At 56.7% G+C, this 121,896-nt stretch overlaps 2 protein-coding genes across 3 annotated transcripts; one reads left to right on the top strand and one right to left on the bottom strand.

The window, feature by feature from the left end:
- Positions 1–784: 784 nt before the first annotated feature.
- On the bottom strand, positions 785–3,060 carry SSTR2 (somatostatin receptor 2). Its single transcript, XM_059864247.1, has one exon. The coding sequence runs from the start codon at positions 2,617–2,619 to the stop codon at positions 1,510–1,512; it is 1,110 nt and encodes a 369-aa protein (XP_059720230.1). The 5' UTR covers positions 2,620–3,060; the 3' UTR covers positions 785–1,509.
- A 5,809-nt stretch (positions 3,061–8,869) lies between these two features.
- On the top strand, positions 8,870–82,031 carry SLC39A11 (solute carrier family 39 member 11). 2 transcript variants are annotated; one of them, XM_059864249.1, is made up of 10 exons: positions 8,870–8,979; positions 10,068–10,181; positions 11,187–11,225; positions 15,530–15,688; positions 28,413–28,545; positions 53,007–53,177; positions 63,067–63,136; positions 78,086–78,184; positions 79,850–80,008; positions 80,631–82,031. In XM_059864249.1, the coding sequence occupies exons 2-10, from the start codon at positions 10,074–10,076 to the stop codon at positions 80,707–80,709; spliced, it is 1,017 nt and encodes a 338-aa protein (XP_059720232.1). In that variant the 5' UTR covers positions 8,870–8,979; positions 10,068–10,073; the 3' UTR covers positions 80,710–82,031. The 2 variants fall into 2 exon arrangements, with proteins under 2 accessions (XP_059720232.1, XP_059720231.1); XM_059864248.1 differs by having other exon boundaries at positions 28,413–28,566.
- Positions 82,032–121,896: the final 39,865 nt, after the last annotated feature.

The following is a 121,896-nucleotide window of genomic DNA, read 5'->3' as shown; positions in this document are numbered from 1 at the left end:
GGCACCAGGGTGGGTGGCACGGGGCAGGGTGACCGAGCCCCGGCTGCTCTCTCCGCCCAAACCCCCCGTTCCCACGGCTCGGCTCCGCAGCAGGGGCCTGTGAACGGATCCGGCCTCTGGCACGGCCGCTGCTCCGGGTGCTCCGGCAGGAAGCCGCCACTTCTCCCTCTCCCCTGGGCTTTCCCTGGAGCTCCCGCGGCGCTGGCCAAGGAGGGGCTTGGGCGGGGGTCAGGGCTCCAGAGCCCCGGGTTTATGCCGAGCTGGGAGGGCAGCCAGGGACAGGGACAGGGACAGAGCCGAACGCTTCGGGACAGTCTTGGGAAGGCAAATAGAGCGGATGTGGGGCCAGCCCCGCCACCCCTCGCACAGGGCAGCATCCAGGGGATGGATCCACGCTGCCCTGCCCTTCCCCATCCCCGGCTGCTGGGAGCCCCGTTGTCTGCTCTGCCCGCTGCCTTCGGCTCGGACAAGGGTGGGGAGCGAGTCCCCAGCCCCCCCTGCCCGTCCCCATCCTCTCCATCACCCCTGCCTCCGGCGTGACTTGCCTGGAAGGAGCAGGGAGGTGTCAGCCCAGAGATCCTCGGAGCCGTGGCCGCACAAACCCCGGTCCGAGCCGGGTGCAGGAGCCGCTGGCAGCGCGAGGTGCCCGTGCCAGGCTCCTCCAGCGTGTCACCGCCGCTGAAACACTTCCAAGGCTTTCCCGGCAGGGAACGGAGCGCTCGCGGTGCCCGGAGCAGCGGCCGCGGCTGCCGGCGCAGCGTGGGACCGGCCGGTGCGGGCGGAGGGAGGGAGGGAGGGGCAGCGGCCACCGGGGAGGGCAAAGAGGGAAATTCTCCATCCGTGCGGAAAATCTGCGGCAGGGCCAGGGAAAGGGCTCCGCTGCAGGGGGACACGGCAGGGCGGCGTCAGAGGGGCTGCTGCGGGGGCACAGCTGCTTCCCGCGGGGATGTCACCTCCGTGCTGGCGTGTCCCCTCCGTGCTGGCGTGTCCCCTCTGGGCAGAGGGCTGCGACAGGAGCACAGCGCGGGGAAGCGACAGGACATGCGGCGGAGCAAGGAGAAACCCGGGAAAACGCAATCCCAAACATCCTGGTCGCCTCGGGAGGGACACCCGCCAGCAGCTCCCACCAGGTGGGTGCGTCCCCGTGCTGTCACATGCCTGTGGCTTCGGCTCCTCCTGAGGTCCTCCGGTGTGTCCAGGTGCAGAGCCCCAAAGCCAGCCGGCCCCGAGGGTGGCACGGGGGACCCCGGCCGTACCTGTGCCCACGGTGGCACTTTGGTGTCGCCGTGAGTTGTCTTTGTTTTCCTGGCGAGGCGGCTCCTCCTGACCCGTATCCTTCCCAGCGCTCGAAAGCCAACCCAGCAGAGAGGAGCCCAGCAGAGGAGCCCCGAGGCCATCGGGCGCTCGCAGCCGTCCCCTCAGGTGGCATTCCTGCCCTGACCCCGCGGTGCCACCCCCTGCTGCAGCCGGGGAGGGGTGCGGGCAGGACAAACCCGCCCCGCTGTCCCCTCAGATGCTCGTCTGCAGGTCGCCGTTGAGCAGGGTCCTCTGCGTTTCCGTGGTCTCATTGAGGCGGGATTTGTCCTGCTTGCTGTCGCTGCGGTCGGCCTCGTCCATGCCGCTGACCTTCACCAGGCACAGGACGTTCTGAAAGCTCTTCTTGAAGTTGTCGGACAGGAAGGCGTAGAGGATGGGGTTGGCACAGCTGTTGGCGTAGCTCAGCACCACCACGAAGTCGAACATGCCCTTGAGGACGGGCGTGGGCACGATCATGACGGACACGGAGGAGACGTTGAAGATGTAGAAGGGGAGCCAGCAGAAGATGAAGACGGCCACCACGATGGACACCATCCTGGTGACTTTCTTCTCGGACTTTTTCCTCTTGGAGGAGCCCACCCTGATGCCCGAGGACTTGACTTTGATGATGATGAACAGGTAGCAAAGGCAGATGATGGTGAGAGGCACCAGGAAGCCCAGGATGAAGGCGTAGATGATGAACCCCGTGTACCAGGCGCCCGACTCTCCCGGCCAGATGATGGTGCAGCTACTCCTGCCGTGGTTGTGCTGCACCCCGGCATAAATCATGATGGGCATGATCACCAGCAGGGAGACGCCCCAGACGGCCACGTTGATCATTTTGGCTGTCCTGGGCCGCCTCCACTTGGCAGATTTGATGGGATGGACCACGGCCAGGTACCGGTCGACGCTCATCACCGTCAGGCAGAAGATGCTGGTGAACTGGTTGATGCCATCCACGGTCATGACGATCCTGCAGAGGGCTTTGCCGAAGGGCCAGTGCACCAGGGCCACCTGCATGGCCAGGAAGGGCAGGCCGAGCATGAAGAGCTCGTCGGCGATGGCCAGGTTGAGGATGTAGATGTTGGTGATGGTTTTCATCTTGGCGTAGCGCAGGATGACGTAGATGACCAGCGTGTTGCCGCACAGCCCGACGATGCACACCACGAAGTAGATGAAGGTGAGGATGGCGTTGCTGGTCAGGTCGAAGTGCTGGCCCGTGGCGTTCTGGGAGGTGTTGGTGGGAGCCTCCAGGGAGAAGTTGTCGAAGGGGGAGGCCGGGGAGAACCAGAAGGCGGTGGCGTTGGGCAGCTCGTACTCCATGGCTCTCCCTGGGCACTGCTGGCTCAGAGAAGCCGAGATGTCATCTTCCCTCTGGCTCTGGGGGGAGAGGAGAAGATTCTAGAAATCAGGGAGCAAATAGAAATGAAGGGATTCCTGGGGAAGATCTGTCCATCCTGCTGCCAAGCTCAGCGGGAGAGAGGCTCCCTGCAGGGGGGGTTCCCAGCCCATCTGGCCGTGTCCCCTCCTGGAGCAGCCTGCCCGAGCACGCCACAGCTCCTCCTGACTCCGGCGATCCCGGAGCCTTTACGACTCCACAAATCCAGCCGGTGCGTCCCGGTGGGTGCGACTGATGCCCGGGAGCACCGAGCGCCGGGGGAAAGCCTCCTCCTCTCCCGGCCCTTCGGCGGGTGCAGCCCCTTCCCTCCCAGCCGACACCGGCACGCCGAGCCCGGGCGGCGTCGGTGGGCGACGAACTCGCTGCGGGGAGCCCCCCAGCCCCGGCCCCGTGTCTCCGCCGCAGAGGGCACCGGGCGGTGCTGCCCCGCCGCTCACCTGCTCCCGCCGCCGCCCGCCCCGGCCTGGCCCGGCCCGGCGGGCACCGGGGAGGCGCCGGCAGCGCCGGTGCCCCGCTGGGCTCCGCTCGGTTCCGCACCGCACGGCTCCGCACGGCTCCGCGCACCCGCTCCCGGCGCGGCTCCGCCGCTGGACCAGCGCACCGGCTGCGCCCCGCCCCGCGCGGGGCGGCTCTGCGGGGCCGGGGCGGGGACAGCCCGCAGCGCCCCGCGCTGCCCACCCTGCGCTGCCCACCCTGCTCTGCCCACCCTGCGCTGCCCACCCTGCGCTGCCCACCCTGTCCTGCCCACCCTGTCCTGCCCACCCTGCGCTGCCCACCCTGCGCTGCCCACCCTGCTCTGCCCACCCTGCGCTGCCCACCCTGTCCTGCCCACCCTGTCCTGCCCACCCTGTCCTGCCCACCCTGCGCTGCCCACCCTGCGCTGCCCACCCTGCTCTGCCCACCCCGCGCTGCCCACCCTGCGCTGCCCACCCTGCTCTGCCCACCCTGCGCTGCCCACCCTGCGCTGCCCACCCTGTCCTGCCCACCTTCCCCACCCTGCCCAGCCCACCCTGCGCTGCCCACCTTCCCCACCCTGCTCTGCCCACCCTGCCCACCCTGCCCAGCCCACCCTGCGCTGCCCACCTTCCCCACCCTGCTCTGCCCACCCTGCCCACCCTGCCCAGCCCACCCTGCGCTGCCCACCTTCCCCACCCTGCTCTGCCCACCCTGCGCTGCCCACCCTGCCCACCCTGCCCAGCCCACCCTGCGCTGCCCACCTTCCCCACCCTGCCCTGCCCACCCTGCGCTGCCCACCCTGCCTGCGCTCCCTCCCCTCCCGTGCCCACCCTGCCTCCAGCCCTGCCTCCCCACTGTCCCGCTACATTTTGGCTCCAGCCACGGCCTCACCTTCTCCAGAGCCACCAGGGAGAGGGCAGCGTGCTGTGTCCCAATGGAGGGTGACCCAAAAGGCTTCTGAGAGCTCCAAAGGCTCCCTGGAACGCTGGAAATTCCTTGGCCCCGGGAGTTTGCACCTTGCCTCCGCAGCCAAGCCAAGGCAGGTCCTTGTTGGTCCTCCCATCTGGGAGAGGCTGGAAGGTGATGCTGAAATATTTGGGGTCTCTGGGGACTGGTGCAGCACAGGTGGCTCCTGCCACAGCCTCTCCCTGGAGGAGGAAGACCAAAAAGGAGAGGTTTGGGGCAGATAACCTCTGCTCTGGTTTGTTTGGGATCTCGAGAGCAATTAAATTATCTCTATTCCTGCCCCTCTTCCCATCACTTGTCCAGGAGACAATAGAGAGCAGGAAATTAAGAGTGACTGTGAACAAAGAGCCCCGCGCTGAGGCTGCCGAGTGCGGCCGGGAGCTCCTCGTTTTCACTTCGCCATCCACTTCCCAAGGCGGATCTAAAGACATCAGGTCCTGGAGCACCGGCAGAGTCGTTATCAGCCTCATTAATCTTTAGGAGGCAGGAAAAAGCTGCTTCTGCTGAAGAGGATGTGGGAATTAATGTCCCGGTAATAGTGGGAGAGGAGGGGTGGCTGAAGGGAACTGGATCTCTGGGGTGTCCCGAGGAACCAGCCCTGGGTGGCTGCACCGGCCCCCGGAGGAGGGAGGAGAGCCCAGCAGAGGGGTTTGGTGCCCTGTGACCTTCCCAGAGCTGTTTTATCCTCTCCTGGCTGGTTCCAGTGCCCAGCAGCCAAGTCCTTGCCTCGGCAGCGGTGCCTGGGAGCATTCCCAGCGCTGCTGGGAATCTCTGCCCCGGAGCAGGTGACACTGCCACGTCCCTCCCCGGGGCTCCCGGGTCACCAAGGCCTGGCACTGAGATCAGCCCAGCCTGGCTGGCAGGGACCTGTCCCAGCTGCAGAGAGCCCAGAGGGCTGGGGCAGGGGAGCACAGGGATCCCAGGGTGCTCCCAACTCCTGGGGCTGCCTGGGGAGCATCAGGGCTCCAGCCCCTCCCTGCCTCTCTCTCCTTGTTGGGAAGTGGGGCCAGGGAGCTGGGGGAATCCAGCCAGTTCAGCCTGGCTGAACCCAGATCTGATCTTCATTAAAAACCCCATAAAATTAATGAAATGATGGCCCGGTGGGTATTGAGGAGCGGATCAGAGCTGATCTCCATCCAGGAGGAGGGCAGCAGCAGCTGCCTGAGTCAGGAAGCCATCCTCGAGCCTTTTGAGGGGATTTGTTTTTCCTTCTGCCTGGTTTTGGGGCTGAATTAAAGCCCAGAGCAGAGTCTGCTCTGCGTCCCTGGGTGGTCCCTGGTTCGGAGGGACGCTGTACCAGCAGCTGGTTTGGTGCTGGCAGATAAACTCCTCTTTGTCCTTTTGCCTGGGAAGCATCCGCAGCGCTGAAAAGCAATTTACTGGCAGGGCTGGAGAGAGGAGGAACACACAGCCCCTTCCCACACGGCCAAAATAACTCCTGGGAGAGGGGCATGGGGGTTACGTGACCACAGAGAGGCTTTAAAAACCTTTCCAAGCTTTCTGCCATCCCTTCCCAGCTGCTCCACAAGAGTCCCTGTGGAAAACAGAGCTCTCGACCCCTGTCCTGGAAATGAGTGTTGTAAGGAGCTGGGGCTGGGATGCCAACGGAGGGGTAGGGTGAGCTGGCCTTTCTCCTGGATCCGTGGCATGGGGGCAGGAATGGGGGCTGGGCTGGGCCGGGCTGGGCTGAGCTGGGCCGGGCTGGGCCAGACTGGGCTGGGCCGGGCCAGGGTGCAGCTGCTGTCCCCCAGGAAGGGAAGGATTTGCTGTGCAGCCAGCCCGAGGATCCCTGTGTATCTCTTGATGATCTCTCTTTGGAGAGCCAGCCCTGAGCAGCTCTGTGACACCCCAGCCCCCTCCTCCCCACTGCCCTCAGAGGGTCCCCGCTGTCCCCTGCCCCATGGGGACAAGGCCACCACAGGCAGGGGTGACCCTGCTGTTCTGTCCCAGGGGCACTCGGGCTGGCCCTGCCCTTTCCCTGCCTTTTCCCTTCCCAGCTGCAGCCCAGCAGCCCCCGGTGGCTTCTGTGGCTCTGCTGATTCCTGATTCGTGCCTGGAGGCGGCCTGGCCGCGTTTCAGGGATGCCCGGGCTGGGGGGAGGCTTCGCTCTCTGCTAATTAGCCAGACAAACAGTCTGGGCCGCGTCCCCGCAGCCCGAGGCGCGGCAGGACCCGGCTGGTGCCTGCCAGATCTAATCGGGAGCGTCTGCAGCGCTGATGGATGGCGGGGCAGAGGCGACGGCGCCGTCACCTGCGCCCGGGGACGCATCCGGACCTGCCGGGATCCAGGGCAGTGTCCAGGGCAGCATCCGGACCTGTCGGGATCCGGGGCAGTGTCCAGGGCAGCATCCGGACCTGCCGGGACCCGGGGCAGTGTCCAGGGCAGCATCCGGACCTGCCGGGATCCGGGGCAGTGTCCATCCCACAGGATCCAGGGCAGCATCCACATCCCAGGGATCCAGGGCAGTGTCCATCCCACAGGATCCAGGAGAGCATCCAGAACCTCTTGGGATCCAGGGCAGCATCCACAGCTGGGATCCGGGACAGTGTCCTTCCCCGGGATCCCAGGCAGCATCCGGACCTGCCAGGATCCAGGACAGCATCCAGATCCCACAGGATCCAGGGCAACATCCAGAACCTTTTGGGACCCAGGGCATCATCCATACCTGGGGTCCAGGGTAGCCTCCACACCCCCCTCTGTAGCCCATCCCGGGGGTCTCCCCTCCACACCCTATCCCAGCTCCCGCTGCTCCCAGAGCTCCCCCCAGCCGGTTCCTTCCTCCCCCGCCGCCCTGCCCTTCTCGCCCGCCGTTAATTGCCTCCCTAATTGGTTTATTGATCTCGGAGGGGCCGGGCTCGGCCGGAGCCGCCGCTCGGTGAATCACGGCCCGGAGCGCTGGCACTGATGAGCCCTTGGCAGCCTTTGGCCGCAGATCCCGGCTCCTGTGCCCGCTCTGTGACGGTCCTGGCACCAAAGCGGGCCTGAGCAGGCTGGCTGTGGCAGCCAGGCTTTGTTCCAGCTGGAAATGTCACCGCTGGTGACAGCCCCCGCCGGGACCCTCGCGTCCCTCCCGGCCGGAGGAAGAGGAGGAGGAGGATGGCAGCGTTCCTCTGTGCCCTGGGATGGGACCGTGACCCCGCCTGGCCCGTCCTTGGGGACAGCCCCGCGTGTCCTCAGTGCCTGTCTCGCCATTCCCGGCTGGCTCCAGGCTGACACAGATGGATTTGGGTTGGGAAAGAGCCCGGCCGTGAGCCCAGCCTGCACGGAGGGGACACTGCAGGGACACGCTGGCCCTTCCCAGGGACATCCCCAGCCGGCAGTGCCTGGTGCCAGCCCTGCAGGACGTGCCTCTCTGCCCCAGACAGCTCACGGCAAAAACCCCAAAGGATTTGGGTGTCCCAAATCCCTGGAGCTGCCCCTTGAGGGGTCTCGCTCACCCTGATGGGACATGGCAGCAGATTTGTCCCCTTTGGGGGTTAAAAGTGCATTTTAGGGACTCTGGGGCTGCTCCTTCCCTGCTGGACAGGCAGGGCTGTGACACTGGGACACTGAGGGGACGGGCAGGGCTGTGACACTGATGGGACAGGCAGGGCTGTGACACTAGGACACTGAGGGGACAGGCAGGGCTGTGACACCAGGGGGACAGGCAGGGCTGTGACACTGACACAGGCAGGGCTGTGACACTGAAGTGTCCCCGCACACAGAAGTGACACTGGGGACCGGGGGTGGCAGTTGGTTTTGCTGATGCTCCTGCACAAAGCCACCACGGCTGTCCCCATTGCCACCCACACGTCCCCAGGCAGGGCCATCGCTGCCAGCCACCCCCACCGGGGGCAGCGTGTCCCCGTGTCCCCAGGGCCAGCCCTGCCGGGTCCCAGCTGTCCCCAGCCCTGCCAGCACGCTGTCACAGCCTCACCCCGGGTCCCTGGGGTGGCGGGGGCAGCTCCGTGTGTCTGTCCCCGTGTCCCTCCCAGCTGGCACCTGGCCCTGCAGCTAATGAGGGATGCAGCAATTACGGGGTTGATTAAATCCTAAATCAGGGAGCTTTCAAACGGCCCTGACCTTTCCCAGCTGGGGCTGAGCAGAGGCTGTGGCACACAGCTCATGAGATGCGTCCTTCTGCCACCCCTGCTCCGTGTGGCGTGGCACAGGAGGGGACACGGGGCTCTGTGACCGGCGACAATCGGTGACAGCGCCGCCTCTGCCCCCTGCGCACCTGTGCTGACGGTTTGGGGGGGTCAGGGCACCAGGAGCAATCCCTGCCCGGGAAGGGCTGTGAGGCATCGGGACGAGCTGCCCAGGGAGGGCTCAGTGCCCGTCCCCGGAGGTGGCACCCGGAGCCCTGCCCTGGGGACAGGGTGGCACTCGGTGACCCCAGAAGTCTCAGTAATTCCGGGATTCTGTGACACCCGCGAGCGGACGGGTGACTCTGGCTGCACCCCCCGAGTGACAGTGACAGTGACAGCCGCCAGCCACGGAGCCAGCTCTGCTCGTCCCCGCGCTGCCGCGTGCTGCTCATTAACCTTGTTAATTAGCCGGGCTGATTACGGGGGTGGCAGTAAGGTGAGGGTGCTTTCAGGGCACTGTAATGCCAAGGCGGAGCTGTGTCCGGGGGTCTCTTTGCAGCGGGGGAGGCGGTGACAATGACACGACAGCGACACGACAGCACCGCCCCATCGCGCCCGCCCGCGCCGCCCGCCCGCCTCGCTTTGAGGCCGCCGCGCCCGCGCCAACCGCAGAGCCGCGGGCGGGCCCGCCCCCGCCGCGCTGCCATTGGCTGAGCGCCCCGGGGGGCGGGGCCAGCCCGCGGACACGTGTGCGCACCCGGAAGCGGCGGCGGGACCGGCCCGGGCTGGGTCCAGGTACCGGGGGGGAACCGGGCGGGATGGGGGGGTTCTGGCACCGCCCCGGAGCCCCGCGTTTGGGGGTTGCGGGGCTCCTGGTAGCGGCCGGGGCACCGGGGGCGCGGCGTTCGGGGGGTTCGGGGCCTGCGGCGGCTCCGGGGCTGCCGGGCCGGGGGGTTCGGGGGTCCTGGGGCGAGCCAGCGGCTCAGGGATGTGCGGGGTGCGGGGGTCCTGGGGCTGGCCCGGGGGGCTCGGGTTTGGGGAGCTCTGGGGTCCGGGGGCTCTGAGTTCGGGGGTCCTGGCACCGGCTGGAGCTCCCGGTTTGGGGGTTCGGGGGTCCCGGGACCGGGCCCGCGGTTGGAGGCCCCGGGGGTGCCGGTGAAGGCTTGGGAAGGGGGATTTGGATGCTCCTGGGTGGGCTGTAGGACCCCCTGCAGGAAGGGGGAATCATCCCGGGGGTGTTTGAGCCGGGCAGGGGCTGGGAAGAGCCTTGGGACGAGGCTGGGAGAGCCTTTGGAGCTACCAATGTGTGTGTATATTTCATAAATATTCCATATAAACCTATCAATGCCTGTATATTTCATAAATATTCACATAGAATCCTATCAATGCCTGTATATTCCATTTATTTACACATAAACGTATCCATGCAGGCGTGTGGCATAAATTCATTAATCTGGATTTCCAGCCTGGCTGGATTTCCGTGGCACTGCTGCTCCCTGGGCCGTTCCCAGTGCTCATTGCCTATCCCTCGGGGTCGGTTGCCCATCCCCCGGGGTCGGTTGCCCATCCCCCGGGGTTTGCTGCCCTTTTCCCCTTCCCCGAGGTGCCAGGAGCAGGTGCTCTGAGGTTTTCACCTCCCACACCAGGAAAAGCGGGCTGGGGGCACAGAAAGGGGTCTGGGCGAGCTGTGACCCCCAATCCTGCTGGGGCTCTGCTCCAAGTGGGTCCCATGAGCTCGGCTTTACTTGCAAAGCCTGGCCTAAGGGGGTAAGGGGGGGATGGTTGGGCTGGCTGTGGGCCCTGTGGTGCAGAGGGGTTGGGCTGGGCTTTGGGGGTCTCTGGGGTTCTCTGGCTGCTCTCCCAAGGCTGCTCCTCTCCCCTAGGCCAGCATGATCCCGGGGCTGGGCCCGGGGCTGCAGGCGCTGCTGGGGACGCTGCTCACCTGGGGGCTGACAGCAGCTGGCTCAGCGCTGGTGTTCGTCTTCTCCAGCGGCCAGGTGAGCCCTGGATCCCACAGATCCCACAGGATCCCAACCCTGGGGCAGCCCCTGAGCCCCTGGGATCAGCCCCTGGGCCCTGGATCCCCCAGATCCCACAGGATCCCAACCCTGGGGCAGCCCCTGTGCCCCTGGGATCAGCCCCTGGGCCCTGGATCCCCCAGATCCCACAGGATCCCAACCCTGGGGCAGCCCCTGAGCCCCTGGGATCCCACAGGTTATCCAAGGGCAGGTGAGCCTGGGGCAGCCAATCCCTCAGGATCCTGCCCCTGAGCCCTTAGGGGCAGCCCCTGGGATCCCACAGATCCCAGTCCAGGGGCAGGTGAGCCCTGGCACCCCCCAGGATCTGGGCTGTGCCCTGCTCCTGCCTGCTCCCAGCTCTGAGGGGCAAGAAGAGGAAGAATCCAGCTCCTTTCCCAAGCCCAGGAGGGGAAGGAAATCAAATTGCTGAGCCTGGAGTGTGCCCCTGGGGCTCTGCGTGGGAGCTGCAGCTCCCCTGCCTCTAACCTGCTTCTGCTGCCACGTTTCCAGGGCAGGATTTGGGTCAGTCCCTGCTCAGAAGGAGCGAACCAGGGAGCTCGAAGTCATCCTGGATCCAAAATTAGAGCCCCCCTGGCCGGGGTGCTCCAGATTGCCCAGATGGATTTATTATTTATGCCTCAGTCTTGTGATGCTTTCTTCAGGAGCTGCCTGCTGAGGGAGGCTCCCTTTGGAGGAGCACTTGGGTTCTTTCCTTGGGCAGGGGGTGAGAACCTGCCCTGGGAGGGACAGGGACCCCCCCACTGTCCCAGGGTGCCCAAACCCCAATGCCAGCCTGGCCCTGGGCACTGCCAGGGCTCCAGGGGCACCCAGGGCAGCTCTGGGCACCCCATCCTCCTGTCCCAGGGCACAATTCCTGCCCAAATCCCCCCCAGGCCCATCCCCTGCTGTGCAGAGCCCCTCTCCAGCCCTGGGGCAGAGCCCTCCCACGAGCTCAGGGGGTTTTGTGTTTGCTTTTATTTCCAGAGGCGGATCCTGGATGGCAGCCTGGGCTTTGCTGCAGGGGTGAGTGCAGCCTCCTCCTCCTCCTCCTCCTCCCCCTCCCCCATGCTCTCTGCAGCCCCTCCACGCTTGGTTTGGTTCTCCACTCCAGTTCCAATCCCTTGGATGATTCCCTGAGGGCAGGGAAGGGCTCGGGCTGTTCCTGCTGAGGGTGGAGGTGGCACCAGGACGGGCACCCGAGGTGCCCACGCTGCCCTTGGCTCTCTGCAGTTCCACCCCCCTTTCCTGGGGGCTCTGGGGTGGGCTGGGGGCTCTGTGCCCGGCTGCCTTGGTGCTCTAAACCCTCAGGAGGAGGGGGAAGAGAGAGCTGCAGCTCTCCTGGAGGCTGAGTGTGAAATGTGGGGCTCCTGGCAGCTTCTCCTGGAGGAGAACCTGGAGCTGTGGGATTTGGGAATGCTGCAGGGCCTGGGCAGTGTGGGGCTGGCACTGCCCAGGTGCTGGGGCACCTGGGGCCACACCCACACTCATTAATCCCCTTTGTTTCCCTCATTAATTATCGAGTCCAGCTGCTCAACCCCACCCTGCAGGTGCTGGAGGGCACCTGGGACGTGCTCTGGGGGTGCTGGGCTCACCTGGGCTCTGCCACGTGCCCCTGGGTGTGTCCTGGTGGCACCTGGGCTCTGCCACGTGCCCCTGGCTGTGTCCTGGTGGCACCTGGCTGTGTCCTGCTGGCACCTGGGTGCCGTGGTGGGTGACAGGGGCTGGCTGTGCTCCCTGCAAGGTGGGGATTGTCCCCCTTGGTGGCTGTAGGGGGTCCCTGGGCTGGCATTTCTGCAGGAACCCCACCAGGACGAGGAGCTGCTGTCCTGGCTGAGGCCACCAGGTCACCCTGGCAGCAGCTGAGTCAGCCCTGCCTGGCCCAGGTGTGGCTCAGGGAGCAGAACTCCTGCAAACATTTGCTTTGCCCTCAGCTCTCCCAGCTGGCAGGGCTCGGAGCAGGAGGGGGAATTGTGCCTGGGGTGCCTGGAGGGGCCAGGGGACACTGGGGACACGGGGGCTAGGCAGCCCTGGGGACACCAGGGTCCCCCTGAGTTTGGATTTTCCCAGCTGGGCAGTGTTTCCATTCCTTGGCCAAGAGCTGGGTCTCCATATTTTCCCTGCCTCAGAAGGGTTTCACAGCACAAGGAACCTTTCCCTGTCCTCCCTTTGTTCATTCCTTCCTTTCCCTCTCCCTCTTTTTTCCCTTCCTTCCCTTCCCCCCTTTTTTCCTTCCTCTTTCTCTCCCCCTATTTTTCCTCCTTTCCTTCCTAAATTCCTTCCTAAATTCCTTCCTTCCTAAATTCCTGAATTCCTTCCTTCCCTCTTTTCCCCCCTTGGCCTCCAGGACCCTGCAGATGCTCCAGCTGCTCTGGGGGTGCTGGGATGGATAACTTGAACTGGGATGTACTGGGAGCATCCTGCCAGCTGGAGCTGCCCCTGCTGGTGGCACAGGTGTCACAGATGTCACCTGGGCTGGGGAGGGCCCAGAGCAGCCCAGCTCCCTGCAGCCCTGCCCCAGTTCCCTCCCTGGAGTCCCAGCTGATCCCAGTTCTGCATGCAGGAGCAGGAGGTTCTGTGTTTCTGTGTTTCCATAGAGACAAAGCTGTGCTTGCTGGGGCATCTGATGGGGAATTCTGCCTTTTCTCTGAAATCTTGACATCCTTCAGTGAGATTTTTTATTTATTTGTATTTTTTTCCCCCCAGCTGTTCTCTGTGGTGCTGCAGGGCTGGGCTCAGACCCCAGGAGCAAACACCTGCAGCCCCTTCCCTGCCACCTTTCCTCTGCCTGGGCTGCACTTGGGCTTTGCCCTGTCCCAGGTGGAGCAGGAAATCATGCTCAGCCCTCCCCAGGCACTCTGGGATCAAATATTCCCTTCAAACAGCACCAGGAGCTCCCTCAGCTCTGCTGGGGCTGCTTCATGGAGCTTGCACGAAGCCAAGTGGAAAAGTTTGGCAAGGAAAGTGCCCTGCCAATGCCTTCATCTTCCACCTGCTTTTCCAGGATTTCCTGCTCCCCGGTGTCCCTTGGTGTCCCCAGTCCCATCCCAGGGATCCCACAGGAGGGGACCCAGGCCCTCCTCTTCAATCAGGAGTTAATTGCAGCCCAGCAGGGTGGGTGGGCTCAGCCCAGCCCTGGCTCTGTTTATTCTGAATTTTAACTTAAAATGAGGCTCCAGAGCCACGGGGACACTGCTGGATCCCTGGATTGGGGGCTGAGGAGAAGCCCAGAATTTGGGGGATCCCTGCACTGAATCCCTGGGGGAGAAGGTGCCAGCCCTGGGAGAGGTTTGGGTTCAATCCTGCTGGGTTTGGAGGGATTCCCACCAGAGGGAGGGCACAGATCTGGGGTCACTGCTTGAGTTTTGTCCCCTGTCCCACTGCTGGAGCCCAGGGCAGGCTTTGGGGTCCCTGAGGCTTTGGGGCTCCCCCAGTGATGATCTGGGGTCCCTGAGGCTTTGGGGCTCCCCCAGTGATGATCTGGGGTCCCTGAGGCTTTGGGGCTCCCCCAGTGATGATCTGAGGTCCCTGAGGCTTTGGGGTCCCTGAGGCTTTGGGGTCCCCCAGTGATGATCTGGGGTCCCTGAGGCTTTGGGGTCCCCCAGCTGCCTCCTGCCTGCTCAGTGTTTTCCCAGTCCTGCTGCATTTATGGCATTGCTGCATCTTGGGAGCACAAATGCTGTGAAAATGCCCCAGATCCCCCCTGGGTCCCTGGCTCAGTGAGGCTGGAGGGAGGGGAAGGTGGGGAAAATCCTCAGTGTCCCTGTGCTCCTAGGTTTGTTGATCCAGGGGGATTTTCCTCTTTTATTCCTGCCTGGGCTGGCTTGGGGACACTTGGGGTGTCTGTCCCAGGGCTTTGGGCTCAGTATGAGTTTTGGGTTGTTGGCAGGCCAGCTCTGACCCTGCCCTGGGTGGGCAGGAGCTCCAGGAGATCCTAAATCCCTGAATCCCACCCCGAGCTGAGGACGAGCTGCCGAGGGACTCCCTCGCACCTTGGGGTGTTGTAAATCCCTGACAAAGCCTCCCAGCAGCTGGGCTTACCAGAATAAATGGGATAAATGCCTTTTCCTGCAGCTGGGGCTGGCTCAGAGCTGTGTCAGAGCCCTGAGCTGTGGGATCCTGCAGGAGCTGGGGGCTGAGCTCTGCCAGGGCTCTGTTTGCCGTGGGGAAACGAGATCCTCACGTGAGCTGACAGCAGCGTTCTCCAGAGCCTCTCCCTGTGCTTCCACGCTGGGCTGTGTGGTTGTTTTTTAAAGGAGGTGGCATTTGAAATATGAGGTTTGACAGCCCTGCTTAAGCCTGACATGACAAGCCTGGTTCCTCTTACTCACAGCAGCTGGGATTCACACAACCCCCAGGGACTGGTGTCTGCAGCAGAGGCAGCTCTGCCTCCCTGCTCGCCAGGGTGCCAGAGCCTGCTCGGAGCCCCTGAGCTGGCAGCAGCTCCTCTGGAGGGGCTGGGAGCTGCAGGAGAGGAGCTTGGGGTGCAAACTGGGGAGGAGTTCTGTGGGGAGGTGTTGGGGCACTGCCAGGAGGTTTGGGGTGGAAACAGGGGAGGAATTCTGTGGGAAGCTCTTGGGACACTGGCAGGAGCTTTGGGGTGGAAATTGGGAAGGAATTCTGTGGGAAGCTCTTGGGACACTGGCAGGAGGTTTGGGGTGGAAACTGGGGAGGAATTTCCAGTGAGGGAGCACCCTGATACAGTGGAAGGTCTCTGCCCATGGCAGGGGGTGGAATGAGATGGGCTTTAAGGTCCCATCTAACCTAAACCATCTGTGATTCTAAGATAATTGACATAAAATTGGCAGGATTTTTATGGGATCACTGGCAGGAGGTTTGGGGTGGAAATTGGGGAGGAATTCTCTGGGAAACTCTTGGGACACTAGCAGGAGCTTTGGGAGCTGGGAAGGAATTCCCAGTTGGGGTGTTGGGGCACTGGCAGGAGCTTTGGGAGCTGGGAAGGAATTCCCAGTTGGGGTGTTGGGGCACTGGCAGGAGGTTTGGGAGTTGGGAAGGAATTCCCCCTGAGGCTGTTGGGGCACTGGCACAGGGTGCCCAGAGCAGCTGTGGCTGCCCCTGGCAGTGCCCAAGGCCAGCTTGGACAGGGCTGGGAGCAGCCTGGGGCAGTGGAATGTGTCCCTGCCATGGTGGCACTGCATGAGCTTTGAGGTTTTTTCCAGCCCAAACTGAGCATCCTGCCAAGGGAATTTCCTGGGGCAGAGCTGGGCTCACCTTTCCCCAGCATCCTCCTGCTGCAGCCTCTGGGCTCTGCTCCTTCCCTGCATCCTGCACCCATTCCTGGGATCTCACTGCTCCCCTTCTGTCCCCAGGTGATGCTGGCAGCCTCCTACTGGTCCCTGCTGGCCCCAGCCATCGAGCTGGCCCAGGAATCCGGGACCTTTGGGGCCTTCTCCTTCTTCCCAGTGGCTGCTGGCTTTGCCCTGGGGGCAGCGTTCGTGTATGGGGCCGACCTGCTGCTGCCAGAGCTGGTGAGTGGGGCTGGGAGGGGGCTGGGGGTCAGCCCAGGGCTGGGGAGGGGGGCTGGGGGGTCATCCCAGTCCTGGTCAGTGGGAATTCCCAGTTTGGGAGCTCCTCCCAGTATTGGTCAGTGGGAATTCCCAATTTGGGAGCTCCTCCCAGTATTGGTCAGTGGGAATTCCCAGTTTGGGAGCTCCTCCCAGTGCTGTCAGAGGGAATTCCCAGTTTGGGAGCTCCTCCCAGTATTGGTCAGAGGGAATTCCCAGTTTGGGAGCTCCTCCCAGTGCTGTCAGAGGGAATTCCCAGTTTGGGAGCTCATCCCAGTCCTGGTCAGTGGGAATTCCCAGTTTGGGAGCTCCTCCCAGTGCTGTCAGAGGGAATTCCCAGTTTGGGAGCTCCTCCCAGTATTGGTCAGAGGGAATTCCCAGTTTGGGAGCTCCTCCCAGTGCTGTCAGAGGGAATTCCCGGCTGGGGGGTTCCTGCCCTTCCTGCAGCTGCAGGGAGGAGCAGCTGGTAGCTGGGCAGGGGTGGATTCTCTCCCAGATTTAATGAGTTTGTGATTTCCCTGAGCCCTGGCTGGCTCTGCTGTGCTGGATGAAGCTTCAGACTCGCTGAGCTCTGGGTTTTTTGTTGTTTTTTTTTTTTTTAATCTTGCTGTTTTCCCCCCTTCCCAGTGGTGCTTTTGTTCTTTCTGCTGGCAGCACTCCTCGCTCAGCTCAGGTGTGACCTGGTGTCCCAGCCCAGGGGCTGCACCTCAGAGCTGCCAGCCCTGGCAGTGCTGCTCACTGCAGGCAGGCAGCCTGAGCCTGCTGCTAAAAACACAAATAAATGGGGAGCTGGTGGATTTCTGCAGCTGGCAGCACCAGTGGTGCAGCCAGGGAGATTTCCACACACTGCCAAGGAGATCCCTCAGGTTTCATACTGAGTTCAGTGGGATTTTATTGGCCTGAGGTTGTGAGGAAGGAGTGGGGGGTTTTTAGGAGTCTGTAGCACCAGCCTTCCCCTTCCCCTGGTGTTTGGGGAGGGGTCACAGCTCCAGTCAGCTGGGAGGAGAATTGCTGGGCCTTGTGGGGTCACTCTGTCCTGGTTTGGACAGCCAGGTGTGTGCTGAGGCAGGCAGGAGAAAATGGAAACTTCTTCCTTCCATTTCCTCTGACATGGAAAGTGTAAACTCCCTCGATCCCTTCCTCAATTCCTTCCTTCCTTCCTCGATTCCTTCCTCCCTCGATCCCTTCCTCCCTCCCTCCATCCCTCCCTCCCTCAGTTCCCCAGGAAGGGTTAAGCTCCCGGCAGCTGGAGTCCTTCCATTCCTCCCCAAAGGCAGATCTAATCTATCCCATCTCTATCTTTGCCTTTTCCCTGGTGTTTGCTCACCCTCCAGCCCAGGAGGAGATGCTGGTGGGCTTGGCAAAGCTCCCCAGAAGTCTGGGGGCACTCGGAGGGCACAAACAGATCCCAGGGGTTTGGAAAATGAGCTCTCCTTTGTTTCCCCAGACCTCCTGGCACGTTTAACCTGTTTTTTTCTTTAAATGAGGCTTTCATTTGGTGCTTGAGGAGGTTTTGGGTGCTGGGGGAGCCTCTGGTGCCTTTCCTAAAAAGGGTTTGGGGCTCAGCATCTTCCCTGCCAAGCCCCGAAGCCTCTGAGGGAAAGTTTACTTTAACAATTCAGTGCAGCAGGTCCCTGATGGCTCAGCAGCTATTTTGGGGCTGCTGAAAGGCAGAAGAATGCTGGAATTAAGTGTTATTATCCTCATCCTTCAGAGCTGTCGTGCAGCTCTGCTGCCTGGGCTGGGTTGTGCTCAGGGTTTGGGGTTTTACTGGGTTTGGGATGTGCTGCTTGCCCCTCCTGGGCAATCCCACCAGGGGTGCCCAGAGGGGTCCCCAGCCCTGGCTCTGGCTTTGGGCACTCCCTGGCTGCTTTTGCTGCTGGGTTTTCACCTGCAGGTGCGAGCTGGGAGCAGCAGGAGCTGGCCAGGCTGCCCAGGGCAGCATCCCCACCCCTGAGGGGTCTGAGCTCTGTGCCTGTGGCACTGGGGACATGGCTGGGGTGGCACTGGGTGTTCTCAGAGGGCTTTTCCCCCCTGAGGGATTTCAGCCCTGTCTGTGAGTCCCCAGGAGCTGTCCTGGGGGATTCCCAGGCTGTTCCCAATTCCCCAGGGCTGGTTTGGGGGTTTGGGTGCAGTGCAGCCCCCGAGGCTCCCGGAGCTCCCTGGCTCCTGCTTTTGGTGGATCAGAGCCCCTGGGCAGGCAGGAATTCCCTGCTGGGACTGGGGCAGGGAGGGAGGCAGCTGGTCCTGCTGGGGGCTGCAAACCCCCCAGAGCTGCCCCAGCCCTGCCTCAGCTCCCCTTCCCACTGCCTGGTCTGGCTGCTGCCATCATTAGCAAATAGGATAATGAGCCTTAATCAGCCTCCTTCCTCCCCCTCCAGGCTTCAGGAACAGCTGAGAGCCAGGGAGGAGCCCCAGCCCTGCCCCGTGGGGGGGTCCCAGGGGTGCTGGGGAGCAGAGAGCAGCAGGGGTTAATTAACAATCCCTGATCACCCAAGGGCTGCTGGGCCATCCCTCAGCTCCAGCAGGAGCCTGCCAATATTTGGGGTGTGAGGGATGGGCAGCCAGGGCTGCAATTCCAACCTGGAAATGCCACCTCCAGTCCATTCCAGGTTGTTTTTCCTCCCTTGTCTGCTGGCTACAGGCTTGGTGCTTTTGCTCCTGGGCACAGAGGAGATCAATGAAAGCTCCTGAGGTGGGCAGAGCATTCTCTGGGCTCCAGCCAGCAGCAGCTGGAGCCTTTTGGACCCCTCTGGGCTGGGGTTTGTTCCTTGGGTGCCAGTGCTCCCCCCTCAGAGCCAGCACAGCCCCAATTAATCTCTGGGCATTGTCCCACACTCGTTTTGGGAATGATTCAGGTTCCCCTGAGCAGGGTCAGGATGCTCCTGGTGGGAGCTGAGTCCCCTCCCCAGAGAATTTCCTTGGTGCTCCTGCCCTTTCCTGGGTGTGCAGCTCTGGGCTGGGCACTGGATGTTTCACAGTGAATTTTGGGCTGTTTTGGGCTTTGAGAGCTGGAGATCCCCTCACAATGTGCCTTCAGGGGGAATGTTTTGCCTTCTAAATCCACACAAATCCCTTGCTGGGAGGGAAAGCTGGGAGTTGTGCATGGGGGAGGCTGCAGGACCATCAGGGTGTGGCTGCACATTGTTCAAAATTACAATTTTTCCCTCGGGCCCAAACCACAGCTGGATTAGGGAGCAGCTTTTTTGGGGGGAGAGGGGCACTGGGAAGTGATTCCTGGTAAATATCTGCATTTTTAGGAGGAATTTCTTCCAGGAGAAGGTGCCAGGCATTGGGAGGAGTTGCAGTGCCCATCCCTGGAGGTGGCACTTGGAGCTCTTGGGGGCTTTTCCAGCTCAATAATTCAGGGATTTTGGGGTGGGTGGGACGGGGCAGGGCAGTCCTGGGTGCACCTGGAGGAAGCCTGGAAGCTGCTCCTGCCTCTCTCTGCTGCTCTGTGATGGGTTCCTTATCCCAGGGGAGCTGGGAGCTGCAGGCTCTGGAGCTTGAGCAGCAGCCCCGAGATTCCCCTGCTGCAGTTTCACTCCTGAGGGCCCTGCCCAGCCCCCATTCCCACTTCAATGTGCTTTTTCCTCTTCAGCTGGGACTCCCAGCCCCTGAATTACCTGCTCAGCCCCTGAATGACCTGCTCAGCCTCCTTGCTGGGGCAGGGGGAGGCTTTTCAAGGCAGGATTTTCTGCTTTGTTGAGTTCTGGAGTGTGGAGCTTTCCCTGCTGGAGGGGGAGGATGGAGCTGGGGGCTCCTGCATTCCTGCTTTGCTCAGGGCAAAGCAAACAGCAGCCCTTGTGTTTGTTTGGTTTGTGGAGCCCTGGCCCTTTTCCACAGGCCCTGGGAGGAGGGAGGGATCTGGCTCTGAGGGTGAAAAACTTTGGGTTTTTTGGGAATGTGGCAAAGCCTCCCGTTGGGAAACCTCCTTGCCTTCCATCTCCAAATAACCCAGAGTTACCTGGGCAGGGGTTTAATTAATTTATCAGTTAATAAAGGATCCGTGAGGGATTGATCCCTGGCTCCTGTCCCAGGTGGGATTTCAGCCTGAAAATCCCTGGCCACTCGTGGGATCCTGGGAAGGACTCAGAGCCCTCACAGGTTTCTGTTCCATCTTTATCCATGGAAAACCTGGCTGCTTCCCAGGGCAGCAGCTCAGTGCTTGCAATCCAGTGGGTGGCTGGATAGGTCGGGATCATTTGCCAAAAACCCCCACGAAATCCTAATGATCCTAATTTCTACCCGAGCATTTGGTGTTATTAGTGGAGGTGAAGGCTTATTTACTGCTGCAGTGCAATTTGTCAGCTGCTCTTAATTAGAATCCTCTCTCATTATGCATCAAGCATTTCATGAAAGCATTCTCTGGGAAGCCCCAGAGCTCCTGGGTTCTGAGCTGGGCTTCCCTTCCCTCCCAGCCCGGGCAGGTTGGTGGGGTGAGAAATCCCTCTGGGAAAAAGCAGGGACAGAAATCCTGGCTTCATTCTTCATCCTCCCTTCCACCAGCTCCTGCTCTCCATCGTTCCCCTCTCCAGCCTGAGCCTCCTTCCCTGCAGCAGGAGTTGCTGGGAAGGCTGCTGCTGTTCCATGGGCTCTTCCCTCCTGGTTTTTCCCTCCTCCTGGCTCTGATACTCCCTGGGCATTTCCTTTCTCCTGCTCTGATATTCCATGGGTATTTCCTTTCTCCTGCTCTGATATTCCATGGGTATTTCCTTTCTCCTGCTCTGATATTCCATGGGCATTTCCTTTCTCCTGCTCTGATATTCCATGGGCATTTCCTTTCTCCTGCTCTGATATTCCATGGGCATTTCCTTTCTCCTGCTCTGATATTCCATGGGCATTTCCTTTCTCCTGCTCTGATATTCCATGGGCATTTCCTTTCTCCTGCTCTGATATTCCATGGGCATTTCCTTTCTCCTGCTCTGATATTCCATGGGTATTTCCTTTCTCCTGCTCTGACATTGCCTGGGCTTTTCTCCCCTCCTGCTCTGATGTTCCACAGGCTTTTCCCTCCTGGCTTTTCCCTCTTCCTGGCCCTGGTATTCCCTGGGCTTTTCCCCCCTCCTGGCTCTGACATTCCCTGGGCTTTTCCCCCCTCCTGGCTCTGACATTCCCTGGGCTTTTCCGTCCTCCTGGCTCTGACATTCCCTGGGCTTTTCCCCCCTCCTGGCTCTGACATTCCCTGGGCTTTTCCCCCCTCCTGGCTCTGACATTCCCTGGGCTTTTCCCCCCTCCTGGCTCTGACATTCCCTGGGCTTTTCCCTCCTCCTGGCTCTGACATTCCCTGGGCTTTCTCCACCTCCTGGCTCTGACATTCCCTGGGCTTTTCCCCCCTCCTGGCTCTGATATATTCCATGTTTCCCCCCTCCAGGCTCAGCCTTTGCTGCCTGCATTTTGCTCCCTGTTGGTGCCTGGCTCAGGCTGCTGGAGGAGGAGCACGGAGCCATCCCTCCCTGCCCTCCCCTGACTCCTGCACCAGCCCTGTTTATCCGGGGCTCTGCTGCTCCCCCAGCCCTCCTGCCACCTCAGTTTGTGCCTGGCAGCCTGCTCGGAGCAGAACCCCCAATTAGCTCCCCCTCAGTGAAAGGCAAACCTGCCATTAAGGTGTCAGGAGGCAGCAGGGGAGGCTCTGTCACTGCTGCTGAGGGGGATCCCGGCTCTGACTCACCGGGAGCTTCTGCTGCTGTTTGTGCTCGTGGTGCCAGGTGTGAGAGGGCATTTCTTGGTGGGACTGGGCTGGTGGGTGGCAGTCCTGGTCTCTGTCAGCCTCACAAACCCTGGGGTCTCTGCTGTGACAATGCTCACAGGGGTCCCGGGATGAGGGAAGGGATGAGAATCTTGGCTCCATGTTCAGAAGGTTTGATTTATTATTTTATGATCTGTATTACATTAAAACTATACTAAAAGAACAGAAGAAAGGATTTCAGCAGAAGGCTGGCTAAGAATAGCAAAGGAATGAATAACAAAGGTTTGTCTGTGACCGAGACAGTCTGGACAGCTGGGCTGGGATTGGCCATGAATGAGAAACAACCAGGTGAGACAATCCCAGATCCACCTGCTGCATCCCACAGCAGCAGAGAATCCTTGTTTGCAGTTTGTTCCTGAGGCCTCTCAGCTTCTCAGGAGGGAAAAAATCCCAAGGAAAGGATTTTTCATGGAGCATGTCGGTGCCACTCAGCCTCCCCTGTGTGGTGAGCACGTGGTGGGGAAAATCCTCTGCTCCTTTTCTCTCTTCAGCCTGCTGCTGTGTTTTGGACAGGGCATTTTTATGGGATTTTTATTTTTTTATTGTGTTTTTCACAACCCTCTCTGGAGTGCTGAGGAGGGAGTGGCCATTTCTCCCTCACGTCTGCAGGGCTGGCTGAGCACCCAGAGGAAGCTGTGTGTTAAAATAATGCAATTAAACCCTGCTGCCTCTTCATTTGGGGGCTGATGGATGCTGGCTGAGCCCTCTGCATCCTGCCAGAGCTCCCAGAGCTGCCCTTCCCCTCTGCACAGTCCTTGCTGAGGGAATATTGGGGAGGCACGAGCTGGGAGCTGAAGGTTTGTTTGCTTTTCCCTCTCACCCTGTGAAAATCCACGTGGGAAAAGGGGTGGCACTGCTGCTGGCCAGGCTTTCATCCATGTGTGCAGAACTGCTCCTGTTGATCCCATCTGCTTATTAAAATCTCAATTAAAATCTCACTTTGTGGGGCACAGACCTCTCTGAGAGTGCAGGGGGTGTAAGGAAAATAAAATCCCCCAGAAAATGCCCCCATCGAGGCCTGGCTGTGGCTGGAACAGGCAAATCCCTTCCCAGCACACAAACTGGTTATTAAAATCTCGATTAAAATCTCACTTTGTGGGGCACAAACCTCTCTGAGGGTGCAGGGGTGTGAGGAAAATAAAAAAAAAAAAAAACCCAGGATAAAATAAAAAAAAAACCAGGATTAAAAAAAAAAAAAACAAACCAGGATAAAATAAAATCCCCCCCCCCAAGTCCTGGCTGTGGCTGGAACAGGCAAATCCCCTCCCAGCACACACAATGGTTATTAAAATCTCAATTAAAATCTCACTTTGTGGGGCACAAACCTCTCTGAGGGTGAAGGGGGGTGTGAGGAAAATAAAAAAAACCCCAGGACAAAATAAAAAAAAAACCAGGATTAAATAAAAAAAAAAAAACAGGATAAAATAAAATCCCCCCAGAAAATGCCCCTCAAGGCCTGGCTGTGGCTGGAACAGGCAAATCCCTTCCCAGCACACAAACTGGTTATTAAAATCTCGATTAAAATCTCACTTTGTGGGGCACAAACCTCTCTGAGGGTGCAGGGGTGTGAGGAAAATAAAAAAAAAAAAACCAGGATAAAATAAAAAAAAAAACCCAGGATAAAATAAAATCCCCCCAGAAAATGCCCCTCGAGGCCTGGCTGTGGCTGGAACAGCAAATCCCCTCCCAGCACAAACTGGGAGTGCTCTCCACCCTGACTGGTTTTGCTGGGCTCAGGTTCCCTGCTTGGAGCAATTATTCTGTGGAAAAAGGAATTTTGGTGCTGGTGGTTGGGTTTTTCCAGGATTGCTGCTGGGAAGGGGTTGGTGACAGGGACAGGAAGCTCAGGGATGGTTTGGGTTGGTTTTGGTGTTTGTTTGTTTGGCTGGCCCAGGGTACAAAAGGCACCCCTCCCTTGTGCTCAGAGAAATCTAAAAGAACACCCATTTTATATCGAAAATGTTCCCTTTTTTCTGGGATGTGATCCCAAATCCTTGCTTTTCCTAAAAGGATACATTAAAAAAAAATCTAAAAGAATACCCATTTTATATCAAAAATGTTCCCTTTTTTCAGGGATGTGATCCCAAATCCTTGCTTTTCCTAAAAGGATACATTAAAAAAAAAAATCTAAAAGAATACCCATTTTATATCAAAAATGTTCCCTTTTTTCAGGGATGTGATCCCAAATCCTTGCTTTTTCTAAAAGGATATATATATATATATATTTTAATCTAAAAAATACCCATTTTATATCTAAAAGGATCCCTTTTTTTCAGGGAGGTGTGATCCCCATTCCTTGCTTTGCCTAAAAGGATTATTACTGATTTTTTAATCTAAAAAAATACCCATTTTGTATCAAAAAGGATCAATTTTTTCCCATATAAAGGACACCTTTTTCCCATATAAATGACATGTTTTTCCCCATGTCAAGGACACCTTTTTCCCATATAAAGCACACCTTTTCCCATATAAAGGATCCCTTTTCCCATATAAAAGACTTATTTTCCCATATAAAGGACACCTTTTCCCCATATAAAAGACATGTTTTCCCATATAAAGGATCCCTTTTCCCATGTAAAGCACACCTTTTCCCATATAAAGGACACCTTTTCCCATATAAAGAATCCCTTTTTTCCATATAAAGGACACCTTTTCCCCATATAAAAGACATGTTTTCCCATATAAAGAATCCCTTTTCCCATATAAAGCACACCTTTTCCCATATAAAGGATCCCTTTTCCCATGTAAAGGACACTTTTCCCATATAAAGGATCCCTTTTCCTATATAAAAGAGACCTTTTTCCCATGTAAAGGATCCCTTTTCCCATGTAAAGGATCCCTTTTCCCATGTAAAGGACACTTTTCCCCACACAAAGGACACCTCTTCTCCTCCATAAAGGATTTCCCCCCTCCTTTTCCTCTCCCCCAGCCCCACACCTCACTCCACAGCACAGCAGTGCCCTGGGAGCTCCCACATCCCAGAATAGTTTTTCCTCCAAGTTCTTCCTGTGCGAGTCTCTCCCTCTCTGCACTAATCACCCCCCGCGGTTATTTCAGCCGCGCTAATTACTGCCACCAACTAATTAATGCCACTTGCCTTCCCCGCGATGTTTGGGAGGGCTGACACCAATTAAGGGCCTCCTGCAGGCTGGGGCTGGCAGGACTCAGAGCAGCCTGGGCTGGCAGCAGGGCTGAGCTCTCCTGGAGGTCACCAGCATTGTCACCAACTGTCCCCAGCCCAGCTGGGATTCCTGGAGGTCACCAGCATTGTCACACACTGTCCCCAGCCCGGGGAGGGCACCTGAGCTTCCCAAACCCAGCTGGGATTCCTGGAGGTCCCCAGCATTGTCACCAACTGTCCCCAGCCCCACAGAGGGCACCTGAGCTTCCCAAATCCAGCTGAGCTCTCCTGGAGGTCACCAGCATTGTCACCAACTGTCCCCAGCCCAGGGAGGGCACCTGAGCTTCCCAAATCCAGCTGGGATTCCCAAAGGTCACCAGCATTGTCACCAACTGTCCCCAGCCCAGGGAGGGCACCTGAGCTTCCCAAACCCAGCTGGGATTCCTGGAGGTCCCCAGCATTGTCACCAACTGTCCCCAAACCCAGCTGGGATTCCTGGAGGTCACCAGCATTGTCACCAACTGTCCCCAGCCCAGGGAGGGCACCTGAGCTTCCCAAATCCAGCTGGGATTCCTGGTGGTCACCAGCATTGTCACCAACTGTCCCCAGCCCCACAGAGGGCACCTGAGCTTCCCAAATCCAGCTGGGATTCCTGGAGGTCACCAGCATTGTCACCAACTGTCCCCAGCCCAGGGAGGGCACCTGAGCTTCCCAAATCCAGCTGGGATTCCCGGAGGTCACCAGCATTGTCACCAACTGTCCCCAGCCCCACAGAGGGCACCTGAGCTTCCCAAACCCAGCTGGGATTCCCAAAGGTCACCAGCATTGTCACACACTGTCCCCAGCCCAGGGAGGGCACCTGAGCTTCCCAAATCCAGCTGGGATTCCTGGAGGTCACCAGCATTGTCACCAACTGTCCCCAGCCCCACAGAGGGCACCTGAGCTTCCCAAACCTTCCCAAATCCAGCTGGGATTCCTGGTGGTCACCAAGATTGTCACAAATTGTCCCCAGCCCAGCTGGGATTGCCTTTGGGGTGAAAAATGCCTATTTGGTGATTGGCTTTTTGCAGCTATTCCAATGAATGTTCTGTGTGTTGTGTTGGGAAGTGATGCTGCGTTAATTCTCTTAAATAAAGTGGTGAATCTGGTTTTAGTTGTCACAAAAAGTTAAAATAGAAACTGTGCTGTGTGAGAGACTTCTGTAAAGAGAGGACTCACAGTGAGACAGCAGCCACAGGACACCTCAGTCGTTCAGAGAAAATGAATTTATTGCTCCATTATCAGGAGAAATGAATTTCTTCCTGCCTCACTGAGCCCTGGAGAGGCCTCAGGATCCAGAGGAAGGAGCTGGCACTGCCCAGACAGAATCCTGTGTGGGAATGGAATTTGTGCACCATGGATGAGCTGTGTGAATATGCAACAGGCTGTTGCATTTAAGGGTTAATCCTCTGTTCATGTCGGTCCTTTTTGGGGCTTATTTTGCCCAAATATCTGTCCACAACTCTTTGTTTTTATTGTTTTTGTGGGAAAACCACACCAGGATTTCTGCCATCCTGCTGGGTGTAGAACTCAAACCAAGAAACCACATTCCAGTTTATCCATTTTGGCTAAAAGCTAGGGCTAGTCAGAAAATAGGGTTTTCTATCTGAAATTCTGGCACATGAAAAGCAAATTAAAAACCACATCAGCTTGATTTTGTATCAGTAAAAGGACTGAATTTCAGACTTGTGGTGTTTCCCAGAAAATGGAAATGTTGAGGGTTTTTTCTGATTTCAGAAAGGGAAATTTCCTCCTTCCCTCCTGGCTCTCAGCATCCAGGATTTGCTGGAAATTTCCTCCTTCCCTTTCCTGGCTCTCAGCTCCAGGATTTGCTGGGAATCTTTTCCCCTCCTGGCTCCCAGTTCCAGGATTTGCTGGAAATTTCCTTTTTCCCTCCTGGCTCTCAGCTCCAGGATTTGCTGGGAATCTTTTTCTGTCCTGGCTCTCAGCTCCAGGATTCCATGAAAATTTCCTCCTTCCCTTTCCTGGCTCTCAGCTCCAGGGTTTGCTGGAAATTTCCTTTTTCCTTTTCCTGGCTCTCAGCATCCAGGATTCCATGGAAATTTCCTTTTTTCCCTCCTGGCTCTCAGCTCCAGGATTTGCTGGAAATTTCCTTTTCCCCTTCTGGCTCTCAGCTCCAGGATTCCATGGAAATTTCCTTTTTCCCTCCTGGCTCTCAGCTCCAGGATTTGCTGGAAATTTCCTTTTCCCCTTCTGGCTCTCAGCTCCAGGATTTACTGGAAATTTCCTCCTTCCCTTTCCTGGCTCTCAGCTCCAGGCTTTGCTGGGAATCTCCTCCTTCCCTCCTGGCTCTCCCGGTGCTGAGGGATCAATCCCAGCCCCTCAGGCTGCCGTGCAGGGTCAGTGGGGGTGAGAGCTCCCAGCTGACCTGCAGGTGTGTCATTAGCATTAACAGCCGCGCTCAGACTCGTTATGCAAATGAGGGGAGAGGAGCCGATTGAGTTATTCATCTTTAACCTTTGCTTTGGGTCCCCGTGACCCCCCCAGGGAGGCTCCTGTGGCTGCTCTGCCTCGGGGGGATGGTTTCTGCTGCTGGCCTCAGCCCCCAGCTGCTCCCTGCTCCGGGGGTGATCCCAGGGGATCCCACCTGATCCCACCTGGACATCCCTCCCTGCGGGTGATCCCAGGGGATCCCACCTGGGCATCCCTCCCTGCAGGTGATCCTGGGGGTGATCCCACCTGGACATCCCTCCCTGGGGGTGATCCCACCTGATTCCACCTGGACATCTTTCCCTGGGGGTGCTCCTGGAGGTGATCCCAGGTGATCCCACCTGCACATCCCTCCCTGGGGATGCTCCTGGGGGTGATTACAGGTGGACATCCCTCCCTGGGGGTGATCCCAGGGGATTCCACCTGGGCATCCCTCCCTCGGAGTGATCCCACCTGATCCCACCTGGGCATCCCTCCCTGGGGGTGATCCCACCTGGACATCCCTCCCTGGGGGTGATCCCACCTGGACATCCCTCCCTGGGGGTGATCCCACCTGATCCCACCTGCACATCCCTCCCTGGGGGTGATCCCAGGGGATCCCACCTGGGCATCCCTCCCTGGGGATGTTCCTGGGGGTGATTCCAGGTGGAAATCCCTCCCTGGGGGTGATCCCACCTGACCCCACCTGCCCATCCCTCCCTGTTGGCCTCCTGGGGCTGCATTCCCAGCCCTGCAGGGAGGAGGGCACTCAGGGTGGCACCAGCTCCCAAATCACTGCCAGGGCCGTGTTCCCTTCTCCCAGCTGTGCTCCTGTGCCTCTGATCCCGAGGTTCCTCCTGTAGCTCCAGGTGGGTCTGAGGAACCTGAGGACATCAGGAACACCCACCTGGATGGCTTTTTGTTATCAGGAGCTGTAGTGACAGGAGATGGGGAATGGGTAGGGCAGGGTTGGATGGGATTGGGGCAGGAATCCTTCCTGTGATGGTGGGGAAGGGCTGGGATGGGATGGGATTGGGGCAGGAATCCTTCCCTGTGAAGATGGGGAGGGCCTGGGATGGGATTTCCCAGGAGCTGTGGCTGTCCCACCCCTGGGAGTGTCCCAGGCCGGGTTGGACAGAGCTTGGAGCACCCTGGGCAGTGAAAGGTGTCCCTGCCTGTGGCAGGGGGTGGCACTGGATGGACTCTCAGGTCCCTTTCCAGCCCGAGTGCCACAGCTTGGTGCAGTGACACCTCCCCGTGGGTCCTGCTCAGTCCTGCCCCACGGGGAGCCCCGTGGCTGGGCTGGGGACAGCTCTGGGGGGTGCTGACCTGTCTGTGTTGCCTTGCAGGGGTTCCCTGGCCCTTCCCACGCCGCCCTGGCCCTGAGCTGTGAGCAGAGAGCCCTGAAGGAGAAGCAGGAGCAGGAGCAGACCCCTGGCTGGGATTTCGGGAGCGGCAGGAGCGAGCTGGCCATCAGGATAGGTAGAGCTGGGCTGCAGCCAGGCAAGCATCCTGTCATATACCATATACCATATACCATATACCATATACCATATACCATATACCATATACCAAATACCACCCGAGGGCACAGAGCCCCTGCTGCCCTGGCACCGGGGCTGCCAGCCTTGCCTTTTTCCTTTTTCTCCTTTCCCTTTCCCTTTCCTTTCCCTTTCCTTTCCCTTTCCTTTCCCTTTCCTTTCCCTTTCCTTTCCCTTTCCTTTCCCTTTCCTTTCCCTTTCCTTTCCCTTTCCTTTCCCTTTCCTTTCCCTTTCCTTTCCCTTTCCTTTCCCTTTCCTTTCCCTTTCCTTTCCCTTTCCTTTCCCTTTCCCTTTCCCTTTCCCTTTCCCTTTCCTTTCCCTTTCCTTTCCCTTTCCTTTCCCTTTCCTTTCCCTTTCCTTTCCCTTTCCTTTCCCTTTCTTTCCCTTTCCTTTCCCTTTCCTTTCCCTTTCCTTTCCCTTTCCTTTCCCTTTCCTTCCCTTTCCTTTCCCTTTCCTTTCCCTTTCCTTTCCCTTTCCTTTCCCTTTCCTTTCCCTTTCCTTTCCCTTTCCTTTCCCTTTCCTTTCCCTTTCCTTTCCCTTTCCTTTCCCTTTCCTTTCCCTTTCCTTTCCCTTTCCTTTCCCTTTCCTTTCCTTTCCTTTCCCTTTTCCTTTCCCTTTCCTTTCCCTTTCCTTTCCCTTTCCTTTCCTTTCCTTTCCTTTCCTTTCCTTTCCTTTCCTTTCCTTTCCTTTCCTTTCCTTTCCTCCCCCTTTCCTCCCCTTTTTTTCCCCCTTTTCCCCTTTTTTTTTCCCCTTTTTCCCCGGGTTATTTCCAGTTCTGCCCCCCCAGTCCCAGCTGTCCCCCCCTCATTCCAGAGCTGAATCCAGAGGGTGGAACTCTCTTTCTCCTTGATCAGATTTTAAGGAAGGAGTTTTGGGTGCCTCTTTGGGCTCCCCCAGCCCCCAGGGGGTGTTTGGGGTGGCTGGTGGGGACAGGTCCCCTGAGACAGCACAAGTGGCTCTTCCTCCACTCAGCAGCTCTCCAGGAGACAAAGCAAATGCAATTGACTCAATTAATTTTATTTCTCCTCTGATGATTTGGTTGTGGTTTGAAGCGTCACGGGTGCAATGGGAGCAGATTGATTTGGAGGAATGGTTTTTCCTTTGGCAAGGAGCAGCTCTGCTCCCCTCTTACATCAGCCTCTGTTATTTACCCGCGTTGCTCAATTGCACCTTCCTAAAACGCGGCAGCAGCCTGGCTTTGTCCAGAGGGGTGGAGGGAACATTTGGGGCTGGGGCAGCAGCCTGGCTTTTTCCAGAGGGATGGAGGGAACATTTGGGGTTGGGGCAGCAGCCTGGATTTTTCCTGATGGATGGGAGAGAACATTTGGGGCTGGGGGCAAGCAGCGCTGGCTTTTTCCAGAGGGATGGGAGGGAACACTCAGGGTTGGGGCAGCAGCCTGGCTTTGTCCAGAGGGATGGAGGGAACACTCTGGGCTGGGGCAGCAGCCTGGCTTTGTCCAGAGGGATGAGAGGGAACATTTGGGGTTGGGGCAGCAGCCTGGCTTTTTCCAGAGGGGTGGAGAGAACATTTGGGGCTGGGGCAGCAGCCTGGATTTTTCCAGAGGGGTGGAGGGATCGGGGTTGTGGCAGCAGCCTGGCTTTGTCCAGAGGGATGGGAGAGAACATTCGGGGCTGGGGCAGCAGCCTGGCTTTGTCCAGAGGGATGGAGGGAACACTCGGGGTTGGGGCAGCAGCCTGGCTTTTTCCAGAGGGATGGAGGGAACGGGGCTGGGACAGCAGCCTGGCTTTGTCCAGAGGGATGGAGGGAACGGGGCTGGGGCAGCAGCCTGGCTTTTTCCAGAGGGGTGGAGGGAACATTCGGGGCTGGGGCAGCAGCCTGGCTTTTTCCTGATGGATGGGAGAGAACACTCGGGGCTGGGGCAGCAGCCTGGCTTTTTCCAGAGGGGTGGAGGGAACATTCGGGGCTGGGGCAGCAGCATGGCTTTTTCCAGAGGGATGGGAGAGAACACTCGGGGCTGGGGCAGCAGCCTGGCTTTTTCCAGAGGGATGGAGGGAACGGGGCTGGGACAGCAGCCTGGCTTTTTCCAGAGGGGTGGAGGGAACATTCGGGGCTGGGGCAGCAGCATGGCTTTTTCCAGAGGGATGGGAGAGAACACTCGGGGCTGGGGCAGCAGCCTGGCTTTTTCCAGAGGGATGGAGGGAACGGGGCTGGGACAGCAGCCTGGCTTTTTCCTGATGGATGGGAGAGAACACTCGGGGCTGGGGCAGCAGCCTGGCTTTTTCCAGAGGGATGGGAGGATTTTTCCTGCTCCGGGCAATGAGCTTTGCATCCTCCGAGTGCTCGGGAGGCAGCTGCAGGGGGGTTGATGTTTTTGTCAGGTGGAAACTTCCCACCTCGGGCACGGTTTAATTTTATTCTTCGAGGGAGAGCAGAAGTGCTCAGCCCTGCAGCTCCCAGCGGCTCGAGCTGCCGAGGTTTTTATGTTTTCATCTCCTTTTAGCTGCAGACAATAACGGTGCCGGTGGGTTTGGGAATAGAAAATTTCCATTAGGCTTTGTTGTTTATTTCCCCCTCTCTGGGGAAATGGTGTTTAGGACAATACATTAATTCTTTTATTGTCTTTTCCTTTTTCCCCCCTTTCTTTCTGGTGAAATACACGCGGTATTTTCACAAGATACTTCCAGGAAAGCTGCTTTCCCCAGGGCTGGGGAGTGCCTGCCTGGCCCTGGGGAGGCTCTGGGAACATAATGGGTGTTTTCAAAGTCTAATGGGTACTAAGTGGAATATTTCAGGCTTAATCACTGCTGAATCATTGACCCTTCCTTCATATTTACATCTTTTTAAATCGCTAAAGCTGGGAAAACAAAGGAAAATCCCAAAGCAGCAGCTGCCTGTGCCTGGGGAGGGATGGGGGGGAGAGCTGGGATGGGAAATGTGAAATGTGGGAGCTGGGATGGGAATGTGGGAGCTGGGATGGGAAATGTGGGAGCTGGGATGGGAAATGTGGGAGCTGGGATGGGAAATGTGGGAGCTGAGAAGGAAATGTGGGAGCTGGGATGGAAATGTGGGAGCTGGGATGGAAATGTGGGAGCTGGGATGGGAAATGTGGGAGCTGAGATGGAAATGTGGGAGCTGGGATGGGAATGTGGGAGCTGGGATGGAAATGTGGGAGCTGGGATGGAAATGTGGGAGCTGGGATGGGAATGTGGGAGCTGAGAAGGGAAGGGCTGGGAAATGTGGGAGCCTGCCTCTCTGCAGGGCCCTGCTGTGGGGCTGGGGCTGCGTTTTTAGCCTGGATTTGGGGTGGCTTTGTGGTTTTGGGGTGGCTTTGGGGTGGCTTTGGGGCTTTGGGGTGTGTTTTGGGGCTTTGGGGTGTGCTCACACTCCGAGCTGTCACCAAGCCAGGAGGTTTCCTTCAGGCCTAGGAGAGGGAGGTGGAGGAAAGGTGGGAGTTACTCTCTCCCTCACCTGCTCTGGGGAGAGGAAAAAGCCTCATTTTGCCTTTTCCCCTCCATCAGCAGTGTTTTGGAGCAGCCCAGGCTGGTGGAAGGTGTCCTGAGGCAGGGATGAGCCTTGAGCTCCCCCCAACCCAAACCAATCCATGGCTGCTCTTCCCCCTCATCCCAAATCCTTTGGGTTCCCATCCCCTGTGTTTGCTGGGCTCTGCTCCAGCCCCTCCCCAGCCTGGCCTGAATGGAATTAAAGTAGGAAAAGTTTTGAATTCAGTACAATCCAGTCCAGAGAGATGCCATTGTCATGGAGGCCAAATGTGAAAACATCAATGAGTTCAGGGCTGCCAAGTTTCCTGATGGATCTCTGGGATCTCAGGTGAATTTTTAGTTTTCCTGTAAGGTTCAGCTCCTAAATCCATTTGGCACGGAATCATAAATTTCATGGAAAGTGAAGTAAAATTTCAGCCTTCCATCCCAAATCCTTTGGGTTCCCTTCCCCTGTGTTTGCAGGGCTCTGCTCCAGCCCCTCCCCAGCCTGGCCTGAATAGAAAAAAGATTTTCTGGGGGTTGCTGAAAGCTGCCTGTGCCTGGAGTAAGGTGTGAGTGTCCCTGGGAAATGCAGGATTGCACTGAAACCTGGGTCTGGACTGGCTGATGAGTGGGATAATCACCAGGCTTTAATTACTCCAGGGGAGGGAGATCCCACCCCTGTCCCTGGTGGCTCTGAGAAGGCAAGGGCTGTGCTGGGAGCAGCTGGGGATGGAGCTCAGGGGTTGTTCCCACCTGGTGGAGCCCACAGGGCTCCCAGGACCAGGGGAGAGATGAGAATCTTGACTCCACATTTCAGAAGGCTGATTTAGTATTTTATGATATGTATTGTGTGAAAAGAAAACGATCTATTAAAAGAATAGAGGAAAGGATTTCATAGAAGGCTTGAAAGGAAAGAAAGGAATGGAAGGATAACAAAAGCTGGTGACTCTCAGAGGGTCTGAGCCAGCTGACTGTGGTTGGCCATTAATTAGAAATGTCAGGAAAACCGACCCACAAACTCCAGAGATTTCTGTCCAGAAAGGAGCCAGAGCAGTCCTGGAACTTTATTCCAACCAAGGCAGAGGCCATGGGGCATCCCCTGGGGTCTCTCCAATTTTTGGAGAGTGCAGCCTCCTTTTTATCCCAATTTCCAGCCACATTTCCCTTCTCTCTTTCCCCATTTCTGAGGTACCTGAGAGGTTCAGACTCCCCAAACACCTGATCCCAGAGATTCCCCTCTAATGCATAACCCTCCCTTTTCATTTTTAATTCTTATGGAATTTAGGGGTTTTTCCCCATTTCTGAGGTACCTGAGAGGTTCAGACTCCCCAAAACACCTGATCCCAAAGATTCCCCTCTAATGCACAACCCTCCCTTTTCATTTTTAATTCTTCCTGAATTTAGGGGTTTCTCTTCCCTGTTGTTTCTTTCATCTTTCAATGTCTAATTTCATTTCTCAGCCAACCTGAAGTTTATTTGTAAAAGCAAATCTCTTTTCCCATCCATCAATCAGTGGAACCCTTCCCATTGTTGCTTTTCTCTCCCAGAGCTGGTTTTATGTTTTATGCCCCAGCAGGGCCCCAGCTGGTCTGGAAAGACAAATCCAGCATTCCCCTCAGGAACAGCCAGCACAGACCAGCCCAAGATGCCCCTGTTGCATTCCACAGCAGCACACAATTCTTCTTTTCCTTTTCCTCTGAGGCTTCCCAGCTTCTCAGGAGAGAGAAATCCCGGCAAAAGGATTTTCCATAAAACATGTCTGGACACTCTGGGCTGCCAGGAGTGCCCTGGCTGGGCTGTGCCCCCCTGCCCTGCTCCTCACCCCCCTGGGCAGCCCAGGGCCGGGGCCAGCCCGTCCTGCTGCCTTCTGCATGCTGAGGAAACGGCCAGGGCAGGGTCAGTGAGGGCTGGAGGCCAGGCCTGACCCCGCTGTGTTCTGAGGCAGTTCCCAGAAAGGATTTCCAGGCAGCAGAGCACCTGGAAACCCGAGCTGTGCCTCAGGACAGCTGCCTGTGGAACAGCTGGTGCCTCCTGCTGCTGATTCACAGCCCAGTCCTGGAGATGAGTGGGAGATGCTGCTCCCATCCCTCCTCCTCTCCCCTGGAGCATCCCCTGCAGCTGGGAGGGCTCTGGGGCACAGCAGGGTGGGTGCAGAGCTGGCTGAAACCCCAAACCCCCCCGGGGTGCCCCGGCAGGCAGTGCCCAGCACGGCTCCGGGGAGAAAAGGGCAGCAGGAATTGCTGCACTCCAGAGGAATGGCTGAGGAAGCAGCAGGAGGAGCAGCAGCAGCAGCATCTCTGCTGCTCATCATCCAGCCCAGAGCCAGGGATGTGAGGCTGGCTCCTGGAGAGAGGTTTTACAGGAGCCTGGAGTGACAGGACAGGGAGGAACAGCTCCAGACTGACAGGGACGGGGCTGGGATTGATGTTTGGGAGAAATCCTCCCCTGGCAGGGCAAAATCCACCCTGGGAGTGCAAAATCCATCCCTGAGAGAGCAAAATCCATCCCTGGGAGGGCAAAATCCATCCCTGGGAGGGCAAAATCCATCCCTGGGAGTGCAAAATCCATCCCTGGGAGGGCAAAATCCATCCCTGGGAGTGCAAAATCCTCCCCTGGCAGGGCAAAATCCTCCCCTGGCAGGGCAAAATCCATCCCTGGAGGGTGAAATCCACCCCTGGCAGGGCAAAATCCTCCCCTGGAGGGTGAAATCCACCCCTGGAAAGGCAAAATCTGTCCCTGGCAGGGCGAAATCCTTCTCTTGGAGGTCAAAATTTTTCCCTGGGAGGACAAAATCCCTCCCTGGAATGGAATTCCCAGAGCAGCTGTGGCTGCTCCATCCCCAAGGCCAGGTTGGAGCCCCCTGGGCTGGTGGGAGGTGTTGATCCCCTGGAGCACCTGGATGATTTTCCATTTCCCTGGTGCCCGTTGTGCCCCTGGCTGCAGCAGTGTGGAGTCACTGCTGGCACCGAGGGCAGCCAGGCTCTGCTGGAATGACTCAGTTGGCTTTTGCTGGGCAGTGATTTAGGAGCTGCTGCCCTGGCATCCCTGCCTGGCTGCTCAGGAGCAGATCCAGGTGGATTTCATGGCTGCACAAACCACCCTGTGTTTGCAGCAGCGTCTGTGAGAAATGAAATTTTGTTAAACTCATTACTTCAATGAGCTGGGAGCTCTGGGGGACCTGCACAGAAACCTCATCACGTGGAAATTATATATTTTTTTCCCCCTCAAATTGGAGCTGCTGCATCACATCTGAGGCCCAGGTGGGGATTTGGGCCCCTGGAGCAGGGCAGGGTGGGCTGGGCACAGCCCAGGACCTGCTGGGCCCCTTGCAGCAGCATCCCCCCTTCCTAAGCTCATTCTTTGCCTTTTTTCCCTCATTTTTCCCCTCCAAAGGAAGTTTCCATGCAGCAGGGCTGCCCCAGGGGCTGCAGGGGAGAGGAAGCAGAAGCTGCTCATGCAGCATCTCCTTTTCTCAGTGCACTGGAGTGAGCTGGGGGGATCAGAGGAGACCAAAAACCCCTGGGAACCAGCACAGAGAGAGAGCAGGAGCTGAATTTTGGGCTTGGCCCTGATGCTCGAGGCAGCACATCAGTGGGGCTTGTCCTTAGAGCCAAAAAATTCCCATTTTTCCCTGTTTCTCCTGAGAAGGAAGGGAAGCCCAGCCCAGCTGTCTGACAGGAGCAGCCTGTGGGTTCTCTCGCCCTTCCCTCCCTCCCTGAGCAGCAGCAGAGGCTGTGAGGGGGAAATGATGGATCCAGACCCTGGGGATGGTCGGGCTCGTTCAGCCAGAGCCTCCCGTGTGCATCCAAAGGGTTCATGAAGCCCTTGTGACTCACACAGCACGGAACTCCTGCTTGGAAAGGAGGAAGAAGGAGCTGAAAGGGGCTGTTGCCCAGTTTTTAACCATCCCAGCTCTGTCTGGGATAACTCTCACAAGCCATCAAGCCACGGGAGGGCTCAGAGGCAGCCTGGGTGATAAATGCCCGTGGCAGTGTCTGTATTGATTCAAACCCATCCCAATGCCTCTTCCTGAAGGTCTCAAATCCTTCCTGACCGTCCCTGGCAGCCTGGGCTCCTGCCTGGCTTTCACAGCCTGGGCTGGGTGAGGATTTGAGGGCCCAGGGCTGCAGGGAGGGAGCTGAAATGGGGGCACAGCATTCCTGCCGAGGCGATGGGATGCACCCAGGGCTCTGTGCCCCCTCCCTGCTCCTGGCAGGTCACTCATATCATCTGAAAAATCCTCTTCACACAAGGGTTTGCTCCTGGGAAGCCTCAGGTCCTCCTGTTGTGCTGCTTTAGAATGTAATCTAAAAGTTATTTATCCAACATGTGAATTAATTCAACTTAATGGCCAGCTGTGTCAAAACTCTAAGGGGTCACAAGCTTTCACTGTCATTCTTGTTAAACCTTCTGTCTAACTTCTACTCTTTAATATAGTTTAAAGTGATATAATATAATATAGTGATAATATAATATAATATAATATAATATAATATAATATAATATACTAATATAATATAATAGTAGTATATAATATAATATAATAGTAGTATATAATATAATAATATAGTTTTGTTATAATACAGTTAATAATATAATATAATATAATATAATATAATATAATATAATATAATATAATATAATATATCAACCTTCTATAATCATAAAATCAAATTCATCTCTTCCCTCGTCCTAAAAACCCCAACAAAAACAGAGGGCAGCCAAGCTGATTTTCTAGGCAGTCTCTCTGGCCAGTTTATGATCTAGATCAAAATGTCAGAGGCCCTGAAGAATAGAGAGCTTCTAGTTGACAGGAGTGGCAGTAATTCTGCATTTAAAAATCTGTTCTAAAGGCAAATGTGACCTCTGATGTCTGGAGCATTGCTGAGTTGGAGCTCACTTGCTGCTGCTTTTCTTCCTTGTCTGAGTGGGGGAAGTTTCAGCCTGCTACAGAGCGTTCAGCACTCCAGTGCAGCTGCTCTGAGAAAAAAAACCCCTGAAATTTCAAGGTTTATTAAACCAAGCCAACAATTGGTTTGCTGCAGCCCCTGGAGTGGAGCTTGCTTTGGCTCCATTCAGCCAGCACAGGAATTCATTTGTTTCCTGGAGCTGGTTCTTCAGCTGGCAGTGGGATGGGGATGGTTTGGAGTCACCCTGAGGAGGGTTTGAGGAGTGGAATGAGGAGCAGGGGCTGGGAAGGCTGGGGAGCCCTGCTCTGAGCCAGAAGAAAGGGTTATTGCCCAGATGATTCCAGCTAGCCAGCATGTAGTGATGGGGGAGTGTGTGAAACAGCCCTACCAGCTGTGCCCGTGCAGAGGGGCTGTGGATGCAGGTGTGAGGTGGGAAATGGGGGTGGGAGTGACCCCAAAATGGAGCTGGGGGGCACTGGAGTGGCCCTGAGCCCCTGGGGGTGTGTGGAGCACTTGGGTCATGCCCTGGGGACAGAAATATGTAAAAATACAGTCGGGGTTTGCCTGGTTGGGAGCCCTGTGCAGGGGCCCTGTTGCCTCCCCTGCAGTGCCACCCCAAGGGACGGATTTAGGTCCAAAAAACCCTGAGCTGCTTTGGGATGTTGACCCAAACCTGCTTTGGGATTTTGAACCCTTCCTCTGGGCCTGCTGCTGCCAAGGGCTAGAGCTGGATCCAAGGAGAAAGCCATGGAGGCAGCCATGTCTTGGCAGTTTTGTGTTCCCCTTGGGAAGGCTTTTGCAGCTGCAGTATGCCTGGAGCTCTGGGCTTTGTGGTTTTCTGAACCCTAACTCTAGGCGTAACCCTAACCTTAACCCTAGACAGTAAACCCAGACTTAGACCAGGACTGGTTCTGTGGGAAAAGCTGTGGAGGCAGCCATGTCTTCGCAGTTTTGTGTTCCCTTTGGGATGCCTTTTGCAGCTGCAGTGTGCCTGGAGCTCTGGGCTTTGTGGTTTTCAAAACCCTAACCCTAGGTGTAACCCTAAAACAAACCCTAACCCTAGGCAGTAAACCCAGCATGGTCTAGGGCTGGTTCTAAGGAAAAAGCTGTGGAGGCAGCCATGTCTTGGCAGTTTTGTGTTCCCCTTGGGATGCCTTTTGCAGCTGCAGTGTGCCTGGAGCTCTGGGCTTTGTGGTTTTCTGAACCCTAACCCTAACTCTAACCCTAACCCTAACCCTAGGCAGTAAACCCAGCCTTGGACCAGGGCAGGTTCTAAGGAAAAAGCTGTAGAGGCAGCCATGTCTTGGCAGATTTGTGTTCCCCTTGGGATGCCTTTTGGAGCTGCAGTGTGCCTGGAGCCCTGGGCTTTGTGGTTTTCTGAACCCTAACCCTAGGCGTAACTCTAACCCTAGGTTGATAAGCAAAAGCAGCCTTGGACCAGGGCTAGTTCCAAGGAAAATGGGATGGAGGCAGCCATGTCTTGGCAGTTTTCCATTCCCCTTGGCATGCTGATTTCAGCTGCAGTGTGCCTGGAGCTCTGGGCTTTGTGGTTTTCAAAACCTTAACCCTAACCCTAATCCTAGATGTACCCCTAACCCTAGGCAGTAAACCCAGCCTTGGACCAGGACTGGTTCTAAGTATAAAGCCATGGAGGCAGCCATGTCTTGGCAGTTTTGTGTTCCCCTTGGGATGCCTTTTGCAGCTGCAGTGTGCCTGGAGCCCTGGGCTTTGTGGTTTTCAAACCCTAACCCTAACCCAAGGCGTAACCCTAGCCTGTAAACCCAGCTTTGGACCAGGGCTGGTTCCAAGGAAAAAGCTGTGGAGGCAGCCATGTCTTGGCAGTTTCCTGTTCCCCTTGGCATTCCTATTTCAGCTGCAGTGTTTGTGGAGCTTTGGGCTCTCTGGTTTAAAAACTTTAATCCTAGGTGTAACCGTAACCCCAAATCTAACCCCAAACCCTAACCCTAGGTGTAACCCTGGTTGTGTCCTGGGACATCCCTGTCTCTGCTTCTGCTTCCTCAGCTCTAAGCACCCCAAACCTCCTCAGCCTTTGGTGCCTTGTGATGTTTGGGGCACCTTGGGCTGTGTTTTATTCCCCAAAATCTCCTGGGCTCTTGCCAAGGCTGCACAAAGGGCTCCTGTGCTGCCGGGTGGCAGCACCCACTGGCAGCCCGGGGCTCTTTGTGGAGCTGGAAAAATGGATGGATTTCCGTGTGCCCTGGGAAAATGGACACATTCCAGTCTTGGCTGGGATTTGGGGTGAGGTCTCCCAGGTGGTTTTGCTCTCACACACCAGTTCAACTCCAGTTTGAGCCAGAGCTGGGTGCCCGTGACTGGGGAGCTGCTGGGACGGAGCTCAGCCTGCTGGAGCTGGGATCCATTTTCCTCCCTGGAGCTAGGATATTTTTTCTTTTCTGGAGCTGAATCCTTTTTCCTCCTGCTGAATCTGGGATCCTTTTTCTTCCCTGGTGCTGGGATCCTTTTTTCCTTCTACAGGATCTGGGATCCTTTTTCCTCCTGCAGGATCTGGGATCCTTTTTCTTCCTGCAGGAGCAGGGATTCTTTTTCCTCCCTGGAACTGGGATCCCTTTTCTCTCCTGCAGGATCTGGGATCCTTTTCCTTCCTGCAGCAGCAGGTTTCCTCTCCCTGAGTGCCTGCTCTGCTGTGATTTGTGCTGTGATTTTCTTCCCATCTGGTTTCCATTCCCACCCATTTATTTTCCTGGCAGCTCTGGGTGTCCTGAGCACGTTGTTCATGCCCAGGCCTCCCTTTTGTGCCCCAGCACGTGGTATATGGCACAGGATGATGGAATATGCCTTTGCCCTAAAAATCAATGTTTTAGTTCCTCCCCCCTCCCACCAGGAAGCTCTCCCAGATACAGGTATTGATTGGTGAGCTAAAAGCCATGTTTAGATCAGAATTGCCCTTTAAATCACCAGGGTTGGGGGGTTTGCACCATCATTGCTCTTTAATTCAGTGGGGTTGGGGGGTGTAGAGTCTAATTGTTCTTTAATTCAGTGGGGCTCATGGATTTGTGCTTAACTGCTCTTTAAATCAGTGGGGCTGGGGGGTTTTCACTTTGATTATTCTTTAATTCAGTGGTGTTGCGAGATTTTATTTTGATTTTTATTTTGATTTTTGTTTTGATTTTTCCTTTTTTTTATTTAATCTGTTATTTTTCCTATTATTTTTCCTATTATTTTTCCTTTTATTTTTATTTTATTTTTTGTTTTCCTGTTATTTTTCCTGTTATTTTTCCTTTTGATTTTCCTTTTATTTTTATTTTATATTTGTTTTCCTGTTATTTTTCCTTACGATTTTCCTTTCATTTTTATTTTACTTTTGTTTTTCCTGTTATTTTTCCTTTTGATTTTCCTTTCATTTTTATTTTATATTTGTTTTCCTGTTATTTTTCCTTTTGATTTTCCTTTTATTTTTATTTTATATTTGTTTTCCTGTTATTTTTCCTTTTGATTTTCCTTTTATTTTAATTCTATTTTTGTTTTCCTGTTATTTTTCCTTTTGGTTTTCCTTTTATTTTAATTCTATTTTTGTTTTCCTGTTATTTTTCCTATTATTTTCCTGTTATTTTTCCTTTTGATTTTCCTGTTATTTTTCCTTTTATTTTACTTTTATTTTTACTTTTACTTTTGATTTATTTTGATTTTGATTTTCCAAGCCCTGCTGCTTTCTCCTCTGTACTGCTGCCAGCCTCAAGCAAAGCTCTTTATCTCTAACCCGTGTTATCTGCGAGGCCCAGAGCTGAGCAGATCCTGCCCATCTGGGGCTCCTCCAGCAGCTCAGAGCTCTCCCCGGGCCCCATCTCACCCTCCTGGGGGATGCTCAGCGATCAATCCCCAACCCCAGGGGCTGCTGCAGAGGGGAGCAGAGCTGGGATTCCTTCCCTTCAAAGGCTGGGATGGATGTGCGGCAGCAGATGGTGTGAACTGCCTGAAAGTCGGCCTGAATTGCCAATTAAGTGTAATTAAAACCGGGCTTATTTATTTGTTTGGTTGCCAAGGGGCGTCGCTTCCCTTTGAACCAGGGGCTGGGCCCTGCTGCTTCCCTGCTCCCGGGGGCTGGGAGGGGGTTACAGGAGGTGCTGGGATTTGGGATCCATCCTGGAATGGTTCTGGGGCTTTGTCCAGCCAGGATGGAGGGGGTTACAGTGCTGGGATTTCAGATCCATCCTGGAATGGTTCTGAGGCTTCTTCCAGCCAGGATGGAGGGGGTTACAGTGCGGGGTTTTCAGATCCATCCTGGAATGGTTCTGGGGCTTTGTCCAGCCAGGATGGAGGGGGTTACAGTGCTGGGATTTGGGATCCACCCTGGAATGGTTCTGGGGCTTTGTCCAGCCAGGATGGAGGGGGTTACAGTGCTGGGATTTCAGATCCATCCTGGAATGGTTCTGGGGCTTTGTCCAGCCAGGATGGAGGGGGTTACAGTGCTGGGATTTCAGATCCATCCTGGAATGGTTCTGGGGCTTTTCCAGCCAGGATGGAGGGGGTTACAGTGCTGGGATTTCAGATCCATCCTGGAATGGTTCTGAGGCTTCTTCCAGCCAGGATGGAGGGGGTTACTGTGCTGGAGTTTGGGATCCATCCTGGAATGGTTCTGGGGCTTTGTCCAGCCAGAACGGAGGGGGTTACAGTGCTGGGATTTGGGATCCATCCTGGAATGGTTCTGGGGCTTCTTCCAGCTGGAATGTAGGGAGTTACAGGAGGTGCTGGGATTTGGGATCCATCCTGGAATGGTTCTGGGGCTTTTTCCAGCCAGGATGGAGGGGGTTACAGTGCTGGGGTTTGGGATCCATCCTGGAATGGTTCTGGGGCTTCTTCCAGCCAGGATGGAGGGGGTTACAGTGCTGGGATTTGGGATCCTTCCTGGAATGGTTCTGGGGCTTTGTCCAGCCAGAATCCCTCTCTGGGGTGGGAATGGGGGCAGTCCCCAGTCTCATCCTGGGAAGAAGCAATATGGGGGGGATAATTTTGGTTTTGTTTGAAATGGGGCTCAGAGCGACCTGGGATAGGGAATAATCCCCTGCCCACGGCTGTGGGGTGGAACTGGATGAGTTTAAAGATCTCTTCCAGCCCATCCCACGATTCCATCCCTTCCCAGGTGGATCTCAGCAGCTTCCCCTGGGCAGCTCAGGGGTAGTGGCTGTGCCCTGGGTGCCAAATCCCTGCAGAATCTCCATCATTTCCTGCTCCCTGCTGGTGTTTTCCTGGAGTGGGGTTGTCAGGCACATCCACATGCCCTGTGCAGGAGCAGAGGAGCAGCAGGAGCAGCCTGGGGTGCTGAGTGGGAGGGTTTTTCCATGGAAAGGCAGTTTGGAGTGATCCTTCATGGGAACACACAGGGAAAGGGAGCGAGGAGGATTTTTTTTCCGTGTGTGCTCCCACCCTGCTCAGCTCCAGCTGAGTCATCCCTGCATTCCCACCTCGGGCTCAGGGACATCCATTTCCTTTGGATTCTGAGGAGGAAAAAGAACCCAGCTCCTTCTGCCACAAACCCCGGGCATGCTTCAGATCCTCCTTTTTTATGGAATGGATTTTGGGGTGGTGTTTGCTGCCCTGCCCCTACCCTGGGAGATTTGGGATTGGTGTGAGGATGTGCCTGGGATTTGGGATTTAGGATTGGTGTGAGGATGTGCCTGGGATTTGGGAGATTTAGGATTGGTGTGAGGATGTGCCTGGGATTTGGGATTTGGGATTGGTGTGAGGATGTGCCTGGGATTTGGGATTTAGGATTGGTGTGAGGATGTTCCTGGGATTTGGGGTTGGTGTGAAGATGATGCTGGGATTTGGGATTTAGGATTGGTGTGAAGATGATGCTGGGATTTGGGATTCGGGGTTGGTGTGAGGATGATGCTGGGCATGGTTTTGTCCCCTCTGTGGGGACAGATGTTGTCCAAGCCCTGGAGAGGGGTTTGTCCTTCCTGCAGGGCTGGAGTGAGGGAATCCTGCTGGAGCCACCCTGGATTTCTGGGCTGGAGCCACAGCCTGTTCCTGCTTCTGCCAGAGACAGGAGTTCTCATTTCAGAGCTGTTCATCCCAGATCCATAAATCAGAGTTTATGGGAGGAAAAATCCCATGCCCTGAGCCTGAGCCTTGTCTTCCCCACTCCTCCCTTTGGCCACGTCACTCCCAGCCCTGGCTTTGCCTTTGTCCCTAAAATAGGACCATGGAACATTGCACAGGGCTGGAGAGAGCTGCACTTGGAATAAACCCTGGATCCTGTCAGGAATCCTGTGGGAAGTGGCTCCTGCTCAGCCAGCAGGGCTCTCCTCAGTTCCATTTCCCTCCCTGCTGGTGTTCTCCTGCTGCAGGTTTCCCCAGTGGGAGATGGGGAATGTCCTGCTCTCCTCCCTGTGGGGCTGGTTGGGATCCAGCCCCCTGTGGGGACTCAGGGCTGTGCTGGGATCCCACCACGGGCTCCTCTCCAGGCTCTCCTGGTCTCCTCCCACCCCACAATCCCTCTCAATGCAGTTTGTGTGCAGAACCCCCCAGGGCTGCTGGAACTGGATCCCCTTGGGATCAGGGGGGTGTGTGGTTCCTCCAGGGTATCCCACTCCCAGTCCCACCTGCCTGGATGATGGATTGTGCTCCTGGAAGCCGCCTCATGCTCTGGTTATTCCTGGAGAACAGGCAACAATCCAGTCTGTTTGTCCCTCCAGAGGGAGCTGCCATCGATTTTGTGAGCCCAAGGGCTGAGAACAAAGGAGCACTTGATTTATTTTCCTCAGAAATCGATTCCTTATTTTATTTCTCCACCTCTGGGAGGGGCCCTTTTCCAGGTGTGTGCCAGCCCCAGACTGGGAAGTTGGTGCTGCTTCCCTGAGCTGGGTGGGGGATGAGGATGGCAGCTCCAGCTGTGTCTCTCCAGATGTGGATTTATCCCAGAGCCCTGGGAGCTGCTGAGCAGCAAATGCAGCCTGGCACTGGAGGAATTCCTTCTAGGAATGGTGTGCAGGGAGAAGGAGTTTTAAATTGCCAGAGGGCAGGGTTAGGTGGGATATTGGGAAGGGAGGGTGGGCAGGCCCTGGAAAAGAATTCCCAGAGCAGCTGTGGCTGCCCCTGGATCCCTGGGATTGTCCAAGGCCGGGCTGGAGCAGCCTGGGACAGTGGGAGGTGTCCCTGTGGCACTGGATGGCTTTGAGGTCCCTTCCCACCCCAAACCCTTCCATAATTATGGGCACTGCTCCACTGGGCACTTCCATCTCTGGGCTCGAATGCTTTTATTCATTTATTTTAAAATCATTTTGATTGATGTGCAAAGAGAGTTTTTGAGCTGAAGGCACCTTTGGAATGAAAGGAGCAGCAGGTGACTTTGGGTAGTGGGAATGCCAGGAGGAGAGGATGAGAGGAATCGTGGAGAGCAAGAACTGAGCTGCTCATCCTGTCCCTGGTTTGGAAGGAAATGGTGAAATCCAAGTGGGAATGAGCACGGTTCTGTTCTGGGATCCCAACCTCTGGGCTGTGTGGCTGGGTGTGTGCTGCTGGCTGCTCCTGGAGTTCCTGCTCCCTGGATTTCCAGACTCCAGCTCTCGTTCCAAAGCACAGGCAGGAGGGAAGGGCACGGGGAAGGTGAGCTGGGAATAGTGTGGCAATAAATGGATGAAATCCATGAGTGGGGAGAAATGCTGGGCAGGGGGCACAGCTGGGGGGTGCAGGTGTTCCTGGGGGTGCTGGGATGGTGGCAGGAACATTTGGGAATGGCAGGAGAAGGCTCTGGGGCTGCTCAGGGTGGGCAGCACCCACCCCATCCCCAGCTCCAGCCTTGTCATCCCGGCCTGGTGCTGCCTGGTTCCTTAACAGCTCCTGATAAATCCCACTTTCCTTTTCAAGTGCTTGTGAGTGGTTTTTCCTGCCTTCCCTCAGAGACTCTCTGAGTCTGATCCCTCTCCCATCAGAAGCTGCTCCCTGCCAAGGCTGGGAGACGCGAGCGTGGCTCAGCCCTCGGAAATGAACTGATTAAATTAACTGGGATGTGTAAAATTTCTGCATCAGATGATTCAGCCAAGCTCTTCATCTGCTGGGAGCGCGTTCAGGGGCTCTGGAAGGGAGCAGGAGTTGGTTTGCTCAAAGGACCTGGTGCATGTAATGACACTGAGCGTGGTGCTGCTGCTCCTGCCCCAGGAATTAATCCTCAAACAGGGAGCTGTGAGCTCAGGGAGGCTTTGGGAATTAGTTCTGTGTGCTGCCAGCAGCACCTCGGCTGGGCCACGTGTTGGCAGCACGTTCTGTGTCACCTCTGGCACCTTTGGTCCTTCCCTGGGAGCAGCCCTGGTGGCCCCGTCACCGTGAGCCTCTGCGCCTTGCCAGGGAAATTCCCCCACCCACTGGGGAGGTGTGGGGTGCTGGAAGCTTCTGGGGCTCTTTTTGGGCTGGATTGCTCCTGGAGTGATGTCTGAGGAGGGATTTGGGTGCTGGGCTCTGGCTGAGGTTTGAGGAGGAGTTTGGGGGTCAAACTCTGGGTGATATTTGGGGTGGGATTTGGGGGTGAAACTCTGGGTGATGTTTGGGGTGGGATCTGGGTGTTGAGCTCTGGTTGATGTTTGAGAGGAGGTTTGGGGGTCAAATTCTGAGTGATATTTGTGGTGGCATTTGGGTGTTGTCCTCCAAGTGACATTCAGGAGGAGTCTTGTGTTTTGGGTGATGTTTGGGGTGGGATTTGGGGGTCAAACTCTGAGTGATATTTGTGATGGCATTTGGGTGTTGTCCTCCAAGTGACATTCAGGAGGAATTTGGGTGTTCGGCTCTCAGTGATGTTTGGGGTGGGATTTGGGGGTGAAACTCTGAGTGATGTTTTTAGGAGAAATTTGGGTGTTGGGCTCTGGGTGATGTTTGAGGAGGGATTTGGGTGTGGGGCTCTGGCTGAGGTTTGAGGAGGAATTTGGGGGTCAAACTCCGAGTGATTTTTTTGTGGTGGGATTTGGGTCTTGTGCTCCAAGTGACATTCAGGAGGAATTTGAGTCTTGTGCTTTGGGTGATGTTTGGGTGGGATTTGGGGGTCACACTCTGATGTTTTGAGGAGGAATTTGGGTGTTAGGCTCTGAGTGGTGTTTGAGGAGGGATTTGGGTGTGGGGCTCTGGCTGAGGTTTGAGGAGGAATTTGGGGGTCAAACTCTGGGTGATATTTGTGGTGGGATTTGGATGTTGTCCTCCAAGTGACATTCAAGAGGAATTTGAGTGTTGGGCTCTCAGTGATGTTTGGGGTAGGATTTGGGGGTGAAACTCTGAGTGATGTTTTTAGGAGAAATTTGGGTGTTGGGCTCTGGGTGATGTTTGAGAAGGGATTTGGGGGTTGAGCTCTGAGTGATTTTGTTGTGGTGGGATTTGCTCCAAGTGCCATTCAGGAGCAATTTGGGTGTTGAACTCCCCGTGTTTGGTGACTGGGACCCCAGTTTGGTGCAGGAGGGAGCTGGTGGGGCCAGTGCTGGTGCTGGCATGGCCCAGGCTGGTTCTCCAGCACCCTCCAGGCTCCAGCCAGACCCCAGAATAATCCATGGGAACAAGGGGAGTTGGTGCTGCTGAAGGGAGCAGCCTTTCCTGGAGCTCCTGTGCTGCAGGGAGGCCCAGACAAGCCCTGACCCTCTGTTTGTGCTCCTCCAAAAGCCTCAGCACGGGCAGGCGCCTCTTTGATCTGCCAAAAATGTTGGAAAATGAGTTTTTTCCGTGTTGGGGCTGCAGTCACACACCCTGCACAGGGGTTCCTGGCTGTCCCATTCCCACTGAATGCCAGGGCTCTGGAGCATGGGAAGCCTGTGCTCTCTGCTGAAGCACCCTGAGCCTTCCTAGCAGTAAATAAAAGCTATTTTTAAAAAGAAATCCTCATTTTGACCATAGTTGGGCAGCTCCACGGAGCCTCTTCCGCAGCACTTTTGCTGTCTGAGTGTGACCTTCCCCAGGGTTGGCTTTGCCCAGCTTTGGGGGCTCATTCCCAGCTTTTCCCTGCTTGGCAGCTCTGGGGGGATCCCACCTGCCGGAGGTGGGGATGCCAGGATTGCACCTGCCCGGCAGGTGGGATGCAGCTCTCCCCGTAGCTGCCTGCAGCCACCCCCAGACGTGCTGTGCCTAATTGCTGGCACTAATTAAAACCTCTTCTGGAGGTGGGAGATAAGAGCAGCAGCGTTTCCTGGGTGGCAGCAGATGCTCCCCAACACCCATCTGCTCCTCGGCTTCCAGGCCCTTCTGTGCTCCCTGGAATTCCTCCTGCAGCGGGAAAAGGATGAGGAAAACAAGGATGGGGAGGTTTGGAGGAGGAGATGGCAGCAGGGAATGGGTTTGGCTGCTGAGGGGCACTTGGAGAGCAGTGACACCGATGGCTTCAGCCCCAGGAGCTGCCAGAATTCCTTGGGAAAAGCCTTTAAAAACAGGGAAAGCTGAGGGAAGACATGGCTGCCAGTAATCCTTGGGAAAAAGGCTTTAAAGCAGGGAAAGACATGGCTGGAATCCTTGAAAAAAAAAAAGCATTAAAACCAGGAAAAGCTGAGGGAGGATGTGGCTGGAATCCTTGGAAAAGGCCTTTAAACCAGGAAAATCTGAGGGAAAACGTGGCTAAAATATTTGGAAAAGGCCTTTAAACCAGGAAAATCTGAGGGAAAACGTGGCTGGAATCCTTGGAAAAAGCCTTTAAACCAGGGAAAGTAGGGATGGAATCCTTGGAAAAGGGCTTTGAACCAGGAAAAGTGGAGGGGAAGCAGGGCTGGAATACTTGGAAAAAGCCTTTAAACCAGGGAAAGCTGAGGGAAAGCAGGGATGGAAAGTTGAGGGAGGATGTGGCTGGAATCCTTGGAAAAAGCCTTTAAACCAGGGAAAGCTGAGGGAGAGCAGGGATGGAAAGTTGAGGGAGGATGTGGCTGGAATCCTTGGAAAAGGCCTTTAAACCAGGGAAAGTAGGGCTGGAATCCTTGGAAAAGGCCTTTAAACCAGGAAAATCTGAGGGAAAACGTGGCTGGAATCCTTGATTTATCCCAGCTGTCCAGGGTGAGGGATTCCTGCAGCTCCTCGGTGCTCCTGGCGAAGGGGTGTCAGCTCCTGGCCATTGGCATTTCCTCTGGGAATTGCTCCTTCTGCCCTTCCCCACACCCAGACAAGGGTCAGTCCGAGCTGTTCCTCTCTCCTGCTTGTCCTGGCACGGCCATAACCCAGAATTCCAGCAGCAGGGAATGGGGGGTGTCCTGGAGAGCCACTTGGAGCAGGGTTTTGCTGCTCTGCTGCTCCCTCCAGGTGTTGGCTGAGCTCTGAGCAGCTGCCCCGGCAGAGCTGGGATCACTCAGCAGGAGAACATTTGAGGCTTTCCTGCCTTTCCCAAATTCACCAACACCAAAACAATTCCCACCACCAGCCAGGGAGTTAATTGGGGATTTTGAAGAGTCTGCGGTGAGTTCTGCCTCTCCTCCCCTTCTCCCACACCTGAGAGAGGGGAGCTGACAGATCTGAGCAGGAGAACCAGCTCAGCCCCTGGAAGCTCAGCTGGAGGAGGAATTCCTGGAGTCCCCGAGCTTGGAGACCTCTCCAGAGCCTTGCTGGAAGGCTTGGATGAGGCAATGGCTGGGGGAAAGCTGGAGGAGCTGGGGATGGTTTTCCTTCCAGCATCTCCAGGTTGTCCTGGGTGGGTTTGTTCAGCCTGGAGAGAGGAGTGCTGCCTGGAGAAGGAGCCTGTGCCAGAGGGGAGCAGCCCCTCCTGCCCCCCGGGCTGTCTGCAGCGGTGTAGCAGCTAAACCAGGACTAAAACTGGTCCTAAACCCCCTCAGAGGGGCTGTGCCAGCCCCACAGCCCGGAGCACTCTGAACCCCGGGGCTTAGGAGAGGTTAAAGCCGGGCCTAAGGGGGAGGAGGAGGGCTCTGGAGCAGGTGGGGAGAGCTGGAGAGCTCCAGGGGTGTGGGTTTGGGAGCTGAGGCCGTGCAGGAGCAGGTCTGGAGCCCAGAGTCAACAGAGCCTAGGTGTGTTTGTGCACCAGAGCTGAGCTCAGGGCTAATGCAAACAGTTTTCATTAAGGAATAATCAAAAATAAAAAGCCATTTCACATGCTGATAAGGAGGCAGTCGTTTTTTTCACTTCAGCAGCAGTTTAAGCCCCGCTCAAAGCCATTTATCTTTTCTCCAGCGCTGGCTGCAGAGGATATGAAAAATGCAGCAGGCTGCACGTATGTAATTAAACTTTTGGCAGAATCTTTGCCCCGCAGCTTTACTAAGAAATTCAATAATGATAAATCGAGTGGAATATCTAAAGGACTTTTTGTGAACAAGATTTAAAATAATGTCTGTGGCACGGGGAGTTATTTGCCACCTAATTGTCTTGGCACGGCTGCGGGAGCAGCCCGTCTGTGGTGTCAGCTCTTCTTTACAGCCCAGCCCTTGTTCCGCTCTTATCTCCGCTCCAATTTGCCATTGAGGCTTTCCTGACTGCCAGCCAAGCCCGTGCTTATCCCTAATGACTGTTTTGTTCCCCCAGCCCGGCTTTTCCAGCTGGGAATGCTCCTGCCTGCGAGGCTGTGCCGTCCCTCCCGAGCTCTGTAATTATCCTTTCCTTTTATCCTCCGTGCCAGCAGCGCTTGCAAGTCGAGCCCGTCCCCTGAGCCGGCTCTGGGCAGCACTCCTCTGAAAGCGATGCCGGGATTGTCTCCCTGCTTTTGGCCTTGCTGCCTTTATCCCTGGCTAATCCAGGGATCGTTCCTAGGAGAGGCGATTTTGTGCCCAGGCTGTCCCTCCAAGCCCTCCTCAGCGCTGCCCCTGGAAAAGCTGCACCAATCCTTTTCCATCCCCACGGGTTTTCCCTGTTTTCCTCACCCCCGTGCCATCCCCCCCATCCTTTGTCACTACTGGCCTCGGTGGGGCTTCAGATCTCCTCGGAAAAGGCAATTTTTTGTTATTTTTTTTCCCCAACAGGACCAAGCAGACTAATTGAAAATAATATGTAAAATATAAAATAGTCATTAATGAGGCATCTTGCACCTGAGGAGGTGGCAGTGAAGCAACAGAGCTGGGCTGGGCTTTTGTTTTTGTTGGTTGGCTTCAAACTGAGAGAGAGGAGGATTAGATGGGGTATTGGGAAAGAATTCCTGCCTGGGAGGATGGGCAGGCCCTGGAAAAGAATTCCCAGAGCAGCTGTGGCTGCCCCTGGATCCCTGGGATTGTCCAAGGCCGGGCTGGAGCAGCCTGGGACAGTGGGAGGTGTCCCTGTGGCACTGGATGGCTTTGAGGTCCCTTCCCACCCCAAACCCTTCCATAATTATGGGCACTGCTCCACTGGGCACTTCCATCTCTGGGCTTGAATACTTTTATTAATTTATTTTAAAATTATTTTAATTGATGTGCAAAGAGAGTTTTTGAGCTGAAGGCACCTTTGGAATGAAAGGAGCAGCAGGTGACTTTGGAGAGTGGGAATGCCAGGAGGAGAGGATGAGAGGAATTGTGGAGAGCAAGAACTGAGCTGCTCATCCTGTCCCCATGGCAGGGGTGACCCTGGGTGAGCTTTGAGGTCCCTTTCCCCCCAAACCATTCCAGAATATTCCATGAAAATCTACCCATTGTGGTGTTTTATGGAACACTTGGGGCTTTCTGGGGTTTTGTCACTTGTAGGGACCTTCTTGCCTGCCCAGCATCCCTTTGTCCCTCCCTGGAAAGCCTCTGGTGCCCGAGGGGCATTCCTGCTCTTTCAATGCCTGATTTCATTTACCTGCAAACCCTGCAGTTTATTTGTAAAACCCAGTCTCTTTTCCCATCCATCAATCAGTGGAACCCTCCCCACTGTTCCTTTTCTCTCCCAAAGCTGGTTTTATGTTTTATCCCCCAGCTGGTTGGGAAAGACAAATCCCCCGTTCCTCTCGTGCCCCTGTGCATCCCCGCTCCAGCCTGCTGTGACCCCAGAGCTGGGTTCTGTGGGTCCCCCCGGGCAGGGCCAGCTCAGGGTGAGCTGTTTGTGGGGACAGGGGACGTGTGCCAGGCAGTTAAATGAGCCCAGAGCCGTGCCAGGAGCGGGAATGGCATCCCGAGGTGGCACCGCCGTGCCAGGGCTGCCCGTGCCAGCATTCCCACAGTGCCTCGGCCAGGCTGCTCCCTGGCATCTGTTTGTCCTTGTCATGCTTCAAACTAAATATTTATCCTTGTCCCCACGGGCTGGAGCAGAGCTGAGGCTCTGCCACCAAATGTCACAGCGCAGGGCTGGCGTTTGGGGACAGCCAGCTCTGCCTGGCCATGACAAGGACAATGTTTGCCCAGGCAGCATCTTGCTGTGTTTGCAGAGTGATGGTGGCAGTGGCCCTGTGCTGGGGCCAGCCAGGGGTGCTGCTGTCACCTGTGACACCAGGGAATGCACCTGCCTCTGCCCAGGGGGAGGGTGTGGCTCTCACCTGCTTTGTGGGACCAAAAATCCCCCCGAAATCCAGGGGCTGTGGCCTCAGCTGGAGGCTCAGGCTGGAATTTCCTGGTGGGAGAGGTGGGCAGGTGTTGGAAGGGGCTGCTCAGGGAGGTGTCACCACCCCTGGGGGTGGCCAAGGAACCACTCAGTGCTCTGGGGACAAGGTGGGGATCAGTCAGGGGTTGGACTCGATGATCCTGGAGGTCTTTTCCAAGGAGGGTGGTTCATTTCCCAGAGGGATGGTTCTGTGAGAGCACCTTCAGCCCTTGCTCGGTGAGAGCACCTTCAGCTCTTTTTTGTGAGAACACCTCCAGCCCTTGCTCTGTGGGAGCACCTTCAGCTCTTGCTTGGTGAGAACACCTCCAGCCCTTGCTCGGTGAGAACACCTTCAGTTCATGCTTGTGACCCCGTGCTGCTGTTTTGGGAAGCCTGCAGCTGTCTGCTTTTGTGTCACAGCTGCTGTGATGCTGAGTGCTGGTGACACCTCTGCCTTCCCAAGGTGACACCCCTGGATTTGCAGCAGCCCCGCGGTGCTCAGGTCCTTCCTGGCTCTGGGATCACACCCTGGGATGTGTGATGTGCCAGGGCAGCGCTGCCATCCCATCAGAATCATTCCAGACTGCTCCCTGCCCTGCCCAGACAAACCACCTTGGAGCTGGGGGTCACGGAGCACCAGGGAGAACCTGGTAACTCCAGAGGGGGGGAATTGCAGTGCCTGAGTGTCAGATCTTGGGCTGGAAGCTGTGGCTGGGGGAGGCTGAGGAAGCTGAGCTCATTCCTTGCCCTGGTGGTGCTGAAGGTGCTGGGTGGGCTTTGCCTGGATCCTTCCACCCCTCCCAGCCCGGGTTTGGGCTCAGGTTTTTGGGGTTTGGTTCCAAATAACTGATTGGAGGAGAGCTGAGAGCAGCAATCCTGCTGGGAGCAGAGGTTTGGGAGAGCCTGGAGTTACCCAGGGATCCAAAGGACAAATGGTTTTGGTAGTGGAAGAAATAATGGTGAAAAGTAGCTGTTTTGGGAGGGGCTGGAACCCAAAGGAAGTTTTGGGGGTTTTCCTTCATCCTTCATAAAGGCAATGGAACTGCAGCCCTGCCAGCTTGGGGATGGGGGCAAGGTCTCACTGTGGGGCTCAGCAGCTCTGCCCCCATCACCCTCATCACCCTCATCACCCTCATCCTCCTCATCAGCCCCAAAGCTGGCCCAGCCAGGCTGGAGCTTTGCTGGGTGGGACCAGGAGCAGATCCCTGGAGGAGGAGGAGGAGGAGGAGGAGGAGGAGGAGGAGGAGGAGGCAGAGTCTTGGGGTGTCCCTGAGCTCTGCAGTGTGGGGAACCCCCTGCTCTGGTTTTATTCCTTTGCTTTGCTTTTTCCTTCTGGGAAGAGGGGCAGGAGCTGCCCAGCTCTGCCCATCTTGTCTGACCCCGGTGTTCTCTGTCCCCACCTTGGCTGACCCCAGTGTTCTCTGTCCCCTCCTAGGCTGACCCCAGTGTTCTCTGTCCCCATCTTGGCTGACCCCAGTGTTCTCTGTCCCCTCCCTGGCTGACCCCAGTGTTCTCTGTCCCCACCTTGGCTGACCCCGGTGTTCTCTGTCCCCTCCCAGGCTGACCCCGGTATTTTCTGTCCCCTCCCTGGCTGACCCCGGTGTTTCCTGTCCCCTCCCTGGCTGACCCCGGTGTTTTCTGTCCCCAGACAAGGCTGAGAACGGGGAGCCCTACCAGAGGAGGAGGGGAGCGGGGCCCCCCCTGCCCGAGAGCCCCCCAGCATTCCCAGCACCCCAGGACGGAGCCACCCTGGGCAGGAGCAGCAGCTGGAGGAGGATTTTGCTGATGATCCTGGCTATCACCATCCACAACATCCCAGGTGAGCCCATCCCTGCTCCCAGGCAGCTTGTCCCATGCAGATGCCAGTCCCCTGCCACCCCTGTCCCCTGGCAGATGGCACTCGCTGAGTGGGCGCCTTTGGCCGGGATTTCTGTGCCACGTTTGGTGGGGCTGAGCCACGTGAGGCCTTGGCAGCAGCACAACCCCGTGGGGAGGGGGCTGGGGGAGCCTGGAGCAGCTGCAGCCTGCCTGGTGCCAGCCCAGCGTGGGTGGGAGCTGGAGCTCCCGGGGTGGATGGGGAGAGGGGACAAACCCTGCTCCCGTCAGCCTCTCTCAGTTCCTGCAGGAGAATCTGCAGAGATTATTTATTTCCTGAGGCACAGGTGGATTGGAAAGGTGACAAACCCTGCTCCCTTTTAGCCTCTCTCAGTTTCTGCAGAATCTGCAGTTGGGGTTTATTTTCCCAGGCACAGGTGGATTGGGAGAGGGGACGAACCCTGCTCCCTTCAGCCTCTCTCTCTCTCTGTGATCAGTCTCTGCAGTTGGAGTTTATTTCCTCAGGCACAAGTGGGTTGGGAGAGGTGACAAACCCTGTTCCCTTTTAGCCTCTCTGTCTGTGATCATTCTCTGCAGTTGGGGTTTATTTCCTGAGGCACAGGTGGATGGGGAAGGTGACAAACCCTGCTCCCTTCAGCCTCTCTGTGTGATCAGGCTCTGCAGTTGGTGTTTATTTCCTGAGGCACAGGTGGATTGGGAGAGGGGACAAACCCTGCTCTCTTTAGCCTCTCTCTATTTCTGCAGGAGAATCTGCAGTTTGGGTTTATTTCTTGAGGAAAGAGTGCATTGAGAAGGTGACAAACCCTGCTCCCTTTTAGTCTCTCTCTGTGATCAGTCTCTGCAGTTGGGGTTTATTTCCTCAGGCACAGGTGGATTGGAAAGGTGACAAACCCTGCTCCCTTTTAGCCTCTCTGTCTGTGATCATTCTCTGCAGTTGGGGTTTGTTTCCTGAAGCAAGGGTGGATGGGGAAGGTGACAAACCCTGCTCCCTTCAGCCTCTCTGTGTGATCATTCTCTGCAGTTGGGGTTTATTTCCTGAGGCACAGGTGGATGGGGAGAGGGGACAAACCCTGCTCCCTTCAGCCTCTCTCAGTTTCTGCAGGAGAATCTGCAGTTGGAGTTTATTTCCTCAGGCACAGGTGGATTGGGAAGGTGACAAACTCTGCTCCCTTTAAGCCTCTCTGTCTGTGATCATTCTCTGCAGTTGGGGTTTATTTCCTGAGGAAAGAGTGCATTGAGAAGGTGACAAACTCTGCTCCCTTCAGCCTCTCTCGGTTTCTGCAGGAGAATCTGCAGAGATTCTTTATTTCCTGAGGCACAGGTGGATTGGGAAGGTGACAAACCCTGCTCCCTTCAGCCTCTCTCAGTTTCTGCAGAATCTGCAGTTGGGGTTTATTTCCCCAAGCAAGGGTGGGTGGGGAAGGTGCCAAACCCTGCTCCCTCTGTCTGTGATCAGTCTCTGCAGGAGAATCTGCATTTGGGGTTTGTTTTATTTTCCCAGGCAAGGGTGGATTTGGACAGTGGGTGGGAAATCCTGGAGCTGCAGGTGCTGGAGGGCTGAGTCCTGCCAGGCTGGGCTTTGTGGGGCTGACAGAGGAGACAGTTTGGGATGTTCAGCTGCTTTGCAGTTCTTGGGGACGTTGGAAGTAAAATGAGGCAGCCTTTTCCAGGGCTTTTCTCCTGGTTTCTTCCCCCTCCCTCCTCCTCCTCCTCTCCTTCCCTCGCCTTTCCTTTCTCCATCTCTGCTCTGGGCCTGGCTCAGGCTGGCTGGCTGCAGGGAGAAGCTTCTGGGCCTGTAAATCTGGGAAGAAGCCAGGAGGGTTTTGGGAAGAGCAGTGTTTCATTGGGTGTTGGCAGCGTGGAGCTGCTGGGCTCGGGGCTCCCTTGGTCCCTCACACGTCATTTTGTGCCTGGTGACTCTGGGAGTGACTTCATCCAGTGCCAGGACACCCATCCTCCATGCCACCAGGGATGTCCCGTGTGCCATCCCAGCTCCTGGCTTTCCCTGGGAGTGACAGAGCCCGAGGGATGCACGCAGAGCTCCTGGCTGGTTCCTCCCCAGGCCCTTCCTGCTGCTCCTGGGGTGGGAATTGCCTCCTTCCAGCTGGCTGTGGGCACCTCTGGGTGCTCCTGGTGCCCCCTGGGGCGGGCAGCTGCCTGGGGCTGCCTTATCCTGACGGGGAGCTGGGAGTTAATGATTTGCTGCTCTTCCTGCATCACCAGCACGAGCTGTTCCTGGGCATTAACCCGCTCCAGTTTGGCAGCAGCAGCAGCAGCAGCAGCAGCACACCTCTCCCTCCTCATGCCTCTCTCTTCAAATCAGTTCTGCCCCTGCTGTCCCAAGCTCCATCCCTGTTCTCCCCCTGTGCCAGGGGGGGCTGAGCTCCCCTTTTATTGCCAGCAAGGAATTGTTTTGGGGACCTGGAGTCCCAGGAGGGGTGAGATCCCCCTTTTTTGCCAGCAGGGAATTGTTTTTGGGACCTGGAGCCCCAGGGAGGGTGAGATCCCCCTTTTTTGCCAGCAGGGAATTGTTTTGGGGACCTGGAGCCCCAGGGAGGGTGAGATCCCCCTTCCATTGCCAGCAGGGAATTGCTTTAGGGACCTGCAGCCCCAAGGGGGATGAGATCCCCTTTCATTGCCAGCAGAGAATTGTTTTTGGGACCTGCAGCCCCAAGAGGGATGAGCTCCCCTTCTATTGCCAGCAGGGAATTGTTTTAGGGACCTGCAGCCCCAAGAGGGGTGAGATCCCCTTTTTTGCCAGCAGGGAATTGTTTTTGGGACCTACAGCCCCAAGGGGGATGAGATGCCCTTTTTTGCCAGCAGGGAATTGTTTTAGGGATCTGGAGCCCCAAGGGGGGTGAGATCCCCCTTTTTTGCCAGCAGGGAATTGTTTTGGGGACCTGGAGCCCCAGGGAGGGTGAGATCCCCTTTCACTGCCATCAAGGAATTGTTTTTGGGACCTGCAGCCCCAAGAGGGATGAGCTCCCCTTCTATTGCCAGCAGGGAATTGTTTTAGGGACCTGGAGCCCCAAGAGGGGTGAGATCCCCTTTCACTGCCATCAGGGAATTGTTTTGGGGACCTGGAGTCCCAGGGGGGTGAGATCCCCTTTTTTGCCATCAGGGAATTGTTTTAGGGACCTGGAGCCCCAGGGAGGGTGAGATCCCCTTTCATTGCCAGCAGGGAATTGTTTTGGGGACCTGGAGCCCCCGGGGGGGGTGAGATCCCCCTTTTTTGCCAGCAGGGAATTGTTTTTGGGACCTGGAGCCTCTGTTGGGGCCCTGGCAGTGCCTCTGTCTCCGTTTGCAGGCTGGGAGCAGCTTCTTGAGGGGGGGAGAGAGGATGGAAGCCCCAGCCCAGGCTGCCACAGCCCCTGGGTGTTTGTGGGGGAAAGGTTGGATCGTTTGCTCCAGAGCTGGGGATGCCAATGGAAAGGATAAATTGATAATGACAGGAGATGCCAAGCTGCAGACTCCGGCTGCTAATTAATATTCATATATGCCAGCTTTAGCAGAACATTAATTATGTATTTAATCAAGCCCTGTTTATTCTGGTTTAGCTTTGTACCTTGGGTGGCTGTTAGGCTGAAGACTTCAGATTAATTAAAATGTTACTGCTGTACCACAAATAACAATTAGCGAGGTGTGAGCCGAGCAGCCTCGCCCTGCTGCTGCTGCTGGGGAGGGGAGGGGACCCTCCAGGACCCCCCTGCCACCCGGGCTGGCTCTGGGGTGCTCCTGGAGGGCTCTGCCCTGCTCCCAGCTCTGCTCCAGGAGAGCCCCAGGGCCGTGCTCTGCTCATCTCCACGCCCTGGGGCTCTCCCTGGAGAATTCCAGACCCTCTGAGGTTGGAGAAGCTGTGCCAAGCTGTGCCCACCCTTGTCCCCAGCCCTGGGTGCCACCTCCAGGCCCTCCCTGTCACCTGCTGCCCTCGGTGGTGGCATCTGCCTGGGGACAGCCTGGCAGGGACAGTCGGACCTGGGAGCTGCTGGTGGCTTTGTTTTTAAGGTTTCTCCCAGTTTGGGGCAGTTGAGTGTCCTGGATTTGTCACATGCTTGGTGGCACCTGGGGAGCAGCGCCCTGGGCTGGGGAAGGTCAGGGGGAATTCCCCTGGGATCCCTCTGTGGTGCTGATTTTAGCTGGCTCACAGGAAGCAGGAACAGAGGGGAAAAAGTGGTGAAATAAAGGAAGTGGGAATGCAGAGGAAAAGTGTGAAAACAGTTAAAAAAGGGAAGCAGGAGAGCAGTGGAAAAGAGGGAAAACAGGAATAGAGTGACAAAAGGAAGCAGGAGCCTAGTGAAAAAGAGGGAAAATAGGAAAATGACACACAAAAAAAAGCAGGATAGTAGTGAAAAAGAGGGAAAATAGGAATTTAGGAACACAAAGGAAGCAGGATCCTGGGAAAATGAGGGAAAATACAATTTAGAGACAGAAAGGGAGCAGGATCCTGGGAAAAAGAGTTGTGGAGCAGATCTGGGATGAAGGTGGGGCTGGGAAGGAAGGGAGGGAGCTGTGGAGCAGATCTGGGGTTAGGGGTTCGGGCAGGGGGCTGTAGAGCAGCTCCTGGGCTGGATTTGGGGTTAGGGTTAAGGGAGGGGGCTGTGGATCAGATTGGGGTTAGGGGTGCAGGGAGGGGGCTGTGAAGCAGATCTGGGGTTAGGGGTGAAGGGAGAGGGCTGTGGAGCAGATCTGGGCTGGATTTGGGGTTCGGGGTGCAGGGAGGGGGCTGTGGAGCAGATTTGGGGTTAGGGGTGCAGGGAGGGGCTGGGGAGCAGATCTGGGCTGGATTTGGGGTTCGGGCTGAAGGGAGGGGGCTGTGGAGCAGATTTGGGGTTAGGGGTGAAGGGAGGGGCTGTGGAGCAGATCTGGGCTGGATTTGGGGTTCGGGCTGAAGGGAGGGGGCTGTGGAGCAGATTTGGGGTTCGGGCTGAAGGGAGGGGGCTGTGGAGCAGATTTGGGGTTAGGGGTGCAGGGAGGGGCTGTGGAGCAGATTTGGGGTTCGGGATGCAGGGAGGGGCTGTGGAGCAGATTTGGGGTTCGGGCTGAAGGGAGGGGCTGTGGAGCAGATTTGGGGTTCGGGATGCAGGGAGGGGCTGTGGAGCAGAGCAGGGGTTCGGGATGCAGGGAAGGGCTGTGGAGCAGATCAGATCTGGGCTGCAGGAGGGGCTGTCCCCGGCCCAGGCTCCGTGCTGCGCCGGCAGATTGCAGTTCCTGCGAGGGGAGGTGATTTCCAGGCTGCTCGCTCTGTCATTAGCAGGAATTGATTGGATTCCCCCTCCCGGGCAGGGCTGGGCCTCCCGAGGGAAGGGCAGGGGCGCCAGACTGCATCTCAATTATCGACAGCTCCCTCCTCGATGGGAATATTCTCCCAGCTCCATGAAAAAGCTGGGAACATTCATTTGGAATGGGGCAGCAGTTCCATGGGATTGCAGGGATGGGGCAGCAGTTCCATGGGATTGCAGGAGTGGAGCAGCAATTCCATGGGATTGCAGGGATGGGGCAGCAGTTCCATGGGATTGCAGGGATGGGGCAGCAATTCCATGGGATTGCAGGGATGGAGCAGCAATTCCATGGGATTGCAGGGATGGGGCAGCAGTTCCATGGGATTGCAGGGATGGAGCAGCAATTCCATGGGATTGCAGGGATGGAGCAGCAATTCCATGGGATTGCAGGGGTGGAGCAGCAATTCCATGGGATTGCAGGGTTGGAGCAGCAGTTCCATGGGATTGCAGGGATGGAGCAGCAATTCCATGGGATTGCAGGAATGGAGCAGCAGTTCCATGGGATTGCAGGAATGGGGCAGCAGTTCCATGGGATTGCAGGGATGGGGCAGCAATTCCATGGGATTGCAGGAGTGAGCAGCAGTTCGTTGTCACCTGGTTAATTGCCACCTCCCCAGCAGGGCTGGGACATTTCCATCCCCTGAGCAGGGAAAGCCTGGCTGGAGTCCTTGGGATGATGGGCAGGGAGGGAGAGGGACACGGGGACAGCCCCAGGTGACATCCCCAGGTTTGGGTGCTGCTCTCAGTGAGGACACAGGTGACACTCTCAGGGATCAGGTGACATCCCCAGGTTTGGGTGATGTCCCCAGGTGAAGGGCACAGGTGACATCCCCAGGGCTCAGGTGAGGGATGCAGGTGACACCCCCAGGAATCAGGTGACATCCCTGGATTTGGGTGCTGCTCTCAGTGAAGAACACAGGTGACACCCCCAGGGCTCAGGTGACATCCCCAGCCATGACTGTGAAGGACACAGGTGACATTCTCAGGGCTCAGGTGAGGGATGCAGGGGCCATCCTCAGGTTTGTGTGATGTCCTCAGTGAGGGACACAGGTGCCACCCCAGGGCTCAGGTGCCATCCCCAGGTTTGTGTGATGTCCTCAGTGGGGGACACAGGTGCCACTCCCAGGGCTCAGGTGCCACTCCCAGGGCTCAGGTGACATTCTCAGGTGAGGGATGCAGGGGCCATCCCCAGGTTTGTGTGCTGCACTCAGTGAAGAGCACAGATGACACTCAGGGCTCAGGTGCCATCCCCAGATTTGGGTGATGTCCCCAGGTGAAGGACACAGGTGCCACTCCCAGGGCCCAGGTGCCACCCCCAGGGCCCAGGTGCCACTCCCAGGGCCCAGGTGCCACTCCCAGGGCCCAGGTGCCATCCCTAGGTTTGGGTGATGTCCTCAGTGAAGGGCTCAGGTGCCACCCCCAGGGCCCAGGTGCCACCCCAGGGCTCAGGTGCCACTCCCAGGGCCCAGGTGCCACCCCAGGGCCCAGGTGCCACCCCCAGGGCTCAGGTGCCACCCCAGGGCTCAGGTGCCACTCCCAGGGCTCAGGTGCCACCCCCAGGGCCCAGGTGCCATCCCTAGGTTTGGGTGATGTCCTCAGTGAAGGGCTCAGGTGCCACCCCCAGGGACCAGGTGCCACCCCAGGGCTCAGGTGCCACCCCAGGGCCCAGGTGCCACCCCCAGGGCTCAGGTGCCACCCCAGCCGTGGCTGTTCCTCCCAGGCTCTGTTTGGCTCTGTGGCCCCAGCCCAGCTCCCTCAGCTGGAGCCCCTGCCCTGGGAGCAGCTGGAGGAAATTCCACACTTCCCAGGGTGGAGTTTTCCTCAGGCTGCTGAGGAGGGGACAGGAGGGTCTCTGATGTCCCCTGTCCCCAGCTCCTCTGTCCCCAACTCCCTGACAGCACATCAGTTATCAGTTAAAGGTGACAAAGGCAAGGAAATCCAGGATTTCAGCAGCTGGGATCAGATATTCCACTGAAAAATGCACGGGGGAGCTGCCTCCTGCCCTGTCCCCAGCAGAGCTCTGCCACACCAAACCTCCCTGGGAAAGCATTTCTGTGCTGGGAATGGAACTTAAATATCCCTGGTGCATCCAGGGGCTGTGGGGTCAGGAGAGCTCAGCTCCAGCAGGGCCCCTCCCTGCCTCCAGCTCAGCTTGATTTGGGAAAGTTCTCTGCTTCCAGAGGGGCATTGCCAGCATGGAGGCAATGGGGGTTGGACACTTGCTTGAAGTCCTAAAAATCAGCTGGAGTTCTTTAGAATCAGCTGGAGTTCTTTAAAATCAGCTGGAGTTCTTTAAAAACCAGGTGGAATTCTTTAAAATCAGCTGGAGTTCTTTAAAAATCAGCTGGAGTTCTTTAGAAATCAGCTGGAGTTCTTTAGAATCAGGTGGAGTTCTTTAAAAACCAGGTGGAGTTCTTTAAAATCAGCTGGAGTTCTTTAAAATCAGCTGGAGTTCTTTAAAAATCAGCTGGAGTTCTTTAAAAACCAGGTGGAGTTCTTTAAAAATCAGCTGGAGTTCTTTAAAATCAGCTGGAGTTCTTTAAAATCAGCTGGAGTTCTTTAAAAATCATCTGGAGTTCTTTAGAATCAGGTGGAGTTCTTTAAAAACCAGGTGGAATTCTTTCAAATCAGGTGGAGTTCTTTAAAAATCATCTGGAGTTCTTTAAAAATCAACTGGAGTTCTTTAAAATCAGGTGGAATTGTTTAAAATCAGGTGGAATTGTTTAAAATCAGGTGGAATTGTTTAAAATCAGGTGGAGCTCTTTTATATCATGTGGAGTTCTTTCAGGTCAGGTGGAGTTCTTTCAAAATCAGGAATTCTTTCAAATCAGGTGGAATTCTATAAATCAGGTGGAGTTCTTTAAAAATCAGGTGGAAATCTTTCAGATCAAGTAGAGTTCTTTGAGATCAGGGGAAATTCTTTAAAATCAGGTGGAGTTCTATAAATCAGGTGGAATTCTTTAAAAATCAGGTGAAGTTCTTTCAAATCAGGTGGAATTCTATAAAATCAGGAATTCTTTAAAATCAGGTGGAATTCTTTGAAATCAGGTGGAATTCTTTAAAATCAGGTGGAATTTTTAAAAACCAGGTGTAATTCTCTAAAACCAGGTGGAATTCTCTAAAATCAGTTGGAATTCTATAAAACCAGGTGGAATTCTATAAAACCAGGTGGAATTCTTTGAAATCAGGTGGAGGTTGAGTTGCCAGCTCCTGCTCAGCTGCTGCAGCTCCATGGAATTGAACTGAGGATTGAAATGAGGATTTGCTTTTGTGGGAGGAGGAGAAGAGAGGAGAGGGTGGGATGAGGATGAGGATGAGGATGAGGATGAGGATGAGGATGAGGATGAGGATGAGGATGAGGATGGGCTGGCTCCTAGGGGGTTAAGCCAGGATTAGTAATGAGCTGGATTTCCTCCCCAATCCCACCTGGATGCCCACAACCCCTCCGGTGCTGGTGCAAACTGGTGGAGAATCCCTGGAATCTGCCAATCCTGGAGCAATCCCGGCAGAGTGGTGATTCCTGGGGGGCCTGGAACTCAGCCTGCAGGGACAGAGCTCTGAGTGGCAGTGCTTAAACTCTTGGAGAAACCCAAACCTCCTTATGGCAAGATTGATTTCCCTCTAGGAACCCAGCAGCTCTTCCCAGAGCAGGATGAATTATGGATGAGACCTTGGCAGCTGGAGAAGCTTCCCTGGGCTGGGGGATTTTTGGGATCTCTGCTCTGGTTTCCTCCCTGCCCTTGGCTCCAGGCTCTGAGGAGCTGCCAGTGCTCAGGGGTGGGAATGCTGAGGTTATCCCAGGGACTGCTGCTTTCCCTGCTGTTTCCAAGGCAACTGGGAACTCTCAGGGCCACCAACACGCACAGGGTGCCCTTCCCACCTGCAGGAATGCTCACCTGAGCCCCTCCTTGGGGGCTGAAAAATCCCTCCAGTTTGGGTTGTGTCCTCTGAATCCCCCCACCCCTTGTTGGGAGGGGAACGAGGCCAGCAGGCTGGAAAAAAAAAAAAAAAAAAAAAAAAAAAAAAAAAAAAAAATCACAAAAATGGGGATTTTTAAACCCCAAAAATGAGTGGCTTAAACCCCAAAAGTGGGGATTTTAAACCCCAAAAATGGGGGATTTTAAACCCCAAAAAAGGGAATTTTAAACCCCAAAAAAGGGAATTTTAAACCCCAAAAATGGGGATTTTAAACCTAACCCTTCCCTTTCCCTTCCCTTCCCATCCCATGAAATCCTTCCTTCTCTTCTTTTAGTATAGTTTAAATATATAATTTTCTTTTCATACAATATATACCATAAAATAATAAATCAGCCTTCTGAAACCTGGAGTCAAGATTCTCATCTCTTTCCTCCTCCTGGCACCCCTGTGACCACCACCACACAGGGCTGCCCCTTACTGGTCCTTACTGGTTTTTCCCTGGTCCTTACTGGTTTTCCCCTGCCCCTTACTGGTCCTTACTGGTTTTTCCCTGCCCCTTACTGGTCCTTACTGGTTTTTCCCTGCCCCTTACTGGTCCTTACTGGTTTTTCCCTGGTCCTTACTGGTTTTTCCCTGCCCCTTCCTGGTCCTTACTGGTTTTCCCTGCTCTTTCAGAGGGCCTGGCAGTGGGAGTTGGCTTCGGGGCCATCGGGAAATCCCAGTCTGCCACATTCCAGAGTGCCAGGTAAGAGCTGATCCTGCTTTTTGTGTGTTCCTTTGCCTCTGGGAGCTTGGCTGTCCCACCCTGGCCCCTGCTGGGGGGTTGGGGGTCCATGGATTGATGGAACCTGCCTGGAAGCACAGAGGAGTGGAAGGAATTCCTGGTGCTGCTGGTGGCACAGTGGCTCTGTGGTTTTGCCTCTCTGGGATCACTGGGGAGAGGCAGCTGAGGGTCCCCGTGGGTGCTGCTGGCTCCCAGGAGGTGCCCCCAGGGATTCTGGGCTGCTCATCCTCCCCCTTCTCCTGTTGAACATCCCTGGGGATGCTCAGCCCAGCACTGGAGAAAGGGAGAAGGGCTGAGGGTGGGAGCTGGGGGTGGGCAAAGCAGGGGAGAGGAGGCAAACCTCAGCCTGGCAAATCCCTTTCCTTGGAGCTGGCAGCAGGAATGGTGGAGTCTCCCCCCTCCTCTTCCCAGTGCCCTGCCTGGTGTCTCCATGGCTCCCTGCAGCGTTCCTTCCTCTCCTCCTCCTCCTCCTCCTGCTGCTGTCCCAGCTGAGCTGGTTCCAGGCAGGATCCCTGGCACAGGGAAATGCTGGGATTTTCCCTAAAGCAGCATCCCTGAGGGCTGGGAAGCACCTGGTGGCTCTGTGTGCCATCCCTGCCAGGCAGGGCCACGGGGCTCTGGAACTGGTGCCAGGGCAGGCTCCTGCTCCTCCTGGCATCTTTGGTTCTGCCCTCTGGACATTCCCTCACCCCTTGCTGGGAGGGGAGCGAGGCCACCAGACTGCAAAAAAACCCCAAAAACGGGGATTTAAAACCCCAAAAACAGGGATTTAAAACCCCAAAAACGGGGATTTAAAACCCCCCAAAATGGGGATTTAAAACCCCCCAAAATGGGGATTTAAACCCCCCAAAAATGGGGATTTAAAACCCCCCAAAAATGGGGATTTAAAACCCCCAAAAACGGGGATTTAAAACCCAAAAAAATGGGGATTTTAACCCCCAAAAATGGGGATTTTAACCCCCAAAAACGGGGATTTTGGAACTGGTGGCAGAGAAGGGACTTGGGCATCCCTGAGTCCTGGCATTCCTGGCTCCCAAGAAAACCCTTCCGTGCTTCCCTGGCACTGCTGGGACCTGGGGGCATCATCCAGCTTCTCCAAACTCTGGGATTTGGGCACTGAGGATATTCCTGCTCCTCAAACTCTGGGATTTGGGCACTGAGGATGTTCCTGCTCCTCCAAACTCTGGGATTTGGGCACTGAGGATGTTCCTGCTCCTCCAAACTCTGGGATTTGGGCACTGAGGATGTTCCTGCTCCTCCAAACTCTGGGATTTGGGCACTGAGGATGTTCCTGCTCCTCAAACTCTGGGATTTGGGCACTGAGGATGTTCCTGCTCCTCCAAACTCTGGGATTTGGGCACTGAGGATGTTCCTGCTCCTCCAAACTCTGGGATTTGGGCGCTGAGGATGTTCCTGCTCCTCCCAGCAGGAGCTCAGCCCCTGGCAGAGCTGGAGCTGGGCTGGAGAAATGGGAGGAAGGGGAAATGAACCCGGAGGAACGGGAGGAAGGGCGGATGAAGCTGGAGCTGGGCTGGAGGAGCTGCCGAGGCTTTGCAGGAGCTGCTGGCACCTCTCGGTGGCCGCCCTGCAAACGGCAGCTCCTGCCAGGCTCTCCCTGGGCTCTGCTTTTCCCTGGAATTTGCAGCTGCTGTTCCGGCCCCTGAGGAGAACGGGATCGGTTTTGGGAAGGAATTCCTGCCTGTGAGGGTGGGGAGGCCCCCGGGGCCCTGCAGTGTCCCAGGCCAGGCTGGAGCAGCTTGGGAGGGGTCCCTGGCTTGACCTTTGGGGTCCCTTCCAACCCAAAGCATTCCGTGATTCCTGCTGAAGGATCTCTGGGGTCCCATGGCAGATTTTGGGTCCATCCAGGCTGATTTTGGGTCCAGGGGGTGTGAGCAGAGCAGGGGCAGCCCCACAATGATCCCAGCCAGGGGCACATCCCGGGATTTGCTGAATCCCCAGAAATGAGACTTTGGGAAGAAGGGAATCTCACATTGAACACACCTGGGGCTTTGATGTGCTGGATCAGATCAGCCATCCTGGGAATCCCTGGGATCTGGGAGGGTCCTGGGATTCCCATCCCGGCCAGGATCCCGGGATTCCTCATCCTGCCCATCATCCCAGCTCATCCAGAATCCCAGGATTCCCCATCCTGCCCAGAATCCCTGGATTCCCCATCCTGCCCAGAACCCCTGGATTCCTCATCCTGCCCATCATCCCAGCTCATCCAGAACCCCAGGATTCCCCATCCTGCCCAGAACCCCAGGATTCCCCATCCTGCCCAGAACCCCTGGATTCCTCATCCTGCCCATCATCCAGGATCCTGGGATTCGCATTCCTGGCCATCATCCCAGCTCATCCATGATCCCGGGATTCCCATCCCGCCCATCTCCCGGCCCTTCCCGGGATTCTCCTGCGCGTTTCTTTGCTGCCACCGGGTGTGCAGGCTCCGCTCCTGCGCCGGGATCCTCCGGGATCCTCCGGGAGCTGCAGCTGGATCCGAGCCCTGGCCGGGATTTTCGTACCTGGGGGGAGCCCACGGAGCGGCTGTGCCAGGGAACGGGAATGGGGATGGGAACGGGAATGGGGATGGGAACGGGAACGGCTCCCCAGTGCCAGAGGGCAGGGCTGGGTGGGATTTTGGGAAGGAATTGTTCCCTGTGAGGGGCGGGGATGGAATTCCCAGAGAAGCTGTGGCTGCCCCACCCCTGGAATGGGGTTTGGAGCAGCCGGGCGGTGGCAGGTGCCCCTCTCGGGGTGTTCGCCAGGGGGGATGAGCTGTCCCCATCCCCGGGCAGGAGCCGCCCCCGCTGCTCCCGCCCCGCTCCCTGCAGGGCTGGGAACGTTGGGAATTTCCACAGGACAGAGTGTGGGGACGGGAGAGGGGGCAGTGCCAGGGCGGTGCCGGGCAGGGCGGCAGTGCCCAGCAGGGGAGGTTCCCTCCGGGTGGGAATGGGGAAGGCAGGAGCTGCTCCTGGCCGCCTTCCAGGCAGGAAGGTGACGAGCAGGGCGGCCGTGGCTGGGAAAAGTGCTCTGGCTCCTCCTGAGCCGCGGGGAGGGATCCCGGGATCCTTCCCTCCCTCCCCGGGTGGCGGCTGGAACCAGGTGGGGCTGGAGCTGCTGCGAGCAGCACGGGCGGGACTGGGCAGGGGACACGCAGGGGACACAGGGGACAGGTAGGGGACACGGGGGACAGGCAAGGGATGGTGGGGACACACAGGGGAGACAGAGGATGGGCAGGGGACAGGCAAGGGACACAGGGGACAGGCAAGGGACACAGGGGACAGGCAAGGGAGACAGAGGATGGGCAGGGGACAGGCAGGGAACACAAAGGGGACAGGCAAGGGATGGTGGGGACACACAGGGGACACACATGGGACAGGCAGGGGACACACGGGGCACAGAGGACAGGCAGGGGACACAAAGGGGACACACAGGGGAGAAAGAGGATGGGCAGGGGACAGGCAGGGGACACAGGGGACAGGCAGGGAACACAAAGGGGACAGGCAAGGGATGGTGGGGACACACAGGGGACACACATGGGACACACAGAGGGCACAGAGGACAGGCAGGGGACAGGCAGGGGACACACAGGAGACAGGCAGGGGACATAAAGGGGACAGGCAGGGGATGGTGGGGACACACAGGGTATGGGCAGGGGACACAAAGGGGACCCACAGGAGACAGGCAGGGGATGGGCAGAGAACACATGGGACAGGCAGGGGACAGGCAGGGGATGAGCAGGGGATGGTGGGGACAGACAGGGAACACACAGGGGAGACACAGGGGATGGTGGGGACAGACAGGGAACACACAGGGGTTAGGCAGGGGATGGGCAGGGAACACACAGGGGACACACAGGGGACAGGCAGGGGATGGTGGGGACACAAAGGGGACACGCAGAGGACAGGCAGGGGATGGTGGGGACACACAGGGGACAGGCAGGGCAGTGTCCCCTGCTCCCCTTTGCCAGTGGCTGTGCCCAGGCTGGATGGAGCAGCAGAGGGACCAGGACCAGGCCAGGTCCCTGCAGCTGCCACAGCCCCGCGTGTCCCTCTCCCCGAGTCCCTCCCGTGGCTGTGGAGGATGGAGGCAGCCCCGGGGATCCCTGGGCTGATCCTGAGCCCTCATGCCCTGGGCTGGGTGCTGGGCAGGGCTGGCAGGGAGGGGATCCTACCTGGCACCTGCAGATCTCCCCTCCCGTGTGGGATCCCCTCTCCTGGCTGGGATCCCAGATCAGAGGGGAAGGGGGTCCCTGGACTCTCTCCTGCCCTTTTCCCATCAGCAGCTCTTCCTCTGGAGATCAGCACGAGGGAATAATTATCCCCTTCCCATCCCACCCCTGTGGGAGCAGAGTGTGATCCTGAGGGATAACTGGGATGCAGGAGCCTCCCAAATCCTGAATCTGCACCTCCCAAATCCTGAATCTGCACCTCCCAAATCCATGGGATTCTGGAACTGGTGGCAGGGAAGGCTCCTGGTCCTCTTGACATCCTGGTATCCCTGAGTCCTGGCATTCCTGCTCCTGAATCTGCCCCTCCCAAATCTGCCCTTCCCAAATCCCAAATCCGCCCCTCCCAAATCCCAAATCAGCATCTCCCAGATCCTGGATCCCCATCTCCCAAATCTGCCCCTCTAAACCCCAAATCTGCCCCTCCAAACCCCAAATCTGCCCCTCCAAACCCCAAATCTGCCCCTCCCACCCCCCAGGAGCTGTTTCTCCCTGCAGGATCTCATCCCTGTCCTGGAAGAAAGCACACAAAAGCCAAATCTGTTTCCTACAGAGCTTTGCTGCTTCCTGAGGATTTTTTCCTAAAAATTCTTTCAATTTCCAGTTGGAACAGGTTTGCTCCAGGGCTGATCCCGACTCTCCGTGGGTGCAGGGAAGGGGAAATTCTGTTTTGTTCTGGAGCAGAGTTACCTTGGGGTGCCCAGCTCAGCTCTGGGTTCCCATGGACCATCCACCCCCATCCTCAATTTCCATAAAATCTCTGTTGGGACAGAGGGGAAAGGAGCAGGAGCGAGCAGGGGAGTGATGGAAACAGAACTATCCCCCTGGATGGTGCTGGGGATGTTTCCTCCAGGCCAGCACAATGGTTTGCATTCATGCTGGGAATGCTGGCCTTGCTGGGAGCTGCTGTGCCCACGGATTGTTTCCTGTCCAGCTCTGGTGGAACAGACAGCAGAGGAGCCCTGGCCTGACAGGCAGACTTTGAGCAGGGCTTGGAAAATATTATTCCATGGGACAGCCTGTGCCTCCCACGCTGTGTCTCTCAGGCTGGGGAAAAAAAAAAGGAAAAAAAAAAGGAAAAAAAAAAGGAAAAAGAAAAGGAAAAAGAAAAGGTTTGGTTAATGTAGGGAGATTGAAACCAGGCAAAAATGCTCTGCTGTGTTTGCTGGGCATGAATGGAAATCACTGTGGCAGAGGACACCACAACGTGGGGCTGTCCCTCTCACACTCCCTGGGGAGGGGTCCAGAGAGAGCAAAGATCCTCAGCTGGGGCTGGATCCCCCTCTGGCACAGCCAGGAGCACCTCCAGGAAATCCCCCCCGGGCTGAGATCCCCACCTGCCCTGGGTCCAGGGAGGGAGCAGGGCAGAGCCCAGCCTGGGACGGACAGGGGAGGTGCTCATTAGACCCCTTTTAATTAGCTTGGCTGGGGGGATGCTCGTTAGGGAGCTGGGAGGTGCCTGCAGGGCTCTGGAGGGTGGGGTGGCCCTGGGGGTGCTGCCAGCCCAGCTCTGGGGGGCTTGGAGAGCCCAGAGTGGGGAGGGAGGCTCCAGAGCTCCAGCCTGAGAGGGGGAGGGAAATCCATCCCTGGGTTACCTCACACAGCCCTGGGTCTGGCATTAATCCCTGGTTTTATCTCACATCCCTGGTTTTATCTCACATCCCTGGTTTTGGATTAATCTCTGGTTTTATCACACATCCCTGGGTTTATCCTACATCCCTGATTTTGGATTAATCCCCGATTTTATCACACATCCCTGGGTTATCTCACATCCCTAGTTTTATCAGGGATAAATCCTCATTTTCAATCCCTGATTTTGGCATTAATCCCTGATTTTATCACACATCCTTGGGTTATCTCACATCCCTGGTTTTGGCATAAATTCTGGTTTTATCTCACATCCCTGATTTTATCACATATCCCTGGGTTACCTCACAGCCCTGGGTTTATCAGGGATAAATCCTCATTTTGAATCCCTGAATTTGGCATCAATCCCTGGTTTTATCTCACATCCCAGGTTTATCTCACACCCCTCTTTTTATCCCCCATCCCTGGTTTTGGCATTAATCCCTGTTTTCATCCCCATCCCTGGTTTTACCCCATCCCCATTTTTACCTCTATATTCAGCAGGGCTCTGATTCCCTGTGGGTTCTTTCCAGGAAGGAAAATGAGGTTTGTTAACTCCCCCACCCTCCTTCCCTTACTTTTATTTTCTAGGAATGGGGCCATGTGATCCAGGCAGTAAATCCCCAAAATCCACCTCAGCATTTCCCTTCCACTGAGATTTCAGGCACACCAAACGATTTCCAGTTGAAATGTGCTCCCAGTTTGAATTTCCAGACAAAAAGGAGAGGATTGATGGGAACTGGGAATTTTTAGATGTGCACCACAGTCCCAGCCCTGCTTTTAGACCACCCAGCTTCTGTGGGCATCTAATTTAAAAGAAAATAAATAAAATTTTAATAACCTTTACAAAGTCCTGCGTGTCCCTGCAGCTCCAGCCCTGCCCCAGATCAGTGCAGCCACCTCGTTAATTCCCATTTTATTTAGGGCTGGCCCACTCTGAATATGTAAAATTGAAATTATTGGCAGGCTGGTGCTGTTTAAAATAGAATTAACGAGGTCTCAGGTGAGGATTGTCTAAAGGGATTTCAGATAGGGGGGAAAGGGCTTAACTGGAACCTCCTGGTGCTGCCAGGGAGGGGTGTCCCTGGAAAAGGGAGGAATTCCTGTCAGGAATCAGCCCTGGCCAGGTGGGAGCTCTCCCCATCCCCACAGACTTTGCTTTTTAGGGTTGGTGCAGATCCCTTGTAGCAGTTTGGGGGCATTCCTTGGTCTTCAACCCGCTGGAAAAGGGAATAGTTGGGAATAGTTGGGAGTATTTGGGATGTCTCATGATGATCCCTTTCCTTTTTCCTCTGGAAAAGGGAATATCTGGAATCAATCCTCTCCTTTTGGTCTGGATATTCAAACTGGGAGCACATTTCCCATTGGAAATCATTTCATGTGCCATGAAATCTCAGTGGAAGGGAATGGTGGAAGGGGTGGATTTTGGGGATTTATTGCCTGGATCACACATTCCTTACAGAAAATAAAAGGGAAGGAAGGTGAGGGAGTTAACAAACCTGATTTTCCTTCCTGGAAAGAACCCACAGGGAATCAGAGCCCTGCTGAATAGAGAGGTAAAAACAGGGATGGGGGTAAAAACAGGGATGGGGGTAAAAAGGGGTGGGGTAAAAATAGGGATGGGGTAAAAAGGGGTGGATTTTAGGGATTTACTGCCTGGATCACAGGGCAATTCCTTACAGAAAATAGAAGGGGAGGAGGCTGAGGGAGTTAACAAACCTGATTTGCAGCTCCAGAGAGCTGGAGCCTGGCTGGATCCTGAGCTCCCAGGCCAAGTTCCTGCTCTTGGAGGAGGTGCTGAGGCTCCCGGAGCTTTTCCTGCTGCTCAGAGCACAGCAGAAGGAGCTCCTGAGTTGTGGCTCTGTGCTGCCCAGCCCAGGCAGAGCTGAACCTTCCCCCTGTGCCCGGGGCTGACTCAGAAACCAAACAGAGCCTGAGGCAGATCAGGAGCAGGGCTGGAAAAGGGCAGAGGAGTCTGCAGTGCCCAGACAGGGGATCAGGGAGTCTGGCTGGATTCCCTGCCCTGACAGGGACTGAGCTCCCCTCTGGTGGCACCCAGGTCACAGGGAGGTTTGGAGCTGGGCTGGGTGACAAGTGACAGGAGGAAATCACCTCGAGCTGCACCAGGGGAGGTTTAGGCTGGCCACTGGGAAAATTCCAGCCTGGAAAGGGTGTCCAGCCTGGCACAGCCGCCCAGGGCAGTGCTGGAGTCCCCGTCCCTGGGGGGGTTAACAGCTGATGGGTGCATGTGGCACCTGGGGACATCCATGGTGGCCTTGGCAGTGCTGGGGGAGCAGCTGGACCTGGTGACCTGCAGGGTCTTTTCCTTAAAACAATTCCAGGATTCTGCATTCCCGGGGTGGCTTTCTCCCCAAAATCCACCCTTGGGGGAGGGGAGGGATGAAGGCACCCAGGGGATGTTTGCCATGCTGGAGGAGCAGGGGAAGCAGCTGGGGCTCACCTGGTGAGGCCTTGAGAAGGCTGAGCTGGAGCAGAGGCTGGAGAGAGTTACAGAATAAATTTATTTATTCAGAGGATTAATTCCAAGGATCTCCTCCATGGATCCACCTTGGGCAGCACAGGAGCCCAGCCAGGGCTGCCCCCAAGATGAACCAAAATGGACCCAGGGTCACAACTTTTCACACTTTTATGAGTTTTAGTCCATTTCCATACTGGGGTTAATTCTGCAGTCACAGCTCCAGGTTCTGCAGTCCCATCCTCCCAGGCTGCTCTCCTCCATTCCCTGCTGGTTGCACTTTTTGGGCCTTTTCGTTGTTTGCACTTTTTGGGCTGGAGCTGCAGCGGTGTCCTTGGTCCTGGGGCTGGAAAAGGATTGCTCTGTGTGACCGAGCCGTGAGGAGAACTGCTGGCACTTGCTGTGAAGCTCAGAGTTACAAACCAATGCAGAGTCTGGGAAATAGAACAGCTCAAATTTAAGGCGTGATGAATATCAGAGCTAAAATTTCAGGCATTGGGGGTGGCCTGGGGGACATCTGGGTGACATTAGGGCTGGGTCTTCCCACACTGCTGGGGAGCAGAGGGAAGGAGCAGCTGGGTGGAACAGGGGAGAACAGGGGAGCAGAGGAAAGGAGAAGCTGAGTAGAACAGGGTCTAACAGAGGAGAACAGGGAGTGAGCAGCTGTGTGTTACACCCTGTGTGGAACAGGGTTTAACAGATGAGCAGCTCTGTGGAACAGGGTCTAACAGGGTTTAACAGGGAAAGAGCAGCTGGGTGGAACAGGGGAGCCAAGGAGAAAAGGGAAGGAACAGCTGTGTGGAACAGGGTTTTACAGAGGAGAACATGGAAGGAGCAGCTGTGTGTTACACCCTGTGTGGAACAGGGTCTAACAGGGGAGCAGAAAGAAGGAGCAGCTGTATGGAGCAGGGTTTGACAGATGAGCAGCTCTGTGGAACAGGGTCTAACAGGGAAAGAGCAGCTGGGGAGAGCAGGGGAGCCAAGGAGAAAAGGGAAGGAACAGCTGTGTGGAACAGGAGAGCAGGGAAGGAGAAGCTGAGTGGAGCAGGGTTTAACTGGGAAGCAGCTGGGTGGAACAGGGTTTAACTGGGGAGCAGAGGGAAGGGGCAGCTCTGTGGAGCAGGGTCTAACAGGGGAGAACAGGGAAGGAGAAGCTGTGTGGAACAGGAGAGCAGGGAAGGAGCAGCTGAGTGGAGCAGGGTCTAACAGGGGAGCAGAGGGAAGGAGAAGCTCTATGGAACAGGGGAGAACAGGGAAGGAGCAGCTGTGTAGAACAGGGTTTAACTGGCAAGCAGCTCTGTGGAACAGGGGAGAACAGGGAAGGAGCAGAGGGAAAGAGAAGCTGTGTGGAACAGAGTTTAACGGGAGCAGAGGGAAGGAGCAGCTGTGTGGAACAGGAGAGCAAGGAAGGAGAAGCTGAGAGGAACAGGGTCTAACGGGGAGCAGGGGGAAGGAGCAGAGAGAAAGAGAAGCTATGTAGAACAGGGTTTAACAGAGGAGCAGAGGGAAGGAGAAGCTGAGTGGAACAGGGGAAAACAGACGAGCAGCTCTGTGGAGCAGGGTCTAACAGGGGAGAACAGGGAAGGAGCAGAGGGAAAGAGAAGCTGTGTGGAACAGAGTTTAACAGGAGCAGAGGGAAGGAGAAGCTGAGTGGAACAGGGTTTAGCAGACGAGCAGTTCTGTGGAACAGGGTTTGACAGGTGAGAACAGGGAAGGAGCAAAGGGAAGGAGCAGCTGTGTGGAACAGGGGAGAACAGGGAAGGAGCAGCTGGGTGGAACAGGGTTTAAGAGAGGAGCAGCTGTGCAGAACAGGGTCTAACAGGTAGGGCAGGTCTGGGGAAAGGGCCCCGGGAGCTCCTTCCCACCTGCGAGCCCTGATCAAACACCTCGGCGGGCGGCCCGGGGGCAGCCGTGATGTAATCGCGGCAACCCCAGACAATCGGGCCTTTCAGGGCCCGATAACAATCCCAACAGTATGGAAGGGCTGCCATGCAAGAATACACATGCACATTCTCCACTGCGGGGAACTGAAAGCCCGAGTGAAAAGGGGCTTGTTAAGAATATGTAGCCTGCTTTCATAATCACTCCGTCAAAGAATGGGCCCTTGAAAACAAGGCTTTGGGCTTATAGAAGGCTTTCTGTGCCTTGACCTTGCAAATATGCAGAGATGCCAACTTTTTTTTTTTGCAAGTGAACTTGGAGTCTCGCAGCGTGGTGCCGGAGCAGTTGGCAGCAGAGGGGGGTGGGAGCTGCAGCCTGGGATGTTCCCGGGGGACACGGAGCTGTTCCGTGGGGAACCCCAGCAGCAGGGCATGGATTCACCTTTTCTTCCCAAAACCTGGGCTCTGCTGCGTGGCAGGAGGAGCCGAGGCCAGGACAGAGCTCACCTGTGGGTGCTGGGGGTTCTGTGCCCGGTTTGGGACAGCTCTGGGGGACGTGGCTGTCCCGTGGCTGTCACCACCCTGCTTTTACAGACAGGGAAGTTGAGGCAGAGCTGGGAAAGGGAACACAGCCAGTGTGTGTTGGGTCCTTGATGCTTCCGAGGACACCGAGGCTGTTGTAGCCACGTGGAGGAGTCACCCAGGTGACATTTGTGTGCTGGTGACAGAGCCTGGGGACACTCTGGCACATCCCCAGGCAGAGTCAGGTGGGATTTTCCCTGGATGTGCTTCTGTGGGACCAGCTGAGGTTTGTAGGTTGGGGATGAGCTGCAGGTTGTCCAGCTGGACACAGCTGCCCCATGCACAGAATCCCAGGATCACCGAGGCTGGAAAAGCTCTCCAGGATCACCAAGGCCAACCTGTGCCTGATCCCCACCCTGTCACCAGCCCGGAGCGCCGAGTGCCACATCCTCGGGCACCCCCAGGGGTGGCAAAAATCCGACCCGACGGGATCTGAGTCCCCCCTCTCCCTACCCTCACCCCACCCTTCCTCTCCTCTCTTTGGGCCCCCAACCCTTCACCCCACGGATTCTCGTGCTGGCTCACGGCCGTGTCCCTGTCCCCCGTGTCCCCCGTGTCCCTGTGCCACCCGAGGCCGGGCCGTGTCCCTGTGCCCGTGTTTTTAACAATGTATTCCCTTGCAGCCGGGGGAAGCCTTCCAAGAATCCCCACCTATTTCCGTCAAAAGGCGCCTTTGTTCCCCTCGGACACAATGCGGCTTTGATTGCTCCTGCTCGCCCCGGGCTGCGGGGGAAGGTGTGAGCTGGGCCGGCCCGCGGGGACCGGAGTGTCCCTTGGGATGGGATATCCCTCGGGATGGGAGTGTCCCTTGGGGCAGGAATATCCCTAGGGAGAGAGTATTCCTCAGGATGGGAGTGTCCCCTGGGATGGGAGTGTCCCTTGGGATGGAGAATCCCTTAGGATGGGAATATTCCTTGGGATGGAGAATCCCTTGGGACAGGATATTCCTTGGGATGGAGTATCCCTGGGATGGAGCATCCCTTGGGACAGGATATTCCTTGGGATGGGGTGTCCCTTGGGATGGGTGTCCCTTGGGATGAAGAATCCCTTGGGAGAGGATGTCCCTTGGGACAGAACTATCCCTTTGGGATCGGCTATCCTTTGGGATGGAGTATCCCTTTGGACAGGATATCCCTGGGATGGAGCATCCCTTGGGACAGGATATCCCTGGGATGGAGCATCCCTTGGGACAGGCTATCCCCTGGGATGGAGCATCCCCTGGGATAGGACATCCCTTGGGACAGGATATCCCCTGGGATGGAGCATCCCCTGGGATAGGACATCCCTTGGGACAGGATATCCCTTGGGATGGAGCATCCCCTGGGATAGGATATCCCTTGGGACAGGATATCCCTCGGGATGGGGTATCCCTGGGATAGGACATCCCTTGGGACAGGATATCCCTCGGGATGGTTTACCTGCAGCGCTGGAGGTGAATCCCCTTTCTTTCTCCTGGCCAGAGCAGGGGTGGCCCCCTCGGGGAGGTGCCCAGGGAAGGTCTCGGGAATGTTCAGGTGTTCCCAGGCTGGCACGGAGCTCTCCTGGTGCCAGTGGGATCCGTGTCCCTGGGAAGGGCCTGGGATGTCCCTGGGGGGAAGGAACGTGTGGTCCCTGGGGAATGGGGCCTGCTGAGCAGATCCCTGTGGGATCAGGGAGGCACTGGGGCCAGGAGAGGTCGGGGGACGTTCCCAGCAGGGCCCTCCTGCCCCAGGGAGCTCCAGCAGTGGCCTCGCCCTGTCCGTGGTCTGTCTGCTCTGTCTGTCCCACACTGAGGCTGCACTGGAGCAGCACCACGGGAACACCACGGGAACACCACGGGAACACCCACATTTCCTGGGAAAAGGGATAAAATCCTGCCCTGGGCTGGGCACTCATTGCAGCCCCAGCTGGGATGGGTTTTGGGAAACCCAGATGGATTGTCCTGGGGTCATTCCTGGTTTTGGGGAGTTTTTGGTTTTGGGAAACCCAGATGGATTGTCCTGGGGCTGTTCTTGGTTTTGTGAAGCCTGGCTGGATTGTCCTGAGGCTGTTCCCGGTTTTGGGGAGCCCACACAGATTGTCCTAGGGTATTCCTGGTTTTGTGAAGCCTGGCTGGATTGTCCTGGGGTATTCCTGGTTTTGGGAAGCCCACACAGATTGTCCTGGGGGGTGTGTGGGAAGGAGAGCAGGAAGAGAGCAGGGACAACCCCCTGATGGGTTCCTCCTGGATCAGCCCCCAGCTCCATCCCTTCCTCCTGCCCCCGGGGGTCAGCGTGGGGGTCCCTATTCCCGGTGGGATCGGGGTGGGGGGAGCCGCCCGCCCTTCCCACACAGACCCCTCCATTCACAGCTCCCTCCCTGTTAATTTGTTGTGGCCAGGAGCAGCAATAGCTGCTTTGTGCTGAGCGAGGGAAGGAGGAAAAAAAACCCCAGAGCCCAGACAGCGGCTCCAGTGTTTTCCAGCAGGGATGGTTTTCCCCCTCCGTGCTCCCTCTCTTTGCCTGGAATAATGTTTGTGATTGTAATGGCCTGTCCTGCTCAGGGAAGCCCAGAGCTCTCCCCCTCCCCTCCCCTCCTCTGTAAACCCTGGGAGAAGTTTAAACAACCCAGAGAGGTTTTTCTCACCGGGCTTATTTTACTCAGAGGAAACGAGGGGGTGAAAAAAGGGAGCTGGAGCTGTTGGCAGAGCAGGAACTGAGCTGGGAGAGGCTCTGGGATCTCTCTGGGATCGCTCAGAGCCCGACCCCTCCCTGCTGGAGCCCCCTGGGGTGGACCCACTCTCGATGTGCCCCAGTGCCACCAACACAGCGCAGCAAAGCTGGGTGGGACAGGGATGTGTGGGGAGGGAGCCCACGGCACAAACACCAGCCCTGCTTGGTGCCTGAAACGCTCCCCCAAAATCCCAAACCCCAAACGTTCCCCCAAAATCCCAAACCCCAAATGTTCCTCCAAACCCCAAACGTTCCCCAAAATCCCAAACCCCAAACATTCCCCCCAAACCCCAAACGTTCCCCAAAATCCCCAACCCCAAACGTTTCCCCAAAATCCCCAACCCAAATGTTTCCCCAAAATCCCCAACCCCAAACGTTCCCCAAAATCCCAAACCCCAAACGTTCCCCAAAATCCCAAACCCCAAACGTTCCCCCAAAATCCCAAATCCCAGACGTTCCCCCAAAATCCCCAACCCCACAATCCCCAACCCCAAACGTTCCCCAAAATCCCAAATCCCAGATGTTCCCCAAAATCCCAAACCCCAAACATTCCCCACAATCCCCAACCCCAAACGTTCCCCAAAATCCCAAACATTCCCCCAAAATCCCAAACCCCACAATCCCCAACCCCAAACGTTCCCCCACAATCCCCAACCCCTGCAGAGCTGCAAGGGTGGGGGGTGGCTGTGCCAGCCATGCTCAGCTCCAGCAGGGATCCAGCAGGAGCTGCTCAGGGAATTCTCCCCTGGGAGGACAAAATCCTTCCCCGGCAGGGTGGGCAGGCCCTGGGATGGAATTCCCGGAGCAGCTGGGGCTGCCCTGGATCCCTGGTAGTGCCCAAGGCCAGGCTGGGCAGGGCTGGGAGCAGCTGGGACAGTGGGAGGTGTCCCTGCCATGGCAGGGGTGGGATGGGATGAGTCTGAAATCCCTTCCCAGCCAAAGCATTCCAGGATTCTGGAGTTCCATGGCTGATGACAGCCCCGCTCTGCCCTGCCCTGAGGGTGACCCTGGAAGTTCCATGGGATGCAAGAGGGGGAGAAGAGGGGAAGCAAAGCCCTGTGGCTGTTGGGGTCCCTCTGGCAAAGCCCCCCAGGAGGGAGGAACCTCAGCCCCCCTCGAACCTGGGCTGCTCCAGGTGCCAGCACTGGGAATGCTGCAGCTCCCGGGAATCCTGGGGCTGGAATCCCTCCAGGGGCCTCCCAGGACACGTCTCTTCTCCTCCCTCTGCTCCATGGGCTGGTGCTGGAGCTGATGGAAGCTCTGGAGCTGTTGGGGGATGGAATTTGCTGGGATCCTGTTAAATTTGGGCCCTGGGGCTGGGAGCTCTTCCACTGAATCCTTAATCGTGTCCCTTTTTCCCAGCAGCCTATCCCAGGCTGAGCTTAGCCCCTGACATAAACAAATGGATCTATTTGTGCTTTTTTTTAGGAACTTAGCCATCGGGATTGGGATCCAGAACTTCCCAGAGGGCCTGGCTGTCAGCCTGCCCCTGCGTGGTGCTGGATTTTCCCCGTGGAAAGCCTTCTGGTGAGCTCTCCCTCTGCTCCAGGGAAAGGAGCCTCCAGCAGCCCCTCCTGCCTCTGATCCCCCACATCCGTGTGCAGCTCCATCACGGAGCAGGGATTGCAGGGATTGCTCTGGATCTGCTGCATTCCCTCTGCTGCTGGGAGTGCTGCAGCTCTCCAGCACTGTCCTGCCCCTTCCACACCCTCCAAGCGCAGATCCCAGCCCCTGGATCCCAAGGGATGCAGCCCTGATCCCAACCATCACCACATCCCAGGGCTGAATCCCTGATCCCAACCATCACCACATCCCAGGGGAGGAATCCCTGATCCCAACCATCACCACATCCCAGAGGAGGAATCCCTGATCCCAACCATCACCACATCCCAGGGCTGAATCCCTGATCCCAACCATCACCACATCCCAGGGGAGGAATCCCTGATCCCAACCATCACCACATCCCAGGGCTGAATCCCTGATCCCAACCATCACCACATCCCAGGGCTGAATCCCTGATCCCAACCATCACCACATCCCAGGGCTGAATCCCTGATCCCAACCATCACCACATCCCAGGGCTGAATCCCTGATCCCAACCATCACCACATCCCAGGGCTGAATCCCTGATCCCAACCATCACCACATCCCAGGGCTGAATCCCTGATCCCAGCCATCACCACATCCCAGGGCTGAATCCCTGATCCCAACCATCACCACATCCCAGGGCTGAATCCCTGATCCCAACCATCACCACATCCCAGGGCTGAATCCCTGATCCCAACCATCACCACATCCCAGGGCTGAATCCCTGATCCCAGCCATCACCACATCCCAGGGGAGGAATCCCTGATCCCAGCCATCACCACATCCCAGGGCTGAATCCCTGATCCCAGCCATCACCACATCCCATTTCAGTGCCTGTGCTGAGCTCCCAGATCCTGCACTGCCATTATTATTATTATTATTATTATTATTATTATTATTATTATTATTATTATTATTATTATTATTATTATATTTTTATGTCACTTCATTTTTCTTTCCCTCCAGGCTGGATTTCAACCCCCCTTCTATTTTTCCCCCTTTTCCCTGAGGTGCAAAAGCCAAGGGCACAAGCCCTGGGAGCAGGAGCGGCGTTCCGGCCCCTGCCCTGCTCTGGGTGATGGATGGAGGGCAGGGGAGGCTCCCAAACTGCTCCAAAGTTTTGTTTTCCTTTCCTCCCACCCACCTCCTGAAGTGCTGGGACTTGCAGCAGGATTGCTGCTGCTGGGAAGGGATTTCCCCTGATCCAGAGAGATGGGAACAATCCTAGAGGGAAAGAAAAGGAGTGGGCAGAAGGTGGAGTCCTGGAGGAGTGGGCCAGGTGTCCCCTTTGGGACCGAGCTGTGCTGACTGGGAGCGTTCCCTCTGCCTGGGAGCTGGATCCCCAAACCCCACAGAGCTGCTGGGGGCAGGAGTTCGATCCTGCCTGGAAAACTCAGCTGGGAAATTGTCACAATTGTTATGCCAAGCCCTTTCCTGGTCCCATAATCCAGGTGCCTTGGCCAGGCGTGGCCGGTGTCTGACTCCTGCAGGGCACTGGAGAGGGCACAGCGGGGATGGGGCAGCGTGAGCCCTGTGGTCCCTTTGGGATGGCTGGGCCAGCCCTGCTCCAGCTCTCCAGGGAAGTTCTGGCTGTTTCTCTGGCAGGTATGGGCAGCTGAGTGGGATGGTGGAGCCCCTGGCCGGGGTCCTGGGCGCCTTTGCCGTGGTGCTGGCGGAGCCGCTCCTGCCCTACGCGCTGGGATTCGCCGCCGGAGCCATGGTCTACGTGGTGATGGACGACATCATTCCCGAGGCACAGACCAGGTGAGACCCCCCTCACCTGTGGGGGGATCCCAGCTACCCCTGGGAACAAGGAGTGCCCATGGGAAGGGGGAGTTTAGGAGTAGAGGGGATATAAACACCAAACCTGGGAAGTGGAGATGGGCTCTGCTCCTTGGCTGGATGCAGGGGCTGGGAATCCTCCAGGGAGCAAACTGAAAAGGGGGAAGTTATCCCATGCCTGGAGATGGGGTTTGGGATCCTGGGGATTTAGGATGCAGCCAAGGGACTGCTGTGCTCCCTGCCCATGCCAGGGAATGGGGGGGTCCCAGCTACCCCTGGGAACAAGGAGTGTCCATGGGAAGGGGGAGTTTAGGAGCAGAGGGGATATAAACACAACCTGGGAAGTGGAGATGGGCTCTGCTCCTTGGCTGAAGTAGGGGCTGGGAATCCTCCAGGGAGCAAACTGAAAAGGGGGAAGTTATCCCATGGCTGGAGATGGGGTTTGGGATCCTGGGGGTTCAGGATGCAGCCAAGGGACTGCTGTGCTCCCTGCCCTTGCCAGGGAATGGCCCCCGTGGGCAGGGGGGCTCGGCAGCGTCGGGGCTGGGATGGGCCACGAGCAGCATTCCCTGCTCCAGCATTCCCCTCTCCCCTCTCCCTGCAGTGGCAACGGGAAGTTGGCATCCTGGACCTCCATCCTGGGCTTTGTGGTGATGATGTCCCTGGACGTGGGGCTGGGGTAGGGCAGAGCTGTGTTCCCAGGAGGACACAGCAGAGCCCCGCCCGCGGGATCGGGAGCCGGACACGCCTTGGCCCGGGACTGGATCTGTACATAGATTTTTGGGATCTGGTTTGGTGTTGATTTCCTCTGATTTTGTACCTCCCCCTCCCCTCTGAGTTCCTGGCGATGGTTTCCAAGCACAAATATGGGTTGGTCCTCCCAGATCCTGGCTTGGTTTTCCTCTTGGAAGGGGCGTTGGATGATGCTGGGCTGGTTTCTCCAAGGAAAGGCATTTGGGATTTTGATCCTCTCTGTTCTGTCAGAGGTTGGGAATTCCCTGTCCCGTGTGGAGGCTGGTCTGGGGTCTGGAAAAGGAGTAAGCTCCTTATGGAGTGTGGAATTGCACCCTTTTTTGGGAAGGTTGAAGGCATTAGGACTGTGATGAGTCTTCCACATCCTGCTGCTCCTCAGGAACGCTGCAGGGAATTGGTTTGGGTGCATGGAGATAGTCCTGGCAAATAAAAATGAATTTTCTTGGGATCTCTGCAAGAGGGAAATGTCATTTTTTCCAAATGTGTCTCAGAGGGGCACTGCTGCAATGTGCTGTGTCCAGTGCTCCGGGGTTTTCTCTGGGAAAAACCCCAGGAAAGGAGGATTTGAGTGTTCTCCATGCAATTCCATGGAAATGGAGCTGCCTGGGCTTCCAAGGGATTCTGGATTTCAGCTGCTGCTTCCAGCAATCAGAACTCCCTGAAGGGCCAAGCCAGGGCTCTCCTGCTCACCTGCAGGAAGGGCAGGAGCTGAGCCAGCACCGGAGCATCCCGGGATGAATGGATGGATAATTGAATCCCTCAGGATGAATTAATTATCCCACCTGGAGAGCCACAACCATGCAAGAACATTCCTGCCTCTTCTCCTGATGCTTCCCAAGCTTTTCTTGTGGAATGGCTCTTCCTGAGCAGGCTGAGGAGTGAATCCTGCCCGTGCCCAGGGAGAAGGGAACTGCCAGGCTAGGAGGGTGCTGCAAATCCCAGCTCCCCCTCGCTCTGATCTCCAGCACAAAGGGCTTCCCTAAACCCTCCTGTGGAACACCTGGATCACCTGGCTGCCTCCTGCTGCTCAGTCCCTCTGGAAGTGGGGCTGGGATGTCCCAGACCCCCCTTCGCTCCCACCGGAGCCAGAGGGAACAGGCTGGAATAAACTGAGCTCTCCATTTTGTTCAGTCCTTGTGTTTTGGATGGATTCCCTTTGGGTGTCCCTCTGGATGATCCAAAGCTCCTGTCTGACGATGGATTTGACCTTTGAACTGTGATTGCTTTCAATAAATGGGAAATGGAGTTTGCACGGAGTTGTTTCCATGCCGTAAATCCACGGATTTGCTCCTCCTCCCTCCACTCTGCTGGGTTCCCTTCCTCCAGCCTCACTGGTCCTGGCTTTCCAAGGTCCTGCTCTTGGCTGGGAAGGCTTCCTTGGGCCTGCTAAAGATTCCTTGGGGCTGGGTGGCTTCCTGGGTCTGGGGAAAGGAGGGAAAAGCCAAGGAGAGGCAGTTTCACCCGGGCTGTGCATCCCTGGGAACTGCAGGGCTGAGCTGGGTCCCTCCAGGCCCGGGGGAAATTTGGGAATTCAGCCTTTAGCAGGATCAGCAGGGGGTGGCAGGCCCTCCTTCTGGCAAGGTGACAGCTGTCCCTGCAAGCCAGGGCAGGAGAGGGAAGGGATCTGCCCCAGCTGGGAATCAGAGCCCTTCCAGTGTCCCATTCCCAGGGCTGGAGCATCTCCCACTGCTCTCCCTAATCCCACCACACTGCAGGCTCTGGAAAGCTCTGAGCTCTCTGTTTCCAGCTTAAAAACCTTCACATCCTCTGGGATGGCCATGGCTTCGGGTTCTCCAGCCTGTCAGGGATGTTTCCTGGTTTAATTCCTGGCGTGTGGTGCCAGCTGGTACAAAAAAAAACCCTGAGAGAGCTGGAGGCAGCCTTGTAATCAGATTTCTGGGAGATAATGCCACATAAAGCGTTGAATCCTGCCTGGATGCAGCCAGGCCAGATGGGGATGGTGCCCTGGGAAGGAGCAGGCAGGCAGGGAGGCAGAAATCCCAGAGGAAAATCCCTTTTTTCTGTTTGTCCCCTGGAGGGGGTGAAGTGATCTCCCCATTCCTTGGTGTGAGGGGAGGCTGCCACGGGGCCAGGCCTGAAATTATCCCTGTGGACAAGATTTCTCCCTCCCCCCACTAATTTTTCAGTAAAACCTTTAGATTCCTGAGTTTGGTCTTAAAATCATAATAAATTTTAGCAGTGGTTGGAGGGAAACTTAAACTGTGACCCCTCTCCAGTTAAAACCTCAAACCCCCCAAATAAATCTCTTTTTCTTTTTTCTTTTTTTTCTTTTTTTCTTTTTTTTCTTTTTTTTCTTTCTCTTCTTTCTCCCTTCCCTTCCCTTCCCTTCCCTTCCCTTCCCTTCCCTTCCCTTCCCTTCCCTTCCCTTCCCTTCCCTTCCCTTCCCTTCCCTTCCCTTCCCTTCCCTTCCCTTCCCTTCCCTTCCCTTCCCTTCCCTTCCCTTCCCTTCCCTTCCCTTCCCTTCCCTTCCCTTCCCTTCCCTTCCCTTCCCTTCCCTTCCCTTCCCTTCCCTTCCCTTCCCTTCCCTTCCCTTCCCTTCCCTTCCCTTCCCTTCCCTTCCCTTCCCTTCCCTTCCCTTCCCTTCCCTTCCCTTCCCTTCCCTTCCCTTCCCTTCCCTTCCCTTCCCTTCCCTTCCCTTCCCTTCCCTTCCCTTCCCTTCCCTTCCCTTCCCTTCCCTTCCCTTCCCTTCCCTTCCCTTCCCTTCCCTTCCCTTCCCTTCCCTTCCCTCTTTATTTTTCTTTTTCCTTTTTCTCTTTTCCCACCCCAACCCCCCAGCCTGTATTTGTGGCCTCTTTGCTGCTGTTTTTTAGATGTTTTGGGGTTTTCCAAGCCCTGCTGATGAACGGGGTGACCCAAGAATGGGAAAATCACGGGAAATCCCCCAATTCCTCCCAGCCCCGGGGGTGGCTGTGCTTGGCACTGGAGGTGCTTTGCTGCTGCCCGTGCAGGAGCTGCTGCTCCCAGGGCTTGGCCAAGCACCGTGCCTGTGGAAAAGCCCAGGAATGCAGGGCTGGGTGGATTTTCCTGCTTTTATTCTGGGGTTTTTTTGTGTTTCAAAAAAACCATGGAGGCGCTGCCTGGGACCGGCACCATCGGTGGCTGCTGAGGAATCCCCAGGGAGGCTCCTCTGGAGCCAGGAGGGATCAGCTGGGCTTGGCCTGAAATCAGTCCCAGGTGGAGGATGGAGGCTGCTGATAGCTGGGAGCAGGGCCTGTGTTCATCCAGGGATTCATGGGTATGAAATGGACAGCTCTGGTCTTTTCCTTCTCCTTCTCCTTCTCCTTCTCCTTCTCCTTCTCCTTCTCCTTCTCCTTCTCCTTCTCCTTCTTCTCCTTCTCCTTCTCCTTCTCCTTCTCCTTCTCCTTCTCCTTCTCCTTCTCCTTCTCCTTCTCCTTCTCCTTCTCCTTCTCCTCTCCCCTCCCCTCCCCTTCCTCCCTTTTCCTTTCCTCCCTTTTCCTTCCCTTCCCTCCTGGCCCTGAGGTGAGGCAGAGCAGGTTTGGAAGGGATATTGGAAGGAGTCCCTGCCTGGGACTGTGGGGAGGTTCCCAGAGGAGCTGTGGCTGTCCCAGTGTCCCTGGCAGTGTCCCTGGCAGTGTCCCTGGCCAGCCTGGGGCACTGGGGGCTGTCCCTGTCCAGGGCTGTGCAGGCAGAGGGGGCGAATTTCCTCCTGAGGGGCAGGAACTGCTCCCTGGGACACGACCAGGCAGTGCTGGAGCTGAGGCAGGGGATTGGGATGGATTTTAGGGAAAGGCTCTTCCCCCAGATGGTGCTGGCACTGCCCAGGGTACCCAGGGAATGGCACATTCCCAAGGCTGCCAGAGCTCCAGGAGGGTTTGGACAGCACTGCCAGGTCCAGGGTGGGATTATTGGGGTGTCTGGATGATCCCTGTAGGGCTAGATGGCCCCTGTGATTATCCCTGTGGGGCTGGATGGTCTCTGTGGGGCTGGATGGTCCCTGTGGGACTCGATGTCCCCTGTGATGGTCCCTGTGGGGCTGGATGATCCCTGTGGGACTCGATGTCCCCTGTGATTATCCCTGTGGGGCTGGATGGTCTCTGTGGCACTGGATGGTCCCTGAGATTATCCCTGTGGGGCTGGATGGCCCCTGTGGAACTCGATGTCCCCTGTGATGGTCCCTGTGGGGCTGGATGGTCTCTGTGGCACTGGATGGTCCCTGAGATTATCCCTGTGGGGCTGGATGGCCCCTGTGGAACTCGATGTCCCCTGTGATGGTCCCTGTGGGGCTGGATGGTCCCCGTGGGACTCGATGTCCCCTGTGATGGTCCCTGTGGGGCTGGATGACCCCTGGCTCCCTCCCAGCTGCTCCCGGTGATCCCCGGCACCCGGCGGTGACTCAGGGCGCAGGAACGGCTCTCGGCGATGCCAGGAACGAGCGGGGCCGGGCGGCCCGTGCCGTGCCGGGGGCTGGGAAGGCGCAGGCGGCTGCGGTTTGCAGGGCAGGGCGGGGACACCAACCCCAAGCGAGGCTTTGCACGCAAAGGAACAATAATCCCATTATGAGCCCGGCGGCGAGCGCGGCTGGAGCCGCTCGCGGTGCGAGATGCGCGCCCGGGGTGGATCGCGGCACCTGAGTCACCGCCTGGGAAGGGATGGATTTCACCTCCCGCCCCTCCCTCGGCACGGCAGCGATCCCGACCTGCAGACTGAATAAATGACTTCTATTCTTCGTGCGCGGCTTTGTTGGGCTTGGCAGCCGCGGCGCAATCGAAGCCTCCCGATGCTCCCCCGGCCCCTCGCAGCCCTCCCGTGCCCCGATCCCCCCTGGAGGTGCCGCGTTCCTCCTTCCAGTCCCAGCCTGGCCCTGGGGAGCGGAGGGAACGCTGGGATTTCGGCTCAGGGTGTGCTTTTCCCAGGGCAGATGTTGTGTGGGGGTTATTGAGTTTGGAGAGGAGATTTTGGAGAATCCTGGAATGGTTTGGGTTGGGAGGGACCTTAAATCCCATCCGGTGCCACCATGCCATGGGCAGGGACACCTCCCAATGTCCCAGGCTGCTCCAAACCCCAGTGCCCAGCCTGGCCGTGGGCACTGCCAGGGATCCAGGGCAGCCACAGCTGCTCTGGGAATTCCAGCCCAGCCAGGAATTCCCAGTTCCCAATATCCCATCCCTCCCTGCCCTCTGGCAGTTTAAAGCCATTCCCTGTGTCCTGCCTCTCCATCCCTTGTCCCCAGTCCCTCTCCAGCTCTCCTGGAGCCCCTTCAGGCCCTGGAAGTCTCTGAGGTTTCTCCAGACTCTTCTCTTTTCCAGGCTGAACAATCCCAACTTTTAATTGAATTCCGGTTATTTTTCAGGTATTTATTGGCTCTCTCTCAGCGGGTTTGTTTAGTCTTGCATGGTCAACCAGCCCTTGAAGAGCTCCGTGCTTGTGTCCCTGCTGGATTCCAGGGATTGCAGCTCATGGATGAGCTCCTGCTTCCCTTGTTCCTGGTTCTTTAACCTAAAATCCTTCATTTTCACTGTGCCACCTCAGGGGGATGTTCTCCATGTGCTTCCTTAGGAGCTGTGTGAGGTGGGAAAGGTGAAATCCCATCAGTCCCAGAAGGATTCCAACTCCACTTCTTCAACCCACGGGGTTGTTCCTAATGGGAAAAGAGGGAAAATCCCCCCCTGTGGGACCTGCAGCTGGCCCAGCTCCCATTTTAGTGCCTCATTTCTTGGTCTGAGGCTTTTACAGCGTGCAGGGTTCGTGTGAGAGCAGGGGGAGCACATTCCTGGTATGGCCTTGGTTGAGATTTCTGGGAGGTGTTTTTCGTGCCTCATAATCCTTCCAGGGGGATCTCCAGAGCAGGAAATGGAGCCTGAAGGTTTGTTTAAATATAATCTGACAAAATACTGATGATAACTGAAAAGCTTTTGTGTCCAGGGCTGGTTCCTGGGGGGGCATTGTTTCACCCTCTGGCTGGTGCCTCTCGTGTTCCTGCAGGAACAAGGAAAACGTTCCTGACCGGAGCTCCCAGCTCGTCTGACACGATCCCTCTGCTGTGCCTGGAGCAGAAACAAACCCGGCTGGAAAGGGGCTGGGGGGGCAGAGAACCCTGGATCTGCTCTCCTTTGGCTGCAGAATCACTTCCCTGCCATAAAATCACCGGCAGGAGCCAAGGGAAGATGAGGTCATAGGGAAAAACACGGCTTGGGAAACAATGGAGGGAGGTGCTGGTAACGGCTGGGGTGGGGATGTCCCACAGCCTGCAGTGCCCTGGGGACCCCCAGTTCCCCCAGGGACCCCCAAGCTCCATCAGGAACCCCAAGCTCCATCAGGAACCCCAAGCTCCATCAGGAAGCCCTTCTCTTCCAGGATCCCAACTCCACTGGGACCCCCAGGACCTTCACCTCCACCAGGATCCTACCAGGATCCTCCACCAGGATCCTCCACCAGGATTCCAGCTCCACTGGAACTCCCATCTCTTGCAGGATCCTACCTCTGTCAGGACCCCCAGCTTCTCCAGGAACCCATCTCTTGCAGGATCCCAACTCCTCTGGAATATCAGCCTCCACTGAACCCCCCATCTCCTCCAGGACCCCAATCCCATTGAACCCCCCATCTCCTCCAGGACCCCAATCCCATTGAACCCCCCATGTCCTCCATGACTCCAATCCCATATAACACCCCCCATGTCCTCCAGGACCCCAATCCCACTGGAGCCCCCCTCCTGCCATTCCAGTGCTGCTCCCCCTCCCCTGTGCAGGACACACCATCAGCATCAACATTCCCAAATGTTTTCTGTTCCCCTTTCTTTCCCAAGGTTTTGACTCCAGTGAAGCTGGAGCATCCCGGTTCCTCCCACCCTGCTGTGTCAGGCCAGGCTGGCAGCAGGGGCAGGAGAGAGGTTGGATTTCAAACACAAATCACAGCTCCCAGCATATTTGGCTTTTTCCTTTCCTCTGCCAGGCCATAATTTATCCCAGCTCGTCTCTGCTGGAGGATGGACACAAACCCAGGAGGATCTGCAGGTCCTTTCCCTGAATCCAGCATGGCTGGTGTGTCCCTGGAGGTCAGAGAGCCCCGAGAATTTGGGGGAGATCTCTTAAATCTTGTCTTGGCGAGGATTTCACCAAATCCCTCCAGTTTCGGGTGGAGAGAAAATCCTTTGGAGAGGAGGGAGATGAATGCTGACACCGAGGAGCCCCGGGGCCTCCCGAGTCATTAAACAAATTAAGTGTTAGCAGGAGGAGGCCCCTGCGATTGCGATTGCGTGTGAAACCCCCGGGGGCTCGGTAATTGCTCTGCAGCTCTGGTGGGTGGAAGAGACAAAGGGATTTGGGGGGATTTTGGGGGGATTTGGGGGATTTTTCCTCCCCTGGCCCAGTCAGCAGCAGCTCCAGCTCTTTTTGGATCCATGGAGCGTTCAGAGATTTGGCTGTGCTGGAGCAGAGCCCGGGATGAGCTGGGATGAGGTCCCTGTCCCCGGGGGAGGTGCGGGGAGAGCTCCCAGTCCTCCCAGTGCACTCCAGCTCCCAATCCAGAGCCTCTGCCACCGCTCCCGGCTCTGCCAGGCTCCGGAGGAACATTCCAAATTCATTGGAAATGGTTTTCCCTCTGAGAAGATGATCAAAGGCACCTCCCCCCAAAAAACCTGCGTGGGGTATCCGAGCTCCCGTGGCTCCGGAGAGGTGTGAAATTCCCGAATTCCAGGTTCCAGGGCTGTCTGTGCTCAGCAGGATGACAGCCCATGAGGAGAAGCATCGGGAGCCTCCACGGGAATCCTCAGCTCTGGCTTTCCCAAGCTCCCTGTGCCCGGCAGCTCTGCCTGGGCTATTCCTTAGGGATACCAACCCTTGGAATGATCAGCTGATCAGCGCTTCTCAGCTCAAGCTATCTGATAATCCCAGCGGGAAACATCCCTGCCGCTGGAATGCCGCCAGCCTGGAGGGGATGATGGCCCTTCCAGAGCCAAAAGGAATCCAAACGCTTTGATTTGATTATTTAATGCAGCCGGGACCAGCCCCACAGCGCTGCTTACAGGGATTCCCACGGGGAAGGCGAGGTGGGAACTGTCCGGGGGGAGGCTGAGATTCCTTCCCTCTGCTCTTTTTCCTTTTCCCTCCCCCTCTCCCTGAAGCTGTCCCAAGCAAGTGCTGCCTTCTGGCACGGCCTTCCCCAGCTGCACAAAGGCTGCCTTGTGCCGCCGAGGTCCAGATGTTCCTCATCCCACAAAAGCTCCAGCACCAGGTACCTGTTCCCCTGCAGCACCGGCTGGCCTGGCAGGGAGCTCAATATTCTGCTCCCAGAAATACTCAGCTTTTTATTCCAGCTCTAATTGTGGCTGTCCCTCGGGATCTCATGGAGGTGTCAGGAATTCCCTCTCCTGGAGCCCGGGGCTGGGCAGGGAGGTGCCTCCCACCTCGGGGACACAGGTTGGGGACAGGCTGGACCCCACGCTGTGGTGGTGCTCCAGGGGTCCCAGGATGAGGGAAGAGATGAGAATCTTGACTCCACGTTTCAGAAGACTGATTTATTCTTTCATGTTATATATTATATTAAAAGAAAATGATCTATTAAAATTATACTAAAAGAATAGAAGAAAGGATTTCATCAGAAGGCTTGAAAGGAAAGGAAAGGAATGAGAATAAAATCTTGTGGCTGCTCACAGCCTTGACACAGGTGGCTGTCATTGGTCATCAGGTAAAAACAATTTTACATGCTGGGTAAACAATTCTCCAAATCACATTCCAAAGCAGCAAAACATGGGGAAGCTGAAGCTGGATGGAAAGAGGAGAAAGAGCCTAAGGAAAGGATTCTTCATAAAATGTGTCTGTGGCACCACCCTGTCCATGAGGCGAGCCCAGGAGATGCACAAATCCAGCTGGGGTCGGGCTCTTGTCCCAGGTCACAAATGATGGGACAATGGAAACACCCTCAGGTGGCACCAGCGGAGGCTGAGGTTGGATATTTGGGAAAGACTCCATGGGAAGGGCTGTGCAGCCCTGGTAGGTGGTGGAGACCCCATCCCTGCAGGGATTGAAAACCGTGTGGATGTGGCACTTGGGGACAGGGGTGGCATTGGCAGTGCTCAGGGAGGTTGGACTGGGTGATCTTAGGGGGCTTTTCCAACGTATTCTGTAATTCCAGGAACTCCTTTCTCCCCAGAATCTACCCCTGGGGCAGGTGAGGGATGAAGGCACCCCGGGGATGTGTTTTCCACGGAAGGGATGGTGGAGGAGCAGCTGAAGGATGTGGTGATGGCCAGGGCAGCTCACCTGGGGCTCACCTGACCAGGGCAGCACCTGAATCCCACTGGGGCTGGAGGAGGCTCCTGATCTCTGGGATCCAGGTGGGAATCCAGGGAGCAGCTCCACCCTCTCCTGCAGGGACAGGTCACCGGGGGCTCTCCTGGCCGGGGGCAGGGAGTGACACCTGGAAACCGCCCCCAGCCGCCGCAGCGCCTCATTCTGCTGGGGAACGCGCCGGGGGCAGGAGCAGGGCACGGCTCCGGAGCAGGGAATGGCTCGGGTGGGGAGCGGATCCCGCCCCACGGCCCGGGCACAGAAACCCCTCTCTGTGGAGCACAAGAGCCTCTCTGTCCCCTCTGCCTTCCCTTCCCTTTAAAATGGTCCCCTTTTGTCCCCACACATTTCCCTCCGTGCCACTGTCCCCCCTGCTCCCTCAGCCCACCCCAGCCCGGGAGCTGCTCCCCGGGCCACCTGTTTTTTCCACGTCCTTTTCCAGGACACCTGATGTATTTATTTTCATTGCCGGTTTGTTTTCTTTTTTTTTTTTTCTCTGTTTTTTTTTTTTTTTAGGGTCTATTAAGTTGATTCCTCCTTCCCGTGCCCTGGGAGCCGCGGTTAATGAGTAACCACAGCGAGCTCCGAGGCAGCTGCCTCACACAAACCGAGCCCGAGTTTTTTGGAGCTGCATAAGGGAACGTTTGTTCTGCAGCCTCTCAATGGATCCTTGTGCAGGAGGCAAGGAGTGCGGGGAGAGAAAGGGAGAGACACTAAATCACTGCCCTCCTCCTCCTCCCAGCGCAGCTCAGAGCTCGGGCCGTGGGGCTGCTGCTGCCTTTTCCTCAGAGATGGGGGCTGAGGCACCTTGGGGGGGGTCGGAGAATGGATTTATCTCACCAGCTGAGCTCATTTTAGGCACTTTTTAGCTTTAAGGCTCCTTTTAAGTGGCTTAAGGATCAAACACTGAGCCCATCCAGACTCTGGCGTGGCAGGAATTGGGATTTTCTGTGTCCCTGTCCCATTGAGGAGCAGGTTTGGCTCTTGGGGTTCATCATTTTACCTGTCCCCTTCCTCTGCTCTGGGTTCGTGGTGGGTTTGGGGGCTTCATCTGACATTTGCCGTGGGGTTTGAGGCTGTGTCCCTTCCCTGGCTGATGGGGCAGGGGCTGGAGGCTCCGTGCTGTGTCCCAGGTGTCCCGTGTGACCTTGGCTGTGGCATTTACACCTCTGTGCCCTGCGGTGCCCGTGTCACTGAGCAAACAGTGACACAAAACACAGCTCAGCCCTGCCTTTGTCCTCCTCCCCAGGCTGCCGGGAAGCTCCTGGAGCCTGGCTGGGATCTTGGGAGCAGGCAGAGAATTCCAGGTACCAAACTGCTCCAGCTTGGAACGGCTCTCCCTCTCTCTGTGGCTCCATAAAAAGGTGGGGAAAGAACTCCAGGACCATCAAGTCCAACCTCAGACCAAACACCCCCTGTCAACCAGACCTGCTGGAGAAGAGCCACCTGTGCTCCTTTCTGAGGGACAGGGACTCCCCCGGTGCCCCGGGCAGCCCCTTGCAGTGCCTGGCGGCTCCTGCAGGGCAGGAATTTTGGGACATCCCCCCTGATCCTCCCTGGAGCAGCTCGAGGCTGTTTCCTGTCCCTGTTCCTGGGAGCTGTTCCCGCCTCACCCGCTCTGCTCAGGATCTGAGGGGCTCAGACCCCAGGGCTGGTGGTGGCAGCAGATCCTCCCCGTGTTCCTGGGACAATCCCAGGCTGGGACTGCTCCGTGTCCCTTTGTCCCTGGAGCACAGCGGGGTGTGGAGGGGACAGGAGTGTCCCCAAGGGCTCCCCATCCCTGCTCCAGCTCCCTCTGAGGATTCCCAGTCCTCCTTCCCAGGCCTGTGGGCCAGGCTGGGATCCAGCATTAGGCAAGAGCTAAAACCACACTTTCCTCCTCTTTTACAAACCTCAGCTTTGGGGCTTGGGTTGAGTTTTATTTTTCTTTTTTAATTTGGGGATTGGCTGCAGTTTTGGGGAAAGATTGGGGCTGTTTGTGTTTTACCTGCCACAGCTCTCTGGAGCAGCAGCTCTTTATTGGCTCCCACAGCACTTGGCACTCTCAGCACTGGAAAGAAAAAGCTTTTTGTTCCCATATTTCCATATATTTATATGGATTTAACTGGGCTGGGGAGGGTATTTGAAGGTCAGAGGACTTGCAGAGGTTACTGTGCTGGCCAGGCCCTGGGAACAGGGAACAGCCATCCTGTGGGAACTCATTCCCAGCTCACCCTTCCCTGTCTCTGTATTTTCCCAGTGCTGCCCCTCACTAAACACTTTATTTTCTTGCTTCTCTGGGAAAAAACCACCAGCAAATTCCAGGGTGTGGATTTATGGATGTGCCATTCCCAAGCTGGGGTGGGAAAAGCAACACGAGCTGGGGCTGTGACCTCAAACTGCTCCACAGAGCGTTGGGACCAACACGACTTTGACAGAATTAAGAGTTTTCCTGGCTCCCCCTTCCCAGGGCAGAGCTCCCGTTGCTTCCCAGAGCTTTCCCTGTTTTCCTGGAGGAGTCAACAACCCAGTCCTTCCTCCTTGGCAATTCCTGGCCATCGGCAGTTCTGGATCTTGGGAAGATTCCTCTGGAGAAGAGCCAGCCCATCCTCCTGGTGGTCTCCTTGGGAGGCCCAAAACCATGACTGGAGTGAGGAACAAGACTTCCCTTCTCAGGAAAACCCTTTTCCCAGGAAAACCCTTCTCCTTTTCCATCAAAACCCTCTTACCTTCCCTTTCCCCTTTCCCTGGCCCTTGCATTGAGCATTTCCTCCCTTCAAAGCTCCCCCAGAGCTCAGATCCAGTAGATCCAGGGGCCACATTCCCATGTTGGATTTGATGTTTGCAGGGTGCACTCGATGATCTCGGAGGTTTTTCCCAGCCTGGGAAATCCTGGGATTCTGTGCTCCCAGGCCACCAGGGAGCTGCAGATCCCTGGGGGATAAAGGATGATTCCAGCTGCTCCCAGAGGATTTTTCATGCCTTGGGAACATCTGGCTGCCATCCTCCCACCCCCAGGCTCTTCATTCCCTGCTCCATGGGCAATCCTGCTCCTCCCCTGCCCACCCCGCCCTCCGCAGCATTCCAGGGCTTTTCCCCGTGGCTCAGGAATGCGGGGCAGGAATGCTGAGCTCTCCAAGGAGCAGGGAAGGGGCACGGCTGGCACTTCCCACAATGCCAGCGTGTGTGCAGGGCCGGGAATGCTGCCCCACCTGGAGCTGGATCCCGTTCCGGCATCTCCCGACACCTCCCACCATGGCGGCGGCACAGCCAGGGCTGGGAGCATCCCGAAATCGGCGTCAGGCTCCTCTGGGAATGAGTCCTGCAGCTTTCCATGGGAATTCCTGCTCCTTTGGGGGGCTCTGGGCAGCGCAGAGGGGCCTGAGCAGCACCCAGGAGCTGTCGTGGTCCCTTACACCATCACAGGGTGACACAAAAGCTGTGGCAGAGCCTTGGAGAGCTCCAGATTGGTTTTTTTTGGGAGATGGTGTCTGACAGCTTCGTGTCCTGTGGGCTCATGGCTCTGAAGGAAATGACACTAAAAAAGGGGTAAAACTTCAGAATTCAATTCCAAAAAGGGAAATTTGCCTTTGGAAATCCCAGATATCCAATCTCACAGCTCTGTGAGCCCACGTGGCCCTCTGGACACCCAGCTCAGGTGGTGCTGGACCAGTGACACTTCCCACTGTCCCAGGCTGCTCCAAGCCTCATCCAACCCAGCCCGGGACATTTCCAAGGATCCAGGGGCAGGATAAGCTCCATCCCTTGGAGCCTTTTCCCAGCTCTTTCCTCTCTGTGAGCCCCGTTCTGCCTCTTGCCAAACAGGTTTGAATTTCCAGGCCGTGGCTATGAAAACGCAGCTCAACCCCCTCCTGCACAGCACTAAAATATGGCTTTTCCCCCTTTTTAATATCCCCTAAACGATGACCTTTTCCCTCCTTCAGCAGGCAGCCAACACAAGCACAACAATGTGATTTGTGCAGCGTTTCAGCTGCGGTTTCTTCAAGAAATTCATCTGCTCTTGAAGCAATTACGGGCAGGGAAGCATTTCCACTCCGGCTTCGGGCCCTGAAAAGCTGCCAGGAGGGATTTTTGTTCCTTCCCCTCCTCTCTCCCTCTTGCTCCCTCAGCCCCCCTTGTCCTAAAAAACTTCTGTGGTTTCCCTTCCGCAGCAATTCTGGGATGGTAAATCCCAGCCTGGTGGGAAGGGGCTGGATCCGTGTCCCTGTCCCTGTCCCTGCTGGGGTGGGACATTTCCCACCTGGAGCAGGTTTGTGCAGCATCATCCCCCTGAGCAGCTCCTTCTGCACCCTCCCCTCTGCCACAGCTCCCGGAGGGGACACCGGACACGGTGCTACCCCCTCCTCGTGCGGGCTGTGCCCACAGCACGCAGGGTTCAGAGGGCAGAGGGAGCCCGTGGGACACGGCTCCATCCCGCCGTGCCACTCAGGGCTGGGGAGAACGGGCTTTAAATGAGCCCCAAAGTCAACAGCACGGTTAATTGCTCATTCATTCCTCGGATGGGTTAATAATTAAGTTAAATTAATAATTGGGAGAATAATTAAACAAAACAATAACCCATACTCGGCACGATTGAAGCGCTCGCTGTTCGTGCCGCGGTTTTGGGGTTACTCATTCACTTTAGGGCCGCTGTGGCGTCGGGCTGGCTGCGCCAGGGATGCGGCTCCCGGAATCCCGGGGAAAACCGGACTTTCCCAGGCAAAACCATCGGCTCTTCCCTCCCCTGGAGAGCGGCGGGGTCCCGGTGAAGAGCGGACCCGCCCTGACCCTCGGTTCCTCCCGAACAGCCCGTGCCCTCCCCTCCTCACAGAGGGACGGACGGACGGACGGACAGACAGAAGGACGGAGGGAGAGAGAGGGAGGGACAGAAGAGCGGAGGGAGGCGACTCTAGGCCGGGGGGAGGAACTACAAGTCCCGTGAAGCCGCGCCGCCCGCCCGCCCCGCGGGGCTATAAAAGGCGGAATGGGCCGGCAGCCGCAGTCGGAGCATCCCTGGCTGCGGCAGAGCCGCTCCCGCTGCCCATCCCGGCGCTGCCCAGGATATTCCCGCTGGGAGCGGGCGATACCCGCACCCCCGGAGCGGGCAGAGGCTCTGCGGAAGGAGGATGCGGAGGATGCCGCTCCGCGCACCGAGGGAGCCGCAGCCCCGGGGGGCCTCGGGCGCTGCCGGCGGAGGTGGAGGTGGGTGCCCCGCTCGGTTCGGGGGGTGCGGGGCTCAGCACGGGGCTCCTGCGCCCCGCACTTCTCGCCCGCTACGGGGGGGGGCTGTGCTGGGCACTGCGGGTCCCCTCGGTGCCCGCAGCCGCTGTCGCTTCTCCCCCCGTGCCATCCCCTTTGTGTCCCTTCCCCTGCCCGGGCTCGGGGCTCCGGCGCGGGATGCTCCTGGTGGAGTTTTCCCCTTCTCTCCAAGGAAAAGCGCGTGGCCGCTGTTTTCCTTCGCCGTTTGCGGGGCTTTTTTAGGAGGGGTTTTTGGTTTATTTTCAGGGATTCGCACGCGGCTTTTCCCTTCCCTGCCGTAGGAATTCGTTGCCCCAAAGTCTCGCCCCGGGGCAGGTGCTCGGGCGGGGCTTTGGGCAGTGCCCGCAGCCCCTCGGAGCCCGTCCCAGCCCCGGGGCGAGCCAGCCGCTTCGCGGGGTCTGGGATGCACAAGAGCACTTTTGTGTGAATCCTGGAAAAAAAATATGAATGACTCCCTTCTTTTGCTGGCTACAACAAAAAGACCACACCAGTCTAGACCTGCAGCCGGCGGCACAGACAGAAATGAGCGCTGTCTGCTCCCGGGGACCCGGCGTGCCCAGGGCAGCTCCAGCCCGGGATCCCTCCGGAGGGCCGGCGCTGCCGCTTTGGGGAAAGGATGTTTGAGGTGACTCCGATAGGAACGAGGAGGTTTTATCGCCCGGGCATTGTTGGCGTTGCTCGCTGCTGGCTCGGAATTTCCTCCGAAGGCTTTGGAGGCTGCGGGAGTTGCTCAGCTCTTGCTAATTGAGACATCTTTTTATAATCACGGGCGCAGCCGCGGGAGGGAAGTGGGGGCAGAGCGTTGGTGACTCAGGCCTTGGGAAGAGGCTGCGTTTGGCTTTGCCCGGGGTTGTGGGGGGAGATCCCAGCCGGGAAGCTGGAGCAGGGCTCCCAAGGACAGCGGCCCTCTCTGCTGGCAGGCAGTGATGCTTTCAGGACGTCAAATTTCTCATTTCCCTGTAGAGCCGAGGGGGAGAAATCTTCCTGCTTCGCCTCAACCCTTCAAATATCAAAGCTAAAATTTAAGGCATCACCCCAAGGTGTGGGATCTGCCGTGTGAGGGGAGTTGGAGCCCTGATACGGAGACATCACTTTGTGCTCTCATTTTCTAAGGCTTTGCTCAAAACCAGCTGGATCCACTCTATCAGAATTTGGGGTTTTTTTAAGCTTACCAGTTGCTTTCCATGTTCAGGTTTGGGAGATATGGCACCCCTCAAACTCCATTTGATGTGGCAGTGGGGTCACTCTGGCTGTGGGAATATCAATCCCTTGGGAAGAGGCTCCCAGCTGAGGTGTGAAAAGACCCCAAATCCCGATTCTTGTGGGGTCAGGAGGCAAAACTCCCCGTGGGCAGAAGTGGTGACACCTGTGTGGTGTCTCTCGAGGAAAAATGGATTTTTGGAGAGGGCTGAGGTGTTTCCTGAGGAAAAAGGGATTTAGGGAAGGCTGACCTGGGCAGGGGGAGCGGGCTCAGGTGCTCTGCTCTGGCTGGTCTCAGGAGCTGCAGGTGCTTCTCCTGTCCAAGGGATTTGGGAGCAGGAGTGTCCCTGCTCACTCTGCTGAGCAAGGATTTCAGGGCTGTGGAGTCCAGCGGGATCCTCCTGCCTGCTGAGACAGGGAAGAGATCCCAAATGGACTCAGCCCACTCTCTGGGGTGTTGGCAGGACCTGGTTTGGAGGTGCTGAACTGGGGCTGCTCCCCTTAGCTGAAGGATCCCCCAGATCCCTCTGGAATGGCTGGGACCTGCTGGGGAAGGGGGGTTCAGCCCTGAAGGGCTGGAGAAGGAGGAATGTCCTGGGGAAGGGGGGTTCAGCCCTGAAGGGCTGGAGAAGGAGGAATGTCCTGGGGAAGGGGCGTTCAGCCCTGAAGGGCTGGAGAAGGAGGAATGTCCTGGGGAAGGGGGGTTCAGCCCTGAAGGGCTGGAGAAGGAGGAATGTTCTGGGGAAGGGGGGTTCAGCCCTGAAGGGCTGGAGAAGGAGGAATGTCCTGGGGAAGGGGGGTTCAGCCCTGAAGGGTTTAAAGGAGGAATGTCCCAGCAGCCTGGGACATCGGGTGGCCACGGGAGCAGAGCGGTGTCACCTGCAGTGTTTGGGGGACAGCTCAGAGTTAAATGGGATTTTGGGGGGTTTGGGGTCCCTAAGCTCAGGTGCCACCTCACCTGCACCTGGCTGAGCTGGGCTCAGGGTTACAGGTGCAGAGAGGGAATGTTGGGACCTGGCTTTTTTAGGATTGCTCTGCCTGGGACATCTGGAAGCCTCCAGCTCTGACCTGGCTCTTCCAGGGCTGAACTTTTTCCATTCCCCTCCTGCCTGGTTTTAAATCTGTTCAATCCAGCAGCATCCCTTCTCACTGGTGGTTTTGAACAGCAGCTGGCTCGGATCTGGACAGTTTTGGATTCAAGCTCCTCCATCTGGGAATTCTCCTGGATAAGGAATGACCCTTAAATTTTCGGAGATCAAAAGTTTAGAGCCACACCCGCCCCTCAGACAGCCGGGGGATCCTGCCAGGAGCACAATGCAGCTTCCTGGGGGGTTCTTTGGGGGTTGTTTGAACTTTGAACAGAAAATAAAAGCAACAAAAGAGAGGCCGAGGAGAGCCCAGGGCTCTGCCAGTGCCCAGAGCTGGAGCCGCTTTACAAAGCCTGGCCTTGTTCAGCCGGGCTGCCTCCACCACGGAAGATGGGTTTAAAACTGAAACGAGGGGGCAGAAAAGTGCCCCGAGTTGGTGTAAACACGGCGTGGAAAGGCTTTTATTATTTAATAAATGCTGCTCCTTTCTGAGGGCAGCTCTCAGCGCAGGATTAGCGTTTGCCCCCTCACGGCGCCCTGGGGACTCTGCGCCTCCGTCCTGCTCCCGGTTTGATCTTAGCGCTCCAAGGCTTCCCCTTTTCCCCATTTTTTTGGGGGTTTTCCCCCCTCTTTGGCAGCTCTGGCATTGCAGGAAGAGCTCGGCTGGCCTGGCAGGGGGTTGTTGTCACCTCGGGCCCCTCCTGGGTGCGATCTCCCGGCGCTGATGAGGTGCGAAGGCCTCGCCCGCGGCGGCTGCCGGGCCCTCAGAAAGGAACATTTCCCCTTCAATTGCTGCTCCGGCTGCCAAGCCGCAGATGTTTTTTCGAGGGCTAAAACCTAAGCCTTTAAATAAATGTGTTTGATCCCTGGGTGGTTGTGCAGCTTTCCTGAGTTAAAAAATCAATCTCGGAATGGGTTTTGTACGGGGAGCGAACGTCGCCTGCTCGGGCTGTTCCTGAGGCCGATTCCTCAGGTTTTATTCCTCTTGTTCTCCCTGGCAGGGGATCCGAGCGGCGGGAAAAGCTCCCGAGGGCTCTGCTGGGTAAAGCTCAGCCTAAGGCAGCCGGGATCAGCAGGGCCACAGGGGCTTTGTGCCCTGCAGGAGCTTCAGGCTGGCTCTGAGGGTCTGCCCTGGGCCCCGGGATCTCCTGGATCCTGCTGGATCTGGGCTCCGGGATCTCCTGGATCCTGCTGGATTTGGGCTCCAGGATCTCCTGGATCCAGCTGGATCTGGGCTCCGGGATCTCCTGGATCCTGCTGGGCTTGGGCTCTAGGATCTCCTGGATCCTGCTAGATCTGGGCTCCGGGATCTCCTGGATCATGCTGGGTCTTGGGCTCCAGGATCTCCTGGATCCTGCTGGATCTGGGCTCCGGGATCTCCTGGATCATGCTGGGTCTTGGGCTCCAGGATCTCCTGGATCCTGCTGGGCTTGGGCTCTGGGATCTCCTGGATCCAGCTGGGTCTTGGGCTTCTGGATCTCCTGGATCCAGCTGGGTCTTGGGCTTCTGGATCTCCTGGATCCAGCTGGGTCTTGGGCTCCAGGATCTCCTGGATCATGCTGGGCTTGGGCTCCAGGATCTCCTGGATCCTGCTGGACTTGGACTCCAGGATCTCCTGGATCCTGCTGGACTTGGGCTCCAGGATCTCCTGGATCCTGCTGGGCTTGGGTTCCTGGACCTGGATCTCTGGGATCCTGCTGAGCTTGGGCTCCAGGATCTCCTGGACACTGCTGGACTTGGGCTCCGGGATCTCCTGGATCCTGCTGGATCTGGGCTCCTGGATCCTGCTGGATCTGGGCTCCTGGATCCTGCTGGGCTTGGGCTCCTGGATCTCCTGGATCCTGCTGGGCTTGGGCTCCAGGATCTCCTGGATCCTGCTGGGCTTGGGCTCCTGGACCTGGATCTCTGGGATCCTGCTGAGCTTGGGCTCCAGGGTCTCCTGGATACTGCTGGACTTGGGCTCCAGGATCTCCTGGATACTGCTGGACTTGGGCTCCAGGGTCTCCTGGATACTGCTGGACTTGGGCTCCAGGATCTCCTGGGTACTGCTGGACTTGGGCTCCAGGATCTCCTGGGTACTGCTGGACTTGGGCTCCAGGATTTCCCTGGGTCTGGGCTCCTGGAACGGGTCCTGCTCAGGGTTGGGTGGAGCAGCAGCTCTGGGACCCCGGTGTCACCTTGTCCCCAGTCTGGGGTGGCTGCAGTGTCACTGCTGTCGCTGGAGCTGCTGCAGCTCCTGCTGCTGCTCCTTTACACTGCGCTCTCAGGCTGAAGCATGAGGGGGTTTGGAAGTTTTTCCCAAGTTTGTAGAAGAAAAGAAGGTTTTGGGGTGTGGGGTCTCACTGGCAGGCAGGAGGTTTGGATATTAGGAAAAAAGCTTTTCACAAGAAGAGTGACAAAGTTCTGGAGTGGCCCGGGGAGGTGGTGGAGTCCCCATCCCTGGGTGTGTTTAACGCAGCCTGGATGTGGCACTGGGGGCCAGGGTTGGGTTGGGGTGTTGGGGCTGGGCTGGACTCGATGGTCTCTAGGTCTCTTCCAACCTGGTGACTCTGGGAATTCTGAGGTGCAGCCAGGGGTGCTTTGGGAGCTGTGGGGTGGCAGCTCAGGGGGTTCCTGTGACGCTGTCCCTGCCCATCCTCCTTCCCTGCAGACAAACCAGGGCTGGCACTGCCCCAGCGCCAGGGAAGGTGGCCCTGCAGGGACAGGAGCTGCTGCCAGCGCTGGCACCTGGGCTGCCAGTGACACCAAGAGGCTGGAACGGCAGGAGTTCCAGCTGACAGGAGCTTCCCTGCAATTCCAGAGCCTGGAGAGCAGGTCCCTTCCCTCCTGGGGGGGTTGGCATGAGCTCCAGGAGATTTCCTCACAGCCAGCTCTTCCCTGGGCTTGGTTTGGTTCTTGGTCCAGCATTTCCTGAGCAACTGGAGGGGAAGAGGGAAGGAGGGATCCTCTGGGGCTGCGTTTGGGGTTCTGGGGAGGGGCTGGAGATGCTGCACTGCAGCCCCTGGGGTGGGGTGGGGGCAGGAGGGTCCGGCCTGGGGGGGACCTGGCCACCAGTGGTCACTGGGAGGGAGCGGGAGGTGAATCCATCACCCTGGAGGGAGTTGGGGTCTGTGGTGGAGCCAGGCTGGAGGTGAAGCTCCCCAGCTGGAGCTGAGCTCCTCTTCCTGGGCTGTGTGAGGCTGAGTGTTGTGCAGAAAACTCCCCGTGAGCTAGGGAGGAGGATCTGCTCACCTGGAAGTGCCTGGCAGGGCCCTCCCCAGCTGTTTCCCGTGGAAATGCCACCCTCTGGCTGCAGGGATCCGAGCTGTGTCCCTGGGGACAGCGGTTTCTGCAGCCCTGGCAGGATGGTGGGTGTGTAATCCCTGTTCCTGGGACAGTCCCTTTTTCCTGTGGAGGCAGAAGGACCTGGAGGTGGGAAAAGGTGGCTCGTGGAAGTGGCACCTGGCTGGGGGAGGGAGGACAAGGACCAGGGCATCTCCTGCTGGCAGGGTCTGGGCAGTCCCCTCCATAAAGTGCCCGTGACCCTCGTGGCAGCCCTGTGCTTGTCCCAGTGGGGTCTGTGGGATGTGCCCAGCCCAGGGCTCGGAGGGGGAGGGAGCAGCTTCCCAGCCCAGCAGCCTGGATGGGGAATAATGCTCCCCTTTTTACGGCTTCTTCAATTGTTCCTGAAAATCCTTTTTAAAAGCAGGAAAGTTCCTTCCTTCCTTTCAGCTCCCGGTATCTTGAAGAATTCGCTCCATTGTGAGGCCAGGACAGAGACCCTTCTATGAGGGCTCTCCTCGAGCCCCCCTCCCCGTGCCCCCTCCCACCCCATCCCAACAAGCCCCCATTCTCCTCTGAAGAGGGTCCCTCTGTCTAACGCCAAGTAACTCTTAAGGGTAGCATTTATCCCGGGGCACTCAGCTCACAAAGAGTGCTGGAGTGTCAAATAAACTCCCCGCAGCCTGCAAAGAGCAGAGGAAGAAAACACAAAACCCCCTTTCTTTCCACCCCTGCGGGGAAACAAATACGGACTTTGTGCCGGCGGCAGCGGCGCCCTAACGAGCCCGAGCGGGGCTGCCGCGAGCCCGGGTGGCCACGTGAGGGGCTCCAGGGGACTCCAACCCCCCCAGAAATCTGCTGGCTGTCCCCTGTCCCTGCTGGCTGTCCCCTGTCCCTGCTCCCAGTTTGGGAAGAGCTGCTGCTGCAGGGCTGGGGATGTCACCAGAGGGAAGGGACGGCCGCGTCCTCTGAGCCCTGCCCGGACCCTCGGGGGCTCAGCTCCTGTTCCCCACGGGAATTCGGCTTGGGAATTGTCACCTCTGGGTGTTTGCTGTGCTTCCTGTGAGGAATCAGTCCCAGGCTCTTTTCCCAAAGAGGAATCAATCCCAGGCTATGGTGGATCCCAGCAGGAATCACCCCTGGGTTCCTGTGGATCCAAGCAGGAATCAACCCTGGGCTCTTGTAGTTCCAAACAGGAATCAACCCTGAGCTCTTGTAGATCCAAAGAGGAGTCAATCCCAGGCTCTTGTAGATCCAAACAGGAATCAATTCCAGGCTCTTTTCCCAAACAGGAATCAACCCTGGGCTCCTGTGGATCCAAGCAGGAATCAACCCTGGGCTCTTGTGGATCCAAACAGGAATCAATCCCAGGCTCTTTTCCCAAGCAGGAATCAATCCCAGGCTCTTTTCCCAAAGAGGAATCACTGCTGGGCTCTTCTGGATCCAAACAGGAATCCCATGTGCCAGGAGCCAGTGGGACCAGTCCTGGGCGAGGAAGTGGCCAGTGCTCCCTGGGGCCATGGCCACCAGAGTGGCCAGCCCCTCTGCCCAGCAGCAGCAGCAGGAAAATCCAGCTGGCTCCTGGAGTTTGGCACCACCTGGGTGCTGGGTTTGGGCATCTCTTGCAGCTCTGCTCCGTGGGATGTGCTCAGGTGCCCTGAGCAGAGCAAGGTCGTGCTGCAGTGCCCTGTCCCTGTCCCTCACCCTGAGCTTTGTTTCTCCACAGGTTTTGGCATTCCTGCAGGGACAGCTCCCATCGGCCCCAGGAGCTGCTGGAACCTCCTTGTGCCAGCGGTGAGGACACCAGGGCAGGAGTGGCACTTGTCCCCTCCCGAGGCAGGATTTGTCCCTGGATGGTTCCTTGGAGCCTCGCCTGGGCTTTGGATGCTCCCTTCTGTCGGCAGCTGGAATGGCAGGGCTGCTCCTCCTGCTCCTCCCGAGTCCTGTGGATTTACTGCTTTTGGCATCTCCTGCTGGGACTGGCTCTGGCACAGGGAATCTCCGAGGGACAGATGGGGAAAAGCAGCACCAGCAGTCTGAGGCTACAATTCTCCCTTTTTCTGGGCTATTCTGAGCATCCTGGCTCTGCAGGAGGAAGGATTCCATGCACTGCTGGAGGACAAGTCCTGCTGCTCTGATGTGAGTCAAGAACATGTGTTTTTCTTATTTTAAAAATTTTTTTGAAAGCACCTTCCTGTTGGACTTCTTGGAAAGTGATATTTTCCCTGTCTTGAGGAAAAAAACCTGCCCAATCCAGGGAGCTGCTGGGAGGGAATGAGGGAGCAGGCAGGTTTGTTCTGGCAGCTGGACTGGCTGCTTTCATCAATACAGGGCTTTTTTTCATGCCATTCCAGCTTGAAATCCCCAACAGGAGTTCTCTTCCTGGAGTTTTATTGCTGAGTAATGGATAAAAGGTTAAAGGCTGCAGCTTCCCAGGAGGTTTCCCTTTCTTTCCCTCAGGAGGGGAATCCTGGTGGTTTTCCACTCTCCCAAGCCAGTGGTGGTGACCCTTGTCAGGGTCACTGGGGACAGTGTGTGGCTTGGCCTGAGGGGCTCCTGGTGGCTCCAGGGGAGGAGCTGGAAGGCTCCCTTTGGGAGGGAGGCTGCTGTGAACCTCCTTGGGATGGAAAATCCATTTTCCTGCTAGAAAATGATGCCAGACTTGGGATTTTGAGGGGACTCGTGCTTGTGTTGTCATCTGGCTGTGACATGGGATAAGTGCCTGAGGAGCTACTGGGACACTTGGGGGACTGAAGGTGTTTGGCCTGGGAGAGGGAGGATGGAATGGGATTTCTTGGGTGGGGAATGAGCTGCTGTTGACCACAAATCCAGGAGGGTCTGGCATTTGCTCTTCCCAGAGGGGGCAAAGGCAAACCTGGAGCTCTGAGTGGCTGGAGCAGCTCCTGATTTCAGTCTTCAGGCCCTGCAGCATCTGTTTGAACACAGCTGGGGCTGTGTTTCCTCTCAGTCACTTTGAGTGGTGCTGGTGCTGCTCAGGCTCTCCCCCCTGCTCTGTCCCTGAGGGATGCTCCAGGGAAGCTCAGGGCTGCTGGGGGCAGGTGAGGTTTTGGGTGAGGAAAACCTGCGTGCAAACAGTTTCAGGGACTCCCTGAAGCTGCTCAGCCCCTGGCATCCCATGGAATCACAGAATCATCTGGCTGGAAAAGCCCTCAGAGGTCAGGGAGTCCAGCCAAGGCCACCACCGACCCATGTCCCCAGTGCCACAGGCTCCCTTTGGAGGGATTTCCCATGGATCTGACCCTGTCCCCAGTGCCACAGGTTCCCTTTGGGAGGATTTCCCATGGATCTGACCCATGTCCCCAGTGCCACAGGTTCCCTTTGGGAGGATTTCCCATGGATCTGACCCTGTCCCCAGTGCCACAGGTTCCCTTTGGGAGGATTTCCCATGGATCTGACCCTGTCCCCAGTGCCACAGGCTCCCTTTGGAAGGATTTCCCATGGATCTGACCCTGTCCCCAGTGCCACAGGCTCCCTTTGGAAGGGATTTCCCATGGATCTGACCCATGTCCCCAGTGCCACAGGTTCCCTTTGGGAGGATTTCCCATGGATCTGACCCTGTCCCCAGTGCCACAGGCTCCCTTTGGAAGGATTTCCCATGGATCTGACCCTGTCCCCAGTGCCACAGGTTCCCTTTGGGAGGATTTCCCATGGATCTGACCCATGTCCCCAGTGCCACAGGCTCCCTTTGGAAGGGATTTCCCATGGATCTGACCCTGTCCCCAGTGCCACAGGCTCCCTTTGGAAGGGATTTCCCATGGATCTGACCCTGTCCCCAGTGCCACAGGCTCCCTTTGGAAGGGATTTCCCGTGGATCAGGCAGCACAGCCCAGACGCGGATCCCGGTGGGGGCTTGGGGGCACATCCCGGGTGGGAAATGGGGGGTTGGTTCCAGCGGGGTTCCAGTGGGATTCCCGCAGGATTCCGGTGGGATTCCCGCGGGGTTCTGGTGGGATCAGGGTCTCTCTCCCGGGCTCGCGCTGACCCCTGGCGGCAGCAGCGGCAGCGCCTGCAGTGCCCGGCGGGGCCCGCAGGGGGCGCGCGGGATTCGCTGGGATCGCAGGGGATGGGATTGATGGGATTGATGGGATGGGATGGACCTTAAAATCCCATCCAGTGCCACCCCTGCCACGAGAGGGACACCTTCCATTATCCCAGGCTGCTCCAAGCCACGTCCAGCCTGCCTTTGAACACTTCCAGGGGTGGGGCAGCCAAGAATTCCTGCCCTGTGTCCCATCTATCCCTGCCCTCTGGCAGTAGGAAGCCATTCCCTGTGTCCTGTCACTCCATCCCTTGTCCAAATCTCCTCATCAGCTCCTCTGGAGCTTCTTCAGGCACTGGAAGGGGTTTTAAATTTTCCCTGGAGGCTGAAGATTCCCAGCCTGGCTCTGGAGCAGGGGTGCTCCAGGCCTGGAAAAAGGTGTAAAAACCCCATGGAGCGACCAATATCTTTGGGAGCAGCAGTTAAACACCGCAGGGCTGCTCCAGACGAGGTGGGATATTGGGGAAAACCCATCCGGGGGGTGTTGGCTGTGTCAGAAATCGCTCGGGAGGTGAGAGCGGCTTCCAGCGAAGCCGCGGGCGCTGCTGGAGCCGCGTCCTGCAGCCGCTGGATGGCAGCGGAGCTCCGCGGCATTCCCCATCCGCGCCATTCCCGCTCCTGGCGCTGCCTCCATCCCCCGCTCCATCCCCTTATCCTTCCCCCGCTCCTGCTCCGCTGGTGGCTCCCCCCCCGCGGTGGCACCGTGGGTTCCCGAGGGTGCTGCTGCCCGGGAAGGGCAATTCCCAACCCCCCGGGATGCCCATGGAAGCACAGACCCCAAACCCCAGTGGTTATTCAGGAGTTGGACTTGCTCCTTGTGGGTCGCTTCCATGATTCTGGAGAAGCCCAGTCTGGCTCTTGGCTCCCCAGAGCTGAGGGGGAGGTGATAAATGTGACTTTTACGGATCTGCCTTTCGCCAAAAACCTGTGGCACTTGGGAAACCTTTTAAACTTTATCTGGAATGCTGCTGATCCAGGAATGTGGGATTTGGGGAGCGTGGAGGAGGACAGTGGGGGGGTTTGCTTGGGATGGCTCCAGCATTCCCAGCTCCTTGTGGGATGGCTCAGCGTGCTCCCTTCTCCCAAAGAAAAGCTTGGAAAGCTCCTGCTCTGCCTCTCCCTTCCCCTCCCTGCCCCAGCTCCCCGGGGAGAAGAGGGATCGGGATCGGGAGCTGGGGCTGGCTCTGCTTGCACACGGGAAGGGGGGAATTACTGCGGGATAACCCCGTGTTTGTGAAGGGGGGAATTACTGCGGGATAACCCCGCATTTGGGAAGGGGGGAATTACTGCGGGATAACCCCGTGTTTGTGAAGGGGGGAATTACTGCGGGATAACCCCGCATTTGGGAAGGGGGGAATTACTGCGGGATAACCCCGCGTTTGGGAAGGTGTGAATTGCTGCGGGATAACCCCGCATTTGGGAAGGTGTGAATTGCTGCGGGATAACCTCGTGTTTGGGAATGGGAGGGAATTACTGCGGGATAACCTCGTGTTTGGGAATGGGAGTGAATTGCTGCGGGATAACCCCGCGTCTGGGGCTGCCTTGGAAGCTCTTCCCGAGCAGTCCCAGGCTCCTGGGCTGGCACTTCCCGAGCTCAAAGGTTTCCCTGTCCGGGCTCCTCCCGAGCTGCAGCCAAGGGCGAATTCCAGCGGCGATACCAGCCCCGGCTGGGTTTCCATGGTGAAGGCATTTGGGGTTTGCTGTGAAAAGCGGGTTTTTGGGAAGTTTTCAGCCGGGAATGGCACATTTTGTCCATCCCCAGGCTGCTCCCTGTGGGGGGAAGAGCTTTGAAAGGGCCCTGAGAGCCTTGGGGACAGCCTGAGCTCAGTTCTCACACTGCTCTGCGCTCCAGGAGTCCCCTCTGGCCCTGGGATGATGGGATTTGTCCTGAGATCTGCTTTTCTTCACCCAGGAACTGTCCCAGCTCCTTCCCCAGCTCCTTCCCCAGCTCCTTCCCCAGCTCCTTCCCCAGCTCCTTCCCCAGCTCCTTCCCCAGCTCCTCCTGCTGTTGCAGCCCACACTAAACCCGATTTGTTTCGTTTGCTGAGCTGCTGCTTCAGGTGAAAACCAAAGGAAAATGTCGATCCAGGGATTTTGCATCTGAGGAGCTGCAAGTTGCACCTCTGAGTAAATGAAGTTTACGTGACCTCATCCCCTCCCAGCCTCGTGTGTGCCCCTGGGAGGCAAAAACCTGGTTTAAAAACCTAATTTAGGCTTCCCAAGTATTGCTCACCTGCTTTTCTAACAAAAAGGAGTTTTTGAGGTGATATTTTTGCCTTTCCCGGGCTCAGCCAGGGCACCTCCAGTGCCCTGGGAGCTGTGCTGTGCCCTTGGCCTCTGGAATGCTCTTTTCATTGATATTTTCTGGGAACAAAAAATGCCGGCTTTGTATCCACTGCCCCTTTCTTTGCCCACGCAGAAGGGGAGGGAGGAAAAAACGACTCAAATATTTTCTTGTAACAAAAGGCTGCGGGTGAATCTGGATCAGCCTCTCTGCTCCGTTTCAGGCCAAATCTCCAGGGTTTTCAGCAGAGAAATTGAAACACTGGAGCTTTCTCTTTTCTCCCGCAGAACAAACAGGAGCGGTTCCCACTTCCTCCCGCTCATAAACAAAACCAGCCCGACGTCTCCAGGAGAAACCCTGCCAGGAGACTTTCCTTCCTAATTGTTTGGTATTTTTTCAGCTCTGATTAGTATTCGGGAGTGCCTGGCACACGGGCTGCAAGCTTCAGGAACAGGCTCCGAGCAAATCCTTCCCTCTGCTTCCATCCCCTCCTGTCCATCCCCTTCACCTTCTCCTCCCTCTCTGCTTTGCTTTGTTCCAGTCCTCCTTCCCGGCCTGTGGTGGCTTTTGGCCACCAAATGCGTGGCAGGGGGTTGGAACTGGGTGATCCTTAAGGTCCCTTCTGAGCCAAACCATTCCCTGATCCTGTGAAACTCCTGCTTTTCCCTTGGAAACTCTGCTGCCCTTGCAGAGGCTGCCCCGAGGCTCTCCAGGCTTGCCCTGCCCTGCTCTGCTGCAGTTCCCTTGCTTCCAGGCTTTTCCCTGCCTTGGGAAGGAGCCTGGCCTGGCCTGGCTGCAGAGGGATTCCCTTTTCTGTGAGGAAAGGGCAGGATCAGGTTTGGGAATGCTCTAAAGCAGTAAAGGGTGCAGGGGATGGCTCTGGGATGGAATCTGTCCCTCACAGGGAGATCTCCTTCTGAGGAAAGGGCAGGATCAGGTTTGGGAATGCTCTAAAGCAGTAAAGGGTGCAGGGGATGGCTCTGGGATGGAATCTGTCCCTCACAGGGAGATCTCCTTCTGAGGAAAGGGCAGGATCAGGTTTGGGAATGCTCTAAAGCAGTGGAGGGTGCAGGGGATGGCTCTGGGATGGAATCTGTCCCTCACAGGGAGATCTCCTTCTGAGGAAAGGGCAGGATCAGGTTTGGGAATGCTCTAAAGCAGTGGAGGGTGCAGGGGATGGCTCTGGGATGGAATTTGCCCCACACAGGGAGATCTCCTCCTTCTGTCTCCATGAAATCTGTGGAAAGATGGAATCCTGGGAGTCCTGCTGGCCCTTGGCTCCATCGTGGGACCGTGACTCAGCCGCGTCCCTGGGGAAGCAGCCACTTGTTTTTCCCACCTCCAACATCCTTCCCAGGAGCTGCTGCCCTCATCCCGCTGTCCCCAGCCCCTGCAGGAGCCAGGGAAGTGCTTTCCCACATCCCCCAGGGCTCGTGGCTGCCTCTGTGTGCTGAGCTCTGCTCTCACATCATGTGCTGCAGCTTAGGGAATCGGGATAAGAAATATCCCGGGATGGGGAGGGGGCGAGGGCAGGAGCAGGGACCAGGGGGGTTTAAAGGGTGAGGGAATTGTGGGGTCCCACTCTGCTGGCAGGGATGAGCCCAGCTTTTCCCTCCTCTTTTTCCCAGGATAACTCCAGCATTCCTTCCTCTTTTTGCAGGGATGAGCTCAGTTTTCTCCTCCTCTTTTTGCAGGGATAACTCCAGCCCTTCCCTCCTCTTTTTGCAGGGATAACCCCAGCCCTTCCCTCCTCTTTTTGCAGGGATAACCCCAGCCCTTCCCTCCTCTTTTTGCAGGGATAACCCCAGCCCTTCCCTCCTCTTTTTGCAGGGATGATCCCAGCTTTTCCCTCCTCTTTTTGCAGGGATAACCCCAGCACTTCCCCCCTCTTTTTGCAGGGATAACCCCAGCTCTTCCCTCCTCTTTTTGCAGGGATAACTCCAGCCCTTCCCTCCTGTTTTTCCCAGGATGAGCCCAGCTCTTCCCTCCTCTTTTTGCAGGGATAACTCCAGCCCTTCCCTCCTGTTTTTCCCAGGATGAGCCCAGCTCTTCCCTCTTCTTTTTCCCAGGATGAGCCCAGTTCTTCCCTCTTCTTTTTGCTGGGATAACCCCAGCACTTCCCTCCTCTTTTTGCAGGATGGCACCTGTGGGATGGAAGAGTTCATTTGGGGTGGTTGGGAATGCTCCTCTGGGAAGTTCTGGGAGGATGTGGAGTGTTTATCCCACCTTCCCTGCAAGTGATGGCCCCAAATCCCCTCCCAGCTGCTCCTGCCCTGCTGAATCCCCGGTGCTGGGACCTTGGGATGCTGTTGTGGGATCAGCTCTGGAATCCTCTCTGAAACCAGTTTGTTGGGAGTCTGGTGCTGGGCATTCCTGGGAATGCTGAGCTCTGGCTCCATGACTCAGCCTCACTTTCTTCATCCCATAAACAGCCACGGGGGCTCTGGCTGTTCTCACACTTTCCCTGCCTCTTTTCCAAGGATTTTGGGATGCCCTGGGGCTGGAGACCCCTGTGGCCAGGCAGATGGAGAGGTGTTTGTGTCCTTTTCCTTGATCCAGGGGGGAACTGAGCCTGTGAGGGGTGACATAACCAATCTAAAGTCACGTGGGAATGTGGGATCTGATGGATTTGGATCCTTGGCTCTGGGAATGGCTGAGCTGAGCTGTGGGGAGAGGGATCCCAAGGAAAAGGGGCTGGAGCTGCGTTTGGGGAGCAATTCCATGCCCAGCTGCCTCCAGGCTCTTCCCAGGGCAGGCTCTGAGCAGCTCCAGGCTGATACTCCTTTGGGATAAGAGAGATTATCCCATTTTTACAGCAGGCACGCAGGGATTAGGGCTGGGATTTCCTAAAGCCTCCTGCTTATGGAGAATGGGAATTGCAAGTCCTGGAGTTCCTCAGGAGCATCTGTGTAAAATTCCTGTCCAGGATGGAATATTGAGCTTGGGATCTGTCACATCCAGTGCATCCCAACTCTCCAGGAGAAAACCACAGTGGTTGAAAATCCCTTAACATTTTAAAATGAAATAATCTCAAAATTTAATTAACGTAAATAAACTTTAAATAACTTGAAAATTAAAATTTTAAAATGAAAACTCCAGCTCCTTCCTCCTGGAATTTTCCCTTGAGTCATTCCCATCTTATTTTTTCTTATTTTTCCTGATGTTTCCCCCCCGTGGGTGGGAGAGATCTGGGATGGGCGTGATAAGCAAATCTTGGAAAACAAAGTTCAGGCAAATCCATGGGCAGGTGGAGAGCAGCTTCCTCTGGGTGGGGGCACATCTGGGAGGGGAAGGAGCAGCTCTGGATTTGGGGCATTTCGGGGGGCACCTGCACAGGGGAGGCACTTCTTGTTCTCTTGGAGCTGTTGCTCAGCTCCTCTCTGCAGGCTGGAATTCTGTGGGTGCTGCTTTTGCATTCCCGGGGGGAAATGCCCCTTGTCCCTGGCAGGAGTGTCGGATGATGCTTTCCACATCTGCTCTGTGTTCAAACTGCCCAGGCGGGGATGGGGGATTTTGTGCTCCAGGGTTCCTTGTGCAGGTGTGAATGGGGAATTTTTATGCTCCAGGGTTCCTTGTGCAGGTGGGAACAGGGAATTTTTGTGCTCCAGGGTTCCTTGGGCAGGTGAAAATGGGAGTTTTTCATGCTCCAGGGTTTCTTGCTCAGGTGAGGACAGAGGTTTTTGTGCTCCAGGGTTCCTTGCCCAGGTGTGAATGGGGGATTTTTGTGCTCCAGGGTTCCTTGTGCAGGTGGGAACGGGGAATTTTGTGCACCAGGGTTTCTTGCCCAGGTGAGGATGAGATTTTTGTGCTCCAGGGTTTTTTGGGCAGGTGAGGACAGATTTTTGTACTCCAGGGTTCCTTGCCCAGGTGTGAATGGGGGATTTTTGTGCTCCAGGGCTCCTTGGGCAGGTGAGGATGAGATTTTTGTGCTCCAGGGTTCCTTGCCCAGGTGTGAATGGGGGATTTTTGTGCTCCAGGGCTCCTTGGGCAGGTGAGGATGGGAGTTTTTTCTGCTCCAGGGTTCCTTGTGCAGGTGTGAATGGGGGATTTTTGTGCTCCAAGGTTTTTTGGGCAGGTGAGGACAGAGATTTTTGTGCTCCAGGGTTCCTTGGGCAGGTGGGAACAGGGAATTTTTGTGCTCCGGGGTTCCTTGCTCAGGTGAGGACAGGGAATTTTTGTGCTCCGGGGTTCCTTGCTCAGGTGAGGACAGGGAATTTTTGTGCTCCAGGGTTCCTTGGGCAGGTGGGAACAGGGAATTTTTGTGCTCCAGGGTTCCTTTGGCAGGTGGGAACAGGGAATTTTTGTGCTCCAGGGTTCCTTGGGCAGGTGGGAACAGGGAATTTTTGTGCTCCAGGGTTCCTTGGGTAGGTGGGCGCGGGGGATTTGGTGCTCCGGGGTTCCTTGCCCAGGTGTTTGTGCAGCTCCGCGGGAGGCCCGGCTCGTAAAGCGGCGCTCAGAGAGGATTAAGGGCTAATCGGGGTTATAAACAACTGCCGGGCTCTTTAACACCTTCCCCGATGTGCTCGCTGCCCTTCCCCCGCATTCCTGGCCCTGGGATGCGCCCTGGGAATGCGCTGGGATGGAGCTGCTGGGCCAAAGCCCTCCTGGGGACAGGGACAGCGGGCCCTGCTGGGGCTGTGCCCCACCTGGGGCTGGGGAGGAGCCGGGAGAGGCTTTAGGGGGTCAGGAAACCCCTCAAAGGGGTGAGGAGGGATTTGGGGAGCCTGCACTGCATCCATCCAGCTGGTGCAGCAGCAGCCCCTGCTCCAGCTGGGAATTCCCATCTGCAGGAGAAGGGAACTCCTCACACAGCAGGGGGAACATCCTGGGATTGGGGCTTGTGGTGTTTGGGAATGGTGTGAGCCCTTCCTGCCCACTGGAACATTCCCTGGCTGGAATTTGGGAATGGTGTGAGCCCTTCCTGCCCACTGGAACATTCCCTGGCTGGAATTTGGGAATGGTGTGAGCCCTTCCTGCCCACTGGGACATTCCCTGGCTGGAGTTTGGGATCTGGTGTGAGCCCTTCCTGCCCGCTGGGACATTCCCTGGCTGGAGTTTGGGATCTGGTGTGAGCCCTTCCTGCCCGCTGGGACATTCCCTGGCTGGAGTTTGGGAACGGTGTGAGCCCTTCCTGCCCGCTGGGACATTCCCTGGCTGGAGTTTGGGAACGGTGTGAGCCTGTCCTGCAGGCTGAGCAGATCCTGGGACATTCCCTGGCTGGAATTTGGGAATGCTGTGAGCTTGTCCTGCAGGGAGCTGAACAGATCCCACTGGGACATTCCCTGGCTGGAGTTTGGGAATGGTGTGAGCCTGTCCTGCAGGGAACTGAGCAGATCCTGGGACATTCCCTGGCTGGAATTTGGGAATGGTGTGAGCCTGTCCTGCAGGCTGAGCAGATCCTGGGAAATTCCCTGGCTGGAATTTGGGAATGGTGTGAGCCTGTCCTGCAGGCTGAGCAGATCCACTGGGACATTCCCTGGCTGGAATTTGGGAATGGTGTGAGCCCTTCCTGCAGGGAACTGAGCAGATCCTGGGACATTCCCTGGCTGTTTACCCATTGCTTTTCCAGCTCCGTTTCATCTCCCGTTGTGGAATTCCCCTGCAGTTCCCACCTCCCCCCTGCTGCCCCTTCCCACGAGGACCGGGGTAGTTAAACACCGGGGTAATTAAACACCGGGGTAATTAAACATTGTCCGGGCAGGGCACGGAGCGACCCCGCTGTTTGCCCAGGAGATAAGGCACGGGAGATAAGGGGGTGTTTGCTGCCAGCCCAAGGACAGGGCCAGCCCCTGCCCGGGCAGGACGGCTCCCCTGGCCCTGGGGTGACACCTGTGGTGACATCTGGCAGGGCTGGCACTGCTCTTCCATGGGCACGGCTGGCACCTGTGGCTGGAGCTGGGAAGGGGAAAAGGAGGAGCCCCCTCTGCCCTTGGGATGTGCCTGGCTGGGGTTAAAATCCCAGTGTAGTTAAAATCCCACTGGGGTTAAAATTAAAATCTCGTTGGGGTTAAATTCCTGCTGGGGTTAAAATGAAAATCTCGCTGGGGTTAAAATCCCACTGGGGTTAAAATTAAAATCTTGTTGGGGTTAAATTCCCAGTGTGGCTAAAATCCCACTGGGGTTAAAATCCCACTCTTAAAATCCTACTGTTGTTAAAATCCAGTGTGGTTAAAATCCCACTGGGGTTAAAGTTAAATTCCCACTGGAGTTGAAAATCCCACTCTTAAAATCCTACTGTGGTTAAAATCCCACTGGAGTTGAAATTCCCACTGTGATTAAAATCCCACTGTGGTTCCAGTCCCACTGTGCTGTGTCCTCAGGGAGTTTGGCCAAAGGGAAGCCCTGGTCCCAAATGAAGCTCCCACTTGCTGTTTTTCCCGGATTTTGCTGTCCCCACAGCCCCATCCTTCCCTTGGGAATGCTGCTGGGCTCTCCTTGCTGAAACGTCCCCCCTAAATCCCAGCACAGCCCAGCTCCTCCTGCTCCCAACGGATGGAGCCAGGGAATAACCAATTCCCAAGGTTTTCCTGAAGCCCAGAGCCCATCCTGCTGGGATTTTCCCCGCTCTCTGCCAGGTTTGGGGCGAGATGAAAGGGCCCCGCCCCACCTGGGGCACACCTGGAGCACAGCTGTCACTTCCCGGCCCTTTGTGGTGCCGCGGGCTGATAAGGGCTCACCTGGGGGGTGGGGCTGTTTGATAACGACTCACCTGAGGGAAGGTGGAAGCTGGGGTTGGTCCCTTCCCTGTCCCCCGGGCTGCTCCTGGCTCTGCCGTGACCTGGGAGCATCACCCTGGAGGCAGGAGCAGCCCTAAGGAACCAGGGCTGGAATTCCCCTGGAATTCCCGGAGTTCTGAGCGCCAGGAGGAGCAGCTTCCTCTGCCTGAGGGATTTTTGGGATCCTCTGTCAGTGTGGGATTTAATCCTTGTTGAAGGCTGGGTGTGAGAGCTGCCTTTCCAGCACCTTGTCCGTGGGAAGCTCAGGAGGAACAAAACTCCCAAACTGGGATTTCTGGATCCCCTTGAATTCCAGGGATCAGGAGCCCAGTGCCTGCCTTTCTCCAAGCTGCCACCAGCAGTTATAAATTCAGACTGGCAGCAGTATTTCCCTTCAGCAGAGCTCTGGAGGCTGTCCTGGCCTCACCTCCCCACAATCCAGGGAATAAACCCTGGCTAAGGACAGGAGTGTGAGCAGGAAAATCCATGGAATCCATCCCAGCCGGGCCCTGCTCTGCTCCCTCTGCATGGGCTTGGGGGGAGCAGCCAGAGCTGGGACCTCTCCTGGCTCTGGGGTGATGGTTTTGCTTAAAATTTGAGATCTGCAGTCGTCTGAGGGCTCTGCAACCTCGTTTTTCTGTTTTATTGAGCAACTTTGCAGCTTCTCTGTTTGTAAATTGAGTTTGATAACGCAGCCCCGAAGTCTGAAAAGGCAGGAAGGAAAGAAAAAAAGGAATAGAATCTGACTTTTCTCTGTGGTCAGATCTGGGGATTTATTTCACTCGGAATAATCCTGATTTTCAAAGCCTGAGTGATCCAATTACCACGAGCTGGTGCCGTCCTGCAGCGCCTGGGGAATCCTGCCGTTGGGGTGGGCTTAGCCTGGAGATCCCTAATTAAGATGAGCTTAACTCAGAGCTGCTCTGCTCAGCTTGGCAGCCCAGGAGCTTCCCTTCCCTGCAGCACGAGCTCCAGAGCCCTTGGGATGGACACTTGGGGTCCAGCAGGGTGGCTGCAGCCTCTCCCCCATCCCAGAAAGCTCCAAAAAGTTGGAGCTGGGTCAGCAGGGAAGGATCCAGCTTTGCTCCTTTAATCCTGACCTTCCTCCCCTAATCCTGATCCTCCTCAGCTTTTGGGAGGTTTTTTGGAGCAGTCCATCCTGTCTGGGGCTGACCTTCCTCCCTTAATCCTGATCTTCCTCCTGAGCTTTTGGGAGGTTTTTTGGAGCAATCCATCCTGTCTGGGGCTGACCTTCCTCCCCTAATCCTGATCTTCCTCCTGAGCTTTTGGGAGGTTTTTTGGAGCAGTCCATCCTGTCTGGGGCTGACCTTCCTCTCCTTATCCTGATCTTCCTCCTGAGCTTTTGGGAGGATTTTTGGAGCAGTCCATCCTGCTTGAGGCTGACCTTCCTCTCCAGCTTTTGGGAGGATTTTTGGAGCAGTCCATCCTGTCTGGGGCTGACCTTCCTCCCCTAATCCTAATCTTCCTCCTCAGTTTTTGGGAGGTTTTTTGGAGCAGTCCATCCTGCCCGGGGCTGACCTTCCTCCTGAGCTTTTGGGAGGTTTTTTGGAGCAGTCCATGCTGCCTGGGGCCCTTGGGGAGGGTTAAAGCCCCGAGTGCTGCCCCCCAGCTCCCCTCTGCTGCCTCATTCCCGGGGGCACCGAGCTGCTGTGCCGCCCACGTGAGCAGCCTGGCTGGCACTGCCAGCTCCCATCAGCTCCTGGGGGACAAATCCTGGATTAGCAGAGCCAGTGGCCGTGCTGCAAGTGGAGCCCTGCTAATTAGGTTTATGTAACTGGGCTCCCTAATTGGGCAGGGCTTAATTGGGAAGCAGGCTGGGGGCTGCTGGAGGCTGGGATGGTGTGGGAGTGTTGGGGGGGGTTGGGAGATCTCTGAAGCCAGGTCTGGAACTTGGGGTTTATTGCAAAGGATGTGGGTGCAGGGCCCTGCTGGGAGTGGCCAGGCACAGCTCAGAGCAGGCCTGAGAGAGGAAAAGAGAGTGGTGAGGAGGATGGGAGGGTGAGGTTCTCGTTACAATACAATGAATCTTCTTCTGGTCCTGGAACTTGGGGTTTATTGCAAAGGGCCAAGTGCAGGGCCCTGCTGGGAGCTGCCAGGCACAGCTGGAGCAGGGCTGAGAGAAGTGAAGAGAGTGGGAAAGAGGATGGGAGAGAGAGGATGAGAGGGTAAGAGGGTAAGAGAGCGAGGTTCCTGTTCCAGTACAATAAATCTTCTGTGCTGAATGTTCTAATTCTCTCTGACCAATCTAGTCCAAGATACAAATCCTACAGCATTCACACACAGCCTATAAGAGTCATTACATGACCACAGTGTGTTACATTTTAAACCCTAAAACTCCTCTTTGGGCCCTTCTGCCAAGCCAGCAGGGTCTGCTCTGCCCCTTGGAGCTGTCTGCAGCCAGAGGGTGTTGTTCCATCCAAGGGGGATTGCCTTCAGCTGGCCATGCCATTGTTTCCCAGGTGTTCAGTAACCGAGGGATCTCAAAGCTTGCTTTCATTTCAATCTCACTGATAGTTTCCATATTCTCTAAATCTTTTTGCTCGTCCCAGGGAGAGGCTGAGCTGCTCCTCCTGCAGAGGGGGATGGAAGTTGGGATCAGCCCAATCCCACCTGGCCTGGGACACTTCCAGTCCCAGCTGTGCCAGGGCCTTGCCACCCTCTGGGGAGGGATTTCTGTTGGGACCCAGGGCCCTCCTGAGCCTCATCCTCCCTCTCCATGGCATTCCCTGAGGGATCCAGCATCCCAAAGTGGCAGTGGCATCCAGAAGGGGGCTGTTCCTGCAGGACAGGCTTTTCCTGCCCATCCCACTCTGATGCTGTGTGTCCAGCCCACACCGATGGTGCTGGAGCTTTGATCTGCTCCCAGTGATTAAATTCCTATCATCCAGACTGACAGCTTAATATTCCTTAATATTCCTCAGCCAGGCCATGCTAAATTAGTTGTGTCTGTCTTGCCAAAGCTGCAGAAATCTTTCTGACAGCTCCAGGCACTCAACACATTTTTTTCTCCTTTTTTTCCCTTTTTTTTTGCCTTTTTCTCAGTGTACAGTAGGAGTTGTCTTTGCTCTGTTCAGGGAATCCTTTCCTGAGTTTCCCACGAGCTGCTCCAGTGCTGCTGGAGTCCCTCAGTGCCTGTGGAGTGGGAGCAGCTGCCCTGGAGTGTGGGATTGGGAACTGCACGGGACCAGGCTCGGGCTTCCGTAAAAAATCACATCCTTGAGTTTTTGGAATGATTTCCTCTCTAAGTCTTGGTTTAGGTTGAATTGTTCCTGTTTTGTAACTGGAGGCCTCGGGCTTTTGGGATTCCTTGGAGCAGCTGATCCCTTTTGTGCCCCTGCTGGATGCCCTGTTGGATCTCAGCCGTTTTGGGGTGAAATGTGGCACTTTGGGGGCTCCTGAGCCAGAGGAGGAGGAGCAGATTTTGGTGAGGATCTGTTGGCAGCAAATCCATCCCAAATCTTCTCCTTTCCTCTCCCCACAAACAGGCAGCACCTTTGGGGTGACAGCTGGGACACGGGCCATCCTGGAGGCTCCGAGAGGGGAAGTGACCCCGGATCCACCCTGACCCAGCCCTTCCCAGCCAGCCCGGAGAAAGTGCTCTCCTTGCCAAGAGCTTAAAGCTGGGAAAAGCCCCCCCAGCAGCACCTTTGCTAATTGCCTGCTGGAGAGGCAGGAATTCCAAAGGCAGAGTTAATCTCCAGCAGGATTAGCCGAGCATGCGGCGTCTTGTCAGATGTGGGAGCAGCGGCCGGGGCCGTAATTCTTCCAGACAAGGGGGAGGCTCCTGCTGGAGCCCAGCCCTGCCACACGCTGCCCCAGTGACCCACTGAGGGCTGGGCTGCTGCAAATTCCCAAAAAGGTTCTGTAAAACAGCAGTGTGTTAGCTGGCAGGATGGAGGATCCCGCTGCTTTCCACTTGCGCCTGGGACGGGAGGGGCCAGAGCATCCCAGAATATCCCGGCTTGGACGGGGCTCACAAGGTGCATCCAGCTCCTGCTGCTCTGCAGGACATCCCAAAGGATCCCAGCTTTTCCCTCTGGAGCAGGGGCTGAGGCTCCCTGGCTCCCAGGGATCTGTGTCTGCTCCAGGAGGGGAAGCAGTGCTGTGCCATACCATCCCATCCCCATTCCCATCACCCCCATTCCCATCACCCCCATCCCATCATCCCCATCACCCCCATTCCCATCATCCCCATCCCATCACCCCCATCCCCATCATCCCCATTCCCATCACCCCCATCCCCATCATCCCCATTCCCATCACCCCCATCCCCATCATCCCCATTCCCATCATCCCCATTCCCATCACCCCCATCCCATCACCCCCATCCCATCATCCCCATCCCCATCATCCCCATTCCCATCATCCCCATCCCCATCATCCCCATCCCCATCATCCCCATCACCCCCATCCCATCATTCCCATCCCATTCCCATCCCATCCCTCCTTTCTTTTCCCAGAGAATTCCTCACCCAGGACCTGGGGCTGCTGCTCTCGCTGCTGGAACCTCCTGGACTTTGGACAAGGAGGGGCAGCAGCACCCCGGGATCCCCAGCAGGAGCTTCCTGCATCCAGGCTTTGGGAGCTGCTGCTTTTGGCAGCTCTGAGGAGCCCAGCCTGGCTCTGGCAGGCCCTGAGCACACGGAGTTAATTAGTGGCTGTTAATTGCGCTGGGAGCTTGGGAATTGGACGCGTTTGGAATTGAGAGTTGCTGTTTCCAAGTGTGGCAGCTCTGGTCACTCTCCTGTCCAGCCCTGGAGAAGGAACGCCAGGATTTGCCCAGGGAAAAGCAGCACTTGGTAGCTTTGGTTGCTCTCCTTGCCTGCGGGGCTGGGCTGCAGTTTGGACATCGTCTGCTCCACCTTTGCTCCCCTGTGCCAATCTGCAAACCCCGGGCTGGGCTTTGGAGCAGGGATGCAAATCCTGCCTGATGTGGAGGTGTTGTGGAGTCAGCCCAGCCTGGCACCCCAGGAACCCCAACCCTCAGGGCTGGGAGGCTCCCACGGGGAGCAGAGGATGTTTTCCATCCCTTGACACCTCCCCAGCCTTGCATTCCAGCTGGGACAGGCAGAGCTTTCCTGTTGTCACAGAGCTATGGGATGGTTTGGCTTGGACAGGACCTGAAATCCCATCCAGGCCGTGGATCCATCCCCTGCCATGGGCAGGGACACCTCCCACTGCCCCAGGCTGGCCTGGGACACTTCCAGGGACAGCCACAGCTGCTCTTGGGATTCTCTTCCATGGCCTTCCCACCCTCCCAGGTGGGAATTGCTCCCCAAAATCCCACCTGTCCCTGCCTGGGACACTTCCAGGGACAGCCAGAGATTCTCTTGGGATTCTCTTCCATGGCCTTCCTACCCTCCCAGGTGGGAATTGCTCCCCAAAATCCCACCTACCCCTGCTTGGGACACTTCAGGGAGGCAGGGACAGCCACAGCTGCTCTTGGGATTCTCTTCCATGGCCTTCCTACCCTCCCACGTGGGAATTGCTCCCCAAAATCCCACCTGTCCCTGCCTGGGACACTTCCAGGGATGGAGGGACAGCCAGAGATTCTCTTGGGATTCCATTCCAGGGCTGCCCCACCCTCCCAGGTGGGAATTGCTCCCCAAAATCCCACCTGTCCCTGCCCCCTGGCAGTGGGAAGCCGTTCCCTGTGTGCTGCCACCCCTGGGGACAGGGCTCAGGGTTGTCCCCAGGGCTCTGGCCCTGCCCTGGCTCTCCAGCTGCTCCCTGGATTTTGGAAGCTTCCTGCAGGCCCTGCCAGGGGCTGGGAGCTCTCCCTGGAGCTCTCCCAGGCTCCAGAGCTGCTCCAGCCCCTGCAGCATCTCCGTGGCCCTGGGACTTCCTTAGCGGTTAATTGTAATTATGGCATTTAATGAGAGTTATTTACTGCTGCTCTCGGGGCTGGGAGGGGCTGGAATGGCTCAGGGCTGTCCCAGGTGTGCCCTGGGGACACTGGGGGGACACTGAGAGGGGATACTGAGAGAACATTGAGGGGGACAGTGAGGGGACAATGGGAGGACAATGGGAGGACACTGAGAGGACAGTGTGAGGACACTGGGGGACACTGAGGGGACACTGAGAAGGCAGTGGGAGGACACTGGGGGGACAGTGAGAGGCTACTGGGAGGACACTGGACAGTGAGGGGACACTGGGAGGACACTGGGGGGACAGTGGGAGGACACTGAGAGGATACTGGGATACAGTGGGAGGACAGTGAGGGGACACTGAGAGGACACTGGGGGGACAGTGAGGGGGCACTTGAGATGACAATGGGGGGACAATGGGAGGACACTGAGGACACTGGGGGGACATGGGGGCGATACTGAGAAGACATTGGGGGGGACACTGTGGGGGACAGTGAGGGGACACTGGGGGGACACTGGGGGGGACAGTGAGAGGACACTGAGGAGACACTGAGAGGATACTGGGGGACAATGGGAGGACACTGGGGGGACACTGTGGGGACACTGGGGGGACACTGGGGGGGACAGTGAGAGGATACTGGGGGACACTGGGGGACAATGGGAGGACACTGGGGGACTCTTTTGCTGCTGGGCCTTCCCCCCTAAGCCTGACCCAACTGGGGAGTTTCTGTGCCTGCAAGAGGTTAAATCCCTGCCCTGTGTGTGCCTTGCTGGCTGCCTGGGTGCAGGAGGAGCTGTCAGCAGCTCAGGTGGGGATTTATTTGGGCATTAAAAAGGGCCCGGGGCGGGCGGATGCAGCCACTCGGCAGCTCCCTGGAAAATGTGCCTGCAGCACAGCCCCAGCCCCTGCACACAGCTCAGCCTTTAATAAGGGCATTTAATTAAAGTCATATAACTTTTTTTTATTATTGTTATTATTATTAAAAAGGAGGGAGAGGAGGGGAGGGGTAATAAAAAAAAAAAAAAAAAGAGAAGTGGGGCCTGCTGGGCTGCAGGCAGAGGTTGGGATGCAAGGAGGGGGTTTGGAGGGGGGGTTTAATGGAAAAGTCATCAGCAATGTGTTGTGTTGCTCCTTATTTCCCAGCCTTGCTCGGGCTTGGGGAGGGAATTTGAAGGGGTTTCTGAATTTCCAGGCTGCCTTTCCCCCCCTTCCCCATCCTCTTCCCCGCTGTTGAAATTTTGTGGGATTATGAATTTTTCCAAACCCAGTTGCCAAAGGCTGTTGCTCTTGGATGGAGCTGCCGTTGCTTTCTGTGCTTGTTTAACCTTTTCTTTCTTTTCCTTGGATCTGGGGGATCCTGAAGTCCCCAGGTTTGTTGTGAGCCCCTCGAGGGCTGCACTGCAGCTCCCTGTAGGGGAGGAGAGGAACAGGACGAGCTTTGGGAAGGGGCTGTGGGGTGGGTGAGGCTTTGGGATCCTTTATCCGTGTGCTGATCCCTGCTGGGCCTGGGGGGAGTGGGGTCAGCCCTGTGGGTGGGAGCCACGAGGCCGTGGTGGCCACCACGAGGTGCTGCTCATCCCTGGGGCCCTGCCCTTGAGCAAGTGCTTAAGCCAGGTTTAATTCTCCATGCAGGATGGGTTGGGGCTGTTTCATCCCGGGCGGTGCCCAAGGCCAGGCTGGAGCACCCTGGGATGGTGAAAGGTGTCCCTGGCCGTGGCAGGGCTGGGCTGGGATGGGATGGGCTTGTCCTGCTCTGAGGGAGAGCTTTTCCCACCTAGCAGGAGCTGTCATTCCCAGATTGCCCCTGGAATCTTGCAGAGCCCTCCTGCTGCGGCTGCTGAGCCCTCAGGGGGGATTGGTGGTGGTTTACAGGCTCCCTGTCCCAAATCCCTGCCCTGCTCCCAGCTGTGACCATTCCATCCCCATCCCATCCCATCCCATCCCATCCCATCCCATCCCATCCCATCCCATCCCATCCCATCCCATCCCATCCCATCCCATCCCATGGATCCCATCCCACCCCATCCCATCCCATCCCTGCCTGCTCCTTGTCAGGATCACGCTGCTGCTCCTACTTTCCCTGATTTTCCTCCTGGAGAGGACAAGGTTTCCCTC

This window comes from Haemorhous mexicanus, chromosome 20 (assembly GCF_027477595.1).
Source record: "Haemorhous mexicanus isolate bHaeMex1 chromosome 20, bHaeMex1.pri, whole genome shotgun sequence".
NCBI lineage: Eukaryota > Metazoa > Chordata > Aves > Passeriformes > Fringillidae > Haemorhous > Haemorhous mexicanus.
The sequence above is the reverse complement of the archived record's forward strand: the minus strand, read 5'-3'. Positions and strand labels throughout refer to the sequence as shown.

Excerpts from the sequence above, each read along its gene's own strand:
- SSTR2 (XM_059864247.1), bottom strand. The coding sequence starts at position 2,619 with ATGGAGTACGAGCTGCCCAACGCCACCGCCTTCTGGTTCTCCCCGGCC.
- SLC39A11 (XM_059864248.1), top strand. The coding sequence starts at position 10,074 with ATGATCCCGGGGCTGGGCCCGGGGCTGCAGGCGCTGCTGGGGACGCTG. Across the intron at positions 10,182-11,186 it reads TCGTCTTCTCCAGCGGCCAG|AGGCGGATCCTGGATGGCAG; the intron begins GTGAGCCCTGGA and ends TTTTATTTCCAG. Across the intron at positions 28,567-53,006 it reads TAGAGCTGGGCTGCAGCCAG|ACAAGGCTGAGAACGGGGAG; the intron begins GCAAGCATCCTG and ends TTCTGTCCCCAG.